The sequence below is a fragment of the Brassica napus genome, chromosome C1 (assembly GCF_020379485.1).
Source record: "Brassica napus cultivar Da-Ae chromosome C1, Da-Ae, whole genome shotgun sequence".
Classification (NCBI taxonomy): Eukaryota; Viridiplantae; Streptophyta; class Magnoliopsida; order Brassicales; family Brassicaceae; genus Brassica; species Brassica napus.
This window is the reverse complement of record NC_063444.1, coordinates 35,502,320-35,645,560: the sequence shown is the minus strand read 5'-3', so window position 1 is coordinate 35,645,560 and position 143,241 is coordinate 35,502,320. Positions and strand designations below refer to the sequence as shown.

Sequence of the window (143,241 nt, the reverse complement as noted above, 5' to 3'; positions counted from 1 at the left end):
GAAAATTAAAGATGGGGGTTTGGAATATATGAAGTAGAAAATAAGGAATATGGGGTTTGGGGTTTCGGGTTTGGGGTTTCGGGTTTCGGGTTTGGGGTTTCGGGTTTGGGGTTTCGGGTTTCGGGTTTCGGGGTGGGGTTTCGGGTTTCGGGTTTGGGGTTTCGGGTTTAGGGTATGGGGTTTGGGGGTTGGGGTTTCGGGTTTCGGGTTTCTGATTCTAGGGATTTAAACATAACACTCGTTAATTCCACGTAAGCACAAATCGTCGTAAAGTCCACGCAGGATGAAATCGTCGTAAAGTCCACGTAGGATGAAAACCTCGTAAAGTCCACGCAGGATGAAATCGTCGTAAAGTTCACGCAGGATGAAATCGTCGTAAAGTCCACGTAGCATAAAATCGTCGTAAAGTCCACGTAAGACAACGAGGAAATAACGACGAAACCTAAAATTAAATATGGGGTTTGGAATATATGAAGTAGAAAATTAAAGATGGGGGTTTGGAATATATGAAGTAGAAAATAAGGAATATGGGGTTTGGGGTTTCGGGTTTCGGGTTTCAGGTTTCGGGTTTGGGGTTTCGGGTTTCAGGTTTCGGGTTTGGGGTTCTAGGGATATATGAAGTAGAAAATTAAAGATGGGGGTTTGGAATATATGAAGTAGAAAATTAAAGATGGGGATTTGGGTTTCGGGTTTCGGGTTTGGGGTTTCGGGTTTGGGGTTTCGGGTTCCGGGTTTGGGGTTTCGGGTTTCGGGGTTGGGGTTTCGGGTTTCGGGTTTCGAGTTTCGGGGTTCGGGTTTGGGGTTTCGGGTTTTGGGTTTCGGGTTTCGGGGTTGGGGTTTCGGGTTTCGGGTTTGGGGTTTCGGGTTTCGGGTTTGGGGTTTGGAATATATGAAGTAGAAAATTAAAGATGGGGGTTTGGAATATATGAAGTAGAAAATAAGGAATATGGGGTTTGGGGTTTCGGGTTTGGGGTTTCGGGTTTGGGGTTTCGGGTTTCGGGGTTGGGGTTTCGGGTTTCGGGTTTGGGGTTTCGGGTTTGGGGTTTGGGGTTTGGGGTTTGGGGTTTCGGGTTTCGGGTTTGGGGTTCTAGGGATTTAAACATAACCCTCGTTAATTCCACGTAGGATGAAATCGTCGTAAAGACCACGTAAAAAGATTTAAACATAAATCACGTTAATTCCACGTAAGCAAAATCGTCGTAAAGTACACGTAAAGAAAAACACGGGCCTTTGTGATTCCTCGCCATTTCCTCGTAAAAAAAAACACGGGCCTTTGTAACTGCTCGCTATTTCGTCGTAAATTTACGACGAATTTGCGACGATATGTAATCTTATATATACACCCGACCGCTCACTCTTTCTTTCCTCTCTACTTCCTCTCTACTTCCTCTCCATGTCGTAGCAATGGTAAGCCTCTCTGATTCCTCTCTAATTTGGTTAGTTTAGGATATATTAGGTGGTTAGTATAGGGAATTTAGATAGGTTTGCGGATTTTATGTTATTTAGTGTTGATTAGGTGGATAATGTTGGAAAATATATTGTTGATGTTAATTTTAAAAATTTCATTTTTTTTTCCAGGTTCGAAAAGGAAGACTTACTGCCCATTACAGAGAGATCTTCGGTGAGCCGGGTAGTCGTTTAGACCCGGCCTCTTCTTCCGCTCCCAGTTCTTCGGGCCAGGAGACTGTCCCCGAGACTCAGTACACTCAGAGAGTCTCTGGGTCTACTTCTTCTAGTGCACCATCGGCTCCTCATGTGCCTCCTCCGATGCCTCCTCCTGTGCCTCCTCCGATGGCACCTCCGATGGTCGCTGATATTCATCCTGATCTGATGGTGCCTCCGAGTGCTCCTTACTCGCAGTACACGGTAGAGGACATTCTCAGTCTGCCAGGCAGAGAAGGTTTACCAGTCATCGACCCAGACCGACCGGACGGAACGTTGTGGTATGTTGCATTAATTTTTTTAATTCGTTTAAATATCTTTTATAACATTAAAAAATAATTTATATTTTAAATTTGTATTTTCCAGGTGGGGGGTTGACGGATGTCTTGCATCGGACGTAACCGACACGATCAAGGGTTACTTCTCCATGGCACATCCAAACTGGAGTAAGACGCCTCACTACGTCAGAAAGACGTGGTTCAAAATTTACGCTGTAAGTTTCTATTAATTAATTATATATTTTTTAATTTTTTCATGATTTATATATATACTTTCTAAAAAACTAATTGTTAATTTATTTTTTCCAACAGCAAAAATATAATTGGGCTTTGGGGATCACTGAGAGGGTGAGGAAGAAGTTTAACGCGAAAGCGAAAGTTCGCTTGTTGGACACGGTCTCCAACTGGAAGGGTGACTGGATCGTGAAGGGGTATGAGCGTGGCAAACCCGCTGAGCTCACCACGGACGTGTGGGATGGCCTCATCCGTTATTGGCGCCTTCCTGATTCGATTAGAATCGCCCAGGCTTGCTCTAACTCCCGTAACACGGTCGATGAGCACGGGAACGGGCCGATGCTTCACACTACGGGCCAAAAACCCCACGCCGGTGTCCGTTTGGAAATGGTAATTAAATATTTTATTAAATAATTTTTTAATAATTATATTAATTTATTCTAACTTTCTTAACTGTTTTTTAGGCCAAAGAGACGGGACATCTCCCGTCTCTTATGGAACTTTACGAGAGGACCCACAAGAACAAGGCGGGCGTATTTGTAGATGGCAAGTCCGAGCAAATCTACAACGACGTAGTTGCTCGGGTTGAAGACCGCCAGACTCAGCTGACCCAGCAGTCTACCGACGGATTACCCGTCACCTTATCCACACTTGAAGTGGATAAGATTTACGAGGAGGTAAATTTTCAAAAAAATTAATTTTTAATTATTCATTTAATTTAACTTTAAATATTTACTTACAATATTTATTTTTTTGTTTTTAAGGTTGTCCCTAAAAAAAAGGGACGGACATTGGGTATTGGTTCCGTCAACGATGTTCCGAGAGCGACATCGTCTTATGGTCAGCGACGGGATGATGAAGTCACGGAGCTGCGTAGAGAGTCCGCTCAGCTGCGTAACGAGTTGACCGCGACAAAATCTCGTATGGGTGGAGTCGAGGGCTTCTTAGACGTTATTGCGGCCACAAATCCGGAATGGGAGTCCATGTTGAGGAACATGCGACAACAACATCCCATTCATGGCGAGTCATCCGGCGACGTACATAACGAGGCGGATGTTACGAGGAGGAGTGATGAATTCTACCGGGCGATGAACGACCCTTAGTTTTTTTTTGTTGTTGTATTATATAAATTCAAAACTTATTTATTTATAAAATATTTTCATATGAATTTATTTTTATTTTGAATTTTAATTTATTATTAAATTAAATAATTTTAATTATTTTTTTATTATATTTTAAAATTCTGTAAAATAATAAAAACGAAGTAAATTCGTAGCTAATGTACGACCTCTTTACGTGGAAATCTTACGAGGAAATGACGAGAAACAGTTTACGAGTATTTTACGAGGAAGTATTTACGAGGAAATAACGAGGAAATGTTTACGACCATTTTACGAGGAAATCATTTCGTGGTTGTTACGTGTATTTTGCGAGGAAAATCTTTCAAGGTATTTACGTGTAGATTACGAGGAACTGTTTTCGAGTTATTTACGAGGAATTGTAGCGACGTCCTTACGAGGAATTGTAGCGACGTCTTTACGACGAATCGTTCTACTTCGTCTTTACGACGAAATATATTCCTCGCTAAGTTACGACGAATTAGCGAGGAAATATGTGTTACGACGGACGTGTAACGAGCAAACGCGTTTCCTCGCTAATTCGTCGTAAAGCCTCTTTTACGACGAAATAACGAGGAAAACCGCCCTCGTTAAGATTATGTTTTCTTGTAGTGTATTTGTGTTTTTATTTGTGTAATATTCTTTTTAAATGATTAATAGGAGATTTTAATCAATACTATTAAATTAGGATCATGACCCATTGATATATGTTGTGTCCAACTTAAAATTTTAAAAATACATACTTAAAATAATATAACTGTATCAAATTATATATCGTGGATGTAACCACCACTTTAATGGCAAGATAATTGGGATCTACTTTTTCTAACGGCAACTAAATAGGAATTAGAGCCCTATGTCTACAATTAATTTGGTTTGATGCATTGCATACTCGACCTTTTTGATCTCCTATAACTACTTTTTCATTATTGAAACAGGTAAGAACATACTTACTTGCTTCCGGCAGGATGGCGTCGATCGATATTGGTAGCCGAGTGTCGATCGACTTTTCGGTCGACCCGTCGCTCGATGTTGTTGTCGACCCGTCGCTCGATGTTGTTGTCTGAGCGTCGATCGATTTTGGGCCGAAATTCATGTCTTCCAACTTAAGTACATGTGTCAGCGGGGAAAGAGGAAAAACTTAAGCAGATTCAGTAACAAAAACTAGACAATATTCTAAACTTAATCTAATGGTAATAAGAAAGAGTCCCCGCCAACAGCGCCAAATTTAATATCACTCAAATTACCCTAAGGAGTGAATTACTCTCTCAAATAAGACGTTCAGATGTAGTACTTAGGGATCAAATTCACAGAGACTCTAGGATTACACAATAGATTATGGTCTTTGAAATAGGCTAGATTAATTGGTTTATAGGTTTTAAAGCAGTAAACGAATTGGTGAGCAAGGTTATTGCTCAATTGGTTTGTTTTGAGGTTGTTAAGAGTTGAGAGAATAGCTAGATTTAGGTATATTCTCAGGTATGATAAGTAAATAACTTAATTTGAGTCTTTAGGGGTTTATTGATATTAATTGTTCTTGAATTCAAACTCAGATATAATCAATTAGATTATTTAATCTGGATCTCGGATTTCAACTCTCGTATGTTAATCACGAGAAAGTGTCAATCGATTATTCGTTACGAATATCGATCGATACACCTTTCAAAATATCGATCGACAGGGCTGTCGCTGCGTCGATCGATACTTCTTCCAGAAAGCTTTACGGACATGTTTGATTTATATTCTTTAACTCACTAGATTAACTCTCGTCTGTATCTAGTCAGTTAGATCATACTAGTTTATTTTCAGGTATTGAGTCAAGCAATGGCTTGATCTCAATTAATCCTAAGATCTAAGATTCGGGGTTTATCAACCCTAAGCTTAGTAGTAAGAACAACTAGATGAAGAACTAATTAAATCATCCTAACAACAATTTAAGCTAGCAATACATATATCAACCTTATGAGAATCCTAAATCAAACAGTGAGATTACTCAGACATATTCATAAAAGACATGGTTATGATGGTCTGAATAATATTGCAATAGATAAATAAACAGAACAGAGTAAAGAAACAAAGGGAGTTCAAGATCTTCCCTCTCTCAAGGTGTACAGATCTCTCTCTCCAATCCTAAGCTCTCTCTCTCTAGAATAGTATAAAGCATAGCCGTCAACAATGGCTTAGAAACAGTAAAATAGAGTTTCAGGTCGTCCAGGGGTATATTGGTATGTGGTGACTTATGGGCCTAAATTGGTCACGAAACAGCCTTGGCCTGTTTTCTGGGATCACTGTCGACCGACACCAATGATGTTTCATTGATCGACAGTCATCTCTTCGACAGCTTCCTCTCGCGAGACAGGCTGACCACTCTTCAGTAAAACGGGTATAACCTCTTCTACAGGATACTGATTGACATCAAAACGGTGGCATTGGAAAGCTAACTCAAATCTCTATCTTATGTTAAAAGATGGGCTCAATCTAACGGTGGTAAGGTCTCTATCCATAGCTAAACATCTGATGTGTCTGTGCAGATCTGCACTCAAAAGGCTCCAAAATCACCATATTTCTCCAGAACGTACCTGAACCTGTAAAAACTCTAAATAGACTCTATATAGTAGTAAATATATATTAAAACACTTATAAACCATAGTTAAAAGTGGGTAAAATCCATGGTGTATCAACTCCCCCAGACTTACTCTTTTGCTTGTCCTCAATCAAAACATACTAGAGCAGTCTCTCTGAGAGAGGTTTGAAAACAGCAGTGATTCTCATGATTTAAAACTTAGAATCATCACCTCTGAAATATTGCAATCCACATCTAAAAAGTCCTAATCACAAAAACACATTATACCATATCCTAGCTTAACAACCAAATTCACCTAGCCAACAACTTAGCAAATCATGTCTGACATTCCCCTCCACCAACCTCATTTCTTAGCATAAATAAAAGTGCAGGCTTTACCTCGGGAGTATCGATCACAGGATGCAAGGATTTTCAAACAAGTATCTGGATCTGCAGGTAAAAGTTAGTTCATATCTTTTCTGTCTACTAATTTTTCTCTTTAGTCAAAGTCTGCTTCCATTGCAGGATCATTCACCAAGATTGGACAGACTTCCATGAATCAAGCTTTAATGGTGGTTGATATCAAGTCATGTTCACTTCTTTTTGACCTAAACCATAACTAAAAGTGGATAAAATCCATGGTCTATTAACTGCCTGCAGCTGCAAAACACAGGGCCTTTCTGGTTTATCAAGACATAACACCAGCATGAAAGATCGATGGATTATCACCTCTCTGAGTCGCTACTCCTTATTGTTTTAAAAAAATTATATTTTTTTAAGCATGGACCTCTTACTTTTTCTCGCTACTTGTTCTACATTTAGATGTTGTATCCTCGCCCACAAACTAATTTCGTGATCTCACTCTCCCCTGTTAACTTCTAAGTTTACTTGTTCCAATGATTACTCATATTTTTTTTTTTGCATTCTAACTGCTCTTTTTAACACAAACAAACAAGTTAAGAGATAACATATTAATTAATAACTAAGTAAACATGGTAACATCGCGACCACAAATTAGTTGCAGTTAACATAATATATATACTCTAAGTTACAGAGTTATACATTGTATAATATATTCAACACTCGTCAACTATGAATTTAAATGTTAACATATATATTGGATATGTAGCATAACATATTAGCTGCTACAAAATAACTTATCATTAATGGTGTTTTATCTCTATTTAGTCTTCTTCTTCTTCTTCTGTACAAACTACTTTTATGAGTGTTTGCTTTATAGCCTCCATGACATTCCTTGATTGCCTCTTCCTATTCTTTTGAATCTTGAATATAACTCAATACATGTGACAACAAGAACATAAATAATACACATTGCAACATACTCTCACCAATTGGGGATAGCCTTTACAATACACAATCAGAAACCCTAAACAATTGGGGATTTTGTATTGTACCTTACACGACTCTAAAGCATAACGAATAGGTGGAGAGGATATAGCTTCAGACCTACCCAAGAACAACAACCTACGAGTGCACTTGGAGATATCAAACCGAATCTAACCGTACTTGGAGAGATCACACCAAAGCCAGTTGTTTCCATCTTTCTCTCTTACGTGTATTTTCCATAGGGGCAGAAGGGTCAACTAGTAGACAAATATATACAGTGTTAATGGTTTTTTTTTTGCTTTTGGGTAGTTTGCCAATTTCTCCTCCATTACGGTATTTTGAGCCAATAATCTCATTAATATATAGGAGGATATAATAGTTCAGTTGAGTTTTTCCTGAAGTGCCACGTCGGCACTAGGTGGGTCCCATAGAAATATTTTTAATTAATTATTTTATGTTAATTAAATATTCTTTATTAATTATTTTTTGTTAATTATGCTAATTGATTAACTGTGGGATTATAATGGGCCTAAACGAATTTCGCTTTAGGATCAAATAGCTTCCTTCTATCGGGCCTGCAAAAAAAAGCAACAATGATATGACGTGTTATCATGAGTCATCGTCTTCTTTCGTAGAAAGAGATTCCCAATGTGACTAATCGGCAACTACCCTCTATATGGGTCTTTAATCTTATTGCCAACTCATTAAAACCTTGATTTTCTGTTAAAGAATGTCAATCATCCACCGTTACATCTACCAAGGAATTGAATAAAGTTTAAGCAATCAATTTCGGGTACGAACACGACTTTAGAGATTCTAATCTCTTGGGTTATAAAATCCTTAGTCAAACCATTGGAGAAGTTAAAATCCGATACAAAGTTTTGATCAATCATCTTCATGCTTCTCGATGTAGCTTCTCTATGGTGGGTCTACCATCTTTCTTTGTATGGTCTATGGTCTGATGTAAACTGGTGCAGCGGATGAGAAAGAGGTTCACGTGGAAATTGGACCGGTTGATGAGAATGAGAAATCAAATACTCCTATTGGAGCTGCGCTTTCGGCTGATGATGCTACGGTTCGTGATTTAGTTGGAGATGCATTGGCTCAAACCTTGCGTCTGTCATGGCTGCTGTGGTCAGCGATCTGGCAGTGAGCTTTCATTGTTCTCAGCGATTTCGTCTGCTAATCTGGGTTTATGGTTATATACATAAAGTTCATGTCGTCTTAAGCCCAGATGCAAAGGTAACAATATCAAATATTTTCACTTTTAGAGTTAGTTTCAGTACAAAGTTCAATATACTCTGTTAATTAATTTTATTTTGTTTTTCGTGTTTAATGTCCATGGAAAAAAACATAAAAAGTGATGTGAATTTTAGTTTAAGAGGTGAATAAAAGATTTTCTTTTGGTGAATATATGTTGGAATCTATCCTAAAGGTTACTAAAGATTTGAAATAAATGTGTATTAGTGATTAGTAGATGTGATTGTGATACTGCAACATTATAGATGTAAGGTTTTTTGATTTCTTGGAATTGTCTATTAGCAAGCTGGTCTGGTCCCTTCTTGAGTTGTTTTTGTTTACATCGCAGGCGGTTTATGGAACTCTTTTCGAGGCAGAGCATCGGTCTACTTTCTACTTCCCATATTGGAACTTTCCTCCAGCCAGATGGTAAGTTCCAAGGCAAAGAAAATTACAAAGTGATCTCAAGATTATAAAAAAAATTCCTAACCAAAGGGAGTAATGAAAGTATTTTTACCAATGGCGATGGCGACAATGACTGCGATTTAGGGTTTCGATTTTGGTTCCGATGATCATGCGACGGTGGGATCCCGGAAAGTTACGGTCAACAATGGGCCAGTTTCTACGGATTCAAAGGGAGATTGTGTTGAGAAGAAATCTTTTCGATTTACTAAGGAATTTTCAGAAAAATAGAAAGACAGAGATCGATGGATATTGGGGATCAAGGAGATCTGGGAATCGTATCTCTTTATTGAACTTTTAGACATTAAACGGACAATCTCTGGATCTTCGAGGTAGGATTTCCGGTCTCTTTAAACCGGATTTAGATCTGATAACAAGGGGTTCTAGCGAGTATCGTCAGAGAACTCAATCTAATGGTTATTGGAACTGTGCTAAGGTGTCAGAAAGGGTGAAAAAGAGATCATATTCAAACAGAGGAGACTATAGAAGAGACGAGGGAAGATCGGGGTACAGGAACTCTCGTTACGAACCCTCAAGAGGATATGCTCAAGAAGATCGTAATAGGTTTGCTCGTGGTTCCAGGAGAGAAACCAGTCAACTAAGGGATGTGATGGAGGAAGATCATGAAGAAGGTGAGTTTCAGAACAAGGTGAGAGAAGTGAAGGAAGATCACCAGGGGGACAAAGAGATATCTCAGACTAAGAATGTACTGGCGGTTCAGATGGAGTTGACCTTGCCACAAATCGTCTCATATGTGGTAATCTTAGACTCGATAATAATGGAAGATGGTGTTGACTTAGGGAATAAAATGTTAGAGGAGGGGATTAATGGTTTACGTGAGGATGTAATGGTGCTTGATGACAAACATGTCAACATGAGTGGGAAAGGGAAAAATGAAAACGATGATGATAAGTTTCTGAACATTACTGATGATCTTATGTATCAATACATCATTGGAAAACAGTTATGGAGTTCGGTTGTGGTGTTTGATTCTTTTGGTTTTAGCATTTTAATAAGCTCTTGGAGCATTTTAATTTGTCTTCTTAATGCGTTTACTTTGGTTTTCTTTATGTTGCTGCTGATGGTTACATCTTTTTATAAGATCATGAGATGGAATAAAACTGGTTTGTTAGCTTATTGGTATTGGTATTTTTGTGTTTTGCTGAGAAATGCATTTATAAAAATACTATTTGTCAATGGGATGCTTGATATTCAGAGGAGGACACTCTGGTTATGTGGATTACTTTGTTTCAAGTTTACATACTGGAATCGGACTCAGAAGTGGAATATGGTGTTCATTGTGTTAGTGCTCTTGTGGTTGGTCTCATTAAACCAAACATGAAGCCAGGTTCAGTACAAGAGTAAGGTTTCAACAAAAACATTTGTTCAGCCGTTCCATGATCTCATCGGGATGCATTCATCATTAACGAGGCAATACGGTTCACAAAATTGTAGGTGGGATTTTGATACTATGGTAGTTTTTCATTTTGGATTTGCTTTGAGAGAGAGGTTTTGTTTCATTAACTTGGAACCACTTTATTTCTCTGGTCACTTTTGGTGGTTTTGGAGCTTATTGATATTCGAATATAATTTAAACTTGGCTTTGTTAAATAAAATGACGATTATGTTGGTTTGGAATCGAGACTGGCGGCTGTTGGCAAAAAATTGGTACAATGGTTATCATCAGAATGCTGGACTAAGACGGTGTGCGTTTGTTTTACATAGGTTTGTTGAATTTTTGAATGCAGTTCTGGTATGGTGACCGTGGGGCTTTGGAGAAATGTCTTTATCGGGTATCATCAAACCTGTATTTTCTGGCTCGTCGGGTGGCATCACACCTGTGTCCTTTCGCTCGTATGAGAATATAAATACGCTTATATATGAATATACTAAGCTGGAATTGCAGAGGACTTGGAAGTCATTGGACCATAAGTTATCTTCGAGAAATATGACATAAACATAAACCAGATTTTTTATTTTTATCAGAGACGAAACAGGATTTTGAATTCGTTCAAGGATTTCAATCCCACTTTGGATATGATAGTTTGGTTACCGTGGATCCGAATGGGAGGAGTGGTGGTTTAGCTCTTTTTTATAACAATGAATACCAAGTCAAGATTTTATATTCTAGCAATAGAATGATTGATATTGAAGCAGTGGCTAATGGGAAACAAGTGTTTCTTACTATCGTCTATGGAGACCCGAATCAAAAGTTAAGAGAACATGTATGGGAACGATTGACTCGGTATGGACTAGCACGAGCTGAGCCTTGGTTTATTATCGCAGATCTAAATGAGATTACTGGGAATCATGAAAAAGAAGGGGGGTCTCTAAGAAGTGCAACTTCTTTTATTCCTTTTAACAATATGATAAGGAATAGTGGACTACTGGAGTTTCCAGCTCGGGGTAATAAAATGTCATGGCAAGGACGGAGAGGTAAAGGGAAAGGAGCATTTACGGTACGATGTCGATTGGACAGAGCTTTGGCGAATGAGGAATGACATACACTTTTTCCATGTTCTTATACAGAATATCAGAGACTGGTGGGATCGGATCATCGACCTGTGGTAGCCTTTTTAGATAATAAATCATCACGGAGAAAAAGGGGACAGTTCAGGTTTGATAAGCGGTGGATAGTCAAAGAGGGACTGATGGAATCAATAGTTTCGGGATGGACGGAGAATCAGGGTGGTCAATCAGAGGATCTTGTTTCAAAAATTAATAGTTGTCGTCATGAAATATCATCATAGCGGAAGGATAATCAACCATATGGGAAAGGATAAAATTCAGAACCTCCAACAAGCATTGGAGGAAGTACAAACAGATAACAATAGATCACAAGAGGATATTATTGAGATTTCCAGGATTGTACAAGAGGCCTATAAGGATTAAGAGGAATATTGGCATCAGAAGAGTAGAAATATGTGGTATTCATCTGGAGACCTTAATACTAAGTTTTATCATGCTTTGACAAAGCAACGTCGGATCCGAAATAAAATAGTGGGTCTCCACGACGAAGCAGGTAATTGGATCACAGATGAGAACGGTGTTGAGAAGGTGGCGGTAGATTATTTTGATGGTTTGTTTAGTTCGACTAACTCAACAGAGTTTGATAGTTTTTTGGAGGAGATAGGACCTTCAATTTCTCTCCAGATGAATCAAATGTTACTGCGATAGCATCAGAGGAAGAGGTCCGACAAGCTTTATTCATGATGCATCCGGAGAAAGCGCCAGACCCGGATGGAATGACAACTCTCTTCTTTCAGCACTCCTGGAATGTCATTAAAAGGGATGTGGTTGAGTTGGTGAATAATTTTTTGGTCACAGGAGATATGGATCCACGGTTAAACATAACTAATATTTGTATGATCCCAAAAGTAGAGAGACCTACAAGGATGCCGGAATTAAGGCCGATAAGCCTTTGTAACGTTGGTTATAAGATTATCTCAAAAGTTTTGTGTCAAAGATTGAAAATTTGTCTCCCCCATCTAATTTCGGAAACACAATCGGCTTTTGTTGCAGGAAGGTTAATCTCGGATAATATTCTTATTGCGCAGGAAATGTTTCATGGTTTGCGAACCAACAAATCTTGTCAAAATAAGTTTATGGCAATTAAAACGGATATGAGTAAGGCATATGATCGGATAGAGTGGAATTTTATTGAGGCTCTACTTCACAAAATGGGATTTGATACTCATTGGATTAAATTAATGCGAGAGTGTATATCTTCAGTTCAATATAGGGTACTCCTTAATGGGCAACCACGAGGCCTTATAATACCAAAGCGGGGACTACGTCAAGGGGATCCATTATCTCCTTATTTATTTATCATGTGTACTGAAGCTTTAATTACAAATATAAAAAAGGCAGAACGGGTGAAACAATTAGCTAGTATGAAGGTAGCAAGAGCGTGTCCAGCAATTTCTCATTTGTTATTTGCAGATGACAGTCTGTTCTTTTGTAAGGCAAACAAAGAGGAGTGTCAAACTATTCTAAGGATACTTAAGGATTACGAGGCTGTTTCAGGACAACAAATTAATTTTCAGAAATCTTCAATTCAATTTGGACATAAGATTGATGAATCTAGCCGACAAGAGCTGCGAGATATTTTGGGAATTCAAAACCTAGGCGGAATGGGTTCTTATTTAGGATTTCCAGAGAGTTTAGGAGGATCAAAGACAAAAGTGTTTGGTTTTGTACAAGATCGTCTGAATAATAGGGTGAATGGTTGGACATTTTGTTTTTTCACCAAGGGGGGAAAAGAGGTGATTATTAAATCGGTGATCACGGCCCTACAAAACCATGTGATGTCGGTGTATAGGTTACCGAAAGCTACAGTTAAGAAACTAACGAGTGCAGTAGCTCAGTTTTGGTGGAGTCCAGAAGGAAGTACAAGGGGTATGCATTGGAAGTCATGGGATAAATTATGTGTACATAAGGATAATGGTGGACTAGGATTCAAGGATTTGACTGATTTTAATACGGCGATGCTTGAAAAGCAATTGTGGCGGCTGATTGAAAAGCCTAATACTCTCTTCTCTAGAGTTTTCAAAGGACGGTACTTCAGTAATGCTTCACCCCTGGAACCGATTCGCTCATATTCCCCGTCATATGGCTGGAGGAGTATTATCTCTGCTAGATCTCTGGTTTGTAAAGGACTAATCAAAAGGGTTGGAACAGAATCATCTATTTCAGTATGGAATGATCATTGGATCCCATCCACTCGCCCGAGACCAGCTAACAAAAACTTTCATAATAATTACCCGGAACTCACAGTGGATTCTCTCATTAATCAGGAATCCCGAACTTGGAATTTACAGCCCATTAGGACATTGGTGGAACCCCAAGATGCAAAAATGATCGAAAGTATTCCTTTGAGTATGAATCAAATGGAAGATATGAATGGATAGAATTTCACTAATAACGGGAAATACACGGTACAATCAGGGTATCAAATAGACAGGATATATCCTGATAAGGAAAAACCACCAGAATTTTATGGACCAAATGTGGATATACTTAAGGCATTTTGCTGGAAAGTGAAGTGTCCTCCAAAGTTAAAGCATTTCTTATGGCAGCTGGTGACATGTTGTATAGCGGTAACAAAAAATCTAAAAGCAAGAGGAATACAAGGAGATACATGTTGTTCAAGGTGTGGAGATTCGGAGGAATCAATAAATCATGTGTTCTTTGAATGTCCTCCAGCACGTCAGGTGTGGGCACTATCTAAGATTCCATCGAATCCAAATCTCTTTCCTATGGGTTCTCTTTTTGCTAACATGGACCATCTATTTTGGAGAGTTAACCCAAAAATGGAAGACCATCAGTTTGCATGGATATTATGGTACATTTGGAAGGGCCGGAATAAAAAAGTTTTCAGTAATCTTTATATTGATCCGAGGGAAACACTCAACTTTGCAGAATTGGAATCAAGACTTTGGGCTAAGGCACAGATTATTAATGATACCAGGTTGGTACAAGCGGGTCAGATAAGACTTAATTCTGGGTCTACAGGAAGATGGTGTTTTATAGACGATTCCTGGAAAGATAAAGACTTATTTTCAGGGCAAGGCTGGTTCAGCACACTACCGGGGTTTGACGGGTTATTAGGGGCAAGAAATGTAAGGGCATGTCTCTCTCCTCTTCATGCGGAGATTGAGGCATTAATTTGGGCAATGGAATGTATGAAGAATTTAAGACAGTTTCGGGTGGCGTTTGCAACAGATTGTTCTCAGTTGGTGAAGATGGTTTCGGAACCAGAGGAATGACCTGTATTTGAAAGCTACCTGGAAGACATTATGCTTTTAAGAAAAAGCTTCACCAACTCAGATATCGTTCATGTACCTAGGACGGAAAACATAAAGGCGGATCGTTTGGCACGCAGTGCTCGGAACCAGCCGTCTTTCGTCGTACACATGGATGCCAAGTTGCCGCCTTGATTTACAGAGTCTACATGAGTCTGTGAATGTCTGCTGTCAAAAAAAAAAAATATTAACGCATATGAATTCGCCGGTCATTCTTATATGGACAATTCTCTCAAATAGTTTTTTTAAAAATTTTTGTCACAAAAATAACTCTCAAAAAAGAAAATGAACATACCCCCTTTTTATTTTGAAAATTTTAATTTTTTTTTTTTTTAATTTTAAACCCTATCCCCAAAACTCCACCACTTAACTCTAAACCCTAAGTCTAGATTTGTTAACTCTAGGGTAAAAATACATTTTTCACCCTTTAATAAAACTTATTTTGGTCATTTTCTTCATTGAGGATTATTTTGTGACAAAAACTAAAAAAATACTATCCTAGAGAATTTCTCTTTGAGTAAGTTAATGGATTGGTTTATTTTTTTTGTAGCTTTGGCGCTGGCAACTGATGCTGCATCACTTAAACCTTCTAATACAGTTAGCTACAAAAAAAATAAATCTATCCATTAACTTACGTAAGAGAAATTTCCTAGGATGATGTGTTTTTAGTTTTTGTCACAAAAATAGCCAAACATTCTTGTGTAGTTTTGTTTACGGGATTTTGTAGTTTGTTTTTTTTAACTTTTGTTTTTCTGTATTGTCTATAATGGTAATGAATGTAACATTTGAAATCACACATCAACCTAACCAAACTGTGTGATTTCAAATGTTACATTCACTACCATTATAGACAATACGGAAAAACAAAAGTTAAAAAAACAAACTACAAATTCCCGTAAACAAAACTACACAATGCATCAACAACGTATCCGATTCCGCGCTTACGCGGAGGCTATGCCCCCAGTTTATAGAATTAGACAAGTAAAAAGTTGCCGCATGCATGAGATAATACTTTGAGAAGTTTATTTACGTTATAGTCTTGCAAGAATTTGTTTGTGACACTTTGTTTGTGACATTTTGATCCATTCCATTTTTTTTTGTATACTTCGTAGCAATATTTTAGTGGAGAAGCCCATGGAATATTAAGTGGAGAACCACCACAATAAGTAAGCTAAATCCTCGTAAATTTCTGACTGGCTACACAGCGCATATATGATAGTGTCACCAACAATGTTAACATAAGCGTGTCTTGTAGTCACTTGGCTGAATGGATTATGTTGGAATGAACTATTTACAATGTTTGGGTTTTCGTAAAAAAATGAAACCACTCTTTTAGACAAAAAAAAAAATTTGCTAGCATGAACATATATACGAGAGTATCACCAACAATGCTAACATATACATATAGTCATATAGATGATAGTATTGCCACTCATCATTATCTCCGGGTTTTGTTATCTCATAAATGTTTATCTATTTAAAGTTCTGAGGGCATCCGCAGTGATGAAAGAATGTAAGTTTCTTGCCTCAATAATATTAAAGAACAGAAAAAGTACGAAAGAGAAGACATAAAAGAAGAGAATCTATTACTGATAAAGAAACGTTTTCTCAGTGTTGAGAGATCAACTTGCCATATGTCTCTTTTTTATTAGTTCAGTTTGTTTTTTGACAATAAAATTAAAACATATAATAAATTACTTTAAGAGTATCAATATATAATCATAAGAAACGTTTCTATGTACACCTTCACTAATGATGCTCTGACTATGCTTGTATTTAAGCATACTAATAGATCCTAATATCAAATCTCACAATTATTAAAAATAAAGGAATAAGTTGTCAAACTAGGCAATAGAAATAACTCATTTTCCATGATGAAAAGATTAAAATCATTTTAAATTTTACATTGAAGTATAAACCCAAAACGAAGAAAAGAAAGAGATACCAGGAAAAAAATTCACATAATCTCACACAAAAGAAAAATGAGTTAGTCATTTAGTACTTGATGAAAAATATTAATTTTTTTTTTAACGCTTTGTGTAATATTAAATCAACCGTAAGGTTCGTAGTTCTTACATAGCCAAAGGCTAACAAAAACAAATGCAAAAAACACCAGAGTTGCAGAAAATCAAGATACCAGTAGGCATCTTATAACAAAGAAACTCGAAGGAGTCAAAGAGAAGACCTCATCAGTAACAGAAAGTGAGGATCAACGAGAAGCATTCAATGAGTTTTAGAAGAGCATAGCCCAAGCTCGAGCTATTGCAGTGTCACACACGATGAAGTGATCTACCCACTCAGATGCATTGCCTACAATATAGGTTCATTGCCACGTGATTTCGTTATGGAGAGATATAACCAAGACACCAATATGATATTGTAATCATTAGGGAGGCAGAACAACTCCAAGAAACATAACCAAAGTAACACAAACGGGTTGACGCAGAACGTCGAAAACGCTCGAACTATGCAGGAGTCAAACCGAAAGAGGCCAGCACAGGACCGTGATAAGATGCTTGACCAAGCGAGGAGCTGTAACGGAACCGGAAGAATGCAAACCAACCAACCAAACAGTCCTACCCCGTAAACAAAAGCAGAGGGGAGGCAATAAACGATGAAACAGATAAGAGTACAACCCAGATAAAACACATCAACGAAGACTGACTGCATCATCTCTGTGGAACCGTCAGAAGACTCAAACAAGCAAAGAGGAACAACACCATAAGGATAATTAAAAAGTAGAAAACCCACAACGAAACACCATTGATCAAAGCATACGAACTGAGATAGGAGGAAGATAAAGGCCATTGAGAACCTCAAATCCGACCCCCAACCAACACCTGTCCAAAAGCTGAAGAGACAATGAACCAGCATAGCCTTGATCAGTCATGAATGATGGAGTCGTGTGCGGGATCTGTAATAGCTATCCCACGAATAAGATCCAAAATCTGAAAAACTTCATAGAACATGCAACATCTAAATCAAAACAAAGGAGAAGAAGACGAGAATCCTCTCCGGCGCCGCCGTCGAGGAGCGATAGACACCGGAGAGGCGGAGAACTACCGAATGAAGACTTGGAGGCGGAGAGGATTAGAGAGAAAACCCTAGCTTTATACAATATGTTGATTATTTTGATTAATCATGGCATTTTTTATTCCATTGAAACAAAATTATATTAATTTAAACCACAAAAAGAACTCGTACGTTTTATAATTAGTAGTTTGCAGTAAATCTTTTCATTATTATATTACTTTTCTTAACGTTAAATCTTCTTATTATATTAAGATGGTGGAACTCGAGGCTAATATAAAAATAAAACTAAACTTAGTGTCCAGTGTCCACCAATGGGGAGCTCATATACTGACATAAGCAGCACAATCATCGTCAGCATTGACTAGAGGAAATCGATCTTCTTCCTTCTTCATTAACGATTGTTGTCTTCCTTTGCTGAATCAGATCGCTCCGTTGCTGTTCTTTCATGCAGTTAGATCACAGTCAGGTTGTTTCTTGCTAGATTACATGGTCATCTTTGACATTTCTGATAATTTATTTCGCCTTAACTTATGTTCATCCTTTGATATCTCTCATTTGGAGGATTAACTTGATTTTTAGTTTGACGTTAACGAGTTTTGGTGACTATCAACCGTATAGTTATTAAAAGGATTAGTCGACGTTGAGTTGACTTCTTGATACAGAGCTTTGGTTTGATTGATTATCAATAACTTGTGTAATAGCATTCAAATTTCAGATTGAGGCTAATTTTTTTTTTCTCCTGTTTGCTTGAAGAACATATAACTAAAAAGGTTATAGGCGTACTTACTTGTACAACCACTTTGCATGCAGAAGGAAGAGGGAAAAAACATAGTCAAGATGACAATTAGTGGAGATAATTCGGAAACTATAGGTATTGCTCCAACCGAAATGATTTTTGAGCCGATTTTGGAGGATGCAGTTTTCCGGTTTGACTGTTCCGTGGAGCATAGGAAAGCTGCATTTCCAAGTGTTTCATTTAAAAACATCAAAGACAGGGAAGTTTCGGTTATAAGTCACAATGTTCCAGCATATACTCCTACTTGTGTTTGTCTTGAGGAGAAGCAAGTTGTTACTTTCGAGGTTATAAGCGTCTTCTAAAACTTATTTTACAATGTTAATTTTGACATGATCTAAGAACATACCAGTATTTTGGTACTTAATTGTAACTTGTGATGCAGTTTCCTCCTGGCACGTCGTTTTATGGGACGGGAGAAGTTGGTGGCGAGTTGGAGAGAACAGGAAAACGGGTCAGTCATTCTCTTTTGCATACATCATCTATTTATTTTTATTTTTTTGCTAAAAATCATCTATTTATTTCACCTAACTAATTTGGAAAATATAAATGTTCAGGTGTTTACATGGAACACTGATGCATGGGGATATGGCCCTGGAACCACCCCACTGTACCAGTCACATCCATGGGTGCTAGTTGTTCTTCCAACTGGAGAAACTCTAGGTGTTCTTGCTGATACAACACAAAAGTGTGAGGTATATGAATAGCTTAATCTGTTGGTGCCACCTCTTTTACTACTGACCGGGCCCTCTTTGCTATGTAATATGTCTTCTTCAATTAGAACATATTTTTGTTGTTGTCTAGATTGATCTGAGGAAAGAGGGTATTATAAGAATAATCGCTCCAACATCATATCCAATTATCACATTTGGTCCATTCTCTTCACCCACTGCTGTCTTGGAGTCCCTGTCGCACGCCATAGGTAAGTTTTTTTAATGGTTCTCCTTAATCATTTTTCAAACTCTTAATCGTATATCATCTGTTAACTTGGTTCAATGACTATGGAAAAGATCACTAGTTATGATAACTGTTTAAGCAATTTATATGGTTTGAGACTATTTTTTCGTCTTGACTTTTGTTCCTTAGCAAGTATGATTCTGCTTTAATACTTTATACTTCTTGCAAAAGAAAAGTTATATACTTTCTATTTATCAGGAACTGTTTTCATGCCTCCAAAGTGGGCCCTAGGCTACCACCAATGCCGTTTTAGCTATATGTCAGAGAAGCGCGTGGCTGAGGTCAGTGTTTTTGTCTGGTTGTTTGGTGAATCTGATGAAATGATGAAAGGTTATAAGTAAGTGATTGCAGATAGCTCAAACATTTCGTGACAAGAAGATTCCTGCAGACGTGATATGGATGGATATTGACTACATGGACGGTTTTCGTTGTTTCACATTCGACAAGGCATTTTTTTTTTTGTTCTGGATCATTTCAAGTATATTTTTACCAGTACTTACCATGGTATGAAACAAAATTAATAATTTATGGAATATAACGTTCAGGAACGTTTCCCGGATCCTAGTGCTTTGGCAAACTATCTTCATAATAATGGTTTCAAAGCGGTATGGATGCTTGACCCTGGAATAAAGAAAGAGGAAGGTTATTCTGTCTACGATAGTGGAAGCAAAGACGATGTTTGGGTTAAACAAGCAGATGGGAAGCCCTTCATTGGTATTACTTTGGTGTTATGATTTTCATGCTATCTTGTCTTGTTATCTTGATGTATATGCAGCAAATTGCAGAAATTTTATGTTTGGTTTCATGTTATGTTTGATCATTAGGTGAAGTATGGCCTGGACCTTGCGTTTTCCCTGACTATACAAATTCCAAAGCTCGGTCTTGGTGGGCTAGTTTAGTTCAAGACTTTATATCAAATGGTGTTGATGGTATATGGAACGATATGAATGAGCCTGCAGTTTTCAACGTAAACTTTGTCTAACTTTTCTTTCGTCTTTTGTTATTTTCTAGTCAGAATATTTTTCCATTTTTCATGTGTTATTATTTTGTCTATGCGCAGACCGTGACAAAGACAATGCCTGAGAACAATATTCACTGTGGAGACGATGAGCTTGGAGGTGTTCAAAACCACTCACACTACCACAACGTATTTTTCTTGTTCTACTCAATTTTAAAATTTCCTATGCATGTATGAAGTTGTATTGGCTATATAAATTTGCAATGAGGCCTTCCCGTTCTAGATTATCACATTACATAGTGGTTTTGTGTGTGTAATAGATAGAGTGATAGACAGACATACAACTATTACAAATATCTATTATTGCTAAGACTCTTATGAATGTCTGTGTTGAGTTCTCTAGGTAGATCAAACTTGAAGGGACAAAGAAGTTGTTGGTCTCTTAATGTATATGCATTTTAGCCAAAATATAAACATTTTCTTCTTGCGGTAGCTGTCTTTTTGCATGTTTTAGGTACCATGCTAGGCATTTGAAGTTAACACATTAATGATGATTTTGTCACTGTCTAGGTCTATGGGACTCTGATGGCAAGGTCAACTTATGAAGGGATTGATCTAGCTGATAAGAATAAGCGACCTTTTGTATTGACAAGGGCTGGATTCATAGGGAGCCAGAGATATGCTGCTACTTGGACAGGAGATAACCTTTCAACCTGGGAGCATTTACATATGTCTATATCCATGGTGCTTCAGCTGGTAAGAATTTCAAGAGTTCGCTTCATCTTTATCACAACATAAAACCATTGACTGGAATTATCATTCACAATAATTAGTATTGATCTATTTTGTGCGACTCTTACGCCTAATTAATCTTGACAACTTAAAAATTTATAAACCTAAACATTAACTAGAACTTGAAGTGTTTGGTTTCATTTTTATACACGTAAAAAACAATTTCTACATCGTTAATGATAATTATTCTTAACATTAACAATATTTTCAAAGTTTATGGAAATTTATTTTGGTTAAGATTCGATTAAATAAATCTATAATTTAAATTAGAAAAAGACAAACATATTTAAATATATGTTCAATAAATATCTCAATGGCATGATATTGTAAATAAGGGGTAAAACTAAGGGGTGATCTAATTTTATACTCTCTTTTTAATAGATTAGATAATCGTGTCTTGTGTTCCTTAAGCTCCAGTGCTGCTTATAACTTCATACCTTTTCTCACTTTAGTAGAGCTAGCCGCATAAATGAGTAAAATATGATTTTGCTGGAAGGTTTCTCAAATACGATTGCTACATTATTTTTAACTATGATATGTTAAATTGCATTCAGGGGCTTAGCGGTCAGCCCTTATCAGGGCCAGATATAGGTGGCTTTGGTGGCAATGCAACTCCGCGGCTATTTGGGCGTTGGATGGGCGTTGGAGCTATGTTTCCATTCTGTCGTGGCCATTCTGAGGTTGCCACTGATGACCATGAGCCATGGTCTTTCGGAGGAGAGGTATTTCTCCTACTATAAGAAAGATATACACCTGAAAATATAACTTTTACAAGATATGCATGCCATCTTATAAAGAAAGTCAACATCTTGTTTTGAGATTTTTATTCACTTATGAGCTATTGTCTTTTGATTAGTGTGAGGAAGTTTGTCGTGCCGCATTGAAGAGGCGCTACCAACTGTTACCACATTTTTACACCCTATTTTACATTGCCCATACAACTGGTGCTCCAGTTGCAGCTCCAATCTTTTTTGCTGGTAGCTTTTTTTGTAAAATATTGTGTTCCATCTCCTGAACTTTTGCAGTTATATATTACTCTTCTCTATATGCAGATCCGAAAGATTCTAGACTAAGGACTGTTGAAAACGCCTTTCTCTTGGGTCCACTTCTCATATATGCAAGGTTTTCTTCTCCCTATTCAGAGTCATTGCTTTCCTTTCCAAAAGCATGTCATGACTTTACTATGTTATGTATATGTTCTGATTTTGGCCAGTCGATTGAAGTGTTTAATGCTATTAGAGTGAATTATTGAAACATGTGATCAGATATGTTGGGCATAATGAATAACAACTTATGAGGTGTTGCACAATTGAATAACAACACTGTCATCACAAATTTTCACCTTATTTGTTTTTCTTTGTCATTGTAACTGTAAAAGCTTTCAGGAAAAATGTTTATTCATTATTTTGAGTTGTTCAGTAGTTTAATCTGCAAATCATATACTCATCAAGTTGTCTTTGGTTTGTTCTATCATTGTCTAGCACTTTAAATAATCAGGGATCCCATGAATTGCATCACATAATGCCCAAAGGAACTTGGCTAAGGTTTGATTTTGAAGATTCACATCCGGTATGATTGCTGATAGTTCTGACTCTCTCCCCTTATTTCTTTGGTAAATAACTTAGATTTTTGTTTCATGATTTCCACATGTTGTTTACTCGTTTCTTTGTGTCAGGATTTACCGACATTATATTTACAAGGTGGATCCATTATATCAGTGGCTCCTCCACATCTACATGTTGGGGAGTTTACTCTGTCAGATGACTTGACCCTACTTGTGTCATTAGACGAAAATGGTAAGTTTAGCCTATGATCCAGATAAGGCTATGCAAAAATAGTATATTAAACTGCTGATTCTCTCACGCCTTGAGCGGAAATAAATTAGTTTTTTAAAGAAATTGATAAAATAGTTTTTTAGAGATAAATATTTGTGATTACAATTTAGTTTTGTTTTTGACTTGTTGATATCAAATTATATAGGTTGAGTTATAGGAAATAAAAGAACACCATTTGAATTTTTGTTTTAATTTTGCTTTGAATTTATTAGTAAATAAGCCATTTCGTTAATGGTAATTTATATTTTTCAAATCTGTTAAGTAAATGAGAGAACTATATTCCGAAAACTCAATTGTAAATAATAGTATAGATTTGTTCATCTTGCAACTTATTACTGTTGTCAATCTCTTCTATGTCAGGCAAAGCTGAAGGCCTCTTGTTTGAGGATGATGGAGATGGATATGGCTACACTAAAGGAAAATTTCTAATCACAAACTACATTGCTGAGAAGCATTCGTCCATTGTTACTGTTAAGGTTTCAAAAACTGAAGGAGATTGGCAGAGGCCAAAGCGCCGTGTTCATGTCCGGCTATTACTAGGAGGCGGTGCAATGGTACCGCTCTTTCTCTTGTTAAGAAAATCTTGTGTGTAACTAAAAGTTCAAAAAAAATTGAATATAAAATAATGTTGAACAGCTTGATGCTTGGGGAATGGATGGAGAGACTATCCAGATTAATGTGCCTTCAAAACATGAAGTTTCAGAATTAATAACCAAGAGCAATGAGAGCTTCAAAATTCATATGGGTAAGTATCTCATCTTCTAAATATGCATGCAGCTGCGTGTGTAATCAGTTTTGTAACTAGTCAGATGTATTGCTTTTGGTACCTTGTTACATACTGATGTACACTTCTTTCAGAAAATATAGCTGCTAGCCTCTATCTTAGTATGTGTGGCTCGTCATTGTAGCCTTTTGATATTTAGCCATCTGCATGAATTTGCGAACATATTCATAAGAAATAGCTAGACCCAAATTCAAATTTACATAGTTATTTGTGAACTTATAAATAATGTCTTCAATGTGTATTATTAAAATGTAGAAAATACAAAATTGATACCTGAGAAGGAAATGCTACCTGGACAAAAGGGAATGGAACTTTCAAGAGTCCCAATTGAGCTGAACAATGGCAATTGGAAACTAAATATAATTCCTTGGATTGGTGGAAGGATATTATCCATGTCACATGTTCCATCAGGTAATAATTAGTTTTCTTTTTACAAGTAAAGCTTATGAGAAAGGTTGTGTCCATGATTACTTACAATTTTTGTTGATTACAATTTTCAGGAGTTCAATGGCTTCATAGCAGGATAGATATCAATGGCTATGAAGAGTACAGCAGTACTGAATACCGGTCATCTGGATGCACTGAGGAATATAATATCATTGAGTAAGTTTACTTTGACAATCTCTTTCACACATACTTATTTTTTTAAGAGGCTGAATCTTGATATAAAATACAATAGAGCAAAGAGTGCCCTGCTGCATCAGTTTCTCATGTTATGGAAGGCAACGCTCTCTGCATTAATTTTATTTATGTTAATCTGAACTGATTGTTTCATCTCATGTAGGACGGATTTAGAACATGCAAGTGAAGAAGAATCTCTTATCTTAGAAGGTGATGTAGGCGGTGGACTGGTTCTTCAGCGTAAAATTACCATGCCTAGTGACAACCCCAACATTCTTCGTATTGCCTCTACCATTGAAGCTCGAAGTGTCGGTGCTGGTTCTGGTGGATATTCAAGGTTTGTCTGCTTGCTTCAAGCTTTCCTAACATTATTGCAAGGTTACATAACCGCAGCGCCTGTCCAGGTCTAATGGATGCCCTAATCAAAACCAAACTATCTACATTAGTTAGGTGGGTGAATTTAAAAAGAAAAATTAATGAAAAAATTAGCTGTAAAAAAATAAGATAATTTCTTTTGTGCCCTAATCCACCGCTTCCTTTGCCTCCCCCACGGACCGGGCCTGCATAACCGTAGCAGTGAAACCCAAATCTTTAGTAATCTTTGTTGTGTAATTTAAGTAGATTTTTCAGACAAATATCGGTTGCTTGCAATTCATTAGAAGGTTCATTTGGTGATGGTTACTAAACGCTGCAGGCTGGCATGCTTAAGAGTCCATCCAACTTTCACTCTTTTTCATCCAACTGAATCGTTTGTGTCCTTCACATCGATTGATGGTTCAAAGCATGAGGTTTGGCCAGATTCTGGAGAGCAAATATATGAAGGAAACAACCTCCCACATGGTAAGTAGTACCTGTACGCTCTTCATATTGTTCTCATGTTTTAGTCAATAGCTGCAGTAGAAACACTTGCGCTTTAATGAACAACATAAAAAAAAACACTAGCAAAAGGGTTGGTTTAAAACTGGTGGAAAACCTTTCTTTATTGATCAACAGTAGTTGTTCGGCAAAAGAACAACTTTCCAAACATATCGAGCATGTAACATATGTTTAAACTCATATTATGTTTCTGTTTTCTAGGTAAATGGATGCTGGTGGACAAGAGACTCAATCTACAGCTGGTAAACATGTTTGACGTTAGTCAGGTTGTCAAATGTATTGTCAACTGGGACAGTGGAACGGTTAACATGGAGCTATGGTCTGAGGACCGACCAGTTTCCAAGGACGAAACTCCTCTGGAAATAGAGCATGAATATGAAGTCAAGTTTCCCATAATTGTACTGCAAATGTAACTCATTTCCTCATGTTCGCAAGAATCTACCTGGCTACTTGTACTTGGATCGTTCAGTTTTCAATGCACTAATAAGCGAATGAGCAGTGTTTCTTTAAGCATAACATATTAACATATATAAGAGCATCTCCAAAAAAGAATTCTATTTTGAAGTTTTCAAAACTTTATATTTGAATTTTAAAGGTTTTCTTCTCCAAAAGTAAAACTTCAAACTCAATTTCAAAACTATTTATATTTTATAATATGGTCTTTATATTTGTCATAACTAATTTGAATTCATAAAACTTTTGTAAATAACTAGCACATATATAAACATATTACAACAATATTAATTAATAAAATATTCTATTAAAATTTAAAAATTTAAATAAAAATAACTTAATTAATATTAAACTTCAAACAAAATACCATATTATTTCATAAAATGATTTTCGTAATGCATATATGATCTATTAGTGCATATCGAATTAAAAATGGCTCTCCTCATTTTTACTTTGTAGATTATGAGCTAAAAGTTGTAGAAATCGGGTAATATTGATACTTGTAAATACAAGAGACCGGAATAAGAAAGTAAAAGAGAAACATAAAATATTGCTAAAATATTAATTTCTTTTTGATGATATTAATACTTGTGAATATATTCGATATGAACAAGAAAGAATTGTACGAAAAAAGACATCAAAAGCAACAACAACAACCATCTTCAGTTACACAAAAAAATTTGGACAATATTTGAAAATTTTGAAGGTTCCAGATCAAACTTACCTGGCTATTAGTGTTGTTGTAATATTTAAATTTGTGTAATAGTTATGTCTTCATGTATTTTTTAAAAATATTTTTGTTAAGTTTTTTTTTGTATATTATTGTTGTCTAAATCTAGTTTAAAATATTTTAAATCTTATTTTAAAGTTTTATTTAATTTTATGTGTAAAATTTAAAATCTGTAAACAAAATTTAAAATATTTATGAGATAAAAAAATTTCAAAGATTAAAACAATAAACGAGAAAATATTTATGAATCATAAAGTTGATGTGTGATTGTAAGGAATGCAAATAAAAATATGAAACTTTTGAATAGTAAAATTTTAAATATAGAGTTTCATTCTTCAAAATTTCAAATTTGAAGTTTTGAAGTTTGTTTTTGGAGAGCAAAAAACTTTATATTTGAAGTTATAGAGTGGTTTTTGGAGATGCTCTAAGTACTATTGGAAGTAGTGGGATACTCTGAACCGTACGTTGCTGGCATGAATAAATATGAGAAATCTTTTTATTATATTTAAGATGATAATAATATGAAAAAGAAAATGATAGTGGAAATAATTGTGAGTAATAAAAAAGGAAAGTGAGATGAAGGGTCGAATGATAACTACGGTTTTGAAAATATAAGCGATAAGAAATTGAAGTGTGGTACAGTGTAATTGAGGTTCAGATTTGCTAAAAGAAAATAGTGCGGTTTTGATTGGAAAAATAATGTAAAATAAATAAATTAAAACAAGTGGAAATAATTGTGAGTAGTAAAAAAGGAAAGTGAGATGAAGGGTCGAATGATAGCTACGGTTTTGAAAATATAAGCGATAAGAAATTTAAGTGTGGTACAGTGTAATTGAGATTCATGCAATTTAGAGAATAAATATGGATTTGCTAAAAGAAAATAGTGCGGTTTTAATTGGAAAAATAATGTAAATAAATAAATTAAAACAATCAGAAATTAAATTTGTTTTCTTAGTGATAATGTCATAATATTTTTATTTTATTTTTATAATTTTAAATGTATAAGTTAATTTGAAATAAAATTCTAATATATATATATATATATAATTATACAGTATACTATATATTATATTTTCTGTTAAAATATTTTTGAGAAAACACAGTTTTTTAATTGCTTTCGCGGATTTCATATTATCACCATTTATTTGTGATACATCGAAAGCTGTGTACGTTTTGTGAATTTTTTTTGAAAATTCGCAGAAAGAAATAAAGCAATTTTCTATGATAACACAATACAAGAAAACAGCGGTATTCTGACGGAAATTCCGACGGAAAATGAAATCCTCGGAATATCCCGAGAAATTTCCGAGGAAATTCCGAGGAAGCACAAAATTGGGTTTCCTCGGAATTTCCTCGGAATATACCGACGGAATTCCGAGGAAATATCTATCCGTCGGAATATTCCGAGGAAATTCCGAGAGAAAATGGGTTCCTCGGAAAAAACCGATGAGTTCCGAGAAAATATTATAGCCGTTGGAGAGCCGTTGGGGGATTTTACAAAATTCCGAGGAAATTCCGACGAACTACCCTTTTTCGTCGGAATTTCGTCGGAATTTCCTCGGTCTGTCGGCAGGATTTAAACTATAAATACAATCACTCCTCTTCCTCTTCATTCACTCCATATCTTCATCCTCCCTCTTACTCTATTTACACACGAATTTGATTTATAAAAAATATGTCTTCTTCAAATTATTTTCGTTCTTGGATCGATCGACCTCATTTGGATCCGAACACGAGATTGCTTACGGAAGAATACCAACGAGGTATAACCGAATTCATGGGGTTAGTTCACCGACAACCGGAAGAAAAAACAGGTATGTTAAGATGTCCTTGCTCTAATTGTAAAAATAGAAAGGTTATTAAAGAGTGGGATGTTTGGACTCATCTATATTTGAGTGGGTTTACACGAAGTTAAAAAATTTGGTATCATCATGGGAAAACTGATTATGAACATGGTAGTACTAGCGAACCTCAGCCAGCGGTTAGATTAGAAGAACCAATTAGAACGGATGTAGATTATGGTGTAGGTACTGAGCAGATGGTAAATGATCATTTTAGAGGGGAAGATTTACCCAATGCAGAAGCTAGGAGATTTTATGATATGTTGGATGCTGGAAAGCAACCATTGTACGAAGGTTGCAGAGATGGTCATTCAGCTTTATCATCTGCTACAAGATTGATGGGCATTAAAACAGATTATAATTTGGCTGAAGACTGTGTGGATGCGATTGCTGATTTTGTAAAAGGTATTCTACCCGAGGATAATGTAGCTCCTGGTTCATACTACGAGGTTCAGAAACTCGTAGCTGGTCTTGGTTTATCGTATCAGGTAATAGATGTATGCAGCGACAACTGCATGATTTATTGGAGGGCGGATGAACAGCGGGTTACATGCAAATTTTGTGGAAAGCCTCGTTATAAAGATACGAGTGGAAGAGTTCCAGTGCCATATAAAAGGATGTGGTATTTACCTTTGACGGAAAGGTTGCAGAGGTTGTATCTGTCTGAACGCACAGCGCAACCAATGAGATGGCATGCGGAGCACTCAACAGATGGTGAGATCAGACATCCTTCAGATGCAAAAGCGTGGAAGCATTTCCAATCAAAGTATCCCGACTTTGCGTATGAGAGAAGAAATGTCTACCTTGGATTATGTACTGATGGTTTCAGTCCGTTTGGCAAGAGTGGAAGACAGTATTCTCTATGGCCCGTCATTCTTACACCATACAACCTACCCCCAAACTTGTGCTTGCGACGAGAGTTTTTGTTTCTCTCGATTCTCGTTCCCGGACCAGAGCATCCTAAGAGATCACTTGATGTGTTTCTTCAGCCACTAATATATGAGTTGCAACAACTATGGGCTCAAGGTGCTGAACATACGATGTTTCGTGTAAAGAAAACTTTCAAATGCGGGCAGTACTAATGTGGACAATAAGTGATTTTCCAGCATATGGTATGTTGTCTGGATGGACAACGCATGGAAGGCTATCATGTCCATATTGTCAAGATAACACTGATGCTTTCCAACTAAAACACGGAAGGAAAACGTGTTGGTTTGACTGTCACAGGAGATTCCTACCACCTGATCATCCATATCGTAGGAGTAGGAATTTGTTTACGAAGAACAAGAGGGTGTTTGACAGTCCACCTCCGGAAATTTGTGGGAAAGATTTGAAGATACAACTAAGAGATTTTGGTGCAGAAAGGACGCCAGACGTCGGTGGACATGAGCGTTTTCCGGTAGATGCTGTTGGAGAACTACATAACTGGCACAAAAAAAGTATTTTCTGGGATCTGCCATACTGGGAGGATCATCTGCTAAGGCATAATTTAGATGTCATGCATATTGAGAAGAACTTTTTTGACAATCTCATGAACACGATCCTTAATGTTCAAGGTAAAACAAAGGATAATTTGAAGTCAAGACTGGATTTAGTCGATATATGTGCTCGTTCAGAACTTCATGTTGATGAGAATGGTAGGGCTCCTTTTCCCATATACCGACTTGATGCAGAGGGAAAAGATGCGTTCTTTGATTGGATTTCAAACGATGTGGAATTTCCAGACGGTTACGCATCAAATTTGCGTAACTGTATCGACAGAAAGGAAGGAAAGTTTACTGGCTTGAAAAGCCACGATTGCCATGTAATGATGCAGCGCCTCCTTCCGTTCGCCTTCAAGGAACTATTACCACGAAATGTTCATGAAGCAATTGCAGGGATAAGTGGTTTCTTCCGCGATTTATGCACGAGATCAGTGACTCTTGAAGGTATTGAAAATTTGAAGACTAACATAGCCGTGATTCAGTGCAACCTTGAGAAGATATTTCCTCCCTCATTTTTTGATGTTATGGAGCATCTTGTTATTCACCTGGCAAGAGAATTGGAACTTGGTGGTCCTGTGCAGTATAGATGGATGTATCTGTATGAGCGGTATATGTTCCATTTGAAAAAGATGGTGAAAAATTTAAGTAGGGTGGAAGGTTCTATAGTCGCACAGATGATCAATGAAGAAACTTCAAACTTTGCCGAGTACTACTTTCCAGCAGAAGTTCAGACCAAAAACAGAAGACCTGCTCGGCATGATGATAGAGGCGAACGGGCAACATATCATGTTACGGTTCCAGACATTTTCACAGACGTTGGACGACTTAGCGGAAAACCAAAGGACCGTCGACTTACTGAGCAGGAGCGCAGTCATTTGCAAACATATTTGCTCACCAACTGCGAAGACGTTCTTCAATATGAGAGGTAAATAAATGAGCTTACAAATTTTTATTTTAACAAGTTGAAATTTAAATCTTAATTAATTACATTATTGTCATCATATACAGGATTTTCATGGCAGAAAAGCGGTTCGAGTATAGATACGCCACAGAGGACGAACTAGAAGAAATGAAGCAGAGAGAATTTACTGGATGGATGTTTACTTATGTGAGTGCTTTAAACAAATTAAAATATATTTTATCACATATTTATACTAATTCACATTTATTGATATAACATATATATGTGCTATTAATAGGTGTCTGCTGGTTTGGCCAGAGGTGAAACATTTGACGATTGGATACGTGAGATGGTCGTTGGACCAAACTTTGTTGTGAAGTCATATCCGAGATTTTGTACTCGAGGATATGCATTCACAACTCAGAAGAGGAGACGTTCGAGTACGACTTATGATGCTGGCGTTTGTTCTGCATCAGGAGATGATGTATACTACGGACACATACATGAGATTTTGGAAATCAAGTATTTGGGCATGGTTGGATTGCGCTGTACTGTTTTCTATTGTGATTGGCACGACAACACTCCAGATCGAGGTGTGAGAACAGATGCATTTGGTGTTACATCAGTAAATTCGAGGCGAAAGCTGCAATATTATGATCCTTTCATTCTTGCTTCTCAGGCCGATCAGGTATTTAAATGTTAATTATTCAGAATGATTCATCATCATGTATATTAATTTATAATTTTTTTAAATGTTACAGGTTTGTTATATCAAGTACCCCCGGTTGAGGAACAGAGATGATCCATGGGTTACTGTTACAAGACTCACCCCGAGAGGCCGAGTTCAGGGAAGTTCTGAGCTGGAAGACCCACTACAACCAAGCACATCCGGCAACTTAAGTGCAGCAGAAGATTTAGCTGGAGTTGGCCTTGTAGTCGATTTAACCGACTTTGGAGAGGAAGCCGTCGTTCACGTAGAGGATGAACCAGTGATTGGAGAGTTTCACCAAGATCCAAATTCAGATTCATCTGGTGATGATGACTCGGAAACAGACTACCATTGATTTTTTTTTTTTTTTTTTAAGAAATACCGAGGAAATTCTGAGGAACACTTGATATAACCTCTTTCCTCGGATATTAGTTATTTGGTTTATCTAGCAAGGCAAAGCTGAATACGAATTAAAAACTACTCAAAACACAACCAAATAAAACGAAGAAACCATGTAAAAGAAATACGAACTCATAATTAAGAAAAAAAAACTAAGTTCAAAATTAACAGAAAATAAGACCATAAAACGTTAGAATAAAAAAGAAAATAAAATAGCGCGGTCGGAAATCAAATGGCAATACTGGCCGGTGATAGCTCCTACTCCTCGTCTCCTGCTCCAGATGTTCCTGCATCGTTGGGTCTCTTGGACCTCTTTCTTACCCTGTGTGTACCACTCGAACCCGAACCAGAGCTGGATGGAGAGTTGTCCCGATGAACTACATCATCCTTTTGGCAACGACACGGCCTGATACGTGAAATGGCAGCCCAGATCTTGTGTAGCATGTCGTTGTTTGTCTTTATGCTCTGATCTCTCCAATGTTGTTGCTGGCGCGAAGTGGCGTTCGGTGGAAGCTCTTGCAGCTTGTACTGGCTGGAGTCTGATGGGAGTAGCTGATGGGGTTGTGAATCATCTGGAATGGCTTGTGCAGCCTCATCTTCTCCTTCTTCATCAACCACGGCCTTGCCTTTGGTCTGATATTTTGGCGTGAAAAGGATGGCTTGTCTACTAGTGCGGTAGCAGGGGGTAGGAACTCAACTGCAGCCTCTGAAAGTAGAGCAGTCAGGCCGATCTGAGGCAGGTGGCAGTAGAGTGTTTTCTTCGCTCGGTCCTGGAATACGTAGACGTAAGGACCATCCCGATCGATCCTCGAGTGGGGACCAGCTATGAACTCCTTACTTACTAGAGAAATGACATCCAGGTAGTTCCAAGCAATGTTGTTCGATCTGTCCAGTGCTACCTGCTGGTTCTGGCAGTCTACACCCACATGTCTAAGGATCCGAGTAATCACTGCACCAAATCCACATGCATTGCTCTTGGATTTGGTTACTTTCCCCTTGTATCCTGCTAAGTTTGCGGCCAGCACCGCTCCCATGTTGAAGGCAGTAGCAGGTGGGAATGTAGAGTTTCCAAATGCCGGTAGCAAATGCCTCACACCTTGGTACAGGAGGCACAACTCCCATTGCGTGACTGATGCGGCTGTGGTTGTCCCGTATAGCAATGAGCCAATGAGGCGTGTCGCATATCTCAGTACTGGGCTCCGGATAAGTGACTCCTTTGCCTGAGAAGATCTATAAACCCCTGTGCCAATCGTTTCCCAGAAGTTCAACAGCTCTGAAGTCCAATAAAGACCAGATGTCCTCTCCCCCGCACTCAATCCAAATAGTCCGCAGAGGTCTGTGAAAGATACCTCATAGTATACTTTCTGCACTACGAATGCCAGAAAACCTTCCTGATGGCTATCATCGGGACGGCTGACGTATGCGGATGCTATGAACTGGCGTACCAACTCCGGATAAGTGGGTTCCTTGAGGTTGCATAGTTGGCCTAGACCCATGTTCTGGAATAGCCCTTCAATGTCTGCTTTGATTCCCAATATTGTCATCGTCTCAGGACATGCTAGTTGTGTAGCCGGAACGGCTACCTTCTTCATGTTGTTGTAGTGGGTCGTATCAGACTTATCCCACTTCTTTGGCCTTTGCGTCTCTCGCTGAGACGAACCCTCTTCTTGTGTGTTCTTCTTTGCTGATGTTTTCGTGCGCTTCATTCTCTACAAAATAGAATCATTGCTCTCAACATGGTTATAATCAATTAAGAACTCAAAGCAACATGAAAATGAAAGGCGAAATCGAGTTGTGATAAAAAAAAACGAAATTGAAAAAAATTCTCAATCCCTAAATCATCTCAATTGTGTTCCAAACTCGTTGATCACAGACAATTGTGTTCTATTCCATGTTTAAACATCTGTTTCATGCATATTTGATCAAGGAATCAACAAGGAAATAAGAAATTCACAAAACCCAAATATTGCTCAAGAACACGATTTCAGAATGTGGAGATTCGCGGAGTATACCTGTCTTAGGGTGAAAACGAGTGTAGGAATCAGGTAGAGCTCGAAAAATCAAGGGGAATAGAGCCCAAAATTGTTCAAATCGGATGATTATAGAGAGAGAAAAGGGGGCGAATTATAGGGGAAATCGGAGGGGATGAGAGTTCTGAGGTTTAGATCCAAAAAAGGTCGGGTTTTGCCTTATAATTATGTTTCCCACACACGCATCGATCGATGCGTTTTTGAACAAATACGGATCGATCGATCACATTCTTACGCTTTGGTCCATCTTAGTGATTGATCGATCCTATTTTGGACATATATCCATCGATCGATCCGTTTATAAAAAAACTTACAAGATTTTCCGAGGACATTCCGAGGAACATTTGAGATTCTCGATCGATCGATGGGATAATCTCATCGATCGATCACATTCTTACGGTCCGGTGCATCTTAGTGATCGATCGATGCGTTTTTGGACATATATCCATCGATCGATCCGTTTATAAAAAACTTACAAGATTTTTCGAGGACATTCCGAGGAACACTTGAGATTCTCGATCGATCGATGGGATAATCTCATCGATCGATCACATTCTTACGGTCCGGTGCATCTTAGTGATCGATCGATGCGTTTTTGAACATATATCCATCGATCGATCCGTTTATAAAAAAACTTACAAGATTTTCCGAGGACATTCCGAGGAACACTTGAGATTCTCGATCGATCGATGGGATAATCTCATCGATCGATCACATTCTTACGGTCCGGTCCATCTTAGTGATCGATCGATGCGTTTTTGGATATATATACATCGATCGATCCGTTTATAAAAAAAAATTGACGTATTGAAACCCCAAACACTAGTTCCTCGGAATTTCCTCGGAATATTCCGAGGAAATTCCGAGGAAGAAGAGGGTTTCCTCGGAATTCCCTCGGCATAATCCGAGAAAATTCCGAGGAAATAGGGTTTTTAAACCGAAAACAACGTTTTGCGGTTTGAATAACACCTATATAACCCTTATTAAGTGTCTTACGTTCATTATGAAGTCAAATATTTGTTCCTTACCGTATAATTAACACTTTTCCGATTGTATGAACGAAATCCCACAACATAAGAGAAACACTTATACCTTTTAATGAACGGTAAAGGGAATACTTTCAATTAGTTTTGAAATTTGTTATTTCATGGTTTATGCTCATCTATACAAAGAATCCTCAATGGTATGCATTACAATTGTATAAGAAATGAAATACGGCAAAAAAAATTGATGTTTTGAAACCCCAAACACTAGTTCCTCTGTATTTCCTTTACTATCCGTCGGAATTTCCTCGGAATATTTTCATTTTACCGGGCAAATATTTCGCGAAAATTGAAATTAGAATTCCGACGGAATTCCGACGGATATTATCCGTCGGACCCTAGGTTTTATAACCACGAGCCGCTTCTTCTTCCCCATTTCTCTCTTCTTCCTCTGCGCGAGTCCTCTCTCCTTTCGGCGATTTCCCCCTGAAATCCGACGATATCTCCGGCGATCTCCCCCTTCTCTTACACAAATCATGTAAGGACCCTATCCCACTCTCTTAGGTTCTATTTGTTAGGTTTTTGTGTAGTTTTGATAGATTTTTGTTAGGGTGATTGGTTAGGATTGTGATTTGGTTGTATAATAGGTTTAGAATTATGATTTGGTTGAATAATTTGTTTTGTTGAATTGATGTAGAATTTTTTTATAATTTTTTTATTTTTTTGTATTTATAAAATCGATTTTTGTATATAAAATCGATTTTTGTATTTTACAAATCGATTTTTCTATATAAATTCGATTTTTTGGATTTTACAAAAAATATTTGGTATACAAATTCGATTTTTTTGGATTTTACAAAACATTTTAAATATCTATAAAACTTTTTTTGTGATTAAAACTATTATTTGGGATTTAAAAATATTTTTAATATATATATATATATTATTAAAACTATTTTTTTTAATTATTAAACTATTTTTATTTATTAAAACTATTTTTTGTTTATTAGAACTATTTTTATATATTTATTAAATATTTTTAATATATATAAATCTTTTTTGTGACTATATTATTTGGGATTTTTTTTAAAACAAAATTAATTTATATATTTCTCTATTTATTAAATATATTTTTTTAATTTACAGGTCTCATGATGATCAGACCCGGCCTCGACAGCGTCGTAGTCGTGGTGGTACGGGGAGCCAGTCTCGGGATTCCAGCCATTTTCAGGATTCCCCTTCGCCCCACAGCTCCAACCATACATCTCCCTCTGCTGCACCCGCTCCTGCTCCTCTCGCTCCCGCTGCTGCATCCGCTCCTGTTCCTCCGGGTCCTCCGGGAGTGATGCGTGTTGCGGAGTTGGTTCAACAGCCCGGTCGTGACCATCTTCCGTATCTCACTCCGTATCCACATGGACGGGGTCAAACATGGTAATTAAACATTTTTTTCTTTAAATTTGGATTCATTATTAACCGTTTATTCTTTTTATTAGGTTCAACCGATCCGGGAACGGGATCAGCGCATGGATCAACCGTATGATGTACTCGGCCCTCGACAGTGGACATCCGACTTTCACTCACTTCCCTACCGAGAAGCAGGTTCTGTGGTTTCGTCAGTTTGCGGTAAGTATTCTAATTTCTTACTTATATTTTTAATCTTTAATATAATTTTTCTACTAATTGTGTTTTTTTTTCAGCAAGAGTTCAACTGGAATTCCGATGAGACGCTCTTTATCTATCACCACTTCGTCCATAAAGTAATGGACAACTATGGGAAGCAGATCCACGAGTGGAAGAAGAAGTGGGAAATCAATAAGGTTCGATTTAATTTATTAAATAATTTTTTAATTTATTAAACTATTTTTTAATTTATTAAACTATTTTCTTTTTTTTTTATTAAAAGGTCCCAAAGTCGATGAACGACACGGTCTGGAAGGAGTTGTGTGCGCATTGGGATAAAGAAGAGACGAAAGAAACTTCTTCCACCAACTCCACCAACCGCAGGAGCGACCGTAAAGGGAAGGGCATCTACAAGCATAACTTGGGTGCTCAATCTATTGCCACTCTGGGAGATCGCATGGTAAGTTCAACCGTTTTTTCTTCAATTATTTGAGTTTCAGAATTTTAATTTATTGTGCATTTCTTCTAATTTCTAATGTTTCTTTAATTTATGTTTTTTTTCAAGGCGGAAGAAAATGATGGCGAGCCGGTTGATGATCTCGCCCTAATGAGGAGGGCGTATACCAACAAGAAGACCGGCCAGATTGATGACGGTCTTGTGAGGGACGTGGTCGACCTGGTCCAAACTCAGGTGGTAGACGAAGTGTCTCAGCTTCAAACCGAGGATGACGCTTCGACGGCTTCGACCAACTTGTCCCGGTTTCGAATCAACGAAATCGTTGAATCCGTAAGTTCTTTTTTTTTTAAAGTTCAATTCATTTATTTCTTGGTTTAAATTTGTAAATTTGGCTATTTTCTATTCAGTCGGTTCCAAAGAAGAAGGGACGTTTGGTCGGTTTGGGTCGTCGCACCCGGTCGGTTCCTCCTTCTTCTGCACCACCGCCCTTTGTTGATCCAGAAGTACTTACGGCTCAGTTGAAGGACAAAGATGATCGTATATCTTTGTTGGAGACCCAGATGGCGGCTCAACAGGCGGGCTATGAGGCACAGAGGAGGCTGAACCAGCAAATGATGGAGATGATGCAGAGGATGTACCCGAACGAGGTCTTCCCGGACGTGCCAGACCCGTAGTTTTTTTTTTTTTTTCCAAAAACTCGGAATGTTTTATTTTTATTTGTGAAACTTTGAATATTAATTAATATGATTTCAATTTTAATTTTAATTTCATATTTTCGAATTTAAATTTCAAATTTTTTTTTTTTTAAATTAATATTTTTTACATTCCGAGGAAATTAATTATATTTTTTACTTGATCGATCGATGCGTTTTTGGACATAAATCCATCGATCGATCTGTTTATAAAAAAACGTTCGGAATATACCGAGAGAAACCTTTCCTCGAAATATACCGAGGGAACGGTTCCTCGGTATATACCGAGGGACATTTCCCTCGGAATATTCCGAGGGACAGATCCCTCTGAATATACCGAGGGACACATTCCTCGGAATATTCCGAGGAATATGTCCCTCGGTATATTCCTATCGATCGATGTATATATGCCTAAAAACGCATCGATCGATGAACGTCCGAGGAAGTATCCCGACGAAGTTCTCCCTCGGTATATTCCGAGGACCTTTCCGACAAACTAGTGATCCTCAGAATTTTCTCGGAAGTTTATTTCCTCGGAATTCCGTCGGAAAATTCCGAGGAATTTCCGAGGAAAGAAGAAATTCCGAGGAATTATTTCCGACGACTTGTTTCGTCGGTATGTCGACGGAATAACGAAATTCCGACGAAATTCCGACGATTTTTTCCCTCAGAATCCTTGCTGTTTTCTTGTAGTGACACTTTTTAAGTTTTTGTCACAATAATAGCTTTCAAGAAAGAAAATGACCAAAATAAATTTTATTAAAAAGTAAAAATAACTTACATCAGAGGGTTAATTAATCTAAAATTAAGGTTTTGAGTTAAACGGTGAGATTTTGAGGATAATGTTTTAAATTTTAAAAAAATAAAAGTTAAAATTTAAAAAATTAAAAAAAAAAACTATTTTGATCATTTTCTTTTTTGAAATCTATTGTTGTGACAAAAACTAAAAAAATGGTTATCCGAGAGAATTGTTCAAAAAAAAAAAAAGTAAGCAAGAATGTGATTGGTGGTGACATTAAAGATTTTTTCAATAAAGTTTCGAAAACTGCAGTGAAATAAATGTAGCCCATTCATAACCGAAGTATACACCAATGGTATTGTCATCGTCATCACTCACTAGCGGAACTCTACCCTCTTCACCTTCCTTCTTCTCTAACGATCGCTCTCTTCCCTCGCTGAATCCGATCGCTCCATCGCCCTCCCTTCCCGCTATCAGATCCTCTGCTCTCGCCGTCACCAGCAGGTCGTCTCTTTCTCCATTATATTTTCCCGATCATTCTTTCGCTTCTTGCCTTTGATATTCATCCTTGATTATTCAATAAAGAGCTTCACTTTTGGGTCTTGCTTGGTGACTATCGATGCTGTTTTGATAAAAAGTTGATAACTTTCGATTGCTGCTGTTGAAAAGTTTTAATCTTTACAAATTTGTTATGCGGAGGAAGCAAGGTAGAGATGATTTATGTATGTAGAACCTTGCTGTGTTGAGTGTTATAGATGAAGACTAATAGTTTATTTTCTTGGAGAAATGTCAAACAGAACTAAATAAAGGGTTATACAAGGAGTACTTACTAGAAAAACCACCTTGCATGCAGAAGCAAAGGAAGACGGTGTTTAATCAGGAGGATGAATGTAAGTAAAGGAGATGGCTCGGAAACTGCTCCATCTGATATGATTTTTGTGCCTATTTTGGAGGATGGAGTTTTCCGGTTTGACTCTTCTGTGGAGCATAGGAATGCTGCGTTTCCAAGTGTTTCGTTTAAGAACAGCAAAGACCGGGAAGTACCCATTCCAAGTCACATTGTTCCAGCGTTTACTCCTACTTATTCCCTTCTTGAGGAGCAACAAGTTGTCACTTTTCAGGTTAGCGTTTCTTTTCTTCTTTTTTCTGAAACGCATCTGAAAATTTCAATCTTGACATGCTCACTTATGCTGCAGTTTTCTCCTGGCACGTCGTTTTATGGGACGGGAGAAGTTGGTGGCCAGTTGGAGAGGACAGGGAAACGGGTCTGTCATTCTCTTTTACATACATCATATATTCTTTTGTTAACCTAAGTACCTAACTAATTGGGGGAATATAAATGTTCAGGTGTTTACATGGAACACTGATGCGTGGGGTTATGGCCCCGGAACCACTTCACTTTACCAGTCACATCCTTGGGTACTAGTTGTCCTTCCAACTGGAGAAACACTTGGTGTTCTTGCTGATACCACACGAAAGTGTGAGGTATATGGACATACGCCCCTCTTTTTTGGACTCACTTTGCAATGTAATCTTTCTTTTTCATTGTGTTGACTGTTTTTTCTTGTCCCTAAGATTGATCTAAGGAAACAAGGAGTCATAAGAATAATCTCCCCACCATCATATCCAATAATCACATTTGGTCCTTTCTCCACACCCACTGCTGTCTTGCAGTCCCTGTCCCATGCCGTTGGTAATCTATTGATTATGTTCTTCTTCTTTCTTTAACGTCTTATTAGTTGTGCTTTTTTATGCATTGAGACATTTCATATTTCAACTGTTAACTTGCCTGATTCACTATAACTGACTTGTTACTCTTAGGAATTGCAGAAAATATTGTTTTTTATGCAAATTGTCATTGTTTGGGACAAATGAATGAGACAAACTATTTCTTAATTTTCTTTCGTCTTTACCTTGGCTCTTTTTTTCCTCTCCTTAGTACATATCATTCTGCTCTAAATAAGTTATGCTTTCTACTTATCAGGAACTGTTTTTATGCCTCCAAAGTGGGCATTAGGCTACCATCAATGCCGTTGGAGTTATATGTCTGACAAGCGAGTAGCCGAGGTCAGTATTTGTTCATATTCTATGTATTTTTGAATTATAGAATATGGCCAGTTCTTATTTATTGTCTATAATTTTTGGGCCTCCCTGTCATGCTTTTCATCATTGTGGTGATGATTGCAGATAGCTCAAACGTTTCGGGACAAGAAAATTCCATCTGATGTGATATGGATGGACATTGACTACATGGATGGATTTCGTTGTTTCACATTCGACAAGGTGTTTTTTTTATTTAAGTCCCAAGTGGATTTTTATTTGCGCTTCTCATGGTTTACATTGGCTAGATTTATAAGTTCTAGGTATTGACATTATATGGAACACTATTTCAGGAGCGTTTCCCGGATCCTAGTGCTTTGGCAAAACATCTTCATAATAACGGTTTCAAAGCGATCTGGATGCTTGACCCTGGGATAAAACAGGAGGAAGGTTTTGATGTCTACGATAGTGGAAGTAAGAATAATGTTTGGGTTAAAGGAGCAGATGGGGAGCCCTTTATTGGTATTCATTCTCTTGTTATGATTTTGGTGCTGTCTTATCATGTTAAATTTAATACTTATTCAAACATTTCTGAAGTTTATGTTTGGTGTCATTAGGTGAAGTGTGGCCTGGGCCTTGCGTTTTTCCTGACTATACGAATTCCAAAGCTCGCTCTTGGTGGGCTAATTTGGTTAAGGATTTTATTTCAAATGGTGTTGATGGTATATGGAATGATATGAATGAGCCAGCAGTTTTCAAAGTAATTCTCGTATACTCTGCCGTCATACTTGAATTTTCTAGATAGAATTCTTTATGAGTTTCCATGTGGTCTCATTTGTCAATTTCCAGGTCGTGACAAAGACGATGCCTGAGAACAATATTCACAGAGGAGATGATGAGCTTGGAGGTGTTCAATACCACTCGCACTACCACAATGTATTTCTCTTCTTCTATCGAGTTTCAAATTATCTCATGTTTGAAGTTATCCAAGTTATATAAAAATGCAGTGGGTCCTTGGCTTTCTGGATTATTTATATACATTGGATGATAGACAGATACAGACGATTATTACTTGTTTCTTTACGGTTTGGTGTTATTGTTTCTAAAATTTTATCTTGGAGCTTCCTAAAAGTTTCTTGTCAATATCTATGCTATTGCTGAGACAAAAAAAAGAAATTTTTGCAGTGCATCAAGAGTGAAAGTAGTTGGTTTCTGAATGTAGATATGTTTTGCCTAAAGAATACACCTTTTGTACCATATTAAGATATGATGGTAAGAATTTCAAGTTCATTTTGTCAAGATTTACCGTTGTCTAGGTCTACGGGATGCTGATGGCAAGATCAACTTATGAAGGGATGGAGCTAGCTGATAAGAATAAGCGACCTTTTGTATTGACAAGGGCTGGATTCATAGGTAGCCAGAGATATGCTGCAACCTGGACAGGAGATAACCTTTCAACCTGGGAGCATCTACATATGTCTATATCCATGGTACTTCAGCTGGTAAGAATTTCAAGAGCCCACTGCCTCCTTATCGCAAAACTAAAACAATTAGTATGTGATTATCATTTATGATGACTGTTGTTAATCTATTTTTTTTTTGCCCATACTTCTAATTTATCTTGTCATGCTTTATGAACCCAAGAATTTCTACTCATGAGCATTTGCTTAATTGGTTGATTTCTTTACATCAATAATTCTCTTTTGTTCTTTTGAATTCTAGTGTTGCTTATAACCTATAGTTGTTTTCCACGTTAGTAGAGCTAACAGCATAAATGAGTAAATATTCGGTTGTTTTTTCGGTATATTTTGATTTTAGCAAAGAACTATGCGACATAATGTAGCATCTCTTGTTCAAGCCATAAATTAACATTCTGCAATACGTTTGATCAGGGGCTTAGTGGTCAGCCTTTATCAGGACCAGATATTGGTGGCTTTGCTGGCAACGCAACTCCGCGGCTATTTGGGCGTTGGATGGGCGTTGGAGCTATGTTTCCGTTCTGCCGTGGTCATTCTGAGGCTGGCACTGATGATCATGAGCCATGGTCTTTTGGAGAAGAGGTAGTGTTTTTCTAGCAAATCTTATAAGAGATATTTCAGCATCAATCTTTTATGATATACATGGAAAAATATTTTTGCTTCCCCAAAGGACTTGCAACTTCTTGTAAATTTGCAATCTCTTGTAAAATATCAACCATTCTTGCTGTAAGGATTTTTTTAATTATGTCACGTACGAACTATGGTCTTTTGATTAGTGTGAGGAAGTCTGTCGTGCTGCATTGAAGAGGCGCTACCAACTGTTACCACATTTTTACACCCTATTTTACATTGCCCATACAACTGGTGCTCCAGTTGCAACTCCAATCTTTTTCGCCGGTAGGCTTGATTAAAATACTATACTCCATTTTTTGAACTTATGCAATGATATCTTATGCTCTCTTTACTTTCTTGGCTTCGTATATGCAGATCCTAAAGCTTCCCGCCTAAGGACCATTGAAAATGCCTTTCTATTGGGCTCACTTCTAATCCATGCAAGGTTTTCTTCTTCTTATTTTGACATGAAACGATGGATCTTACTTTTTTCATGTTGATTTACAGAATCATTACTTCCCTTTTTATGTGATTTGTCTTCACTTGATTTCGGTAGAAGTGATCAGACTTAAAGAGTTTAGGAATGTTGAGCTAGAACCAGTAGTTAAGCTTTACTGATTGACAAGTAACGAGGATTATTTATTAAGGTGTTTCAAGTTGTCTAAAATATAACACATTTTTTTATTATTACAACTGAATAGCATTGCTGCTATCATAAATCTCAACCTAGTAATCTGTCTCTCTCGCAGTCTTGCTTCCTGTTGAGCCAGTTATTGTAGAAGCTTTCAGGAAAAATGTTTTTTATTCATCAATGTGAGTTTGTCTGTAGTTCATAAACCGCCAAACATCCAGCTAATCAAGTTTTCTTTGGTTTGTTTCTATCATTGGCTAGTACTTTGTCTAATCAGGGATCTCACGAGTTGCAGCCTATATTGCCCAGAGGAACTTGGTTGAGGTTTGATTTTGAAGATTCACATCCGGTATATATGGTTACTGACACTTTCAGTTTCGACTTCCTTCTTCTGTTGGGAAAAAAATCAATTAAGTTTTAGTTTTCCACTTTTTTTTTATTCCGCTCATGATGTCAGGATTTGCCGACATTATATTTACAAGGGGGATCCATCATAGCACTTGGTCCTCCACATCTCCATGTTGGGGAATCTAGTCTGTCAGATGACTTAACCCTACTTGTTTCATTAGATGAAAATGGTAAGTTGAGCTTCTGATTCTGTACAGGGGAACATGCTTTTTAGTTTAAGATGTGATAATATTGTAACTTTCCATTCTGCGTGTATTGGTCTTGTTGTAACTTAGTTAGCAGAGGATTGCTTCTGATTGTTGTGCATTGTAGTGTTTGTTATGGTCTTTCTCAGCAATTATTAATTTTGTGTATTCCCAAGGTCAGGATCATGCATAGGAAAAATACACTTTATCTTTTGAGCTTTTCTTTTCGAATTATGAGTTTCATGACAATAAGTATTCATTTGTCAGGGAAAGCTGTAGGACTCCTATTTGAAGATGATGGAGATGGATATGGCTACACAGAAGGCAGATATCTAATTACACACTATATTGCTGAGCGACAGTCTTCCGTTGTTACCGTGAAGATTTTAATAACGGAAGGAGAGTGGGAGAGGCCAAAGCGTCGTATTCATGTCCAGTTATTGCTTGGTGGTGGTGCAATGGTATTGTTCTTTCACTGGTTAAAAAAATATCTATGGGAGTGTATAAGTTCAAAAGATTTAAATATTAGTAATGTTGAACAGCTTGATGCTTGGGGAATGGATGGAGAGACCATCCAGATAAAGATGCCTTCAGAAAGTGAAGTTTCAGCGTTAATATCTACAAGCAATGAGCGCTTTGCACTTCATATGGGTAAATCTCATCTTTTTAATATGTTTGTAGCTACTACCTAGCCACTTTGGAGTATGTCGTCACGTCATCTTAGTTTTCGTATTAATAATTGTTTTGATGAAATATCCATCTGCTTGAATTTGTGAACTTATAAAAATCATGAATATTGCTACAGCCGAATTCTAATTTTCATAGTTATTTACTTTCTTAGCGTCTTTCATGTTTATCATTGAAAATGTAGAAAATACAAAACTGATACCTGAGAAGGAAATGCTACATGGACAAAAGGGAATGGAACTCTCAAGGGAACCAGTTGAGCTAAACAGTGGCGATTGGAAACTGAACATAGTTCCTTGGATTGGTGGAAGGATATTATCTATGACACATGTTCCATCAGGTAATAATCTCAGCACTTGGAGTTTTTGTTACAGTAGTAAATGTAAACTTGATAAATTGTGTACGATTGGTATGAGCTGATTCGGTTAATTGCTAACCAGATTATGTCCCTTTTTGACTTCGTAGAAGGTTGAAAATGATAACAATTTTGGTTGATTGCACTTTACAGGAGTTCAATGGCTTCACAGCAGGATAGAGATGAATGGTTACGAAGAGTACAGTGGTACTGAGTACCGGTCAGCTGGATGTTCTGAGGAATATAATGTTATTGAGTGAGTTTACTTTGACAATCTCTCTCACACATGTATGCGATATTTTTTGATATGAACATACAGTGTGACAAAGGCTTATACTACGGCAGGTAGTAGTTTACATTATGTTTACTTCTGTTACTGAATTGATTGTTTCATCTTGTATAGGAGGGATTTGGAACAGGCAGGAGAAGACGAATCTCTTATCCTAGAAGGTGATGTAGGTGGTGGACTGGTTCTTCGGCGTAAAATCGCAATACCTAAAGACAATCCCCGAGTTGTTCAGATTGCCTCTAGCATTGAAGCCCGTAGTGTTGGTGCTGGTTCTGGTGGATTTTCAAGGTCTGTCTGCTTTCTTTACATTTTTTTTTTGTTTTACCAACATGCCTATGTTTAATGTTTTTGTAACATTTATCTACATCGATCTAGGATCTAAGATATGACTCTCAGACCACTCTTGCAAGAATATATAACCGTAGAAGAACAGTGGGAAAAAAACAGTGGAAAAAAAACAATCTATAGTAATCTTGTTGTGTAATGTAAGCAAAGGTTTTGCATATAATAGGTTGCTTGGGTGTCACTAGAAGGTTTTATTCTAATTATGAATAGCTCAAGTCGAGAGTATGATTCAGATTCTGTGTCTTTATATGTTCATGTGGTCTGGAAAATGATGGCGCAGGCTGGTATGCTTAAGAGTCCATCCAACTTTCTGTCTTATGCATCCAACGGAATCGTTTGTCTCCTTCACATCGATTGATGGTACAAAGCATGAAGTTTGGCCCGACTCTGGAGAGCAATTATATGAAGGGAACAACCTCCCACATGGTAAGTACATCAACGCACTCCATCTTGTTCTCTCATGTTTTAATAAATAAACATCGTCTTCTGTTTTCTTTTTATATTTTGCAGGTGAATGGATGCTGGTGGATAAGAGCCTCAATCTAGGGCTGGTAAACAGGTTCGACGTTAGTCAGGTATTCAAATGTGTTGTTCACTGGGACTGTGGAACTGTTAACTTGGAGTTATGGTCTGAAGACCGACCTGTTTCCAAGGAATCACCTCTGAAAATAGAGCATGAATATGAAGTCGCAAGTTTCCCATAACTGTGTTGGATATATCTATCTATCTTACGATATCAACTCATTCCCATGTTCTACTTGACTACTTGGGGTTGTCCATTGTGTATAAATAAGTGATTGATCAGTGCTCCTACGTTTAGATTTATACTGTCACTGTGTTGTATTGGATTACTTCGCTACTCAAATAACCCAATACAATTTATATGTGAGCTTGGTACCGTCTGACTAGGGTCTGACCAGGGCCGGTCTAAGTATATGTGGACCCTAGGGAAAAAACATAGACGATCGTTTAAAGGATTAGCGGTTTAGTCCGGTTTTGGTCAATCTCGGTTGAGCTTATTTGATGTGTACTTGTTTTCAGTTTTGATCGAGTGATTGCTGGCGTTTAATAATGATTTTCAACAAAAAACTAATTTAAATATATAATATTATTTTAAAAGTGAAATCTATTTTTACCGTTTATACTATTTAATTATAGATTTTTCTGAATTTATTAAAATTACTTTCGTTAGTTATTAGAGAAAAAGACAAAAATAGCGCTAAATCAAGTTTTTGTTCTCAGACTAACACTCAAGGTCAAAAGTCACAAAAATAGCACTTAATATTTTTGAATATTTTATCAAAAATCACAAATTTAGGGTTTAGAGTTAAAGGGTGGGGTTTAGGATTTAGGGTTTAGAGTTTAGGGTTTAGAGTTTAGGGTTTAGGGTTTAGGGTTTAGGGTTTAGGGTTTAGGGTTTAGGGTTTAGAGTTTAGAGTTTAGAAATGAGGTTTTGGAGATAAGATTTCAAATTTTGAAAAATAAAAAAATTAAAATTTTCAAAGGATAAACTTAGAAAGGTGTTATTTTGGTCATTTTAGTTTTGGAGTGCTCTTTTTGTGATATAAAGTTAGAAATATGCTATTTTGGAGATTTGCCCTTGTTATTATTAATATTTTATTTTATTTATTTTCTTATATGAGCTTTTTCTAATATTAAAAACAAAAAAATGAAAAGTTTCTTATTATATCTAAAATTTAACAAAAAAAAACATGGACAATTCTCTCAAATAGCTTTTTTTAGTTTTTTCACAAAAATAGAATTCAAAAATTAAAATGACCAAAATAGCATTTTTTATTTTAAATTTTTTAATTTTTTAATTTTTAAAAATTTGAAATCCTATCCTCAAAATCTCACTCCTTAAACCCTATCCCTTAACTATAAACCCTATCCCTTAACTATAAACCCTAATGTCTACATTAATTAATTCTAGGGGTATAAGTATATATTTACTTCTTTTGATAAAATATTTAAGTTTATTTTGGTCATTTTTATATTTAAGATCTATAATTGTGATAAAAAAAATTTTAAAGTCTATCATAACGAATATCTCAAAAATCATTCTTGTATACATATTTTGATTCAAAATATTAATATTTATATACCATTTTCTTTGCAAGCTGTTTTTCTGAAATGTTCTTGGCATTTCACGAACCAGCCGTTTAAACTCTTATTACGTAGGACCCGGAAAGCATGCCAAGATACATCCGGTATTTTAGAGTATGATTAATCTGGACATTTAATTTGGGGTTTTTAAACTCATGATTTGATATATTTTTTTTTACACTTTTTGGGTAAGAACCGATTCTTATATCTCTTATTTAAAAGACGGTTCTTAGCTTTTCTTAATTAAAAGTTAAAGAAACAGTTCTTAACCAAAGCTAAGAACTCCACCGTGAAACCTGGGTTAATCATGGTCATAATTACATTGTTAAATCATTGTGAAATAAGGGTGTGCATTTCTCAACTTCCGTGGAGTGTTTTTCTCGCTTTTACCATATTGCAAACATTTCGTTTAATATAAATAGTATATATACAAAACTTTCATTCATTTTTAAACAAAAAAAAAACTTTCATTCATTTTAACCATATTGCAACCATTTTGCTTGAGAAATAAAGTTATAAAATTATATTTATAAAATTTCACTAGGTGTTTTCCTGCACCATGTGCAGAAATAAAGTTATAAAATTATATTTATAAATAAACTTTTATTATTTGTGTACAATATTTTAATTCTATATATAAATTAAGATAAAATAAATATTTTTATTTACATTTATATTTAATAATATATATATATATATATAAAATAAAATTCTATAAAATTAAGAGAAAGTTTTGTTATGTATAATTAACAAAACATAAAATTGAATAATATTTCTAAAATTTGTAAATATTAAAAAGTAATAATAATAATATGATTAGAAAATTAATTTTTTTGAAACGCATAAATTTCTAAAATTTGTTTTAGTGATAAAAATTATAGAATTATTTAAATAATATTAAATAATATTTTCAAAAAATATTATATATTACTATATTTCGTACTTTACTATTTATTGTTATATTAATGATGATTTATAAGTTATTACCTTATTATGAAAATTTACCAAAATTATAAACAACATTAAATGTAAATGTCCATGTCACAATTAGTCCAAGTCATATCATTTTTATTGGTATGTCATGTCATCATTTTGCTTTTGAAATTAATGTGGTGATAACATGTGTCAAAATCACTCGGTCAATAATGTATAAGGGATTGGTGTATCAATTATCGACATAAAGCCCATCTTATTTAATTTTTAACCATATGATATAGTCATATATATATTTTAAAATTTGAGATATACAAAGAAAAGAAACAAAATATGACATGCACATCCATCTTTTCTCACACACCACCTGGAACCTTGAAAACTGATATACCAAAAAAAAATCATTAAGTACGAAGATGATTAGATTTGAAAGTGTAGTTTTAGTGATACTTACTTCCGCAATATGATCCCGGAACTAAGAGATCTCCGCATGCATGAGAGATTTTGAAAAGCTTATTTTGGTCAAAAACTGCTGAAAATAATCTATTGGCGCCTTTGCAGAAGCAAGCCATATTATCGATTTGTATATATTCGCAGCAGTCTTTGGAAGGAGGAACCCATGGTGTACCCAACTTGAGAGAATCAACGCAATTAAAGTACTCAGTATCACGTCTTTCCATAGTACAATATGGAGGTTGAGCTTTTGATGGAATTAATCTCACAATCAGTAATGCAAACACGAACAAATAAATGATTTTTAGAGACTCGTGAGTATAGGTTTTCACCATCGTTTCTCTTGTTGATTTCTTTGTTTCTTCTATGTCTTAAGACTCTTCAAAAGTGCTTTCATATATATATATATATACAATTTTATGGAAGTCAAATATATTGCAATAATGAAAGAAAAAGGGATACAAAGCCATACCAAAATACAAAAGAAACATAGTCCCTTTGAATACAAGGGTAATAAATATTAGTTACTCATTTACCATCTTAAAGAAGTGGTCAAATTTAAAGAAAATGAAAAGTAGAAATCAATAAAAACAAGTAAAAGGAAACACAATTAAAAAGAATTAAGACAGATATCAATCACTCTTTTAAGACTATAGTTAAGTTTCCTTTTTATCAGTATCAGTCACCGTGGGTTACTTGCAAGGAAAGTAACACGTAAAATAAATAAAAGCTAAACCGATCCATAAACCGAAAAACGCTAAGAAGCTTAGGGTTTCTCAGCGAAGGGGAGCGGCGACGAGGGCGGAGCCAAATACGATTCGTCGGTGGAGGAGAAAGAATGGCGATAGCGGATTTTGGGCAGTTGAATATGGAGGAGCCCCCTCCGTTCTGGGGATCTCGTGGCGTCGATTGCTTCGAGAAGCTTGAACAGGTCGGCGAAGGAACTTACGGGTATTCTTCTCCTCCTTCTTCCTCTTCTGGGTTCTCTTCTTTGATTCCGTTTGAACCGATTTGTGAATTTCTAGGTTGGAGGATTGATCTATCTGTTGTTGATGAAATTATGTATTTTGTTGATTGGATTCTTTAGGGTTTATGTTTGGGGCTGCTAACAGCTTTGCGTCATTAGTATTTTGAAATTCAATCCAAAAGCTAGATTGATTTTTCTCTTGTTTTATCTTCACTCGCTTACACAAAAGTTAAAGCTTTTTGATATGGTAGATCTTGTGAGTAAACATCAATCTCAAGCTATCTTCTGGTGTTCATATTGTTTGGCTTATTGATTTGGCAGTCAAGTATACATGGCTAGAGAAATTAAAACTGGAGAGATCGTTGCTCTTAAGAAGATCCGTATGGACAATGAAAGAGAAGGGGTAAGCTCTACAATCTCACTACTAGCTTACAAAAGTTGCAACCTTTTGTGAATCCAAATGACTTATATCAATCACTTTTTTTGCTTCAAGTTTCCCATCACAGCCATCCGGGAGATCAAAATTCTGAAGAAGCTGGATCATCCAAACGTCATTCATTTGAAAGAGATTGTTACTTCGCCAGGTAACAAGGAATCCACCTCTCTCATCCTCTATTTACTTTAGTTTGATATTTGATTCTTGAGTCTTTTTGTTTGTTTACTTTAAAAAGGTCGAGATAGGGACGACCAAGGAAAGCCAGGTTAGTGAAACTTATCCAATATCTTATTATTTTTTTTGGACAACTTGTTAGACATACCGTCACCTAGTTTAAAGCTTCTTTCTTTGATCTCATTTTTAGATAATAACAAATACAAGGGCGGAATCTACATGGTCTTTGAGTACATGGATCATGACTTGACTGGACTCTCTGATCGTTCTACACAGGGATTTACTGTTCCTCAAATCAAGGTATCGCATGGCTAGATACCTTGTTGTAGCCTTTGCAAAATCTATTTCTCCCAACTTTGTCTGACATTTCGACTTGTAGTGTTACATGAAGCAACTGCTCACTGGGCTTCACTACTGTCATATTAAAAAAGTTCTTCATCGTGATATTAAAGGTGATTGACTATCCCTAAAGACATTTGTTCTCTCGCCTTTACTTGCTCTACTTGACCTAGATGATATCTTGATGCAGGTTCCAACCTCCTTATTGACAATGAGGGAAACTTAAAGCTTGCGGATTTTGGGCTTGCACGCTCCTATTCTCATGATCATGATGGAAATCTTACAAACCGTGTCATCACTTTGTGGTATAGGTATGCATACTTGAAAGCTATACACATATAAGTCTTGCTTTAACTTTGTTTGCATCTTTAATGTATTGGTTATTGCTGTAGGCCCCCTGAATTGCTACTCGGTGCTACAAAATATGGACCAGCGATTGACATGTGGTCAGTTGGTTGCATATTTGCTGAACTTTTGAATGGGAAACCAATCTTGCCTGGCAAAACCGAGGTCGGTTTTTTCATCTTTTTTTTTTTTTTGAACATCTCGGGCAGTGCGTTAGATGATTATTCACTCTCAAATGTTAATCTGTCTCCAGACTGAACAATTGACTAAGATTTATGAACTTTGTGGATCACCTGATGAAAACAACTGGCCTGGTGTTTCGAAGATGCCTTGGTTTGACCAGCTGAAATCACCTCGGCCCTTGAGAAGACGTTTAAGGGAGATCTACCGAAAGTAAGTTTATGCCATTATGTCAGTTGCGACAGTATCACTTTTGATACAGGAGAGATTTCATTTTGGCTTTTTCTCTTCTACTATAGTTTTGATCGCCATGCCCTTGAACTACTGGAAAGAATGTTGGTGCTTGACCCGTCTCAGGTACCAAAACTAAATCTGAAATATATTACCAATTGCAGAAATTAAGAGCTTCTTTTTTTGAGATTTGAGTTCATTTTGTTGGTGCAGAGAATATCTGCAAAGGATGCTCTTGATGCAGACTACTTTTGGACTGATCCGTTGCCGTGTGATCCAAAGAGGTATCGAATTGCTCTAAGTTTTGTTATTGTTTATGATAATTCATTTGGTGTATATGATCAGACACAATGTTCCATGTCCTTCAAACAGTCTACCCAAATATGAATCATCACATGAGTTCCAGACAAAGAAAAGGCGGCAAGAGATGCGTCATAACGAGGAAGCAGCCAAGAAACAGAAAATGCAGCATCCACAGCAGCACTCTCGTTGGCCTGCACAGCAACATGGTGTTGGTCAAACTCATGCCGCTCCACACTGGCCTGCCGGACCAAACCACCCTGTTAACAACGGACCGCCACCTCAGATACCTGCTGGTGGACCTAGTGGTCATCACTACTATCAAAATCCCCGTGGTCCCGCACCTGGTTCAAACGGGTACCACCATCCTAGCGGAAACCAGACTGGCGGGTATAACAATAATCGGAGCCGCGGAGGTTACAGCAGCGGATCATTTCCTTCACAAGGTCGAGGTGCACCATATGGCGCCGGTCCTAGCGGTGGCTATGGTGTTAGACCGCCTAACTACTCACAAAGTGGTGGTCAGTATGGTGGCTCTGGAAGGGGACAGAATCCAATGGGTGGTGCTAGAAACCAACGATATGGAGGATGGCAATAGTAAGCAAAGAGAGAGAGCTCAAAGACTGTCTTGTCATATGGTGTGGTCTTTGGCTCGATGTCTCAAAGGCAGTTGTGATATTAGTTATGAAAACTTTTTTACCGAGAAACAAAATCTATTTACTTAAGCGCTGCTACTCTCTTAGACCTGATTCATCTTTCTGCTCTCCCATTTGTATAGCTTACAGCATGATTGGTCCACAGCACCCATTGTCAAACATCACATTATGGTGCCCAAGGTGATGACTCTATCTATAGCCAGTTATGTTGTTTTTTTGCTTCTCCGGATATTTGGTCCTGTCCAGAATTATTATGTATAACTTCTTATTCTTATATATAATCCTTATCAACATCATCTTGTTCATCACCACCAGGACTATCCATCATCTCATCAAAACCCAATGGATTAGTCCATATAAACCTTACTATCCCACAAACTCTACTGATGTTTGGGAAACTCGTTTGGTTGAAATGTGGAACAAAGTCATTGTTGTTCGAGAGTTTTGTTTGTAGATTTATACTTGAAGTGTGACTGCCGCATGAGTTCCTCCACAGTGAAACTGTCCTCATGAACACTATAGATAGTGTCCTTGTGTTGCATGAATTTCAAATTAGTATAGTAAATATTTATAGCTAAAATATTTATGAATACTTTTAATATTACTTATTTGTGTATATTAAATTACAATAATTTGGTGGAAACACCGTGGCCTAGTGGTCAAGGTTCAAAAGCTTCTACACCCAGATCTAGGATTCGAATCCCAGACAACGCAATTTCTATAGGAAGAGGTCTGAGTTTCAATTCCGGAGAAGCAAATTATGAAGAAAATTAGAGAAAATGTTTACAAGAGATTTTCACCATGGCACAAGGAGTACCGTCGGAAATGGATCTCATAGGGCTACTCAGGGTGATGCAGTCAGACGTGAATCCTCATAAGACATGTAGAATTGTTGGCTGTAATATATCTATGTAATGTTTTTCATAATTTGTAATAGCATAATTAACCAGACAAAAAAAATTACAATAATTTATTATTTTTGTAATTCTTTTATAAACTAATTTAATGAAAACTTGTAACAATTTACTGGATATTTATAAAATTGTAGATAGCAAGAAAGAGACACTTATACATAAAAATCAAACATGAATTCATGATGACTGGATATATTTTTATCTGCAGTATCTCATTTTTATTTTGAAGACTTGAAAGTATAAATAATTTATATTTGATTTGCAATATAATAAGTACTAGATCCTGATTATTTAATTAACTAAATGATGTATTTGTAATATTTAATATATTATATCCACTAAGTAAATTACTTTTTTGGGGTCTTAAACCATTGATTTATGACAAATAGTCGATATCATATAAACAAATTGAACATATGCACGTAATTAGAGAATTGTATACGATATATAAAAACAAGGGTATGAATGTAAAATATGAAGAAATATTATATAATGACTTAGTATGGCATAAAAGATTGTAAATTATTTATACATATTTAAAGAAAATACAATGATTTTTTAAACTTATATGAAGAATTTAACATATAAAAACAGTTGATTTATGTAAATAATTTTAGATGTTTTATTAATAATAAATTATTTATATTTTTTGTTTTGAGATAAAAATAAAAATTAAATGTCCATAACCCAATTATGTTAAAATACCTTATTAAGAAAGTCCATGTGATTATCATTAAGGTAACTGAAAAAGACAAACAATAAAATAGAAAGTTTAAATTCATTTAAGAATATTTCATTAATGTAACTGAAAAGACAAGTAATAAATTAGGCAGTTTTATTCGTTTTAGGATATTTCATAAATGCAACTGAAAAAGACAAGCAAAAAAATAGAGAGTTTAATTAATGAAATAAGAACATTTTCAAATGAATACTTCTCTTTTAATAATATAGATGAAATATGTTTTTTTACTGTCTCATCTTATTATCTAAGTGGTTGGCTAGATAAAAACTTAAATGATTGAAACATAACTTACTTGAACAAGGAGTGGTAAACTGATGTTTCTATCTTTTACAATATTTCAGCCAATTTCAGGTAAACTAACATTTGTTTGAATTATCATAAGTTAAATATCACTTTTGAAAATATATTCATATAAAAAATAGGGCAATTCTCTCAATATCTCTTTTTAAGTTTTTGTCAAAAAAATAGTTCTAAAAAAAAAAGACCAAAATAGCATTTTATTTTTATTTTTATGGTTTAGATTAGTTAACCATAGGGTAAAAATACATATTTTGGTCATTTTTACTTTTTAATAAAACTTATTTTTGTCATTTTTTTTCATTGAGTACTATTTTTGTGACAAAAACTTAAAAAAAAACTATCATAAGAAATTTCTCTAAAACATACTGATTATTGTTTAGGGTTTAATATTTTAGGGAGTGAAGTTGGATTTAGAAATTTCTATAAATAACTCTTAAACATTTATAAATTCTTATAAATAATTTTAAATGATTAATTAAAGTTAGTTTAATTTTTTTCATCACAAATTTAAAGTATTTATGAAAATGGTTATCCCATGAAAGTAAATTTGAAAAGTAGTAACAAATTTGGTGTAAAATTAGAATTTACCTTTGTATAAAACTAATATATAAGCGATCCTATTAGTTGGTTAGGTTCTTAATGAAAATCTTAAGGATAGATTGAAACATAGTGGTATGGTATGTGTAGATCATATGTAAAGTAAATGTTAATTTTATTGTGTGTTCTTAGTAGAATATATTAAAACCTTCAGTCAAAAAAAGAAGAAGGATATATTAAAACGTATTTTTCGTGGAAAAGAGAAAAGTTTTTATATACATAATGTTTATTGGGCTTTGGTGTTACTGTCATTTAGTTGGTGTTTTGTAAACCCTAAACCAATACGTGGCACGGAACTGAAACATCCTAGAAAATAATTTAAACAAAAACATGGGCCCTAAGTAAGTCTCCACCGTTGGATTACATCTCGTGATCACAGAGATTGATGAATAGAAGAATACAGAGAGATGTGAAACAAATCTAGAAATTCAAATTCTCACCATTAACGGCTCTCTCTCTCTCTCTCTCCCCCTTATTCCTTGATTCTTTGCCCGAGCACCAAACTGTTGCAAACAGTGGCTTAACAACCTCTTCTTCTTCTTCCTCCTCTTTTTATTCATTCTAATTAGAGAATGAAGCACTTCATGATGCCAAGAAACGCCGTCGTGCGAGACATCGGAGAGCCGCAATCGCCGAACCCTAGCTTGACTAAATCCAAGTCCCAAAGGAAGACAAGATCCGCCAAAGAGAACGCCCCGCCTCCCGATCCGAACTCGCTGCCGCCTGATTATAGGTCTTCTCCGGCGAAACTGAAGAGTCCACTGCCTCCGCGTCCGCCGTCTGCCAATCCTCTTAAACGGAAGCTCATCGCGGAAGCTGCGTCGGATAACGGTGTAGCTGGGGTTTCAGATTCTGGTGTTAAGGTGGTTTGAGCCTTTTATTATTTTGAATCGCCTTATCTTAGATATGAATCGATCAAATTAAATGTTCCAGATTCTAAAATTTCTAATTGGAGAAGCCTAAGCTTCTATTTTTTAGAAGGTTTAAGTTTCATTTAGTTTCTATGTGATGTGGGAGAGACCTATAGTGAGTTCGCTGTTTGTTGCAAATGCTTGAGTGACATATGATTTCTTACTATGGACTTTTCACTGTTCAGGTCTTTGCTGCTTCTGATAGATAGATAGGACTATGGACTGTTCAAGCTAACCTCATAAGCTACGCAACTTGAGCTCTTATTTTCGTTTTGTAGGTTATAGTCAGAGTGAAGCCTCCAAGCAAAGGCGAGGAAGAGGAGATGATAGTCAAGAAGATCTCCAGCGATGCCCTCACTATAAATGACCATACTTTCACTTTCGACTCAATTGCTGACCCTGACTCAACACAGGTAACCATCTGGTTGTCCTATTTACTCTTATCCCATGGTTTAGATAGGCTAACTACTTATCTTTTCTTGTATTCTTTGCAGGATGAAATCTTTCAACTTGTGGGAGCCCCTCTTGTGGAAAACTGTCTGGCTGGATTTAATAGTTCTGTTTTTGCCTATGGACAGGTGGTTATCATGTTTATATGTTTTTCTTTAGGATTGAATTGCAATTTCTTAACCAGATGATTGTGGTTTTAACTTCTGGACCTTCATGATAAAAACACTTTTCATCAGACTGGTAGTGGGAAAACGTATACCATGTGGGGTCCTGCAAACGGATTGTTGGAAGAGCACCTGATTGGTGACCAAAGAGGTTTGACTCCACGTGTCTTTGAACTGCTCTTCGCCCGTATCAGTGAGGTGATGCTTGCTGTTGTTTACTTTCAGTCCTTTTTCATCTAGTTAAAGAGGCAGCACATTCAAGGGTTGGTTTCTTTTTATCTGCAGGAGCAAGTGAAGCACGCTGAACGGCAGCTCAGTTACCAGTGCCGCTGTTCTTTTCTCGAGGTTCAACGAGTGGATAGTTTGTTGATGTATTTTTTGTTTTTTCGTTTCTTAATGCTTGATGATACTTATGGTTCTCTTTCCTGTCTTTCATTGCAGATATACAACGAGCAAATAACAGATCTTTTGGATCCGAGCCAGAAAAACCTGATGGTAAAACGAACTTGCAACTTAACTCGATTTACATTCTAAGAACAAAGTACTCGTATTCATTTTTCTTAATTTATCTTGTACCAGATTAGAGAAGATGTCAAGTCCGGTGTTTATGTTGAATATCTGACTGAGGAAAACGTGAAAAATTTGAAGGATTTGTCAGGGCTCCTGATCAAGGTTTGTTGCACCCTTTCATTTCATGTTCCTCTTGGGAAACTAGACCCTTTATAATCTGAAAGATTTCTAGAGTAATTGCTCAAAACGTACACATGCACTTGGTGTGATACCATTGTTAACTTTTAACATATGGGGCGCGGAACTTTGCATTGTTAAAAAGAAAATGCGCCGCACTAGAGGAATTTGGAAGAATGTTTATTGGACTTTAACGTTTCAGCTTTGTTAGTGATGTAAATCGAATTACAATAAAACATGACTTCAAACAGCAAAGCATGTCAAAGTCTTACAGTGTAGGTAGTCTGAACTTTTTTGTTGCGCTGAAACGAGTATTTAAATAATATGCTTTTTAACTGTAGGGTTTGGCAAACAGAAGGACAGGTGCAACAAGTGTAAATGCAGAGAGTTCAAGGTCGCATTGTGTATTTACTTGTGTTGTTGAGTCACATTGCAAGGTGTGTTCTCCTTTTATCAAATTGTTCATATTTATTGTTTTTTAAGAATGAGACGGAGATGTTTACTAGTATAGTAGTAGTTCATTGTTATGATGCGAAACCATTCGTAACAGCATTTTAATGTATAGCAGAGTGCGGCAGATGGTCTAAGCAACTTCAAAACAAGTAGAATAAATCTTGTTGATCTGGCTGGTTCGGAAAGACAAAAATCAACTGGTGCAGCAGGAGAACGGTTGAAGGAAGCTGGGAATATCAATCGATCACTTTCTCAACTTGGGTAAGTTCAGTTGTTGATCTGGCTGGCTGCTTGTTGATTGTTCTGTCTCAGTTTGTATTGCATTATGTTTATTTAGGGACTATGTTTGATGCTGTAGCATGTTTGAATCTGGGTTTTAATTACATTTTACAGATGTGATACCTGAGTCTGAAACTGAGAGTGAGAAGCTTAGATAAATGCTAACCATAAGTGTTTTAATTGCAGGAATTTGATCAACATCCTCGCAGAAATTTCACAAACAGGGAAGCAAAGGCATATACCATACAGAGATTCCAGGCTGACGTTCCTATTGCAGGAGTCTCTTGGTGGGAATGCAAAATTAGCTATGGTTTGTGCGGTATCTCCCTCGCAAAGGTAAATCCAGAACTCGAATTGCTCTATTTGAAATTATATCATTCTCCACTTAAATAAAGTTGCATCATAAATTGTAGTTGTAGAAGTGAAACGTTCAGCACCTTGAGATTTGCTCAGCGTGCAAAGGCGATTCAGAACAAGGCCGTTGTCAATGAAGTGATGCAGGATGATGTAAATTTCTTGCGGGAAGTCATACGCCAGCTGAGGGTATGCATTCTTTTGATTATCTTATAAGACATAAATACATATGTTAATGCAAATTATAATGCCAACTTCGCAGGAGGAACTGCAAAGGGTGAAGAATAATGGAAACAACCCAGCTAATCCGAATGCAGCTTATGCCACTTCCTGGAATGCACGTAGAAGTATGAGTTTGTTAAGAAGTTTTGGCCTGAGTCATCCAAAGTCATTAGCCAATGGAGATGATGATGGAGATACTGAGATGGAAATAGATGAAGAGGCTGTTGAAAGGCTTTGTGCTCAAATAGGCCTGCAGTCATCTCCACCTGCCGAGGAGAACAATCCGGACACGAGCAGAGTAGAGAAAATAAATCCATCCTTACATACTGTGGCCTTGGAGGATGAAAATTACGAGAACTCCCACCTTCAGTCATCTGATGGCCAATCTACAGGAAAGCAGTTTCCTGAGAATACAGATGTTAACATGGAGGATGCAAGTTGCCAAACTGAGAATCACGAGGCAGTTACTATTAATAATGAGCCAACCGTGGAAGAAACTGGCATCACAGCAGCCGTGCAAACTATGGATCATGGTTCAAGTGTGCTGCCTCATTTGATAACCAATTCTCTTGGTTCTCCTATTAGTGACACAGACCACGACAATTCACTTGGCAAGGCGGAAAACATTCCATCATGCCAAGACTTGGTTCCTGGAGCTCTTGCTTCTTCGATTGCATCAGTAGCTGATGCTTCAGATGATACAGAACACTTCTCAATAATTCCTGCGTCACCTTGCCTCAGCATAGATCCAGCAAGTGCTTCTCATGTGCTAATAACTCCCACTGAGAGCGTCTCTCCTAGGATTAGGAATAGTAGGAAAAGCTTGAGGACATCATCAATGTCCACCGCATCACAAAAATATATTGAGAGAGCAAACCAAGTAACTACAGAAATCGTCGAACCTTCTTCCGCTGTGTCTACAGAGATGTTAAACCTACCTAGTGCTTTGTCTACACAGAAAAGTGGAGCTTTTCCTGTGCCAACAAACCAATTGGCGGCTAGCCTCCACAGAGGAATGAAAATACTCGACTCCTATCGCCAGAGTACTGCTCAGAGACGATCTACATTTGGGTTCTCCTACAAAGCTCTAGAATGCAAGCCTTCGACGGTTTTAAGCAAGGCTGATGTAGGTGTACAAACTTATCCCGAAGCTGATATAATAGCAGAAGAGAACCCAAAAGAAGTAGTGTGCATTAAATGCAAATGCATAGCAGAATGTGATGTCCAAGAAACAAGTGACATTTCAAATCGTCAGTCAGTAACTGTTGACAACTCAGAAAAGTCCAGTTTCCAAGTTCCTAAGGTAAAGATTTCATCTACAGTTCGTTCTGCATTTGTATAGCCTAAAGATTTAATGGGAGTTTTCTGCCAGGCAGTGGAAAAGGTTCTAGCAGGGTCTATCCGAAGAGAAATGGCTCTGGAAGAGTACTGCACTAAGCAAGCCTCTGAAATATCACAGCTTAATCGGCTGGTATGATCCTAAGTTAATGCTTTGTGTTTTGTTAGAAACATATCAAGGGAACCTTTTTCTAATTGCCTCTGGAAAATTGAATAGGTTCAGCAGTACAAACATGAGCGAGAGTGCAATGCCATCATAGGACAAACAAGGGAGGACAAAATTGTTCGTCTTGAAGGCCTCATGGATGGCGTGTTATCTAAAGATGATTTCCTGGATGAAGAATTTGCATCTCTCATGCATGAGCATAAGGTAGTTTCCATTATTTAGAAGATTATTGACTCGATGCGACATGTTTCCTTAATTATATAATGCCTGCAGCTTCTGAAGGACATGTACGAGAACCACCCTGAAGTATTGCAGACGAGGATTGAGTTGAAACGAGCACAAGAAGAGCTTGAAAGTTTCAAGAACTTCTATGGTGAAATGGGAGAAAGGGAAGTGTTACTGGAAGAGATTCAAGATTTAAAGGCGCATGTACACTGTTACACCGACACTTCTCTTACATCGTCTCGGAAAAGAGGTTCCCTGCTTAAGCTGACATACACTTGTGACCCTAATCCGGCTCCACCACTTAATGCCATTCCTGAGTCAGTGGAGGAGAGTCCTGAGAAGACATTAGAACAGGAAAGACTTCGTTGGACAGAAGCTGAGAGAAACTGGATATCTCTAGCTGAGGAGTTAAAAAATGAGCTTGATACCAATAGGAAGCTGATGGAAAAGCAGAAACGGGAACTGGATACGGAGAAAAGATGTACAGAAGAGTTGACGGAAGCAATGCAGATGGCGATGAAAGGCCATGCACGGATGATTGAACAATATGCAGACCTGGAAGAGAAACATATACAATTGCTTGCGAGGCACAGGAGGATCCGAGAAGGAATAGACGATGTTAAAAAAGCAGCAGCCAGAGCAGGAGTCAAGGGAGCAGAGTCCAGATTCATAAACGCACTTGCAGCAGAGATCTCAGCGTTGAAAGTGCAAAGAGAGAAAGAGGCACAATACTTCAGAGATGAGAACAAGAGTCTCCAGTCACAGCTAAGAGATACAGCTGAAGCTGTTGAAGCAGCAGGAGAGTTACTTGCTCGACTTAAAGAAGCTGAAGAAGGATTAAAAATCGCTCAGGTACAATGCTAAAACATTTAATATCTCAAACACTGTTATATGATTCTAACTTAATGTTTCTGGTTTGTTGTGTTCGCAGAAACGGGCAACGGATGCAGAGTATCAAGCATCAGAAGCATATAAACAGATTGAAAAACTGAAGAGCAAACAAGAAACTGGAATCAGCACTCTTAACCAACAACAACACATTGCAGAGTCGCACAATCACATTGAATCTTTACAGGCTTCTTTACATGGCGATGATATGGCCAAATATGATGAGCCAGTGGAAGAGCCATCAGCAAGTTCAGGAGATGAGCAATGGAGAGAAGAGTTCGAGCCATTTTACAAGAAAGACGCGGAATTGGCAAAGCTCGCCGAACCTTCTTGGTTCTCAGGGTATGACAGATGCAACATATAGTTTCGTTTCCACAACATATTGTTTTCTTGTAATGTGTATAGGAAAAAAATCAGATATTGTTGGGGTCTGATCTGATTTTTAAGTTTGCGAATTTATCATTGTATTTCTTATATCGTATAAACTCATTTTACAATGTATACCTTTTCGTTCTCATCCATGTCACAAACCGAAAGATGTCTTTGTAAGAGATTTGATTTGTCAGCACTAATGGGAATAAAGCTTTTGGTGAGCAATTGCAATGGAATGGAGTAAGGCTGTTTACAAATTTTGAGAGAGAGAACTTCTATAAATCCACTCGTTATTCATCAAAAATATTGTTCTCTATTGTGAGAAAAATATGTAATAGGTGAAAAACTTATTCCCTCTCTTATAAGTTGAGAAATAACAATATATTACAACTGTAAATAATACATAAATTGTCCATAAAAGATTCTTGTCATTTTTATACATAAGATAAAGATTTTTTTGTGTTGCTTTGGGGGTTGAGAAGAAATCAACAGCTGCAAAAGCCAAAAAGAAAGGATAGTAAACATTGTCTCTACTCCGTACCCATCACTACTTGGTTTCTGTATGTACAGAGAGATACAATAACAAACACCTTCTTAATCATGGCTCAAGCTTCATCTGTAGTGTTGGCTCAGGGCCTGGAAACATAAAAGAGATTATATTGGCATGAGAGACTGGTCCTAAAGTTTCTCATTAGAGATTCTCGTTCTAAATATTTTTCTTACAGTTGTTGTTGCTCTGTTGTTGCTGGATATCTCCAAAACCCATCTGAACAATGCTTTGCAGATCATTTTCCCAGAATCCCTGTGTCTGAACATTAATCAGAACACAAATAAGGATTCAACAAGTCTGAGTTTACTATATGACATTAACTACTAACAACTACCTCAGTTTGGACAAATCCGTCGCTCGAGGGAAAGTGAGTGTCTGAGAATCTAGGCATGTTCTTGGCAAGAGAATAGTATCCTCCTGATGGAAGTCTTTGCTCTGAGCAAGCCATTGCGTAAAGAGACTGCGTTAACGACTCCCCCTGTTGAATCATCAGTACAATACAGATGCAACACGTTACTGATACATTAACATTCCGATAAGAGCAAGCAACAACATTGTATCATCGCAGCGTACCTCTGTGGATAAAGCAGCATTAGCATTAAACTCCATCCTCGGATTTACAGTAGCCAGCTTCATGGACAAGAACTGAAGAAAAACAGAACAAAAGTATTTTAATTTCTGCAGAAATTTTGACCAATCACAGCACTTGAAAAAAAAGTACTTTAATTTCAAAAAACGGACTAGAGGAATGTGCGGGATTTAGTGGGTGGGCGAAGCTAGTTTTGTAATAATTTGACTTTGGGAATTTTGTTCAATGTATGTTTGTAACCGGATCTGAATTCCTGATTCTCGAGATTGATATATATTCTTTTTATTAAAAGAAAAACTCGGACTCTCAAGAAACATTGACATAGATGATTGGATCCTCCTACCTGGACTTGTCTCTGCAAGGACTGAACATAGTTGATAATCTCATCAAGCATGACAGCTTTCCCTGTGATCCGGTTACAACCAGGAACAAGATCCTGAAGCATTGTCATCCTCTCGCTGATCTTTTCTCTTCTTGCCTGATAATAATCAAACATCAACATTGTTAAATTTGAACTGAAACATCGACACACAAAAAAAGAAGAAAACAGATGGAGGGTGTTTAGTACTCTTTCAGCGAGACTATGGCTATCGGTTGCCTGACCCCTTCTGGCTCTAACATGAATGTAGTCTTTGGTCGGGTTTGCATCGTCCTTATTGTCTCCTTTACTATCATCACACTTGTCTATTACGTTCTTACTGCTCCCAGCCTCATCATGCTTGCTTCTCTTCCCATCTTTCGATCCAACGTTCTCTCCTGAAACCTGATCACAAATCCGCAAATCAACACCTCAAGAACATCAAGAACTAAACATCTCAAAGGAGCATATAAAGAATATAGCAAGAAAGATAGATGAAATTCGAAAAACCTTTGAATGGGAAGCGGTAAGAGACGACGAAGCTGGAGAGCCCTTGCCGTTTCCGACAGGGATCGATTTTCTCTTCCTGGGGTTCGGTTTCGGTGTCTGAACACGATCTGAATCTGGATCCAACAGAGAGCTCTTGTTGCTATCGCGATCGGATCCGAATTGACCCGGATAAGGAGGGAACCGGATCCCAGCGGAGAAGGACTCTTGAGGGCAGTTGCGGAATCTGCCGAGGAGATCGCCGATGGTTCCTTCGTTGCCGTTGCCGTTGCCAATGACATTGCCAAAGGGATCGCTCTGACCCAAAGGTAAGTACTTTAGGGTTTGCTTCTCCATCTCCACGCAATTGACTGAGGTTTCAGACTTTCTGAAGATAACCCAGATTACTAATGAGCTTCTGAATCAGATAGAAAGCTGCTTTGACATTGAAAGATTTTCCGGGAAACTGAGAGATTTTCCGGGAAAGTTGAGATTTTTCTTCAGACTGGAGTAACAGGCGATTATGAAGTTATACTTGGAAAAAGGAATTTGAATTTTCCAGGAAAATGTAAGCAAAGAGCTTAACGAATTATGGGTATTGTTTGCGTTGAAAAGGAAATGAGAATGCAGAGAAGGGAAGGAAGTAGAAATGAAGAAGAATGATTGATCAATCAAAGTGGGAGAGAGGAAAGAGAAGACGGTGACTTTTGTTACTGAGATGGAAGAAGAAGAAGGTTAAGGGGGAAGTAATGATGAGAGATTTAATTAAAGAAAATTTATAAAAAGAGTGAGTTTTACAGTTCAAAAGAGAAGAATCTTAGGTGGGGTTTAAATTGTTAATGTGGGAACATTAGATGGTGGTGAAAGTTGTTTGGCTGCTGAGGCTGTCCTCTGTAATCATTGGAGTGAGAAGAGAAGATAGCATGTGCATGACAGAGACAAAGAAAGTTGTGGAAAGGAAGATACAAACAAAAAGATAACAAAAGTTCTAATTATCATGCTTAGTTATTCTTGGTTAACAGACTATTTTAATATCAGGAATATTGTAAATTAAATATACTCTCCAATAATTGACTTGAAGGTTAGCAGATCTTGGTGGAACCCACCATAAAACAAGAAAACAGAGTGTTTAAAACGCCTGATTAGGTGTCGTTGATTGAACTGTTTCGCGGATTCCACTGACACGTGGCGGTCCGCGATTGGTTCGTGTTTTAATTTTTTTTTTTTAACAGAGAAAAAATCAAAAAAAAAAAAAATAATAATTAAGCATCCCACTTGGGATGCTAGGGTTAGTGATGGTCTTAGTTGTTAACGATCTTAAATGTGTATTTGATGTTTTATATTTCTGAGTTGATTTATAATGTGCACCGAGTATAAGTGAACGAGTATCTTCTAACATACATTTTCATAGCTTGTGTGTGGTGTGTTTTTTTTCTTTTTTTTTTTTTGGCTCAACTTCAATTTTTCATTATCCAAATCATGATAACAGGATTACAACTTTACAAGATTTTCACCCCACATACAACACCGGAATCTAGTATTACACAGGAACACTTAGAAGGATCCTACGCTACCCGAATCAATCCGATGTTGCATTTTTCACCACTATGAAAACAAGAACATCCCACTACCCGGAATGAACCGTCTCTTACACCACTAAATTCTACCACTAATTACAAAACATATCCTTTGCCAACCGACACCAATAATGAGAATTCTAAGAAAACACATAGCGAATGGATCTATTAATTTGACTTTTAGGCTCGGCCATTACTTGTGTGTGTGTGTTTTTGATACAAATAAATTTGCATTTCCGTTTTTAGATTTTTTGAAGTACAATATGCATGTGCTGCCCAAATGTTGTGGGATGCATAGAACATTAGAAGTTTAGAACTGATATAAGGTAGAAAAGCAAATTTCCATTCTCAGGAGGACCTATTCTAGCACTTGCTGAAAGGCTTTCTTAAGTTGATCTAGAAACGTTATCAAGTGTCTCTTGCACATGAAAAATCTTTTACTTAAATCGAAGCAGCAACCATCTGTCTATGGACCTATGGCCACACATGCATGAAAATTTAGCTTCGAGATTTTACTTGTTTTTTAGCACATGTAAGAAGAAGAGACTTCTCTTCAGAAGGCAATGTCTGCATAAAGAAGTAGAGATGTCTAGAATGGGAATTGTCACAACTAGCAAAAAGTATTTATGCTTTATGGGAATCTCTAAGAAAAACATAACTCACAATTGAGAAACAAAGTTGTAAGTTTTGTGAAACCACTCTTTTCTCAAATCCTTGCCAATTGATTTTGACGGTTTCTATTATGCAACATAGAAATTATTATGGCTAAAGATTTGACCAAGATGAAGTTTACACAATGAAACCAGAACCTTCTTGCATCTTTGATGGTTATAGATGAGACAATGTGTAACGCCCTGCCCGTCCACGGCTAATGGGCCACCCACGCCTGTTCACTCGGCCCGTATTTCTCATTCCGTTCCAACGGTCAGTGCGTTAATTTTTCCAAGATCCGAAAGACTTGTTTATTGACCCTGCAATCACCACATGACATTCCCCGGTCTCACCTCACATGGTATCGCGAATCACTTCCCGATAGGTTACATCCTTCCACTACTCCAATTCAAGCACACTTAACTCAGGAGTTCTAAACGAATGTGTGACACTGTGATGGAAAAGGTAAGTAAACTTTGGTGACATACGTAGCCAAATAAATTCACTTAAGTCTTTCCATATATCACAACTTGGGATGTTACAATTCACCTCCTCTTAAAGAACGCAACGTCCTCGTTACGCCCCACGACAGGTCTCAAGACGCCTCTCGGGTCAGAACTGAGATGGCTAACCAGCTCTAATACCACTTGTAACACCCCGACCGTCCACAGCTAATGGACCATCCACGCCCGCTCACTCGGCCCGTGGGCTCCATCCCATCTGACGGGCGGTGCGTTAATTTTCCAAGGCCTGAAAGTCTTGTTTACTGACCCTGCAATCACCATCCGACCTTTTTCCGTGCTTTAGCCTCACTCGCACGGTATCGCAAATCATTTCCCGATAGGTCACCCATCCTTTTACTACTTCAACCCAAGCACGCATAACCCTGGAGTTCTAAACGGATGTATGATGGAAAAGGTAAGTCAACTTTAATGATATAGGTAGCCAAATCAATTTTCTTAAATCTTTCCATATATCACAACTCGAGATGTTACACAATGTTTCTAAACTAACATAGTTAATAATGTTAGTATCAGCCAGTAATAAATATTGACATGTATGTATTTAATTGCAAATCCAGGAGTAAAACTCTTTTGTTAAAAATAGAACAGTCTAGTAGACTTGAGATGATCCTCTAGCCATGATCTCTTGTAATAAGCAGATGTTACACGAGGAGATGACCAAGAATACAAATAGTAAATAACTATTTTTGTTTTGCAAGTTATAAGACGATGATGTCTACTATACCCATCTTCTTGCAAAAAGCTCTTCAAGTATGGTTTCTAGCTCTAAAAGAAGTTCAATTGTTTCCCCATTGTTCAAGCTTAGCAAGGAGATCTAGCAGAGCTAAATCTGTTTATGATCTCATGACAATCAATACCAGAAGGTCTTTAAGCGACACTTCCATGAACACTATTAAGCATGAAAAGAGAATGATGATATATAAAGTTAGTTTTTTTCTTACGACGAATAGCATGGGATTTTATGACGTGTATAATGTGTTTCCATTTTAGGTCCTTTTTCGTTTACACTATTATAGTTTGGCTTAATACTTTCTAATTGTGCATTATAATCTTTCTCGCACTAACCATTATTATATGAAGTTTTATAATCTATTTTATTGGTCACTAAAATTGAAAATGAATAAAGAAAGAATAAAATAATATAAATATATTTGAAATATTTAATTTATTCAAAACTAAAAAATAACATAAACTTTTACTATTTTATTATTTTTATTATTTGATAAATTACAAATTTATTTTACTGTTAAAAATCATAAAATAACTAACTAAAGAAAACTAGAGTACGACACATAATTTAAACCTAAATCTCCAAAATCACAAAGAAAAAAGAAAACACTATAGCAACACTAGTTCAATAAAGGTCTGGAACAAAAATGAATGCGGTCAAGCACCAACGCAAAAAGCCAAAAAAACAGATCAAAGAAAAAATAATCACCGGAAGACCAAAGTCACCACGAAGCAGGAAAACACATGCCTAAATCATAACCCCCAGATAAGAGGTAATAAGCACCTCACAAACAAAACAATCACATACAAGGCGCTCATGCCAACGAAGAACCACAAAGCTTTGTATAGAAGAGACCAAAGCTCCAAGAGGCTAACTCTACACACTTATACCAAGGGAAGAAATAGAAGAAGAAAAACAACCTAAATGAAGGAAAATGGAAGCCAACCACCGAGAAACCATAGCTCAAGTTTGAGACAAGAAATAATCTTCCAAGCCCACGAAAACATACACGAAGGAAAACACTATCCAAACCTAGAGTGGCAAACATGGCGAAATGGAGAGCCACCAGAGATACAACCATCGATGAAAAGTGCAACGAGATGAGAGAACAAAGAGGGAAAATGAGACTAAACAAACTCAGCAAACTGTGGAGCCATCCTAGAGCTATGAAGAGAACATAAAAGTCAGATCACCAAAAAACAGATCTTGAAAACCAAGACGAGCATGGACTATCAACGATAAGCCAACTACGGAGAAGACAACATTAAAGACAACTAAACTATGACCCAACCCAAAGAGATGTAATTTCTAACATTGCCCAGATCGAAGGATCAGAAGAAGAGGACAAATATTAACTAGAACAGCGTACAACACCATGATAACAACCTCACAATCGGAAACTCATAAACATGATCTAAAACAAATATCAGATAATCTCACAGGAGAAGAAAATGGAGAAAAACAAGAGAAACGAAGGTAAATCTTTTTTCGGTGATGGTAAGAAACAACACACACAGAAATATAAACAAAATACATAGATAGTGACGGCTCAAGTCAAAATATGCAGAGACGGCAAAAAACATCATAGAAGAATAATGTTCACTACAAAAAAAGAGTTAGATTGAATCATTTATTTTTAATATTTGCATTAGTTATAAATGATACAAGTGAATTTTACATCATTTATTAAAAGGACTCTAAAAGTGGTGATTCAAATAATTTACACCAATTTAAACATAATTGATGTTAATATTTTGAATATTTTGATGTTAATATTTTGAATATTTTCATCACTTAATTGATACTAATATGTGTCAGTTGCAAAAATTGATGTTACCTTTTGCATCATTTAATAAAAATGATGAAATTATTTACGCTAACTATTATAATTAATGTTGAATAATTTTATCAGTTACAATAATTGGTGTTAAAGTTAATATGCATTTTGTAAATTTTAACGTAATTTAAAAATATTGTTTGATTAATGAAAAATTTATTAATAATCCTATAATTATTAGTTCAATATTTAATTATTTTCTTATTGATTAATATTTATAGCACAAATATTTTAAGAGAAAATCCTTATGATAGTCATTTTTAATTTTTTGTCATAAAAATAACAATCAATGAGAAAAATGACCAAACGAAGTTTTATTAAAGAGTAAAAATACATTTATACCCTAGGGTTAACTAATCTATACTTACAGTTTATAGTAAAAAATAAAAAATAAAAAATAAAAAATAAAAAATAAAAATTTTAAAATAAAAAGACTATTTTGTCATTTTTTTATTGAAAGCTATTGTGACAAAAACTTAAACATGATTATTTGAGAGAATTACCCATATTTTAATATCTAATAATATTTTCTCAACAGAAAAAAAAATTAAAATATTTTGAGTTAATATTAATACATCAAAATAAAAAATTAACTATCATTTACAAAAAATGAAAAAAAAAACTTAAATCAAACTCAATCAACATTGATTCCAATCGTGTCTATATTCTTACTTTGCTTCATGTTTCTGGCTATATTTCTTCCACCTGAAGTACAAGGATTGTAAGTTTCTCAATATCATCACACTTGAATATCACGACACTTAAATATATTTCCAACCTACAGAAAGTAGAAGAAAAACAAAACAGACTAAATCTATTAGAACAAGTATTCAAAAGTAAGCCCTTAGTCAAAAAAAAAAAAAAAAGGTATTCAAAAATATAGATATCATAGACTTTTGAAGTACCTTTTTCTGTTTCACCAAACATGTAGAAAGCATATTTTTTCCAGTGATTAATAGTCCTTCTCTCTGTGCTCTTTAAGTTCACCATATCATAAACATTCTAAATAATGTAGAAAAGATATGAAGATAACTTTGTCAAAAAGTTATGAAAAAATAAAAAACTAAACATGATAATAATATAAAAAAATACTAGATTTTGATCCGCGCTTTAAAAGCGCAGAATAGTATGCATTGTAAAATTCTAATAAAAACTTGTCAAATTTTTTGTTAAGAATGATAAAATGGTGGATCCACCTTATTTAGATTTGTTTCATTTTTGGCGAACACACATTTATGTCTTGACCGTTTGAACCCATTTACTTTTAAGTTCTTAATAATTTTATCCATTTAGATTCATGTAATTGTATTGATCATCTATTTAAACCGGTTTGAGTTAATTTTGAGTGACCAAAATCATTTTGTTTTTAGAAAAATAGATTTGTATTGTATTTTTATTATGAAATGTTTAATTCATTTCTAAAAAATTGAAAACAGTGTTTAGATTTTTTATTTTGAAAAAATAGAAAATTAAATCAATGTAATTCATGTATAAAATTTTTAGTATATACAGTTGTCATGCTTAGCGGGTTCAAAATAATGTAAATTTAGTTAAAAACAATAAAAGAGAGTTAGTAAGAAATTGATACACATAGAAAATATACTTTATGAAAGTGAATCGGCCTCCACATAGATCAAACGAAATCAAATAATTATTTGCAATAATTTTTAACCAAGATTTGAGAATATTAAATTAATTTAAAATTAGATATGATTGTATATATATATATATATGCTATTTATAAAATCGTTTTTGTTAAGTATTAAATGATTGAAAGATTGCAATCTTTTCAATTAGCTAAATATTAGGTAATTTAATGTAATACCTACGATTTATACGGAAACTCATATTTATCATATTTTTTTTTGTAAATTCATTTATTAAAATTAATTATATTTATGAGTAAAAAAGAAATGAAAGTAGATGTGATTAAAAGGTTATTTCAAATTTTAATTCATATAGGTACTTCAACTTTAATAATATAGATAGGAAAACATGTTAAGCTATTTTAATATTTAGGTTGTTAGTATTTTTAGGGAATACCTTAGAGCGTACAAGGATTTTCAAAATTAAAATATTGTTAATATTTTAATATTGTGGCTTTTTAAAATGATGAGACAAATTTGGTTACCATAATTTGGAAAATCGTTTTAAATATATTTATATTTTCCAAAACCTATTAAGATAATAATGATTGTTGACATGCCATATATATAGTTTTCCATATATATATAAAATCTGTTATATTTCTTGCCAATTTTAGTTCAAAATTCTAAAAATAAAGAGTGTTATTGTTTTGTAAATATGATAAAAACTCAAGGGCATAATCTAAAATTTTAAAATAGGATCTTTCTTTAATAGTATAGATTTTAGAAGATGAGTAAGAGAGATCATCATCAGATTTCAGAAACAAAAATTTTAACTGTTGGAAACGATTTATCAGAGGGGAAGAAGTTGAAGAAGATGACTAACGCGGTAACTAAGAGGGGATAGTGGGTTATTAAAAACAATTTTACTAGTTAAATTTTGAGATAAAATCAATGAAATAGTGGAAATCCCTATATTTATGGCAGCAAATTTATTTTCAATGCATATCATATTTTTTTTTTAAATACTGTGAAATTAACTACTAGTACTTAGTTACGGCAACAGTTGTATGATCATAGTAATTTTCCTTTTTCCAGCTCATTTCTTTTTATTATTTAGATATTTTTATAGAGTGTACATACATTTATTTAAAACTTGATATCTTTTATTATTAAGGTTTTCAGTAAATATTTAATAGCTGCTACAATTTATTAATTCAAAATATCAGATGCTTTTTTCAAAATTATCAACATTGGAATTCATTTAAGAATAAAAAATAAATGTTGGAAGATATAAACAACTAAAAGATTATTAACGTTGAAATTCTTTTAACTTAATTATATTTGTGTAATTTTTTTATTGATGTAAGACTTGTTTCGTTTATTTAAATGATGTTAACTTTGTATCATTTCTACGAGTAATATTAACACAGATTTATATATGTATCAGTTTTTAAATGATGTAAGCTCATATTTTGTATCAACTTTTCAAAAATGATGTAAATGAATGGATATTTGTATCAATTTTATTGAAAAGATGCTAAATAAATAATACAAAAAATTATTTATTTTAACTGATGTCATAAAACACATTCACATAAACAAGTCAAACTAGTACCACTTATTTTATGATACTATTTATGTGATCCAATACATGTTTTTTTTGTAGTGGTTCAATGTTGTTAGAAAAAGAATAATGTTTAAAAATGTGAAAATATAAAATACAATTTTGACGCTGAAACCATAATGTTAGAATCAACAAATGCTTAAATGCAAAGTTATTGAAATTTAATATGCTTTACATCAGAAGTTCAATTCACCACAAACAAATACTACTATACACACATCAGCACATTATCGAAAAGACAAACACATAATATATTAACCTATAACTTAATACTACATAACACAATAAAATACTAAATCATGCTCTTCACGTATAAATATTGACCACGTAATTACATCATCCAAAAACATCATACTTAACAACAATAAAATAATATTCCGCCTTTTTCACACCCCTGGTATATATATATATATATAATATGTTTTTGAAATAGTAAAACTTAGTTCTTTATTGTTGCAAAGCCTCTTCGGCCCCTAGAGTTTTTGCGCATCTCTTTAGTAAACCGTTATTGACTCCAACTAAAACATCCCCTGCTACACACTGCTTGCTATGTTTCTTCCAAAAATAAATCTTTTGTATTGTATCAATACTTCGTCTAATAAGGTGAATCTTGTCCTCAAACTGAAATTCTGGGAACTGACGTGCAAAATCTCAATCCAAGACCCAAGAACACTCATGATACGGTAACTCAAACCACTGAACAAATACTTCTAATCGGTCATCCTGAGCTGTAACAAGTATCCAAAACCTTCTTGGATATATAAGAGAAGTCTGTAGGAAGAGATGTGGCAAGAAACCCAACCCAACTGTACTTAACTATGAAACATGATATACTGGATTGTAGCTTAAACTCTTATGTAATTTCTAACAATAAGACACTTTGCCAATATTTTCTATAACCAGAGCTGTGCTCATCTTGTGTGAAAGGAAACTGACTTGGGCCCTAACTTGTATAACACACTAGATTTTCAACTCGCGAGTTTATATTAAAAATTAGTTTCTTTTGTAAATAATTATATAATAAATGATATATAAATCGCAGACATAAATTTTTCTATAAAATTGTATTCAAAGTATGCTTGAATATTTCTCATATTTAAGTTTTGATAAAATTTTGCCATTTAAATAACAAACATCCATACCTCTTTGTTTGTATATGTAAATGTATATCTATATTTTATAAATGTATTTATATTCTTTATCAATCATATTTTAAAAAGATACAAAGATTGTCGATGCGCATTAATTAACACTACACTATTATAAATATTTTAGTTATAATTTTATCTAGTTTCTATTCGAATGACATAAAAGATTAATTCATATGCACAATGTCCAACTTTGCTTTGTATTTACAAAATTTTACAGTGAAAGTATGCTTATTATATACTTATTGTGTGCATATATGTATTTGAAATATTATTATTTCGTTCTTTTAAATGCATCTCGAATAGTATAATATCTAGATTTAGCTCTTAATCATAATAAATATTCTGATGAAACTTAAATAATATTAAAAAAATTTCTTAGATATAAGAAAAGGAGAAATATATATATAGAATTTTAAACTAACATTAAGTAATATTTTATTTATTAAAATAAAATATACAAAATCTAGAATATGAGATATATATTCGACTTGATCTAGTTACATTATATATTATGCTGGGAATATTATGTTTTATTAATTCACAAATACTTATTTCTAATCGTTATAATTTTGTCAAAATTTCATTTTTTCAGTTTTTTATTAATATTTTTAGATAATATAGTCTCTAATTGACGAATATATGATAAATATTCTCCATAATGTTTTTTTGGTGTTGTTGATATTATATTTTAATGTCAATATGTATAAAGTAATATAAATTTCAACTAATTTATTTGGAGCCTACTTAGATTTTTTATGTTTTCATATATTTTATTAGAATTGTTCATAAAATATCTCTTTTTATTGGAACTTATGTGAGATCATTTTTAATTTTATATGTTATGTTGATTGCTTTAATAAAGTTTTATAAGCATGGATCCTATAATTTTATTGGTGAATTAGATTAAAGGCTTATGAAGAGGCATCATGTACTTTGGTTTACTGTGAATAACAATATTTTAAAAAATCTTGTAGAATATTTTTTTTTTAAGTTTGTTTCATAAAAGCCTATTTGATTAAGTTTACAGATGATTTGAATTACAATTTTCTAAAATCATTGTGTCAAACCATAATATAGTACTGTTATTAAAATGTTAATTGTTGATGAGTAAACAACTATATTTCATTTTATTGATAAAGACCAGTATGAAAACACATTAAACGGTTTAATTAACAATATTTGTCTTACACAAGTGGATTACTTCTATCTTTATTTTTAATAAAATTTGTAAATTTATTGTAAACCATCTAATTTCAATTTAATCATATATTTTATTTTGATGTATAAGCTATTTGTATATCTTGACATACTTTAACATAAAGTTTATAAATTTTGTTGATTTTAATTTTTGAAGGAGCTACCATATATAAATCAAGTTTTTATTTTTTCTCCTTTTTTGTTTATCTTAATTAATATTTTTTAAATTTTATTTTCATCGATTGGTTTTTTATAAGTTGTAAGATTTATAAAAATACTAAACTATTATGATGATTTGGCATATTTTGTTTATATTTTCAAATTATATATAAATATTTTTAATAGCATATAGGTAAAAAAAGTTGTGGACATGATTTTGTTTTTTTTTTCTTTTTAAAAGCTTTTTCTATTTTAAGTTTTAAGTAAGTTAGTATCAATAGCAATATAACTTTTAACATATTTTTTTTACATTTTCAATTTATATTTTGGTATTTAATTATTTTTAGATACATGATTATTTTTTACTTTTTATTTATTTTAATAGTTTATTCTTTTTGTTAGTTTAAATTTTATATTTAATTTTTAATATTTAGTCTATGTATCAACTTAGTTATTTTTAATAAATTTTATTTTTCATTTTATGTAAGTGAAATAAAGTTTCGAAATTGAAATTTAGGAAATCAAATTAAGTTGCTGATTTTTTTTTTTCTAATGATATTTGTAAATTATATTTGAGCACTTTAAAATTAAATAACATATAGCCTTAATTTTGAAATCACATGTGCTTTATATTTATATTTTTTTATTATTTCAATTCTTATATTCAGTAAGATTTAGTTTTTGTTAGTTAAATTTATATTCGGTTTCCAAAGATTTAGTTTATATATCAAGTAATGACGATATCTGGGGAATAAGCATCGGCTAACTATGTGTCATCAGCCGCGGTAAGGGAAAATGGCTTATTCATGCCCGCACTATCAAGTCAGGGAAAATACATACCCAAACAATATTAACATGCCAAAACATTCCTAAACTAAATAAGAATTTGAATTGCATACCTAAACTCATAATAAATAGTTACAACATGCTTATAGCCGGTTATATGATGAATTGGACTATTTTTTAAAATGTTTTTGTAGTTTAGTCCCTATAATTATATTTTTTTGTTAATATGCCTTAAATAACTTAAATAATCAAATTTATCGTATTTATAATTTTAATCTGAAAAGTACAATTTTATTTTTTTTACCAGATTTTAATTAAATTTAAATATTAAATTTAATTATTTATCAGAAGTTTAGATAGTTATCATATACAATATATTAATTAATTTAGTTATCAAAGTATATTATGTACCTTATTAAAACACGAAAATTAATTATAAATAATCTTACTCATATGTAATATTTACAAGAAATACCACTCAATTTATATTTATATAAAATTTTCTTTACAAATATAGTCATTCAAATTTTAATCAACATAACTAAAAATACTCTTTAGAAATTTGATTTTACAGTATAGATCTTTAATAATATTACCGTTACTTAATAAAAAGAAAAGAATGGCTAGTTAACCAAAAATAGTTTCGAACGCAACATCTCAAGAAAACAAATATCGCACAAAACCACTAGACCATATTACATTATTTTTATTTTGCTACAAAACTAGTATGTAATATTAATAATACACAAAAAGTTTACAAAATTATTTCCAGATTAATTCTCGTATAATTACCAAATAATTGATTCGGCGCTAGGTTAGGGTCAAGCGCACACATTATGCCTAGTGTAATTAACATTGGTTTTGATAATTACAAACAAAAATTAGAAATTTTTAATTTTATTTATATCACGCAAGCACATAATAAGATTTGCAACTAAAATAACCTAAGAAAATATAAAAAAATAATTTATAAACTTTAAGAACTAGTGAGATTAAATCAGGCTTTAAATTATGATATTTTTTTATGTTGTTTTCTATTTATTTAAATTTTTTGTATCAAATATTTCAATATGAAATAATAATAAAAATAATATATTTATATTATTAAATCTATTTTATTTGATAAAAAATATTTCTATTTTATATATCACCATATATTAAAATTTATTTCCAATTTTGAAATTATAAATAAGGTCAATTTGATGATTTTAATTATTTGTGGCACTTTACAAACAAATAAAATGATAAAACTAAAAGATAATAGTTTAAAAAAATAAATCAATAGATTTTAAAATGGACTGACACGTGTCAGTTACGAGGCATGTTTTAGGTATTTATTATGAGTTTAGGTATGCAATTCAAATTCCTATTTAGTTTAGGAATGTTTTGGCACGTTAATATTGTTTGGGTATGTATTTTCCCTGGCTTCATAGTGAAGGCATGAAATAAACCGTTTTTCCGCAGCGGTAATACAGAGGATGCAAGCGTTATCCGGAATGATTGGGCGTCCAATAGCCATTACAGTTAAAACCGTCTATCATAAGGTAGTCCAAGGAGGGAGTTTGCTTTACCCAACTTATTTTTTGATAACAAGGCAGAAACCTCCAACTCCCATAAAAAAACTTTCGCAATTGGCGATGCTAGGTTTGATGAATTCTCCTAGAAGGAAGATCAAAAATCTTGATACTTTTAATGATTTTGCCTTTTTTGTTGACTAATTTAATATATCTTTTTTTATTTTGAAAGTTTTGAATTTTTTAAAAATAATAAATAAAATGATGATTTGACATATTTTCCTTGGTGTTTTAAAAATACATTCTCAATGATTTATAGCATCAATTTATGTATAATATATGTTATTTTAAATATTTTCAATAGCATATAACCTAAAATCTGAAAATAAATGATTTAAATTTATATAGTTATAATTTTAAAAATTCTTGCATTTTAAATTAATTATTATTTTTATTAGTTACTTTTATGTTAAATTTGTAAAATCTGTTGTATATTAAGTTAGCTTATATATGATGTTCTACTTTTTTAACTTTACCTTATTTTATATTGGTTTATATTATATTTTGAAATAAACAGTTTTGATATAATCAATATTTTATAAATAGATAATAAAGATTTTGAGGTGTCATGTTGTGATTAGTGGTTTTAAATCCTATGTAGGCACATTATCAATAAGTAAGTAAATAAACAATTAAAATTTTTAAGCGAGTTGTAAAATGTTAATATTTATTTTGTTAGTTTAAGTTAATATATGGAATATTAATTTTTTTTCAATATAATTTTGGAAATATTAATATTTTCTATAAATAATAAACTAATATAATGATGTTTCATGATCGATTGTTTTAAAATTCTATGTCAACGTTCTCAATGGTTTATATAGCGCTTTTACTTTTGATTTTCCATTTTACTCTAACAATTAACATTTTAAAGCAAGTTGTAAAATGTTAATATTTATTTCGTTAGTTTAAGTTATATATGAAATATTAATTTCGTTTTTAATATAATTTCGGAAATATTAATAATTTCTATAAACAATAAACTAATATAATGATTTATCATAATATGACTAGTTGTTTAAATATAATTTAAAACAAAACAATTATTTATCTTAATTTTATTTTTAATTAAATAAAAATTATATTCTTATTGTTCAAAAAATAATAAAATATACAATAAATTTTTACTTTTAAATATAATTTACAGCATTTATGCACATGGCGTAGGAAAATACCTAACAAACGTTAGTAGCGAAGTGATTTGCTTATGTGTCGTTACCACATTCCATCTCAACAAAAACAAATGATATAATTTTTGAAAAACGTAACATGACTTTAATATAATTGTGACATGTACAATTGCTTTTATCAAAATTTATGTGTTTGGCAAGATTTGTTAAATATGATAATGGCTAAGAACTCATATATCACCATTAAAACAATTTTCTGTATAAATACTCATTTTTTACAAGAGTTTTAACATAAAGTATAATGAGAAATTGTCAAAAATACCACATTCATAGTACCAATTTTCATGTTTACACTAATCATTTTTACCCTCACTTTTAATGAAGGGTAAAAGACATTTATAAAGGGTTAACTAATATAGAGTTGAGAAGAGGGGTAAGGTGTTTGGAATGTGAAATTTAGTATTATAATAAATATATATATAACTACTATTTTTTTTAAAAAAAAATCAAAAATAATTTCGATTTTCAAAAGGAAATTTTGAAAAACAGATTGAAAAAAAAAATTATAAAAAGTTCGAATTTGAAAAAGTATAATTCGAAAACATAAAAAAAGATTTTTTTTAATTATTTATTATATATATATATAGACCAAGGGTATAAGAGTCTTTTGCTACTTAATGAAGAATATATTTTTGAAAATGTCTCTTTAGTGGTGGTAAACATGAATAATGATACCAAGAAAATGGTAAACTTGAAAATTCTCCAAGTATAATTAATAACTCATATATCATCATTAAAATTGTGTATATACACCATTAATAAAAATTTAACCTAAATATAATTACGAATAAAAAAAATCTATGTTAACTTCATATTTTGTATAAATATTGTTTTGATCCAAATTAACTCTAAGTGTATCTTAACCAATACCAAGTTAAAGCAGTGCTCATCAAAAATAATTTAATGATAATTAAATGATTAAAATTTTATGTAAATTTGGTGGTTTAATTAGCAAATTGATTGTTACCATTTAAGCCTATTTAAATTAAAGAAACAAAAAAATTTTTTATTAAAATTTACATAATTAAACATATATTATTTAAAAGTAGAGGATAAGTGACATATTTTTTTAAGAAAATCATTAAATATCATAATAAAAATAATAAAATGATTCTTATAAAATGTAATTATATTTCTCTCAAACTAGATAAAATAAAATTAAAATATAAACCAAATGAAAAGAAACAATAAAATAATCATGTATAAACGTAAATAATTTTTTTAAAATACAACAATATTAAAATTAATTTTTTCGTTTTGCGCATGGTGCATTAAAACTCCTAGTTGTGTAATCATAAGTTTACACTATATAATCCTATAAAGTAGTTTTACATATAATATGTTATATGTTCTCTTTTATTAACTAGAAAAATAAATAATAAATATAAATCTAACTATATATACACTAAACAAGTGAATACTATGTAAAGTGAAATTGATAAAAATAAATGATTAGCCACTAAATTACCGTATTTATTTATTCTTACAACTAAAATCCAAAATTTTATTTTATGACAAAATAAGAATAATATATGAGAACCAAAAAAAATATTTTTACATTCTTTCTTAAGAAAATATAATTAAATAGACAACTAATTAAATAGTAATAGTTAAACATTGATTATGAAATGTTAAAATTTTAATAAAGATTGAAAAACACATTAATTATATGTTGATTTTTTCTTAGAATCTGGTTTTGAAGGTTAATACGGGTCACCGATTTTACCGGTTTCTAGCCAGGTTTAACCAGTTTTTCTTAAATTTGGGTTTTAAACTGAATCAGACTTTGCTTCTTCAACGATTCACAGTTGGACTGGTTCCACCAGCCAATCTAGTTCGGTTTTCAAAACACTACTATAACTTCATATGGACCATATAACTTAGCAGCCAAATTCTGGCAGATCCAACGGACATCCCGCATGTGTTTATCAGCCTAGTGTTCATGCACTCATGAGCTTGTGATGATAAAAATTAAGGCATGATATAAGTAATGGATTTGGATAACAAGCTTGTCACTTATGAATTCACACAAAGAGTTAAAGAAGAAAAGTTAAAGGAGCTGTTTGTTTCACCAGCCAGATGAGTCATCTGGATGGAGATGAGAATGTTGTTTTGTTAGACATAAAATTCAACTCATTTGAAGGGCTCATCTAAATGAGTTTTAGAAATTTAGGTTTAATTTTAAAGTTCATCTAGTTGAACCAATTTGGAATTGCACTAAATGGGTTACCCGTTCAGTTGTCCACACAAGAGGTGGACTAAATTTTGGAGTAGGTACGTAATAATATAATTTCATTATTTTGTTTCAATTTCTTCAATTAATTTATTACTTATTAATTTTATATAATATTAATTCATATTTTTCAGGTTGTCTCTAAGAAAAAGTAGACACACTGAGTAATCCATTTACTCATGTCCTCCTTTTTCAGTTTTCCCTGTACGCAGCAATGGATATGGTTGGGTTGGTGTTTATAACCAAAGGCAGTGCATCCGTATTTTTGGGATCAGTAACGGGTAATGTTGAAAGGTCTAAAACGAGTAGACGCTTGCCCATAACACTTTACTCTGAACTCTGGATCAGATAGGGGGAGATGATAGTTACAAAAATGGTGATGTGCTTAGGAAAATTTGTCGTCGTATAAGAACATAATACAACTTTCTTGGATGCTTGACGGTAGTAATTGGTGATAGGTTGATAAAACTTATACTATCATATATTTTTCTATCTTTCAGATTGTCTCAAAGAAAAGAGACGCACTCAGGGAATACGATCCATTAAGATGTCCTAAGGTCGACATAGTCTTATTTCCAAAGATAGGATGACGAGACCTCTCTGCTGCAGACTGATTTGGATGCAACGCGCTCATGCTTAGACTCTGTCGAAGGCCTCCTCGACATGGTAGCTGTCGGAGACCCACAAATACAACAGATGTTGAAGCTTAGGTAGCGGCGCACTCGGGCTTCCAGATCAACCATTCCTTCAACAACCTCAACCGCTAGGGGTTTTTGTAATTTAGTTTTATAACAATTTTATTTTATTATTATATATTTAATTATTAATAATAAATAAAATATTTTATTACAATAGTTTAAAAATAAAAATATCAATATTAATATTTTTTTAATTTTCCTTTTTAAAATAGCATCGATGTAAATTCATAGTTAATTTTAAGACGATTATACTAGGACTTCTATGTACACACGTCATAACCTTTACAACAAATTTACAAATAGTGCATTGGTACTCCGTCATTTCACTTTACGACGAATGCACAACAACATAGTTGTAAATTTGTTTTAAAGTCTACGAACAAAGAACGACGGAGTGACTTCAAAATATAACAATGCTTTTACAACAAAAGTTTACGAGTATTTTATGATGAAACTCCTCCTCATACATTACAACAAATTACAGTACATGGTGTTTATGAGGAATATAATTCACCGAAACGCTAACGAGGGATTTACGACGAATATGTAACATCTGTTACAACAGACAATTTACGATGAAACATATGTCCTCGTTAATTCGTTGTAAATGGTGATTTACGATGAATTAACGAAGAATAGTGTCGTCGTAATTCATATGTTTTCCTTGTTGTAAAATTTAATAGGTAAAAATACAAAAATAAGAATTTAGTGATATTCAAAAGGCTATTTTCAATTTTTGTATCATTATATCTTACAACAATTCTGACTTTTTTAGCCATTCCAAAATCATTTGCCATTTTCTTTTTAGCCAAAAAGACAATTACAAACAATAACAAAAACATTATTGATTTAAACAAAGTTTCATATGTCGGTAATTCATCAAAAGGGAATTATTACCCAAGTAGTTCTACATTCGAGAAGGAAATTAGTCGAACACTTTAATTACTTTAACCCACTGTTTTTATATCCAACCCGGATCTACGGTCGAACTGGTAGATCCGAATATCCGATGACCCATATATTATTGTTTTAGATTCAGTGAAGAACCTATCAACTAAAAGCCTGATAAAACCCGGTAAAACTCAGAAACCCACCATAATCTGCAATCCGATATTGGTCGATCTCATAAAACAAAAAAAAACACTTGATGGTATTGTTAAAATTTTTGATTAAAGTTCCTATATACTTTACTATTGTACATAAACAATTAGGGTAATTTTTCTACCGAATTCAAATTCATAAATTATTTGATTTATAATTCTTTATTTTTGATAATAAAACTTTACTATGTCTTTGAATATAATTGAAGAGATGATTGAGAATGCCAAAATATATTAGTATGTTTCAGTATTAGTTAATTTCCGTTACTGTTGCTATTTTCATTTATTTTTGATTAAAGGTTTATTTTATAAATATAACTTAATTTTAGCCAAAATATAATTCATGATGGAAAGTAAAAACTGAAATTAAAATAAAATTTTGGTAATATTTAATTATATTTTAAATAAAAGTTTCTATATTATCTCATGCTTTTAATGGTTGATAAAATTATATTAATGTATAATTATGTATTAAAATTTATTAATATATTGATCCGCAGTTCAGCTGCAATCGACCGAATGATTCAGTGACATAAAAATATTCTGGTTCAAGGGTTTAAAAACATTGTTTTAACCTAATTGAAAAGGAATATAGTATGAACGGTGAGAAAGTCAGGCGTTGGAGTGTACTTCACTTATCTGAAGAGAAATTATTAGCATTAGGGAAAATTAATTAAAAGTTTTTAAATTTCTTTGTTTAAATGAAAATAGCAGTGAGGTGTTTTGATATGTGTGGGTAAGTCCAACTCTAATGGGACATCAAAACACCAAATTTGGTGTTATTTCACCTCTAATGGAACATTAAAAATGAATCCCACTAAATTTGGTATAACACTATTCATCACACCAAATATTTAATATACATATTTTATTATGTTTCATTTAATAATATAGTTCAATTATTATAATTAATCAGTTCAAATTTTTAAATAAACATAAATATTTTTTATTTTTTATTTTTTATTTTTTATTATTTTTATTTTTTAATTATTTTTACATAAATAAATGATTTTTATTTTATTTTCAAATAATAAATCACTAAGTGATTAGTATCATTTTTATATTATAACAAATAAAAATATCATAGAAATTTTTTATTTTATTTTATTTTCAAGTAAGAAATCACGAAATGATTATTATCATTTACTTTGTCTTGTAATGTATTTTTATTTCAAAATATCGATTATAATCTTTATTTAAGTTATATTTAATCAGTAATGAAAATTAACAATATTACATTATTGTAAAGTTAGATTTAATAGTAAATAATTAAAACTCTATGTAATACTATTAAATTCACCAAACATTAAATAACATTTATATAATATAGTTAAATTTGTGTTACTACTAATACAAGTTTTATTTAAATAAATATATTATTTTGTAATCTGCTTTTCATAGTTAATAGTTTGTAATTTTTAATATAATATTTTATATTAAAGAAATACATAAACGGTATAATATTGTTAAAATGAAAAATATAATGTAAATAAATTTTATTAGCATAAAATTATAAAAGTTTAACAAATATAATATCGAAGTGTAGTAAAATAATTATTTGCCGATTTCAAATAATAAAAATATAAAAATTATTAAAACTGAAAACATTAAATAGTATATAAAATTATTTTAGTGTAATATTTGATGTCATGGTTGGAGATGACAAAAAAAATTTGACACCAAAATATCAAATTTGGTGGAATTTTAACACCAAATTTGGTGTCATGGTTAGAAATACCTTAAAACAAAGACAGGGGAAAACCCTCAATACGGTACCCGCAGTTCGAGTCCCGCTGGCCACCTGGACTAGGGTTAAATCCCAAGAATACGTGGAGTGCCGTGGGCCTCGCGGGAATAGTCGGTTGACCACGGTCGCCAGAAACCCGCGGTTACCTAAAAAAAAAAAAAAAAACAAAAACAGGGTGCAAGTCGAGAAGGTTGTCTGTATGAATTTAATAAAACCTAGAAGACATCATATCAGTTTATCATATTGTTTTTGTTCCACTTTTTTTTAATTAATCTAGTTATCAGGGATTTATGGAAAGATCCAAAACTAATCTTTGAAGGAAGTACAGTCTATAGATATACTCTTTTTCGAGTATTCAAATAAGTCATAAACAATAAACCTATATCCATGCGGCTAAATGATAGAACATAGTAGAGTATTTTTGAACCCATGTTATTTACCAACCCAAAGCTAGCCTACTTTTATACAACCATCATATGATTTTATTGTTCCACTTAAGAAAGTTGTTAACTAATCTTTAAAATAGATGTCAATTGCAGCATAAAGAGCTTTATCGGATTAAACTATACCAATTTAAGGTATGTGTGAATTATTTCAGTAGTCAATATATTGATTGTTATCTAAACTACTAAAATTATTTATTTCTAATGAAAAATAAATAAATAAAATTAACTAGTTTATTATGTTATGCTAAATGAATAGTATAGTTTCATATACTGTAGGAATAATAAATTTAAGATATGTGTTAATTAGGTGCACAAAAATTTATGTGTTAATTAAGTTATCAAGAAATCTCCCATTATTTTTTTTTAAACTAAATTTTAATCCACGCTTTTATATAATTTTTTGTTGATCAAACAAAACAATTTCATATTAAAATATTTTATTTTCTATAATAATTATGTATTTATATAAAATAAATAGTGTATTAGACTATATCTTAGTTTTTTGAGAGTTTTGTAACACACACTTGATACAAAGAAGCTAGAGCTTAGTGTGGAGAGAAGATTTTGTACTTCTTCAGAGAGAAGATTTTGAACTCCTGTTTTTCTTACTCTATTATATCTATTATGCAGTTTATTCAAATATCGATTGTGTTCTCTATTGGCATGTATAAGTAGGCATGTATAAGTAATTCAGTTGTTAGATTTAGGGTTCTTCGAGGGTTTTTGAAATGAATTTTTAGAATTGATAAGATTGTTACGGTAATCCAATGGTTTGTCATCTAATTTGTTCTTAATGCTAGTTTCCGGATTGATCTCCTTGAACCTAGATCTTAGGATAATTGTGAGACATGATTGTGTAAGAGCGATGCAGAATATTTATTCGCAGTGAGAGTTGGTCTAAGTATTAGTTAACTAATCAAACTTGAATTTAATGCTTGTCTGAAATGATTGAATTTGTAACAAGTGTTGGGATTTTTAGATTTAGACATTAGATAGTCTTTGCACGAGAGTCTATTGATTATTGTTTTAGGTTTGAGTTAGAAAACGATTCTCGATTAAACCGCTGATAATATATCCATTATGCACACTACAAGAAAACAGGGGGATTCTGATGGCGGAAATCGTCAGAAATTCGTCGGAATAGACCGATTCCGACGAATTTCCGACGAACCCGTCCGTCGGTATCGTTTCGTCGGAAAAAAAAAATTCGTCGGAATTTCGTCAGAACTTCCGACGACTTTCTGACGAATACCGAGAAACGTCATTCTGACGAACTTCCGACGATATTACGATGCAGATACACGAGACCAGAGTTCATCGGAAAAACTACGTACCGACGGAGAACGTTTCTCGGACAATTCCGACGTAGAGTGTTCCTGGGTGTATTCCGACGAACTTTAGGCGTCGGAATTTACCGACGGACAACGGTCGTCGGAATATACCGACGAACCTCGTTCGTCGGTATATTCCGACGGAAATGGGGTTCGTCGGTAAATTCCGACGGATATATGTCCGTCGGTATATTCCGACGACCACTGTCCGTCGGTATATACCCATTTTTTTAAAAAAATTAATTTTGCATTTTTATATATTTTTCGATATTAATAAATTTAAAAAATCAGAAATTTAAAACTAATAATATTATAAAATTTAAATTCATAAAAACCGAAATAGGAAAAAAACATTCATAAAGTTTAAAATTCATACAAACCGAAATAGAAAAAAAAAACATTCCGAAAGTTTTAAAAAGCCGAAATAAACTAAGATGAACTCGAAGACATCAAACGATCTAGCTTCTGCATAATCTCGGTGTTGAACTTCTTCTGGGATGCCAACTCAGCAAGGATAGTGGCATTCTCCGAACGGATAGTGGCATTCTCCGAAAGGATAGTGGTGTTCTGCTCCTCCAATGCCCCAATCCGTTCATCTTTGTCATGTAGCTCCTCGAGAATCATGGGATCGGCATACGGAGCTTGCGAAGAAGATGCCGGATACGAAGAAGCACGACGGGCCAACCCAACTAAACGGCCTCCTTTCCTTTTAGGAACCGCCTACAAAAATATTTAAAGTAAGTAAATAGGGACAAGTAAGTAATCGACATTATTAAAAAAATATATTAATAAAAAAAATTACCTTTTCAACCATCTCATTTATTTGCAATAGAGACAGGTTGGTTGAAGCTCCCGTGGATTCACCGTCATCAGAGAGAGGCTGAGATTGGGCAACTATTTCAGCTTCCACCAAATCAACTACACCTTTGATCACGGGGTCCTGAATTTGACCCGTCGTCTTGTTAGTGTGAGCCACCTTAATGAGTTGGAGACGATCAACGGGATTACCGTCATTTGCTTCGATCTAAAAAAACCGCCATTATTAGCCAAGAAATATATAAAACCTCAAAGAAATATATATAATGTGTGCCGCACGCGTAGTGCCTAGCGATTTTCCGAACAAGGATCATAGTTAATCAAACCTCAAAGCGAACAAGATTTGAAAACATGTTGAGTATCTTTCTACATTATCAATGGAGAAAGAGAGTAAAGTGATGCATGAGTTCTTGAAGATATTGCAGAGAGCTCTGTCTAAAAGCTTATTTATTATTTATTATGATTGTGACTCAACAACTCATTCACAAAAACAAATCCATTCTCTATGGTCTTATTAATGAAAATGACTCTCTTGGTTTGTCTTGTCTAACTCCACAATGCAGAACAATTGGTGGGTTTAAAAGAAACCAATAGTGAAGAAGGATCATACCCAACCAAAAAATTGTTTTGTGCTCTGTTACCCAAAATTGGTGTTCCCGGATCACATAAAATCATCAGACAAGTGACTTCTCCATACATCATATACGTATTGTATTTATCCAAAACAAGGTCCGCACCACCTTGGAAATGCATTTTGATCACTGGAAAGATATCCATGTTATTCGTTTTGTAGCAAAGCCTATTGTCCGGGGAAGCTTCTCGTTCCGCTTTCACAACTTTTTCCACTGCCGTCCTCACTTTGTCGCAGTAGCTCTCGGGCAACTAGGTGTAAGTTGTTCCGGAGTCAATGATCATGTTCCCGTCTAAGGCCTGAAACGGTGTCCCCAGTGTCTCAATGCGAGTCTCCCCAACGCTGACAGCGTCTAGGTTTAGGTAATACATATTGGGATCCTCCTTCTTTCTAAACATATTGGCTGCTACAGTCCCGTCTCCTGACACCATAGCATTACTTCCAAAGTTGAGCTTACTAGTTCCCTCACCAGAAAAGCAGTAAGACATGAGACCTAGCATGTCTTCACCCATCTGAGAGACAAGTGATGAAGATCCCCAGTTTAGACCAACAATGCCCGAAGCGGCTGTTCTAAAAACTACTGAGGAGTTGTGGGAACATCCAATGGTGGTTTCAGGCATTACATAGGGTTGACCTGAAGTTGATTGGATCCTGACAGTCTCGGTTGCAATTGTTCCTTTTGTATAGCTTTGGTCTTCGTAGATTGTCTCATACGAACAAGGACTGCCATCGCATATTTTCTCTTTGTAGGTCGAGGATTTTGAAGGGTCGAATACTAAACCACTTTGTTTAAAGCAGTTACCACAAGGCAAACAATTTGTCCAGATGCGGCTGCTTCCTGTGTCTAAGATAGCTTCGATCTTGACAGGAGGAGTACCGATTTGTAATTTCATAAAATACTCGGAGGAATCAAAGAGGGTATCGGCGTAAGGAGATGATCCGGGCTGAGTATTAGAGATTCGAGAAGAAGATGAATTAGAGCGACGCTGGAATAAGTCAACAGTGAAGCCACCGGGAGGGGATGATGAGACTGTGGCGGTAAAGAGAAAAAATGTAAAGATTTGAATAAAGAGTGCCATGCTCATCATTCTAATTGCAGGAGACATGGTGATCAAATAATGATTTTGGTTTTGAGATGAAATGCAACTTTGCTCGTGTACATATTTATAATAAGTCCACGAACTCAGTTTTACTAATTAATTAACTAATTCTCAATTAATATTTTTAAATTAACTAATTATTAATATGTACAATTCTCCTGGACTCATGTATAAGTATTTTTAAATTAATAAATTAATATTATTTTACTTTCATTTTATTTCTAAAATTAATTTCATTTTATAATTTACATTCATTCTAAATAAGTAAACTGTTTTAAAATAATAATATGTTGTTTCTTAGGTATACATAAATTTATATATATATATATTAGTTCACTTATTTACTTTTTAATTATATTTTGGATTACAGTTTTTCTTTTGATTTGAGCTACATTTGTTTTGACTTTTAAAAAGATAAATTGATTTTGATTTTTTTAATTGCATTGAGTTCAGTTTATTATCTTAGTTTTGTTAAATATATTTTTAAAAACATTTGTAATTTATTATATTTTGTTTTGAATAAATCCGAAAATAAATTGAAGGGGTATTCACTTAGCCAAGTTTAAATTAATTGACAATCATAATATACATTTTAATCCTTGGATTGTTTTTTAAGACTAAAGTTAGTTATATCATAAAAATATTATGATCATGATCAAAGATTACAGTATTTTTTTTATGATGATTTGATGAAATAGATATATAATAAAAAATACTTATACTTCTTTTTATATTTATAATATCTTTGAAATAGGTTTGGTCGTGGTTGATTACTAAAATAACTTAGATTAATAAATTTAAAAAACAATAATACCGTTAAAAATAACTAATATCTGTATTTCTTTTTAAACAAAATGAATAAAAGGTATGAACTTTTGGTCAACTCGTTCCTCATCAAAATTGGATAGAAATTTTTTCTTGATAATTTTTTTGACACAGAAGGAAAACTGAAATTGGTATAAAATTTGACAATATGTTTGGTATAAAATTTAAATAAGATTGAATTTAATCATTATTTTTTTAAAAAACAATATGGTCACTAATTTGAGACAGTATGTTTTCAAACTTTACAAATACACTTCCTTTTTTTGAAAAAAATTTAACAAACAAAAAAATCAATGAAATTGGTATAAAATTTGAATAAGATTGAATTTAATCATTTGGTCACTAATTTGAGACAATATGTTTTCAAACTTTACAAATACAGTTCCTTTCTAGAAAACTATACATTTTAAAATATTAGTTGACTAAATCCTTTCATTAAAGAAATAATATAATATTTGTGGAAGCCCTTTTAAGTGGTTAGGCTAAAGACTTCATTAGTATTTTAAGGAGACTTAGGTGATGAAGTCAGACGTGAATTCTTATAAGGTAAGTAGAATTGTGGCAGTAAAATCTTTTATAATACTTTTCATAGTTTATAATAGCATAATTATCCAACGTTTAAAAAACAATAATATTCACTCGCAGATTTTTCCAGCTAATTATTTTTTGACATAAAAAAACTATTATATTATTTAGACTTGAGATGGCATGGATAAGAAGATCGGTATCCAATAACAAACAAAACCAAAAACCATATGAAATAAACGAGTAGATCTATTTTAAAGTTCATCCAATTGAACCAATTTGGACCATCAGGATGGAGATGGGTCTGTCAAAATGGTATGATATCTATTATAACTCATGTATAATTCATAAATTACAAATCTAAAATCTAATATCATTTTGTCATTCACGAAAAAATAACAAAACCACATTTTCCAACAAAAATAACAAAACACATTTGTCTTCAAAACAACAAAACGTATTTTTCCGCCAAAATCACAAAAACGCATTTTCTGCCAGACCAACAAAAATGCATTTCCGCAAAAACCGCAAAACACACACTTTCCTTCCAAAACACATTTCCCCGCCACTTTCTGTCAAAACCGCAAAAATTCACTTTCCCGTCAAATTCGTATAACGCACTTTCCTGCTAAAAACGCAAAAAAAAAACGCATTCCCTGAAAAAAATGCATTTTCCCGCCTAAAACGCGAAAACCCATTTTCCCACAAAAAAAAACAAAAACGCATTTTCTTGCGAAAATGCGAAAACACATTTTCCCGCCAAAATGCAAAAATAAATTTTTCTTCCAAAACCGAAAAACTGCACTTTCCCGTAAAAACCGCAAAACGCATGTTCCTGCCAAAATCACAAAAAGGTATTTTCTGGCCAAAAAAGCACAAACGCATTTCTCCGCCAAAACCGCATAATAACATTTTTCTGCCAAAACTGCAAAAACGCATTTTTCTGCTAAAATCACAAAAATGTATTTTCCCGCAAGAAACGTATTTTCCTGCCAAAAACGTTTTTTCCATCGAAATCATAAAAATGTATTTTTCCTCTAAAATCGCAAGTTATATTTTCTGCTAAAACCATATTTCAAATTAATTATATTTTAGATAATTAATAAAAAAAATATAGTGAAACAAAAATAATATATGATCAAATCAAAACAATGGAATTTTAGTAATTTGTTTACTAAATTTATCTGGATGGAAATCAAAATCTATCTAAATTAAAAAACGTTCTTTCATTCCTCATCGAGCCACATGTGATTTCACGTAGAAAAGTCGCTTCTCTAGAAGATGGCACGTGTCATGTGAAGCCAGTATCATTTATTTTGTGTGAAATACATGTGGGCTTTTGTGTGTAAACGGGCTTTATGTTTTGCTTAATAGAACCAGCCCGGTAAAGAGCAACATCAAGTGTCTGGAAATGCAACGTTTTGATTTTAGGGTTGAACCCGACATTCATCTCCGACATTTGAGATCTAAGGGCATAATTAACGGGAGTCCTTAGTGGATTTCTTAGGTGGTGGGTTCCACTTTTTTTGTAAAATCCGATCCCAAAAGTCATGAATTAAGGAACGATTATGGAGGGTTTTTTGCACTGTTCGCGGGCCCCACTGACACGTGGCAGCCTGCAATTGGTTCGCTTTTTAATTTATTTATTTTTTTCAGACAAAAAAAAGAAATAAAAATAAAAAAATTTGCCTAAGAAACCGTGAACGGTTTTTAGCGATATTGATGGTCTAAACACAACATATGGTTTCGATGGCATTGTTTCATCTTCTTCCTAACAATCCAAAGCTACAAGTTACAGATTCATCCTCTCAAAGTCTTACTTTAATCTATCACCCATGATCTCCCTTCAATGAGATCTTCACTCTTGCAAGGCGGTGGAACTGAGAGTATAAAAGGTTAGCATTCCTCCTCTTGAACACTACAACAAAACATCGTAATTCTGACGGACATTCAGACGGAAAATGAGATCCTCGGAATATTCCGACGAATTTCCGAGGAAATTCCGAGGAAACCCAAAATATACCGATGAAATACCGAGGAAGTCATATTCCTCAGAAAACACCGACAAATATCCGAGGATATATTATAGCCGTTAGAGAGCCGTTGGGGATTTTAAAAATTCCGAGGAAATTCCGAGGAAAGAGCCGTTGCCGTCGGTATTCCGTCGGAATTTCCTCGGTACTGTCGGCAGCATTTCACCTATAAATACCCGCACCCCCAACCTCTTCATTCACTCCATTTCTTCATCCTCTCACATACTATATATGTTCTTGGATCGATCGACCTCATTTGGATCCGAACACGAGATTGCTTACGGAAGAATACCAACGAGGTATAAGCAAATTCATGGGGTTAGTTCAACGACAACCGGAAGCAGAAACGGGTATGTTAAGATGTCCTTGCTCTAATTGTAAAAATAGAAAGATTATTAAAGAGTGGGATGTTTGGACTCATCTATATTTGAATGGGTTTACACGAAGTTACAAAATTTGGTATCATCATGGAGAAACTGATTATGAATATTGTAGTACTAGCGAACCTCAGCCTAGGGTTAGGTTAGAAGAACCAATTAGAATGGATGTAGATTATGGTGTAGGCACTGAGCAGATGGTAAATGATCATTTTAGAGGGGAAGATTTACCCAATGCAGAAGCTATGAGATTTTATGATATGTTGGATGCTGGAAAGCAACCCTTGTACGAAGGTTGCAGAGATGGTCATTCAGCTTTATCATCTGCAACAAGACTGATGGGCATTAAAACAGATTATAATTTGGCTGAAGACTGTGTGGATGCGATTGCTGATTTTGTAAAAGGTATTCTACCTGAGGATAATGTAGCTCCTGGTTCATACTACGAGGTTCAGAAACTGGTAGCTGGTCTTGGTTTATCGTATCAGGTAATAGATGTATGCAGCGATAACTGCATGATTTATTGGAGGGCGGATGAAGAGCGGGTTACATGCAAATTTTGTGGAAAAGCTCGTTATAAAGATACGAGTGGAAGAGTTCCAGTGCCATTTAAAAGGATGTGGTATTTGCCTTTGACGGAAAGGTCGCAGAGGTTGTATCAGTCTGAACGTACAGCGCAACCAATGAGATGGCATGTGGAGCATTCAACAAATGGTGAGATTAGACATCCTTCAGATGCAAAAGCGTGGAAGCATTTCCAATCAAAATATCCCGACTTTGCGTATGAGAGAAGAAATGTCTACCTTGGATTATGTACTGATGGTTTCAGCCCGTTTGGCAAGAGTGGAAGACAATATTCTCTATGGCCAGTCATTCTTACACCATACAACTTACCGCCAAACTTGGGCTTGCGACGAGAGTTTTTGTTTCTCTCCATTCTCGTTCCCGGACCAGAGCATCCTAAGAGATCACTTGATGTGTTTCTTCAGCCACTAATATATGAGTTACAACAACTATGGGCTCAAGGTGCTGAAACATACGATGTTTCATGTAAAGAAAACTTTCAAATGCGGGCAGTACTTATGTGGACAATAAGTAATTTTCCAGCATATGGTATGTTATCTGGATGGACAACGCATGGAAGGCTATCATGTCCATATTGTCAAGATAACACTGATGCTTTCCAACTAAAACACGGAAGGAAAAGGTGTTGGTTTGACTGTCACAGGAGATTCCTACCACCTGATCATCTATATCGTAGGAGTAGGAATTTGTTTACGAAGAACAAGAGGGTGTTTGACAGTCCACCTCCGGAAATTCGTGGGGCAGATTTGTCGACACAACTAAGAGATTTTGGTGCAGAAAGGACGCAAGACCAAGGTGGACATGTGCATTATCCGGTAGATGCTGTTGGAAAACTACATAACTGGCACAAAAAGAGTATTTTCTGGGATCTGCCATACTGGAAGGATCATCTGCTGAGGCATAATTTAGATGTCATGCATATTGAGAAGAACTTTTTTGACAATCTCATGAACACGATCCTTAACGTTCAAGGTAAAACAAAGGATAATTTGAAGTCAAGACTGGATTTAGTCGATATATGTGCTCGTTCAGAACTTCATGTTGATGAGAATGGTAGGGAAAAGATGCAGCGGGAAAAGATGTGTTCTTTGATTGGATTTCAAACGATGTGGAATTTCCAGACGGTTACGTATCTAATTTGCGTAACTGTGTCGACAGAAAGGAAGGAAAGTTTATCGGCTTGAAGAGTCACGATTGCCATGTAATAATGCAGCGCCTCCTTCCGTTTGCCTTCAAGGAACTATTACCACAGAATGTTCATGAAGCAATTGCAGGGATTAGTGCTTTCTTCCGCGATTTATGCACGAGATCAGTGACTCTTGAAGGTATTGAAAATTTGAAGACTAAAATAGCCGTGATTCAGTGCAACCTTGAGAAGATATTTCCTCCATCACTTTTTGATGTTATGGAGCATCTTGTTATTCACCTGGGAAGAGAATTGGAACTTGGTGGTCCTGTGCAGTATAGATGGATGTATTTGTATGAGCGGTATATGTACCATTTGAAGAAGATGGTGAAAAATTATAGTAGGGTGGAAGGTTCTATAATCGCACAGATGATAAATGCAGAAACTTCAAACTTTGCTGAGCTCTACTTTCCAGAAGAAGTGCAGACCAAAAACAGAAGACCTGCTCGGCATGATGATAGAGGCGAACGGAAAACATATCATGTTACGGTTCCAGACATCTTCACAGATGTTGGACGACTTAGCGGAAAACCAAAGGACCGTCGACTTACTGAGCAGGAGCGCAGACATTTGCAAACATATTTGCTCACCAACTGCGAAGATGTTCTTCAATATGAGAGGTAAATAAATTAGCTTATAAATTTTTATTTTAACAAGTTGAAATTTAAATCTTAATTAATTATATTATTGTCAACATATGTACAGGATTTTCATGGCAGAAAAGCGGTTCGAATATAGATACGCCACAGAGGAGGAACTTGAAGAACTGAAGCAGAGAGAATTTTCTGGATGGATGCTTACTTATGTGAGTGCTTTAAACAAATTAAAATATTATTTATCACATATTTATACTAATTCACATATATTGATATAACATATATATGTGCTATTAATAGGTGTCTGCTGGTATGACCAAAGGTGAAACATTTGACGATTGGATACGCGAGATGGTGCGTGGAGCAGAGTATGTTGTGAAGTCATATCCGAGATTTTGTACTCGAGGATATGCATTCACAACTCAAAAGAGAAGACGTTCGAGTACGACTTATGATGCTGGCGTTTGTTCTGCATCTGGAGATGATGTATACTACGGAAACATACGGGAGATTATGGAAATCAAGTATCCGGGCATGGTTGGATTGCGCTGTACTGTTTTGTATTGTGATTGGTACGACAACACTCCAGATCGAGGTGTGAGAACAGATGCATTTGGTGTTACATCAGTACATTCGAGGCGAAAGTTGCAATATTATGATCCTTTCATTCTTGCTTCTCAGGCCGATCAGGTAATTAAATATACATATATCAATTATTCATAATGATTCATCATCATGTGTATTAATAACACTTATTTACAAATTAAATAATTTTTTTAATGTTACAGGTTTGTTATATCAAGTACCCCCGGGTTAGGAACAGAGATGATCCATGGGTCACTGTTACATCACTCAACCCGAGAGGCCGAGTTCAGAGAAGTTCTGAGCTGGAAGACCCATTACAACCAAGCACATCCGGTAACTTAAGTGCAGCAGAAGATTTAGCTGCAGTTACCCTTGTAGTCGATTTAACCGACTTTGGAGAGGAAGTCGTCGTTCACGTAGAGGATGAACCAGAGATTGGAGAGTTTCACCAAGATCCAGATTCAGATTCATCTTGTGATGATGACTCGGAAACAGAGTAGCATCGCCTTCTTTTTTTTTAATATAAGAATACCGAGGAAATTCTGAGGGATAATAGGATTTAGGGATTTCCTCGGAATTTCTTCGGAATAGTCCGAGACTTTTCCGACGATTTAGGGCTTTTGTTTTAGGGTTTCTGTTTCCTCGAAAAAACCTCGGAATATTCCGAGGAAATTCCGAGGAAATCCAAGTGTTCCTCGGAATTTCCTTGGAATATTCCGAGGCTTTTCCGAGGAAATAGAGTTTTTAAACCGAAAACAACGTTTTGCGGTTTGAATAACACTTATATAACCCTTATTAAGTGTCTTAAACTGATTATGAAGTCAAAAATTTGTTCCTTACCCTATAATAAACACTTTTCCGATTGTATGAACGAAATCCCCACAACATCAGAGAAACACTTATACACTTTAATGAACGGTAAAGGGAATACTTACAATTCGTTTTGAAATTTTGTTATTTCATAGTTTATGATCATCTATACAAAGATTACTCAATGGTATGCATTGCATTTGTATAAGAAATGATATAGGGCAAAAAAATTTGATGTTTTGAAACCTCAAACATGTGTTCCTCGGAATAGTCCGAGGAAATTCTGAGGAACAATATAATCCAATAGAAATACATGCATAGGATATTCTTTTTCCTCGAATTAATGAACATACCGAGGAAATTCCGACGGATATTTAAGTGTCAGTCGGAATTTCCTCGGAATATTTTCATTTAACCGGGCAAACCAGCCGCCAAATATTTCGCGAAAATTGAAATTGAAAATACCGAGGAAATTCCGACGGATAGTTTCCGTCGGACCCTAGGTTTTATAAAGACGAAACACTTCTTCTTCCCCATTTCTCTCTTCTTCCTCTCCGGCTATCTCTCTTCTTCTGGCGATCTCCCCCTTCTCTCGCGACGATCTCTCCGGTGAATCATCTCTAAACCTACACAAATCATGTAAGGACCCTATCCCACTCTCTTAGGTTCTATTTGTTAGGTTTTTATGTAGATTTGATGATTTTAGAAGTTTTTTGATAGATTTTTGTTAGGGTGATTGGTTAGGATTGTGATTTGGTTGTGTAATAGGTTTAGAATTGTGATTTGGTTGGATAATTTGTTGTGTTGAATTGATTTAGAACTTTTTTATAAATTTTTTATTATTTTTGTATTTATAAAATCGATTTTTGTATATAAATTCGATTTTTGGATTTTACAAAACGTTTTTTGTATATAAATTCGATTTTTTGGATTTTACAAAACGTTTTTCTATATAAATTCGATTTTTGGATTTATAAAAGATGATTTCATATTTATAAAAATATTTCTATTTATTAAAACTAATTTTGTATTTATAAAACATTTTTTGATTTATAAACACTATTTTTTTTATTTTTTTGTATTTATAAAAACTATTTTTAAATAGGTTTTTCAATTAATATTTATTAAAACTATTTTTAAATATGTTTTTTTTTAATTTATATATTTATTATAACTAATTTTAAATATTTTTTCAATTAAAAATTTATTAAAACTATTTTTAAATATGTTTTTTTTAATTTACAGGTATACTGGTGATCAGACCCGGTCTCGATCTCGTCGTGCCTCACCACGAGGTCGTAGTCGTACGGGGAGCCACTCTCAAGGTTCATCCAGCCACTCTCGGGGTTCGTCCAGCCACTCTCGGGGTCGAGCAGCCACTGTCGGGATTCTTCATTTCCCGCTCTGGTTTTTGTTCCCACTGCTGCACCCCCTCCCGTTGCTGCACCCCCTCCCACTGCTGCACCCCCTTCCGCTCCTCCAGTCGTTCCGGGAGTGATGACTGTTGCCCAGTTGGTTCAACAACCCGGTTGTGAGCATCTTCCATATCTCACTCCGTGTCCAAAGGGATGACGTCAAACATGGTAATTAAAAGTCTTTTTTTTTCCTTTCATTAAAATTTGATTCATTATTAATAATTTTTTTCTTATATTAGGTTCAACCGATCCGGGAACCGGATCAGTGCATGGATCAACAATATGATGTACTCGAACCTCAGCAAGGGATATCCGACTTTCACTCACTTCCCTGCCGAGGACCAGGAGATGTGGTTTCGTCAGTTTGCGGTAAGTATTCTAATTTTTTAACTTATATTTTTAATCTTTAATATAAAATTTCTACAAATTGTGTTTTTTTTCAACAAGAGTTCACCTGGAATCCCGATCACACGAACTTTATCCGTGACGCCTTCGTCCATAAAGTTATGGACAACTATGAGAAGCAGATCTACGAGTGGAAGTAGAAGTGGCTCATCAACCAGGTTTTTTTTAATTTATTAAACAATTTTTTGAATTTATTAAACTTTTTTTGATTTATTAAACTATTTTATATTTTTTTTATTAAAAGGTCCCGAAGTCGATCAACAACACGGTCTGGGAGGAGTTGTGTGTGCATTGGGATAAGGACGAGACGAAAGATACCTCAGTGACCAACTCCGCCAACCGCAAGAGCGATCGTGGCGAGAAGGGCATGTACAAGCACAATTTGGGTGCCCAGACTATTGCCACTCTGGGGGATCGCTTGGTAAGTTCAATCTTTTTTTTTTTAATTATTTAAGTATTTTATTTTATTTTTTATGCATTTCTTCTAATTTCTAATGTTTGTTTAACTTTTTTTTTTTCAAGGCGGATGAAAATGATGGCGAGCCGGTTGATGATTTCGTCCTAATGAAGACGGCGCATACCAACAAGCACACCGGGGAGATTGATGATGGTGTTGTGAGGGATGTGCTCAGCCTGATCGAAACTCAGAAGGAAGACGAAGAGACCCGTCTATCTCAGCTTCAAACCGACCTGGACGCCACTTCGACGGCTTCGACCAACTTGTCCCGGATTCAAATCAACGAAATCGTTGAATCGGTATGTTCTTTATAAAAAAGTTCAATTCATTTATTTCTTTATTTTCATTTTATCATCTTTTCTATTATTTAAATTTGTTTATTTTCTATTTCAGTCGGTTCCAAAGAAGAAGGGACGTTTGGTCGGTTTGGGTCGTCGAGCCCGGTCGGTTCCTCCTTCTGCACCACAGCCCTATGTTCATCCAGAAGTTCTTATGGACCAGTTGAAGGACAAAGATGACCGCATAGCTGCGTTGGAGTAAAAGATGGCGGATCAAGAGGCGGGATGGGAGGCAACGAGGAAGCAGAACAAGCAAATGATGGAGATGATGAAGAGGATGTACCCGAACGAGCAGTTCCCGTAGTTTCTTTCTTTTTTTTTCAAAAACTCTGAATGTTTTATTTTGGTATGTACAACTTTGAATATTATCTAATATGTTTTCTATTTCAATTTTAATTTTATATTTTCGAATTTCAATTAAAATAAATAAATTTTTAATTTAGAAAAAAAAAATATTTTTGGGAATATTCCGAGGAAGTGTATCCCTCGGGATATTCCGACGACAACTTCCTCGGAATATTCCGAGGGCATATCTTCCTCGGAATATTCCGAGGGCATATCTTCCTCGGATACACTTCCTCGGAATATTCCGACGGCAAAGGTTTCTTGGAATATTCTGACGGCCTAGGTTCGTCGGAATATTCCGATACCTCTTTTCTCTCGGAATGTTTCCGAGGACCGTTCCATCGGAAATATCCGAGGAGATACCGACGAACAATCCTAGGAAATGTTTCTTCGGAATGTCCTCGGAATCTTTAATTCTCGGTATTCCCTCGGAATTTTCGGAGGAAATTCCGAGGAAATTTTACTTTCCGACGAGAAATTTCCGACGACCATTCTCGTCGGTATGTCCTCGGAATACCGTTATTCCGAGGACATACCGACGATATTTGTCTTTGGAATACCGGTGTTTTCTTGTAGTGGAAACCATCTTATCATTCTATTCAAACAACCAAATAAACTAATACATGACGGTCTATATGCAGATCCACCATACTGATGGTCCTGGAACGGCAAGCTACAGCTCGATCTATTGTGTGATGGAAAACCAAAGTTATCAACTTTAAGAAATGGCGGCGATGATGCCGTTGCAGAAACTCCGCCGTGGAATCTGAGGACGAAGCAAGCTGCTTGTAACGAACTTGGAGATGAGCCCACAAGTATCATTGGCGTTAACAGAGGTAGAAACGAAGGGTGTAGTGATGGAGATTCTCAGAAACTGAAATTCTCTGTTTCTTTGTTGATGGAAGAAATCGAAAAAGATTTCACAGCCTTCGTTGGGAAAAACTTCCCCCAAGACCAAAGAAGAGACCAAGAATTATTCAGAATTGATTGAATGTAAGTTCCCAGCTTTCTTTTTTTTCTTAGCATTTTCATTCTTGGTTGCTGGAAGTAACAACATGCTCTTATGAGTTATGACGTCCCTGAGGCTGCGGAAACATGATCAAGGTGTGATTCTTTGGTTCCTTCAGTTTAGAGTCCCCAAAATTCATGTTCTATCAATTTTATGTTCTACTTTTGAATCTTTTCAGTTGTAAAAAGAAAGAACAAATATAGCAATGTGCCAAATTTTAGTGAATGAAGCTTTTTTACTTATGTTTCTTAACATTCTTCTCTTTGTTTTTGTAAAAGAGACGAGTGGAGTTTTTGTTACCATAGCCAATTGTAATCAAGTATTTTTAATCAATAATGCAGTTCTCTGCAACTTTCTTACATCTTTGTTTCTTATTTTATTTCTGGTTGGCTACTATATATGTTACATTATGCACAGTTTTATTGTGGTGTCCAAAAGATGACATCTACGAGTTTAACTCTGGTTCATGAAGAAATCCTGATGGTCATATCGGTCTAGGTTATGTTGACATGAAGCAGAATTAAGCTGCTAGACTTGAGAATTAAGCTGTCAGACTTGAAAACACTTATAAGCTCTTATAAGCTTTTATAAGGTTTTATAAGGATCACCATATTTGAGTAAAGCACCAAACTTGAGTATAGAATCAGAAGCACCAGACTTGAGAAGCAAAGAAAAAGATGAAGAAGAGAGAAAGTGACCGTTGAAGATCCTTTTTAAACAATCAATATTTTATTGTATTATGTACTGATACAACTTGGTCTTCAAATTCTTGTATTCAGATCTACAATTAAAGGATTAAGGGAATAGAGTTTCTCTCAGATCTACTTTCTCTCTCTCTTTGTTCTTCAATGTTGTTCATCTAAATCTCTTTATCCTCACATTCTTTCATGGTATCAGATAAGCTCCTGAGATTCATTCTTCTCTACTCTATTCTCTTTAATTCCACAAATCTCTGATTTTCCCTTTCTATTTTTGGTAAAGTTCTTCCTGTTCTTGAGCAGTTCTTCATTCCCAGAAAAAAAAAAAAATGGAAAACTCCTACACTGATGTCTTTAAATCCGTGTCTATTCCGGTTACCCTCAAGGGAACCAACTACTTACTTTGGTCTAGACTTGTCAAAATCACTCTTGGAGGCAGAGGTCTTTGGGAGTATGTTGTTGACGGCGAAGACACCAAGAAGATCATCCTAGGAGAGGATGGTAAAAAAGTTGGTGTTGCGGCTGAAGGAGGTGGGAAGAGAAGTCAGAAGGATCTCATGGTCCTTTCTAGGCCTGGGCGTTCGGGTACCCATTGGCGTTCGGGTCGGGTTTTTCGGATTTTGGTTCTTTTTTATAACACCATCTAGGTCCCATTCAAGTAAATTTACAAGTACGGATCGGGTTCAGATATAACACATCGGGTTCGGGTCGGTTTTGTAACACATCTTAGAACCCATAAAGTAACCATATATCATTCAGATTCGGGTTATATCGGATCGGTTCGGATATACCCGAAATAAAATCTAAAATTTAAAAGCAAAACATAAGAATTATATACTTATGTATATATAATTAAGTATTTAAAGTAGTTATTTAAATTTTAAATACTTATTGTTATATACCATATCAAAATAAATATGAAATTGAATATTTGAAGTATATATTCATGTTTCATATAATTATATTGTATATTAGTTTGGACATTCGGAACGGTTTCTTCGGATATCTTTTCGGATTTTTTGGGTTTTTCGATCGGTTTTTCGGGTTATCCGTTCGGGTTCGGTTAATAACACTTCGGGTTCGAATATGTTTTGTACCACCTTACAAGATCCATTCGGGTATTTTTTACATTTCGGACCGGGTACGGATCGGGTTTTTCGGTTCGGGTTCGGTTCGGATTTCGGATTATGGATTTTATGCCCAGGCCTAGTCCTTTCCATCATTCAGAATAGTCTTGAAACCTCTATCTTGGAAGCTTACTCCTACTGTGAAACTTCCAAGGAGCTGTGGGATACTCTTCAGAAGGTATATGGCAATATATCTAACATCAGTAGGGTGTTTGAAGTCAAGAGGGCTATCAACACTCTCAGTCAAGAGGACACTGAATTTTCCAAGCATTTTGGGAAGTTCAGATCGTTGTGGGCCGAGTTAGAGATGCTAAGACCGGCCAGTCTTGATCCGAATGTACTTAATGAGAGGAAGGAGCAAGACAAGGTCTTTGCTTTGTTGTTCACTCTCAACCCGGGTTATAGTGATCTAGTCAAACACATTCTAAAAAGTGAGAAGCTTCCATCACTTGAGGAGCTTTGTGCTCAGATTCAAAAGGAGAAAGGCTCACTGGGACTCTTTGGTGGCAAAGGAGACCTCATCATAGCCAACAAGGCTGAAGGAAATGAGCACAAACATGAGGGCATAGCTAACAAGGGGTATTACAAGCCAGAAGACAAGAAAGTGTGAGTGTGTGACCATTGCAAGAAAAAAGGTCACGGCAAAGACAAATGTTGGATCCTTCACCCACACCTCAAGCCTCAAAAGTTCAGGACACCTTACTCTGATGCAAGGGGGAATTTCTCTGGTGAAATGGGTGAGCCATCTACTCCTCGTCCCATGAACTCGGTTGCGGCTGGAGAAGGGAAGACCTTGGGATTCAGTGGCTGTTCTATCATGAGGACTACCCAAGATGAGACAATCAAGAGGTCTGACCTTGATGCTCTCATCAAAGCCCTCAAGGAGAACTCTGGTAACACACTTGGTTTATCCTTAAATGCCTCTTATAAACTGCCCAATACTCTTGTTACAACCTTGAATGCATCTGATAGCCTTAAGCTAGTAGTTATAGATTCAGGAGCTTCTCACCACATGATTAGTGATGCTAGGTTAATCAGTAATGTTAAGCCTGCCTTAGGTAATGTTATGATTGCAAATGGTGACAGCATACCAATAAAAGGTGTAGAAAACTTGAAACTATTTGAGAAAGATACTAAAACATTTTATATGCCATCTTTTGCATCTAATCTATTATCTGTCAAGAAGGTTGCTACTGATCTTAACTGCAAGGTTATTTTTAGTCCTAATGATGTTGTGTTTTAGGATATTGAGACTCTTAAGATGATCGGAAAGGGTGTTACTAAAGGGGACTTGTACCTGCTTGAAGACACCAAGACTAGATCATGTTTACCTTATGCTTTTAGTTCAATCCCTGTCTTAGAAAATGATGTATTGTGGCATGCTAGGTTAGGTCATCCCCATTCTAGAGCACTAAACCTGTTATTGCCTAATGTTTATTTCAAAAATGATGGTTGTGAAGCATGTATTCTTGGCAAACATTGCAAGACTGTGTTTCCCAAGTCATCTACTATCTATGAGAACTGCTTTGATCTTATACACTCTGATGTCTGGACTGCACCATGCACTTCTAGGGAAAATCATAGATATTTTGTCACCTTCATAGACCAGAAATCTAAATATACATGGCTGACTATGATACCATCTAAAGATAGAGTCCTAGATGCATTTATAAACTTCCAGAACTACATAACTAATCAGTTCAATGTTAAGATCAAAGTATTCAGGTCAGATAATGGAGGGGAATATACAAGCATAGCTTTCAAATCCCACTTGGCCAAGCATGGAATAAGCCATCAAACCAGCTGCCCTTACACTCCACAACAAAATGGTGTAGCTGAGAGGAAAAACCGACATCTGATGGAAGTGGCCAGGTCCATGATGTTCTACACCAACATGCCTAAGAGGTTCTAGAGTGATGCAGTCATGACAGCATGCTATCTCATCAACCGAACTCCAACAAGAGTCCTTGATGATGCCACACCTTATGAGGTATTGAACAAAAGAAAACTATCTATTGACCATTTACGGGTATTTGGGTGCTTGTGCTATGTATTGCAAACAGGTGATCATAGGAACAAACTTGAGGCCAGAAGCACAAAAGCAGTGTTCATTGGGTATTCTACCACTCAAAAAGGTTACAAATGCTACTCTCCAGAGACAAGAAGAGTCTTAGTATCCAGAGAGGTCAAGTTTGTGAAATCTAGAGGCTATTATGAAGAGAAGAGTTGGGAAAATCTCAAAGATCTATCTCAAGGGGCCTCAGATAGGGCAAACAACCTACGAATTATCATGGAGAGTCTAGGTATCATCATGACACCGAATGAAGGAACTACTTGTTCAGCAGATAGTTTAGATCAAGGCAATGGTATGGATGTGGCTGAAGAGGCTTCTTATCCTAATCCTGAAGGGGGGGAATCAAGAAGATTCGTCTACTGGTCAAGAGGAACCACACAGGGGTCAAGAGGAACCACACATGGGTCAAGAGGATCCGCAGACTACTGATCAAGAGCAAGAGGTTCATGATCAGGATGAAAGCCAACAGCAAAAAGAATCAGATCAACAAAATGAAGTTGAAGCTGAGATTGTTGGAGAGGTCCAGCCGCTTAGGAGTAGCACAAGGGTGAGAAAGCGTCCATCAAATTGGAAGTATTTCAACAGTCAAGCAGTAGCCCATCTCACTCAAGCAACTTGCTCCATTGCTTGCTATCCAAGAGATCATCAAGTCTTCATCACCAACATAGATCAAGAGTATATTCCAAGGACCTATGAGGAGGCAATGGAGATAAAGGAATGGAGAGACTCAGTAGATGATGAGGTTAGTGCCATGATCCGAAATGGAACTTGGTTTGAGAGTGAGCTTCCTAAAGGCAAGAAGGCCGTCACAAGCATGTTACTATTCACTATCAAATACTTGGCGAATGGGTAACTAGAAAGGAAAAAGACCAGACTTGTTGCAAGAGGAAATGGTGGGAAACTCATTTATCTTACCATTACCCGACCAGATGTATGCTTTGCAGTAAACCAAGTAAGCCAACACATGCAAGCTCCCAAGGTACACCACTGGAGCATGATTGAGAGGATTCTCAGGTACCTAAGAGAGGTACCAGGTCAAGGAGTATGGATGGGATGCAATAGAAGCACTGAGATTGTTGGGTATTGTGATGCGGATTGGGCAGGAGATCGAGTTGATAGGAGATCAACTACTGGATATTGTACCTTCATTGGAGGCAATTTGGTAACTTGGAAGAGCAAGAAGCAGAAGGTGATGTCTTGTTCAAGTGCTGAGGTAGAATATAGAGCTATGAGGAAGCTCACAAGCGAGTTGATTTGGATCAAGGGACTTCTTAAGGACTTGGGAATTGAAGTTACAATGCCAATCACGATGCATTGTGATAACCAGGCTGCTATACACATTGCTAGCAACTCAGTCTTCCATGAAAGGACCAAACATATAGAGGTAGACTGCCACAAAGTGAGACAAGCTGTGGAGCAGAAGATCATATTGCCATGCTACACAAGGAGTGAAGATCAGCTAGCTGATATCTTCACCAAGGCAGCAAGCACTAAGGTATGTGAGTCCATTCATCCAAGATTGAGACTCATAGACCTATCATGTCAATGATCTCTCATTCATGAAGTGTTCTACTCTTTTTCCTTGACTTGGGTTTTCTCCCAAAGGGTTTTACCTAGTTGAGTTTTTAATGAGGGAATACTTCATGGCTTCCAAGCTTGACTTGTTCCACATGGTCAAGCTTGAGGGGGAGTGTTGACATGAAGCAGAATTAAGCTGCTAGACTTGAGAATTAAGCTGCCAGACTTGAAAACACTTATAAGCTTTTATAAGGTTTTATAAAGTTTTATAAGGATCACCAGATTTGAGTAAAGCACCAGACTTGAGTATAGAATCAGAAGCACCAGACTTGAGAAGCAAAGAAAAAGAAGAAGAAGAGAGAAAGTGACCGTTGAAGATCCTTTTTAAACAATCAATATTTTATTGTATTATGTACTGATACAACTTGGTCGTTAAATTCTTGTATTCAGATCTACAATTAAAGGATTAAGGGAATAGAGTTTCTCTCAGATCTATTTTCTCTCTCTTTGTTCTTCAATGTTCTTCATCTAAATCTCTTTATCTTCACATTCTTTCAGGTTAGTCCCTGGATTACTTTGATGGTTTTCCTAATGCGTGCAATTCACATGTTTGCTACAAATGAAAGAGGAGGAACGCAACTTGGGGATCTTTCAGTGTTAAGAGAAGCTTTCAGTGTTATTACATCAGTATACTACTTCAAAAACTGAAATATGGGTGACAGATAATAATGAGGAGACCAATGCAGTGTCGTGGAGCACTGAATGTGGGCTATGATCTTCAAATTTCGATTCTTCCTGGATCCAGAGAAGGGAGGAGAAAGATGTAGTATGTTATGAGAGATAGAATGACTATATCTATGTGTCTATTTTCGTTTAGGGTCTCTCTCATACGATTGTATCTGTCTGGATGATGTGGAAAGGCTAATCTTGAAGCAATGGCTACCATCAAATAATTAAATCTCAGATTATCCAAGGTAATTAATAAAATACAATTAATTCCTCTTCTACGGCAATTATGAAGTCGGGTTTTCAAACGGACAGAACGAACTTGAAACTTTAAATTCACCCCATTTTTAGGACCACTGAAAGTGACATAAATTATTAATTAAAAAATTTAAATTAAATATAAAATAGCTACAAAAATATAAAAACGCTAATTTTAACCATGATAACGCTTCCAGCTAAACCATAAATCCTAAATCTTAAATTCTAAACCCTATACCCTAAATTGTAAATCCAAATCCAAACCCCTAAACCTAAACCCTATACCCTAAACCCTAATCTTAGACCCTAAACCTAAATTATATACCATAAATCCAAAAACTAGACTATAAACCTAGACTCTATACCCTAAACCAAAGTCCTAGACCCTAAATCTAAATCGTAAACTTTAAACCCCAATTATATACCCTAAACCCAAAACTTTAACCATAAATTCAAACGGTAAATCCTAAACCCAAACCGTAAATCTTAAACTCAAAACCTATACCCTAAACCCAAATCCTAGACCCAAAACCCAAACGGTAAACCCTAAATCCAAAACCCAAACCCCAAACTTAGATAATATAGGGTTTGGATTAAGGTTTACGGTTTGGGTTTAGAGTTTAAGACTTGGGTTTATGATATAAGGTTTAAGTTTATAGTCTATTTTTTGGGTTTAAGGTATATAATTTGGGTTTAGGATATAGGATTAGGAGGGTATAGGGTTTGGACTTAGGGGTTTGGATTTGAGTTTAGAATTTAGGTTATAAGGTTTATAATTTAAGATTTAGGGTTTAGAGTTTCGCTAGTGGCGTTACCGTCGTTAAAATTAGCATTTTTATTTCTTTAGCTATTTTTAATTTAATTTAATATTTTTTAATTAATAATCTATGTGACACTTTAATTGGTCTTTAAAAGTGAGGTAAATTTAAAAGTTTCAAACTAATTTTTGTCCTTTTCAAACTAATTAACAAAACGTAAATAGTAGTCAAGGAAATTTTTTTGAACCAAAATAATAAATTCTTCATTTAGTTCCACAAACACGAGAATTCTACATTGTAAATCTTACAACTGCACCATATATACAAAATCATGTTTCAATCAAACATGGAGTCAGACAACTAACACACAACCTTGCAAATAATATTAACAAAGTACCATATCTAATATTACATAAATAGTACTATAATTAATTATACATTTTAATTCAAATAAATTTGAACAGTAATCTATCGTTAAATGTAGTAAATTTATGATCAAACAATGAATTTTAAGAAATTAAAATTTAAAATTTATATTATGAAAATTATCCAGAAACATTTTTGGTCAACTAATCAGTAACATTTATTTCAAAAATTATAATCGTTTATATAAGAAACATGGTTTACTTGATTTTCAAATATAATAAATATAAAAAGTTATAGCAAACATGTATATTTTATATTTTCTTGGTCAAATATATTAATTAAATATCTAATATTACATAAATAATTTTATAATTAATTATACATTTTAAATCAAACAAAATTTCAACAATGATCTACCGTAACAACTAAATTTAGTATAAACATAAGATAATCCACTAAAGTATATAAAATTTAACAAAAAAATATGTGAATTTATTTACAAGTTTGTTTCTTTTCTACTAACAAAAATAAAAAAAGAAAAGAAGAATCTCGAGGGTTTTTATGGTCATCCAACTCGAGAAAATCAAAAGAAATGATGTAATACCACAAAAAAAACATACATTACTTAACAAAATAAAATCATATTTAAAAAAAAACAAGTAATATTTACTTTAAAAAATCATAACTAATTTTTTCAGATAATATGGTTTATTTAGTCTTCAAATATAATAACATGTGCACAATTTAACTAATATGTATATTTTTAAATAATAATAATAATCTATATTAAATATTTACTCTAACTATTTAAATTATTTGTTAATTTTTATCCCGCTCTACGGGCGGATCGGTCTTAATAAAAAGGAAATAAACATAAGTCCATTTAGATAATTCATCGACAAGAGCCATATGGATTGACAAACAGAGGGTTCCATAAAATCTGGATAGATAGTATAAATAAATAAGATGGATGGAAATGAGACATGATGAAAAACAAAGAGCCCCAAAGTAGATATACGTGGCGGAGTCCAAATGGCTGGTGTCATTAACAGAAGATATGTCTAGCCACAGAGGATCACAATCGCTTCGTCATCCTCTGTCCAAAAAAAAAAGAAAAGGATCAATCTTTTTAAGCAAAACCCTCAACACTACTCTCGGTTTTCTCTTCTCACAGTCGCAAAGCATTTCCCCGAGAAAGAAGGATGGATTCAAACGTATCCTCATCATCTAAACAGCGAAAGCAGCTAACTTTGCAACAATCCTTCTCCAACATCCAAACCCAATGCTCCGATTTACTCAATAACGTTTCGAAAACCCTAAACCCTCTCTTCAACCACAACTCTTCTCCTCACCACCATCCCAACAACATCTTCTCTGCTCTCGACTCCCTGCGAACCCAAGCCAAGCAAGCTCTCGATTCCGGATTCTCTCGCTTCGCTTCCGGTAACGCACCACCCCTCTGGGCGAGAATCTCTGACGACGGCGGGAAGACTCATGTGGCTGCGGTGGCTCCGGTCCGACGAAGCAGTGGGCCGGGGCTATCCGCTGACGATATGGAGGAGAGGTTGGCGGGTGTTCCTGTTTACGCGCTGAGCAACTCGAATGAGGAGTTCGTGTTGGTCTCAGGGACTGCCACTGGGAAGTCTCTGGGGTTGTTGTTCTGTAAGGAGGAAGATGCGGAGGCGTTGCTTAACCAGATGAAGGCTATGGACCCTCGTATGAGGAAAGAAGGTTCCAAAGTTGTAGCTCTTGCTCTTAGTAAGGTGAAGGGAGTTTGTTTATTATATAGTACTTATTAAGTAGTGTGGTGGTTTCTTGGCTCTTCTGATTTTTTTGGTTTGTTGTTGTTGCTGCAGGTGTTCCAGTTAAAAGTTAATGGTGTGGCGTTTAGGTTGATTCCTGAGTCTACTCAAGTTAAAAATGCTCTCAAGGTAATGTTTATTTGCAATCAGATACTCGAGAACATGTTACCTTCTGCTGAACATGATTGTCATCGTTCATCACTGAGGAGCCCTTTGTGTTAGTTTAACAGCCCTAGGTGGTTTTAGTTGATTGTAGCTCTGTTGACAGCTGTTGAGTCTTTTAGCTAGAGCTAAAAGATTACAAGGGAGCTGACGTAGAGAAGAGGATGTTCTATGTTTGGTCTGGGTTTAGCTTAGGACTAGGAGAGTTTAAGGTTCTCTGGCCTTCACCCTGTGGTTCTATCTTTGGTTCCGTTTTTTCCTCATTTGTCTTCTGTAGAGAAGGAATAAGTAAGGAGAAAATTGTATTTGGCTCTTGTCGGGTCTCTTCCTCTAAATCTCATTTATAAAGTCACATACTGTATGGTAAAACTAAAACCTTAAGCGTAATTCCATGTTGCAGCTAGTTTTGATACACATAATGTATTTGGCTTTAGATACTGTGCTGAGGTTTCTTAACAAAACAATTAAGAAAAGGAGCATTTTTTTTTTCTTTAATCGCCTCAGCTAATTTGTTTTTTTTAAACAGAGGTGGGTAGGATTCACTTGCAGCATATAGGTGTCTTATGGATGTGAATCTTTGTAAGTAAATGATATGTATCTCTCTTCTATATGCGTAAAACAGGAAAGGAAAACAGCTGGTTTCACTGATGACGACTTTAATGGTGTTCCAGTTTTCCAGGTAATGTGTTAATTGCTCTTAAACTTGTGACTTGGCTTCTTCTTTTGCTTAATATCTCTCTTCTTGTTTTGCTTCAGTCAAAGAGCTTGATTCTACGTAGTGATAACAAGAGTTATCGCCCTGTTTTCTTCAGAAAGGTTAGTTTAACACGACCACCACCTTTTCTTGTCTAATCTAATCATCACTTTTTGTCCATACATGATCCAAAAAACTTAAAAGCTGGTGTTCTACTCGGTACAGGAGGACTTGGAAAAATCCCTGACACGAGCTTCCCGCCAACAGAACCGGCTTAACCCTGCTCTGAAACCCGGAGACATTCAGGTTTTTGTTGTTGTTATTCTTTGTCAATCCATTAATTCTTACCTCATACTGAAACGCATGCTTTTTTATGTTTCCAAAAAGGTTGCAGTTTTTGAAGAAATTGTCAAGGGGATGAAGGTAAACAGTAATAGATATATAAACATCACAACAAGACTGTTGGGTCTTTATGAATAACTAGTTTTGCTGAATCTAAGCTTGGGATTGATATTGCAGGAAAACGCAACATCAAACTGGGACGACATTGTGTTTATACCGCCTGGTTTCGAGGTTTCAACTGAGGAAACCAAGGATTAGGTGGAATGATAGATATCCTTGGAGCATCGTAAACGCCCTAAACCAGCTTTTGTGTACGCATGTTCTATGATTTTGTATATGTCAACGGTTGAGCTATGAGAAACCTTTTAGACTTCCAATGAATGTTTCTTTGACATTTTGCTATTAAGTTCATCAGTATCTTCTTTAGAATACATAGCATCCTCGATGAATGAATAAGTCTGCTTAAGTTGGTGTTGGAAACATCCTCAAAAATTTCATGTAATCGAGGAAACAAAAGTAGCAGCAACTTGCATCAAAATAAATTTTCAATATTATATTAAATATATCTTTCTTGAAACTAAATACAGTATGATCTTATATGGTATTGAGTTCTAATTCAATCAAAACAGCATATTTTTTTCTGACTGGATCCCTGGAAATTGCAAAACGAAAGAAACAAGATTATTGCCTCCTTTAATCATGTAGTCCAGCTTTTATAAACAACCCGACTTACTATGCTTCAGTCAAAGAGTCTGATTCTACGGAGATAACAACATGAACATCTCCCGGTTACAGCCGGTTCTGTTGGCGGGGTGCTCTTGTTAGGGATTTTTCCAATGTATGGAACAAAAAGTGATGATTACACAAGAAAAAGGTGGTTGTGTTAACTAACAACCTTTATGAAGACTGAAGAAAACAATGGCAGTAGCTCTTGTTATATTCCAAAAGGTTGATGAAACTGTCAAGTGGATGAAGGTAAATAATAAGAGTGTATATACATCACAATACTGTTGGTTCTGTAAGAATGACTAGTTTTGCTGGTCTGGTTTGGGATTGATATTGTACGTCAAACTGGGACGACCCCTGGTTGTAAGGTTTCAACAATGCAAACCCAGGAGTAGGTGATATGATAGATATCCTTGGACTTGGAGCATCATAAAACACTAATCCGGCTTTTGACAACTAACATAAAGAACTGATCGCAAACTACATAGACTGCAATTGTAACATCTAACTAATAAGATCCGAACAGTTGCTAAGATCAGCATTGAACTTTGCATTAACACACAAATGCAGACAACATTAAGGCAAAAGACAATTCAACTGTGAGAACTTCAAATTTATAACAAAGAGACCCGAACTCAATATCTTGACTGTAAGAAGCAGAATCAGATACTCTTCTTATCTCTTATTGGTTCACGGTTACAAAAAACACAAGCCCAGTTACATTCTACAACCCAGAAACCAAACCAGAAGGAACCACGAATTCAACGACAATGGTGGAATCAACATACTCACGAACCTTCTCTTTCTCCACATTCACCAACTCCGTCTGCACATCCACCGTCTCCAACTCACCCAGATCCTTAAAAAACGCAATCGACGCAATCGAGAAGCCTTTCGCTCTCGCCGGAGAGAAGTTCTCTCCCACAGTGATCTGACCAATCCCCGGAAGCTTCTCGCTAAGCCCCTTGATCACATCCACAATCTCCGACTTAGACTCGTCCGCGAGATTCTCCTTCAGCTTAAGGAACGTGAGTTTCGCGGCGGAGCCAGGAGGCGGAGCTAGGATTCCGGGGACCCGATCCGCGACCCAATCAACGGCCATGACTTCTTCGCAGATCGGCAGCACGGACTCCTTGACGACGCGGACGTGATCGGGATGCGCGGCGTACGCGTTGAGATCCTCCTTGGACCCGTACCGGCTGTGGAGGACGTGGGTGAACGCGGAGGGGGAGGATCTGACGCGGTGGAGAGGCGCGGCGGAGATGTGGATCACTTGGCTGAGGGAGACGAGGCCGTTGAGGCCGTTCATCATGGAGGCGATCTTGGAGGAGTCCGTTTCGGGTTTGACTTTGAAGAGGACGATGTGCTCGATGATCTGGGGAGGAGGGGGAGTGGAGGAGGAAGACATTGCGACGGCGGAGAGGGAGCGTCGTGAGGAGGGGGAGAGAGGGAGACGGAGATGGTTAGGTGGGGAGTGTTTGGTTGGTGAGAACGCGAGAGATAACGGCGAAGAAAATAGCGGCCGAGCTCTAACGCACATCATCTCTCTCTTATCGTTTGGTTTCGGCGTCTTGTGGAGTGAAACGTTCGTTTCGATCGCGTCTGTGAGTTAAAATGTTTTGGTTGGTGAAGATTTTGGGAGTCGGTGAGGGGGTTCGAGTATATTAAGTTATGTTGATTCAGCGTGAGAAATATATGTCACTAATAAGTTTTCTTTTTATTTAAATTAGAACTATATGATGGGGTACGTATATTTATTACTATTTAAAGCATATTAACCTATATATTTGTGGATCTCTTCCAAAATTGACCTAAATTTATTTTTAAACAAAAAATAATATTTTTTCCCTATTCACTATAAAAAAGTTAAATAAATTACAAAATATCATTATTATTTTTCGAAATAGATAGCTTTTAACATTTACTCAAATATTCTCATTTTCATTATTTATTTATAAAATTGTCATTGTCATATATATCACCAACCACCGTCAACAAGTAAAACTAAATTCTAAATGCAATTGAAATCAATTTCTACATCTTTTTATCTCAATTTTTACAGACATAGATCATTATCTTGCATATTCTCTCTTATTTCAAGATTACATTTTTATTAAAATTACTAGGAGCATTGCCTCCGCACAAACGCGGAGTTGTGGACAGAGATCTTGTTTCATCCCAATATTTTTAGGGTTATTGTAGCTGTGAATTTTGCGTTTTGGGTTGATCATTGTTTTTCAAGTTTTTTATTGTTATAGAGTTAGAGTTGTGATGATGAACTGTGTATGCACTGTTCTCCACTCACGAAAGACTACTGTGTTGGTAATGTGATTGATATAGTTTGTGATGTTGTTTGTTGTGTCACTGAGACTTATTGTTTGTTTGTCTTTTTAATTTGTTATTTGTATTATTGAGATTACATAAATTATATTAAGGTTGTTGAGGGTGCCTTTTGTTTCTGGATATTTTTTCTCCAGTTTAGTTGTGTAAGTTATGTGTATTAAGTAATAATTTTTTTAATTCTTATTATGTTGGTTATATGTTTTTTATTTTTAAACTTGTTACTTTTACCGGACCTTTAAAACAAATACATGAAACTTGTAGATATAACTATAAAATGAGTGACAATTAGTATTTGGACCTTAATGGGTTTTAAACGAATATATGTATTTCTCATAAGAAGACAATAGCAGTGGCCTGTTGATATTGAGCATGTAAGCTATTTTCATAAGACAAAATGAGTGATTAGGTGGAGATGTTGTTGCCGCCTTGTGTCTGTTGGGATTGTCTTTTGTATCTCCTGGTGTGGCTGTGGTTTCTTTTATTGTTTGGGTTATTGTGGTTTCTTTTAAGCTGTAAAATAAAGATTTGTGTGAAATTAGATTGATAAGTAAGAGAGATAAATAGACGACCACAAATCTTGGGTAGGAAATATTTTTGATAATAGATGTTAGCACAATATATACAGTAATATAAAGGGAATTATGTGTTGATTGTTTCTTACGGATCAATGAGGAGACGGATAACGACTCGAGTTGTTTCTTTGGTGAGGTCAGAGCCCTGGACAGAACGGATTTGTCCAACCACATCTGCGAGTTTAAATATCAGTTATGATATCGAAACATAATATAAAACCATATACAATATGATAATATACCTGAAAGTTCTAGGTTTGTGTTCGCAATCACTTGGAGATTTTCGAACAGTCTAATCTTGACTGGAGATTGATCTCAACAGCACCCTTGATGACTTCATCAATAATGGTTAGTGAGATGAAACAAATAAGGAATGGATGATCAATTATCTTGTACATGCTTGAGCACCTAACAACCTCAAAACGATCAACTTTCACAATGGAATCTGCTTTCAAAGATGGCATGTAATGATTAGCACGTCCGACGGGAGTAAACCCATGAATCACAAAATCTGCAAATAATATTATTCAACAAAGAATCAGGAAATCAATTAAAACAATTATGTTAAATAAGTGTGATAGATCGAAGATTAACTTACCTTTTCATCAAGGAAGAGAACCATGATTCCCACAAACTCTCTATCTTTCTTGAAGTTCAGGGAATCCCAAAAGCGGAGGAAGCCAGAGGCTATGCTCTGACTACTAAGACCAAGACTAGCCCTGGGCATTTGGGTATTCGATTCGGTTTCGGGTAGGAACCATTCGGTTCCGGGTATATCGGATAAATTATTCTTATACCCAATGGGTACTTAGGAAATTTCGGTTTGGTTTCGGTTCGGTTTCGGTCGGTTTCGGTTCAGTTTCGGGTACCCATTTAATAAATGAATCAAATATATATATACAAAATATATGAGTTCATATGTTAATCTAAGTGGTCTAGTGGTTACACACTTGCATATTTGTCAATCCAACTAGAGTTCGAATCAATAAAGTGCTAGTTTTATAAGTATTTATTGAATTTTAATATAAAAATACCATATATATATAATATATCTTCTTTATATATAAAGTACTGTTTGCTCTCTCCTAGGTGCGCCACGTCAGCATCCATCTAGGAAAGTCGAGCTCTGGCGTTGCGACACCTGTCCACTTAAACTATACGCTGCGTTTGATTCATTTTTGCTCCTTTCGTTTTCGTTTGATTCTATGGGCTTCCCGTATTAAATATTTGGGCTTAGACGTGGACTATTAAAAAAACCATAGCTTTCGTCGCATCTACTTTCTTCCAAACGACGACCATCGACTTCTTAGGGTTCATGTGTTCTTCGAGATAATCGACAATGGAGTTTCGGGAGAGTTATCTGAGACGAATCTTCATGAGAATCTCTGGATCGAGATGTGTTCGTGTCCTTTCGTCTGAGTTTCTTCTCCCCATAACCGTTACGGCCAGATGCATTGATTGATTGGCATTAACGACCTTAAATCCTTCGACCTACTCCAAGAAAGATTCCTCATTCAATGCATCTCTCCTCTCTTCTCAACCTAAACAGGCTATATAATGTATGTGGAATGCATGGGTATCAATCTCGGAGATAGACCATTTTATCACTCTGAAACGAACCAGGTTGCTCTTGCAGAGGCAGAAACTGAAAGTAGCTTCCATCTTGAAGGAGCAGGTGAGAATATGAACTTCTAGCAATGTGAATTATCCTGTAATTTTCTATAATTGTGTTTGTAGTTACTATGTTTATGCTAACAAAAATGATTGTATTTGGATACGTAGATGGGTTACCTAGAAGAATGGTCTCTTATGGATAGAGATCATTCAGTTTCTTTGTTAGGAGCAATTGAAGCCTTGAAAGCCAGCACGCTTCATTTTCCAGTTATTGAAAAAGCTGTGGTGAGTGTTTGTTTTGGCTTATTTTGTATCATTTGAGTCTGTTTCTGATTTTTTTTTTTTTTTTTTGTGTTTTAGGTTGATATTCTAGATCTCAAGCATATTGTTAGTTTGGCTGTTGTGCACGGTATGGCGTCTTCCATATTCTCGCTGATATCAAAGGTAAATTACTTTTCTCAGGAATTATAACGATCTTATGAAGCTTATTCTCTTATCGCCTTATTCTCTTATCGCTTCTCTGTGCAATGTTTGGTGTGGTTGGAAGAATATAAATATACAATGTAAACTATAGCTGAGACATGTGCACATACTGCAGAAGAATGGTTTTCGTGAGAGTAAAGAGAGGCATACAAATATCATAATTGTTATTATTAGATATAAAGTGAAAACTAGCTGATGTTCGTTCGTATGTGCATACGTCCAGAGGCTGAATTGTTTGGAGTATTAGTTACTGGCTGTTGCTTGGTGTTTTGTGGACCTTATCTAAATGCATGTTTCTTTTTATTGTTTGCTGTCATTGGTAGGTAGATGAAATGAATTCAGTAATGGCGGAAATGATGCATATCACTGCACAAGAAACAGTCTTGCTCAAACAATGTGAAAGATTCTTATCAGTAGCAGCAGCTATGTATGTTAAAATAGTTGCAGATTGACCGACTGGAAGAAGAATAGGTTAAGGACTGTAGCATGAAGACACACATAATACAACTATGCCGGAAACTGACTTCACAACTGTAGAAACTGATGGGTTTTCCATGACTTGATTTCCAAAGTTTTGTTTCAAGTTTTCAATTTCAATAATTAATACCATTTAGAACAAGTAGACTGCTTAGCTTTCAAAAGCTTAACATATGAGCCTCATCAGATATACCTTATTAAATATTATAACTAATATAATTTAACGAAAATTCAAACATATTTATATTCAAGAAATAACAAGCTCTCACAAATGGGGTATTAGACGGCAAATCTCTGCAACAAAATAAGATTAAAACTCAGAGATTGGTTTTTACAAAAAAAAAAAAAAAAACTCAAAGATTGGTTGACTTGCAAGTTATTACTAGAACCATTCGAACATAAATACATACATAATGGAGGTTGACCTGCTCCTCCTCGACGCTAAGGTAGTTCCGCACTGCTTTGAAACCTAATATTCTGTTTAACGTAAGTCCATTTGTTCATGTCTTGATTATCAAAAATATTTCCCAGAAGCGTTTGGTTATCTTAAAATATTTGGGAGATGATTATTGGTTTCTTTTTTGTTGATTATGATTTGTTCAAATTTTTTTATATTTGTTCTGATTGTTTTTCTTTCCGAAGCTTTTTTGCTTTGTTTTGTGTTAGTACTGGCGTTGTTCTATTTTCTGGTGATCTGAAGGGAAAACACCCCTCAGACTTTCAAGAAAGAGCACCCCAAAAACAAATTTGTTGCTGTTTGAGTGATTCTTCTCATCTTAAAATTATTTTGTACCTTATCCTCTCAATCTGTACAGTTGTACTGCGGTTAAAGTTCTATGGATAATCAGGTTGGAAATGTAGCTGGAGACCAGTGGAAATCCATGCCATATGTTGTGTTTCTAATACGTATGTTTGACAATAATGAAAGGATGTAAATCAAAGAGTGAAACCATGAGTTCCAAGTAAGGTTCAGCCATATCTCTGGATATCTACTTTGATTTATCGTTTATATAGATAGATCATTCAAAACAAATCTTATTATGTTAAAGAATTTGTGCTGGATATTCTAATTTTTCAGATCTCTGTATGCAAAGGGATGCAATAAGACAACTGTATCACTGTATGGAGGCTTCTCTTTGGGTGGCATTCTGGGATCACATTTATCATATGGTTTTGATGTTTATGTATTTAATTGCTTATGTTATGTGTACACTTGGTCCTTTAAATATTTTTGTGCGTTCATAGGCTTAAGCTTCCACTTCAGTAGGAAAGGCAACACAAATGTGGACTACAAATCTGAAGTTCCATAGAATAATATGTTAACTAGGTATTTTATCAGTATGATGAATATTACTTCATCATCTTTTGAGGACTAACGTATGATAATCAGTGTAAGAACAACCAAACAATGATAAATGGAAAGAAAAATGTGAGATGTGGTAGACGACACATTATACTAAAAAAAGGAAAATACACAGTAAAAATGCTTTAAGGAACCAAAAAAAACCATAGAATGAAGATATCGTAATTGTATTGCAAACCCAATATTAGGAGACTATACACAAAACCAAGCACAACGCAAACATTAGGACGACCTCGCAAATCTTAAAAACAAGTACATGACTATCTATGACCCAACAAACTTAGTAAACACAACAATCAAACATCATAATAGGGCCACACCGAACAAAGAACTAATTAGGTCCATCGTTCTTCCGTCAAAGAAATAAAGAGTTTTACACTACTAAACTGTTATAAATAAAAATATAAGCACTTATATACCACACAAAAATGCACATATTAATGAAATAACATGTACTTACTTTTTTTTTTGTCAACAACATGTACTTACTTTGAAAGTCAAAATATAACAAATATTAAGAACCAAGTAACATAATAACATTTTTATGAATTTTATATTGTAAGAAAAGTAGGTTTTCTAAAAATAATAAAAAACATTTTTGTAAAAGCCGTAACAAAAATAATAAAGGTCAATAATATTTTCATCGAGAATTTTAGGAATATTTAGTTTTATATTTTAGTTATAAATATATATGATATAAGGATTGATATAAGGATTTATATTTTAATTCTAAATATATATGATATATATTATTTTTTTACTTTTTGGTTTTACATTTTAATTTTCGAAGATAATTAAATATGATTAATATAGAAACTATCTTTTCATACATAAGAAAAATAGAAGTCATCCATATATAAATTAAGTATAAAAATTATCAAGCTAACTCCACATATTTCTTAATATCTAGCTCTATAAAACCACACGAGGCATTGGCGGATGCTGCATATCCCAACTTCCTCCAGAACTATCAAGATACAGAATACCTAAAAGAAAGGGCTGTCCTGACACCTACCAACAGTACAGTACAAGAGGTGAACGATTATCTCCTCTCCAGGGTCCCATCGTAGGCTAGGGAATATTTAAGTTCTGATATCATTGAGTTGGAAGCTCATCAGATGATGATTGGACCAACCACTACCCGCCTGAGTACCTAAATTCTCTAGAATTTTCGGGACTGCCCAACCACAGATTGTGCTTGAAAGTTGGAGCTCCAATGATGCTGCTGTGTAATCTTAACCAGGATAAAAGTTTATGCAATGGTACGAGAATGGTGGTAACCCTCCTAGAAAACAGATTTGTTAAAGCTAAAATCATGACTGGGACAGGTATTGGGGAAGAAGTTTTGATCCCTAGGATCCAGCTCATTCCCACCACACCATCCATCCCTTCACTTTCCGTCGATGACAATTCCCGATCAGATTGTGCTACGCCATGACAATCAACAAGAGCCAAGACCAAAGCCTGAAACAAGTTGCTTTATATCTCCCTCACCCTGTTTTCACTCACGGACAGTTGTATGTTGCTATGTCTCGAGTAACAACCCCATCTGGTGTTAAAATATTAGACGAAACTTCCGATATGGACGGTGAAGATGGAGTTACTAATATCGTCTACAAGGAAATCTTCAAGGATGTTCGAACAACTAAGGTTATAACTACACTTTATATAATGCAACTATATCAAACTTATTACTTGAAATCTCTTATTACTTGCAGTGAAAGCAAGCGGCACCCGTACGACTTTGATGTTTCGTCAACAAACATCGTTCCCAAAACTACCATCACTATTATTTTGATACTCTGCACTCTCTTTTCAGTTTTTACATTTCATGCACACAGAACTCTTATTTTATAGTTATACAAATCTCGGATTAATGGCAACATAGTTATTAAATTTTCTATAAAATTTACTAAAACCTGTAAAAACCTAACTAATATATAAACTTTAATATAACACAAACTATACCCATTCCAAAATTTGTTAAATTTTACATCCCGCCCGAAGGGCGGGCCGACCCTAGTGTATAATATTAGAGAGTACATAAAGGATAACATGGTTTGGTGATAATAATGTTCTCATTCTTCATGTTCGAGTGGGGTTGATGACATTTTACCTTATATTTGAAAGTGGATACTTGTTTTTCGGATATTCGGGTACCCGTTCAGTTTTTGGTTCGGTTCCGGTTATTCGGATATAGAAATTTAAGAACCATTCGGATATTTGAGAGTTTCGGTTCGGTTTCGGTTTCGGGTAATTTGATTCGGTTCCGGTTCGGTTTTTCGGTTCCGGTTTTTTTGCCCAGGGCTAACCAAGACGGAGAGACTCGAAGGTTGAGTGACGGACGACGGAACGCCGGTTCGAGGAACTGGAGAGGCAGAGAGAAACATTTCCTAGAAGATGGTTAAAGCTAAGAGGAATCAATGAGTTTTGTGGAGATGCAGATTGGGTTCATCCAGATTGGGTTCATCAAAGATGAGAATCATATATATAGGGTTTACAGAGGGGCTACAAATCAGGAACATTTATGATCAAGCGATCTAAGATGGGGACATGAAGAGTTCACCGGTGAAAAAATAAATTACGAACATACACACGGCGCAACTCTGTAACTCAGACTTGTTTGAGACAATGATGAAAAGAACTCAAACTCATGCTAAACGACAACAATTTACAATGTGGGAAAACTATAATTGTTGAAAAATTGAGCTTTTTTAATACACTTGTAGGCCCGACCCTCAGAGGAAGCCGAAGAAGCAAGGGCTTTCGACCTTCATAAATATATATTAGGTTCGGCCATCAATGCACAAAGTATTATTTAGCTTAGTGGTATAAATGTTGGTGTTTATATCTCAATAACCCGGGTTTGAGCCATGAGCTTGACACTTTTTCACACTTTTTAAAAGTGGAGCCCATAAAACGCTGACGTGGCGCGCTGAGGAGTGAACAAAAACTCAACTATTATAATATAGATTATTGGTCAATAATAAATAGGTTTTTTAAGGAAATTTTGGATGGTTAGAGAAACTAAGCACAAACTCTACCTGGATCTAAATATAATATTCAAAATTTTCAAATTTGTTTTACGTAGAAAATTTCTACATAAATCTGCTCCACCGAGAAGATTTCTGGAGAATTCGTTCATGCATAGGTTAGTTTTGCAATTGACCATTATGTAAATTTTTCTTAACAAGCTTCTTTAAAAGTCTACTAATTTTGCTTCATAAGCAAAAAAAAATAGAGTTGATTTCGGAAAGTCTCTATAAAATAGAGATTATTTTAGCATTTGACTAAATTTATATAAAAATTTAAATTTTCATAGCAAACTTCTAGTGAAACCTGTTGTGACAACACTTCGAGAAAAGATTGTTGTGGCGAGCCTTTTGAAAAAGTCTATTGTGACAACTTCTGACATATCACAAAAATTCTCTGAAGTATCATAAAATATTTTTTAAGATCAGTTTTACCACAAAATAAAATATTTAATAAAAATTAATTAATTTGCAGATTTCGTGAGAAAGCCCTAGGTGAAAAGATTTCTCCCAAAGTCTATTCGATGTTTATTCTGAGATTTTAACAAACCCTTAAAATTGAGAATAGAATGCTGGAGAAATCTTTACGCTATGAGATTTCTCCGATGTCTATTCGTATAAAATCAAACATGGTTAATATCAAAACTAACTTGAATAGACTTCTTATGACATGTGACAATAAGAAGACTTTCTGAGAAGATAGTCTGCAAAATTTTGGCAATTACAAAATAAACATGAATATCAAAGAATATTTTTGTAGAAGTGTGCTCTAAGAAACTCAAAAATAATTTTTTTAATACAAAATTAACCTGATAATTTATGAAAGAAAATTTCTCAAAAAATCTATTCATTGAGCAAACTTGTTGAGAAGTCTTCCTTCGTTAATTTTTAATTGCGAAAATAACCTAAAAATGATACTTGTTGAGAAGTATCCACAAGAATAATTCTTTACAAGACTTTCTCCGTTAATTTTAGTAGATTTGCATTTTATCAAAATCTAAAATGAATTTTTTAATTATTTTTTTGTTTATTATGTGTATGTCAATCGTGGTTCTTCTAAATTAATTTTATAACGATATTTTATGATGATGAGATCAACAATATTTTATTTCTTTATGTTTTAAACTAATAAGAAAAAAATTCTTGAGAAATCTATACTAATAAAAGGGACCTTTTGAGGCTTCATAGAGCGTCCACATCAGCGAAAAAAATTATCTCCAAAGATGACACGTGGCAATATTACCAAAAAATAAAAAAATAACTAATAAGTAAATATATATATAAAGAAAATAAAATAATAAGTAAATACACATTATAAGAAATAGAAAATTTACATTAAACATTTATGTGAAAAAGTATAATAAAATAAATAAATAAGTAAAACAGAAAATATTTCGGTTGTTAAAAAATAAAAAAAATAAATAAATAAGTGAATATACAATATAAAAAAAAAATTAAATATACAATGTAAGAAATAGTAACATTACATTAACCAATAATATGTAAATATACAATATAAAAAAAATAATAATAAGTAAATATACAATATAAGAAATATAAATATTACATTAAACATCTATAATAATATCGTTATTTGATATAAAAAGAAGAAAATTAGAATAAGTAAATATACAATTAAGAATTGAAAAAACTAAATTAAACATCTATAAAAAATAACTAAATACAAAATATAAGAAATATAAATATTATACTAAACATTATCTTATTATTAGAATAAGTATATATAAAATATAAGAAAAATAAATAATAAGTAAATATAGTATATAAGAATCAAAAATATTACATTAAATATATATCGTAAAATTATCATTTATATAAAAACAAAAAAATTAGAATAAATAAATATAAAAATAAGAAAAGATAAACAATAAGTAAATACACAATATAAACCTTTTGAGGCTCCATAGAGTGTCCACGTCAGCGAAAAAAACTTATCTCCGAAGATGACACGTGACATTATTACCAAAACATAAAAAATAACTAATAAGTAAATATAGATATAAAGAAAAATAAATAATAAGTAAATACACATTATAAGAAATAGAAAATTTACATTAAAAATTTATGTGAAAAAGCATAATAAAATAAATAAATACGTAAAACAGAAAATATTTCGGTTATTAAAAAATAAATAAATAAATATATAATATAAATAATAATAATAAATAAATATACAATATACGAAATAGAAACATTACATTAAACAATAATATGTAAATATACAATATAAGAAAAAATAAATATTAAGTAAATATACAATATAAGAAATATAAATATTACATTAAACATCTATCATAATATTGTTATTTGATATAAAAAGAAGAAAATTAGAATAAGTAAATATACAATTAAGAATTAAAAAAAACTAAATTGAACATCTATAAAATAATAACTAAATACAAAATATAAGAAATATAAATATTGTACTAAACATTATCTTACTATTAGAATAAGTAAATATAAAATATAAGAAAAATAAATAATAAGTAAATATAGTATATAAGAAATAAAAATATTACATTAAATATATATCGTAATATTATCATTGATATAAAAACAAAAAAAATAGAATAAATAAATATAAAAATAAGAAAAGATAAACAGCAAGTAAATACACAATATAAAAAATGGAAAAACTAAATTAAACATATATTTGAAAAATGTATAGTTAAATAAATAAATAAAAGTAAATTTACATTATAAAAATATTACACTAAACATCAATTCTAATATTAGAATAAGTAGATATAAAATATAAGAAAAATAAATTATAAGTAAATATACAATATAAAAAATACAAAAATACATTAAACCTCTATTTGAAAATATATAATAATGTAAATAATAAGTAAATATATAATATAAGAAATAGAAATATTACATTAAATATCTATCGTAATATTATAATTTGATATAAAACAAAAAAATTAGATAAATAAATATACAATATAAGAAATAAAAAAAGCTACATTAAACGTCTATCTGAATATGTATAGTTTAACATTTTATTATTTTCAAATATTTTTGTAAGTAAATATACAATATAAGAAAAATAAGCATACAATATAAGATAATATTTTTATCTCATTAAACATCTATCATAATATTATCATTTGATATAAAAACAAGAAAATTAGAATAAGTAAATCTATAGTATAAGAAAAAAAAGGTAAAATACAATTAAGAAATGAAAAGACTAAATTAAAACATATCGCTGAAAAATGTATAGTAAAATAAATAATAAGTAAATATACAATATAAGAAATACAAGTATTATATTAAACTTCTACCGTAATATTAGAATAAGTAAATATACAGTATAAGAAAAAATACACAATAAATAAATATATAATATCAGAACTGGAAAAACTAAATTAAACATCTATCTGAAAAATGTATAGTAAAATAAATAATTAGGAAATATAGACTACAAGACATAAAAATAAAAAAGATAGTTAATCCAAAAATGGAGGATCACCAATTTGCGTGGATATTATGGTATATTTGGAAATGTCAAAAGAACAAAGTTTTTATTAATTTGGATGTTGATCCAAGATATACGCTTAAACTAACGGAATTAGAATCAACACTTTGGGCGGAGGCACATGTAACAAATAATTAGAGGGTTGCAAATCAATTACATGAAATAATTGTATCAACAATACCAGGAAGATGGTGTTTCATAGATTGTTCATGAAAAGATGAGGAACAGTTTTCAGGACAAGGTTGGTACATCACTTTAGCGGGTTTTGATGGATTTCTAGGGGCACGGAATGTCCGGGCAAGTCTTTCACCTCTTCATTCGGAGGTAGAAGCGCTAATATGGACAATGGAATACATGAGGAATTTACGGCAATTTCATGTCACATTTGCTACAGATTGTTCTCAACTGGTAAAGATGGTTTCAGAACCAGAAGAATGGCCAGCTTTTGACAATTATCAAGAAGACATTAAGCTGCTGAAAAGAAGCTTTCTAAACTCAGAGATCGTTCATGTACCTCAGACGGAAAATCAAAAGGCGGATAGTTTAGCACGCAGTGCTAGAAAACAACCGTCTTTCGTCGTTCACATGGACAGAGTTACCGGTTTGGTTTACAGAGTCGGCATGAGTCTGTAGATGATTGATGTCAAAAAAAAAAGACATAAAAATATTAGTATAAAAATAAATAATAAGTAATATTATTAAGATATTTTATTTTTATTCTAATATTATAATACATTTATAATTTAATATTATGTAATATTTTAATATCATTGTTAGTAATATTAATCATATAGAAATGTTAAATATTATAATAAGTAAATATAAAATATAAGAAAAAAATAAACAATAAGTAAATATAGTATATAAGAAATAAAATATTATATTAAATATATATCGTAATATTATGATTGATATAAAAGCAAGAAATTTAGAATAAATAAATATACAAAATAAAAGAAGATAAATAGTAAGTAAATATACAATATAAAAAATAGAAAAACTAAATTAAACATTTATCTGAATTAAACATTTATTAAAGAGTAAAATTATATCTATGCTATAATGTTAAATAAACTAGACTTAAGGTTTAGAGCTATGGGGTGGAATTTTGTGGATATGATTTTAAATTTTGAAAAATAAAAAAGAAATGTTAAAATTTTCAAATAAAATGGGTTACTTTTTTCATTTCCTTATTGATGACTATTTTGTGAGAAAAAGTTAAAAACGACTATTTGAAAGAATTTCCCTACAAATTAAGAAAAATTAAATAATAAGTAAATATATAATATAAAAATTAAAAACTATATGAAACATCTATATGAAAAATGTATAGTTTTCTGTTTTTTTCTAAAGAAATAAGTATTTACACAAACATACAATTTAGAATTTTGTTGTTGTTTAGAATACAACGTCCAAATGAATAGCCATATAGTTAACATTTAAAAATATAAATAGCTCCGCGCGTAGCGCGGCTTAACTCCTAGTCTACTCCTAAAAAGGTTTATTTGTTGTAATTAGAGAGTTTTAGAGACTGAATATTTCTGTGTTTTTACTAATGATCAAGAGGGTTCCTTTATATAAGGATTACAAGACGAAGATAAATGAAAAGTATTCAAAACCTAAACTCACTAGGATTAGGAAAACTACTAATACATAATAATGGAAAGATTACATCTACTAGGAAAAGGAAAGGATTTCCTTTTCTCCAAGCTTTGTGGCCACCTTTCTCTCTCCTGAAGTCGGCTCTCTCTCTCTCCTCTCTCTAGGCTTCGGCCATCTCTCCATCTTCTAGGTATTGGGCCGGTCTTTGTCTGGGCCTGGTTAATGGCAATCCACTCCATGATTTATAACACTCCCCCTTGGATGCCATAACCGTACATGATTTGTAGTACGCTTCATGTTGCCTCATTAAAACCTTATCAGGAAAACCCAGTGGGACAAAACCGTGATGAAGGAAAAAGAGTACAACACGCACTACTCCCCCTGACGTGAACCTCACTGTAGGTTTCTACATTCTACGCATCTGGTGCGTGATCTTTCCTGTATATGTAGGAATGGAGTAATTGGCCAAGTTCATTACTAAGCCGTATCTAGACCACTTTGACCTCTTAGGTCGTTTTCTCATGTCTCTTGACATCGAGTGTCCCGGTAAAGCATGTGTGCTAAATAATGTGAACCATATTGTTCTCGGGGATCACTATTGGGTCTTTGCAAATCGTGTTTGCATATGTCCATAGTCTAGACGTGATCGTCTACTCTTAACTCTTTACTTTAGTCGGACAAAATAAGTACTTATGGACAATGTACTAGACATAGTTATCGTGAACCTATGTCTCGATCTGGCCGATCCATGTCTGGTTCATAGACCTCGTCTATACATGTCCACTACTTGTCTCATGAGTGTTCAAGATCAATGATCATTGATGTGAGTTTATAATCTCTTATTATGGCTCTGTGGCCGAACACTCTCATGGATGTGGACATCGATTTCTTTGCCTTAGGCAGTACCATATCTATCTCGGACATTGTAGTCCTTTATCCATCTCTTGATGGTGTCTCATGACCTCTGTTGCTATGGATTATATCACACACTGAAATATATATTATTAGGTCATAGATCTCGGCTCTCACAAGCTTTATGGACTACAATACATTTGTATCCGGTTGATCTTTTGTCTCTACTAGCCCATGATTAAGAAGAAGGGCTAGACGCCTTTTAGTCTTAAAAGCCGGACGCGTCTAGTAGGATAGCCAGACGTTCTTTGCTGAAGAGTCGGACGCCCTTAGACGGACAGAGTCGGACATCTTTAATTTGAAGGGTCGGGGCCGGACGCTTTTGATCGGACACCCACATAGATTTATTCTATGCCTACTAACCTCTTTAAGGTTTAGTATATTCACAAGGAATTTTAAATATATGGACTGTATTGGATTGTCTTTTATACAACTCCAAGATCAATGATCACGCGTGATCAATTTCTTTTACATACTATATGCAGCCGGTTTATGTTTCAGTCCATGAATCAGCTTAGGAACGAAGTTGTTCTTTCATCTTATCCAGTGATCCATATGCTGCTTACTACATCATTTGTATCTAATTTCTTTCTTATGACCAGACCATTTTCAATTTCGAAAAACTGTAGCAGCATCCACCACATAGGAGTTTATCTCCTTATAATCTGTTCCTTTGATCTCTGTGAGTACCTTGTGTAACAAGCTATAATCTAATGCTGGTAAGTAGGAAGACATGAACACTCTTAGACCTCGTGATCATGTGCCTTCTCTCACGGTTTCTTTATCTCACAAGATCCATCTATTTAACTAGTTTATCAGATGGCGTTTCTGTATATGGCCAATACGCCCATCTCTCTTTTAGATACTTTGAACCTCCACGTTTTATCTTTTCTAATCTCTATGATCTTTTATGATTGTATGAGTACTCTTTCGTGGGTTCATGATCCTCGTTCATCTCTTTATGTTCAAGTGCTATTCTCTTATGTATCTTTATACAAATGTGTGTGTGTGCCGACACTTTCATGTGGTTCCATTATGTTCCAGACATGATCTAATAGATTTGAGATCTTATTATCCAGGACCTTTATTACCTAGTAGCTTGGTGTCCCAAGCCACATGGCTTGGTACGTTAGATGTGTAGCTGCGCAGCCTTTTCTCAATGTCTGGTATGGTTTCTCTTATAATCTCGGATCTGTATTCTATGCACCATTTTTCTATCCGAAATTCTTTTATCTTATGGAACACTTGGTCTATCTTGTATAGACTCTATAGCAACTTGACTATGTCTCTTCTAGGACATTCATTTGGTGCTAAGCTGGTTAGTCATTTCTCGGGTCAGTGTCTGGCATTTCGATTAGCTTCTCAATTAGCTAGCTTTATATAATCTTTCTTTGGACGTCTTAAATTATAATCTCTAGTCCGAGGATCTTTGCCAAGACAATGATGGTTAAAACCATTCGTACTTTTAACATTCTTTATCCAGCTTATAATCTTTCTCCTTTAATATTGAATATTCGGATTCATTTGTTTCATGCAATCCGTACCTGACCATTATTTTTATCACCCATGTTTTGGCTCACGGTCCTTTGAATTCGTGGAGAAGATCTTATTCTTATATATTCCCAATCCTTTTCTGAGGTTCCATCTTAGACGGCACATGTATGTATGTGGTGGTTTATTCAAAATCTCTTAAGATGGTGTATGTCTGGTTTTATGACCCGTATTCAATCTGAGATGGGAATTTCTATGCTCACTTATATGGCCTGATGCATATGATCATATTATCATTCTATACATGTAAAACATAATGTCTCCAAGCTTATAGACTTTAGAATCTTAGTCTTATAGATAATGACTTACATGGTCGGACCTTTTATAGGTGATGGCCTCTTTGGCCGGTTATGGCCTTTGCGGCCGAAGGCCGGTTATGGCCTTTGTGGCCGAGCCATTTATAACATGGTCAAGTAATGGTATTTATGGTTTGGCTGTTTGTATCATGGCCTCTACGGCCGAGGAATGGTCCTTTATGGCCGAGTAATGACCGAGCCATATAACATGGTCTTAGACCATAGTGGTACACGAACTTGTAGTATTGATCATGGGTTTATCCTCTCTCCCCCTCATGACCATACTATAAGGTCGTGGTGCTTGGAACAATTAAGCCTAATGAGTTTCCCTTTGTGTACATGTTTCACAACGTGAGATCTTTTACGGGATAACTCTGTGCCTTTTCAATCTTTGCATCAAGTTTAGACTTTCGGATGGCTAATCCTATCATGCCATATAGTGTAAAATTTCGTGAGATATATCAGTATAGTCACCACTTCTCTTGCCTCTTATCATACTGATCTTATAGCATAGTTTTAAATCAGTAGAGATCATAGGTATAGTCTCGACCACTTATAAGGTCTTAGGCGTTTTATTTTTCTTAAAGTCTAAAGGAACTCGTTTCCTTCCTTACCCATTGTTTCTACTTGGAAACCATACATTATAACTTCAATGGGTCACATGTTCTTTTGGGTGTGTATAATGCCTTTTAAGGCAATGCCTTAGCCATAGTTTCTTTACTATGTTTACTATACCCCTTTCATGATTTCTTACTTGGTATTATGCCCTTTAGGCAAAAATAGAATCATTCATATGTTCAAGTAAGATCAGGCAAGATAATGAATTCAAAAACTAATTCCATTGTATATATAAAATCGTGAACCATCAAGTAGGTTAAAAGAAAATCACAAAACAAGGACTTTAAAATAAAATGTCGAGATCCCTCTTAGTCAATAGACATGCCGGCCACTCCTTGAGTTATATTGGACACGGCTCCCTTGGATTCATCCTGATCTATATTAGTTTTATTTGTATCAGGATATCTCATCTCACTGCTCCTCTTTATTACCTTGTCATTCTCAATCACCGTTAGGCAAGAGATCAGGTCATTGTAAGTGGTAGAACCTCTTTCTATGTAGATATGTTTTGACAACAAATCTTTTGGATGGAATGTGGAGTATGTCTTGAATAGACAATCATTATCTGTTACCTCTTCTCCACATAATCTCAGTTGGTACACGACCCTGGACAAGGCAAAGTGAAACTCGGCCACTGTCTCAAAGTCTTGGAATCTGAGACTCATCCATTAATGTTTGACCTTTGGTAATAATACCATAGTGTATCTGGACTTTAATTATGTCCAAATGTCACAAGGATTCTCAATATTTAGATACTGATTTCTCAGTTCCTTAGTGAGATGATAGCGCATAATTGTTATGGCTCTATGCTTTTCACTTTCAATTTCATTATTTCCTTCAATGATACATTTCCCGAGTCCTCTAGACTTCAGGGCAATTGAAGTGTTCATTTCCCATTCTGGATAATATCTTCCAGAGATATCTAGGGCAGCATAACCCGAACGCTCAAATCTCGACATCTGAAATCATCAATCAATTCATAATTTAGAATTCTTGCAACCAATTTAAATAATCAGTGCACATGATTTCATAAGTCTATTTATGATGCTTAAGCCACACGGCTTTGCAATGTGATGCTTATACCTCATGGCCATTATAAGATACAACGATCTTAAGGATCGGATCATGATGCAATCCGGTTTATATAACCATCCGGATACTAGGCCACACGGTCACTTTGATATGCACTAAGCCACACGGCTTTTAATCAATCAAGGGTACAAGGCCGCAAGTATGAACAATGTATTAGGCCACACGGCCATATACAAAACGGGATCTAGATGCATTCAATCCTATTTCTTAGTTGCATATCTATTAGGTTTTAGAATTAAATAATCTAGCAACCTAACTCTCATTCAATATGTAAATTCTTTAAATCAATCTTTCAAGCTTTAAGTAATGAGAGATTTAAGGTTTTAAATTCGAGATTAGGGCTTCAGTTTAAACAAGATTCAGATTCAAGTTTTAAAACAATCATAATCATAGCTCTAGGCGATCAATCAAATACTCAAGTTTCAAATCAAAATTAAAAACCAATTTTCCAAAATTAGGGTTTTAGGGGATTTCGAAAACTTTGATCTTTGATCAAGGGGATTTGATTTGAGATTCAAAAACCTTTAAGGTTCTGATTTTAATGGATCAATAGATCAATCTCGTTCTTAGGTTTAGATCGAACTTATAGAGCTTCGATTTACTCATAGGGGATTGATCGATTTAACCGATGGCTTTTAGTTTTAGAGATTATCTTTTAGGGTTTCAATCTTTACAAAACAACCAGGTTCGATTCATGTTCTCAGAAATAGGATTACCTTTGTTTTGCAGATTGTAGAAACCGGACCTCCAGGATGAACGGATGAACCTCGGACGCGAGCTGCGACACGGACGCGAGCTGTCTTCTTCCTATCGGGTCTCGAGTCGAGACAGACGCTTGCAGTCGGGGTCGCTGAGGCTGAGACGGACGCGTGTGGTCGGGGTCGCGTTGCCGAGAGCTATCGCGAGCTTGTTTCTTCTCGCGGACGGTTGCGTCTGGGCGGGGATTTGGTCTGAGCTGGACGCAAGCTGAGCTGAGGCTGAGGACGTTGATCACAGACAGGGACCGTCTGAAGCTGAGCTTGATCGGAGTTGAGCTTGATCGGAGTTTGTAAGCCGGAACGCAAGCAAGAACAATTTAGGGTTCTTCGGGATTAGGGTTCCAAAAGATCAAGACGGCACTGCGTATTGTTTCTACAAGTGTGGGCGCGTCTGAGATCAGATCGACGAACGCTTTGCGCTGATGGATTCGTCTCGTCAAGAGCTTTAAGATGATATGTGGCTCGTTGTCTGGTTCCTCGGGGTTTGAGAGATATATTGTTTTTAAGTTGTGCCTGATTTAGGGTTTATGTGTGACGGATTTTAGGTTAGGTTTTGTCTCAGGGTTTTGGAGTCTATCGTACTGATAACGTGTTGTAATTAGAGAGTTTTAGAGACTGAATATTTCTGTGGTTTTATTAATGATCAAGAGGGTTCCTTTATATAAGATGACAAGATGAAGATAAATGGAAAGTATCCAAAACCTAAACTCACTAGGATTAGGAAAACTACTAATATATAATAATGGAAAGATTACATCTACTAGGAAAAGGAAAGTGTTTCTTTTTCTCCAAGCTTTGTGGCCGCCTTTCTCTCTCCTGAAGTCGGCTCTCTCTCTCTCCTCTCTCTAGGCTTCGGCCATCTCTCCATCTTCTAGGTATTGGGCCGGTCTTGGTCCGGGCCTGGTTAATGGCAATCCACTCCATGATTTATAACATCTTTGTTAATTAGTACATTTACACTTTCTCCATATCTTTATATATAAAATTGTCTTTCCTTCTCTCCTAAAGTGTCCACATAGGATGACACGTCACTAATTGAGTGTAGGAAAAGTTGACACGTGTCCTTTTATGTGTTTGAAAGCTTTGTTTTAAGTTGGGCTTTTAACTGTTTTACGCTGGTGGCCCAATGTCTTGGTCACTACGACGTGTGCGAAAACTTCAGAAACCCAGGTCTGTTCATCTTCCGGAACAATCTGAAACCATAACGAGAGTACACTGAAGCGAAACGTCATCAAAACATTCAATCTATTCGTGAATGCATCCCCTTTAATTCTTATCTCAGAATTTTTGACTATAAAAAGGTATGCTCTATCCCCTGTAATTCATCAATTTAAGCTTCTGAATCATAAGCTTTCTAAAAACATCTATCACGAAACGCCTAATCCCTCTTTCGATACATCTCTTCGCCTCCAATTCGTTACCTCTTCACCTTCCCTATGGTTCAATGTATTTTTTTAATTCTGCCATAATTTTTAATTCCATTGGATCGAGTTTCCATGTCGACGCCTACGTTTCCTTCATCCCAAATCTATAAATATGAGCGGGCTGAGAGTACGACGAATCAGAAACGTCACCGGAGGAAGAGCTGCAGAGCAATGTCTCTGTGGCAAGTTCTTCACCCACAGCAGGAGGAGGACTCAAGGAGCATAACTATTTGGGGATCTCTGATTGTTCTTCTTATTATGTTGGAAGCTCAACTCTCTCGGGCCTTGCTGAAGATGATAAAGCTGCTATTAGGCTCAAGGCTACGGATCTGACACTTGGCCTTCCTGGATCACGATCTCCTGTTAGAGACATGGATCTCCACTTACTGAGCTCTGCAAAGCTCGATGAGAGGCCCTTCTTGCCTTTGGTTCCTTTGAAAGATGAGATTAGCCCCTCTTCGTCTCTGAAGAACATTGCCTCGGGGAACAAAAGTTCAGTTTATACTGAGAAAAACTGGATGTTTCCTGAAGGGGTAGCTAACCAATATGTAATGAAGAAGGATGTGCCACGGAACGCCCCCAAGGGACAGGGGAGCACTACAAACAATAGCTCTAGCCCACATGCAGCCAAGTAATATAGGACTTTTTATATTTTTATTTCTTTCATCAGCTGAAGGGTAAATTTTGAATTTTTATGTTTCTCTTCAGGGCATAGATCTTGGTTGGCCTCCAGTGAGATCTTTCAGGAAGAACACATTGGCGACCACGTGTAACAACATTGATGAAGTTGATGGGTAGCCAGGTTCTGCGGCCTTCTTTGTGAAAGTCAGCATGGATGGTGCTCCTTATCTAAGGAAAGTTGACCTGAAGAGCTACACTAACTACATGGAGCTTTCTACAGCCTTGGAGAAAATGTTCACCACTTTTACTCTTGGTGAGATGTTTCTGTGATTTCTATAATGATGCTTTGTTAGAAATCTCATGGTAGATCGATGAGTGCAATGGATTATTTGGTGTTTAGGTCAATGTGGATCTAACAAAGCTACAAGGAAGGATAAACTCTGTGAGACCAAACTCAAGGATCTTCTGAATGGAAAAGACTCTGTGCTCACTTATGAAGACAAGGATGGAGATTGGATGCTTGTCGGAGATGTTCCATGGGAGTAAGTTTTATTTCTTATTTTTGAAAACTTCTTAGAGGCTTTTATGCGCTTGAAATAAAAATGTAGCATGCATTACAAAGATACTATCTAGGATTTGATTATTCTAATCTACAGGATGTTTTCTGATGTCTGCAAGAAGAAGATAATGAAAGGCTGTGATGCCATTGGATTAGGTAAGTTTTTTTTCACTTGGTTCCCAAAATACAACTCAAATCTGCAGCACCTTTCTGAATATTATTTTTGAGATCAAATAGAACTGGGATAAGATGAGATTAGTGGGCTGGAAGCTGCTTGATGATGATCACTTGCTTCCTTTTGTGAGTAAGCACAACAAGTTAACATACTTAATGTGCTCGAAAGCGTCAGAAAAACATTCTCGAACCCTTAGGAGTTTGGTCTGGTGTATGATTCTGAATTTCCTATTGTATAATCGATGTTGTGATGTTTGCAGCTGCAGCTCCGAGAGCAATGTGGAGAAATCGAAGATGAGAGCGCAAAGACTGGAAAGAAAATGATCCATAAGCTTTCTAATTAATACATAATATGTGCGATTGAGACTATCCCTTTTGGTGGTGTTTTAAATTTCAAAACCTCTTTAGCTTCTGAGATTTTTTTGTTTTAAATAAAAACTACGTATGTAAGAATTGACTACGCTTTAGCAGAATCAGTAAACTGGTCGCTGTTTCCACAAATTAATATGCTCTCTCTATTTTTTGACTTTACAATACTTTCCATTTTTCCTGTTTTTGGTTATTTTTTTCAGCAAGAATAGAACAGTTTCTCAGATTTAATATTTTTAGAAAAGGGTTGACGTAAACTTTCGTAATCAACTCACCAAACTGCACAACTTCATGTTTGCATAGTAAAACATACGTAACCATAAAAGATTCACGTTTCCATTATATTAACTAGGTGCATAGTCCCCGCGCAAGCGCGGAGTCGGCTACATTATAGATGTATTGTATAGTTTTGTTTACGGGATTTTATTGTTTTTTTGTCTATAATGTGATTGATGGGACTTTGGATATTACATGGGTTGATGAGTTTGATATAAGAATGAACGACGAAGTCATATGTTGATATTTTTATATCTTATATGTTCAAAGTTGAGGGTGATAGAACTTGTTAGTGTTTACTTAGGTAGTTGTTTGTATATAAATCAAATAGTGCATGAAAAAAAATAATAAATTTAGATTTAAAATGTTAGGGTTTCAAAAATAACTGGGCCTTGAATCTGTGGTTTAGTCTAATACTGAAAAAACAGTTAGGACTTCAACTCTTTTTTTTCTCTATGTCGGGAATGTGGGCACTAATTTCCCGATTCATGTAGGTAAAATTGTTTCTTAGTTTGTGAGATTGAAAAGCGTAGATTGATTTTAAGCATGATTGATGAGAGGTTTACTTGCATCAGCTTCGTCTGCCGTGGGTGTTGAGTTTCGTCGGCGCCAGATGTTAGACATGCAAGAGAGAAGATCTGAATATGTTAATTTCGTGTTTTGTTTTTTCTTCTCTCGTGTTTTGTGGGTTCCACTCTTTGCTCAGACTGTACAAAAGATGAAGTCTGGCTAGGCCGTCTCACTTCTCTGAAGTATTCCCTTGATTAACCTCCCACCAACATCTATCTTCTGATTTTGTCTTGAAGTCGAGGAGCTTCCGGAAAAATTAGCTTCCATCTGCTGTTCCGCTTGAAATGGAGAGTTCTGAAATGCCGCATAAAAAACATATTGGCAAATAACTAATGATTGTCAACAACTATCACTATACCAAATAGAAAATAAATCAAGGTTTTTTGTTCTGCACAAACTAAAATCTTACAACAAGGTTGTCACGGTCTTTTTTCAGGAGCAAGATCTTTTTCTTCCCAGAAACCATAATCAATGCAATTCTTGGGAGAGAGCTATCCATGACAGAGGCTAAAGTTGCGTAGATGAAAAAATAGATCAGAAACACAATAGATTTTTTTAGATAAGGAAAATATGGGATAAGTTGTTGACTAATTATCAGTTTCAGTTGTTGGTATGTCATTCCACTTGAATTTGCCTGATTGTAGTCTTGCTTGGAGCTGCCAAATATGCTATGTTTACCAATTTCTAGGTTTGTGTTCGCAATCACTTGGAGCACCTAGCAACCTCAAAACGATCGACTTTCACAATGGAATCTGCTTTCAAAGATGGCATATAATGATTAGCACGTCCGACAGGAGTAAACCCATGAATCACGGAATCTGTAAATAGTATTATCCAACAAAGAATCAGGAAATAAATTAAAACAATTATGTTAAATAAGTGTGATAGATCGAAGATTAACTTACCTTTTCATCGAGGAAAAGAACCGTGATTCCCACAAGCTCTCTGTCTTTCTTGAAGTTCAGGGAATCCCAGAAGCGGAGGAAGCCAGGGCTATGCTCTGACTACTAAGACCAAGACGGAGAGACTCGAAGGTTGAGTGACGGATGCCGGGATGCCGGTTTGACGAACTGGAGAAGCAGAGAGAAACATTTTCGAGAAGATGGTTAAAGCTAAGAGGAATCAATGAGTTTTGTGGAGATGCAGATTGGGTTCATCAAAGATGAGAATCATATATATATGGTTTACAGAGGGGCTACAAATCAGGAACATTTATGATCAAGCGATTTAAGATGGGGACATGAAGAGTTCACCGGTGAAAAAATAGATTACGAACATACACATGGCGCAACTCTGTAACTCAGACGTGTTTGAGACAATAATGAAAAGAGCCCATATTAAACTACAACAGTTTACAATATAGGAAAATCATAATTGTTGCAAACTTAAACTTTTTTCATATAACGTGATGAATCCCATTTAAAAATGAAACCCATAACACACTTGTAGGTCCGACCCTCAGAGGAAGCCGAAGAAGCAAGGGCTTCCGACCTTCATAAATATATATTAGGTTCGGCCATCAATCTACAAAGGTATCAGTTAGCTTAGTGGTATAAATGTTGGTGTTTATATCTCAATAACCCGGGTTCGAGTCATGGGCTTGACACTTTTTTACACTTTTTAAAAGTGGGGCCCACAAAACGATGACGTGGCGCGCTGAAGAGTGAGCAAAAACTGATCTATTATAATATAGATTATTGATTAGAAAAAGTAAACGCCATAAAGTATTACATGTTAATTATTAATTAAACAACTTTAAAGGTCATATGGTTTTACATGAAATATTTATTTTCTATTATAAACCACTACAACTATACTAAACAAAACACTTGACTCCATCTCTTATAACATTTTTAAACTACAGTAACAAATGTATTTGTTAATATCTCCGCGCTTGCGCGGGGCTACGTGAAAGGATCCGACCCATTTTTTCGTAACATCAGTACGAGTCTGGTTCGACTTCCTCGATCAGACTTGGGCCGTTTTCATATTTTTCCTTACTTAGAATTATTTCAGAGTTTTAGTTCTTTTCAGAAAGTCAAGTAAAGCATAATACAATTTGAATAGATAATCTGAGGTTCGAGTTAACAAGTCAGTTCGCTATAGGCTATTACATGTTAATCTCGTCCTATATGTACCCAAACCCACCATCCTTCCTTCTTGCCCTTGTCCCGCGTTCAAGCTATATCTTTACCCTTTCGGGTCTGGTCCTGATCTGCATCCAAACAAGGAGGCATAAGCAAACAGTATGCTTAGTGAGAGCGGTCATTCCGTCCCACTCAGCCAAGTAAAGCAATCGAGTCAATCAGTCAATAAACGGACATGCTTATCATCAGTCAGTTACTTAGCCGACCCAATCGTTCCAGGCCAACGCGCCATCAGATTTAGTCAAGCCCTAGCAGGCCAATACGGCTCTAGGTGCATGATCTGATCCAAATGCGTCGATGGAAGGAACCGACTGTTCGGACCAAGCCAGAACTTAGCAGATAATTCGAATTAGACAAGTAATCAGTACATAGAACATTCCTATCAATCAGACTACGATTCAGTACAATAGGCTACGGTCACGCACTCACCTTTTTCTTAGAGTCGGTTTGTTCTGTTTGATTCGGTCTCTTCTGACACCTCTTGAGCGGTTTCCGTCGGATCTTCGAACGTTCAGAGTCGGATTCACCCCACAGACGATCGTTCTTGACTCGGACTTGATCAACCCAGCCAAATATCGAAAACTCTCCCTTAATCGGACTTTCCTCTCTCTGAGTTTCTCTCTGGTTCTTTCTTCCCCTTTCCGTACAGAAATGGCGAAATAAGACAAAGGAGACGATTAAAATGGGCAGTTAGGCGGTTTAGGCCCAAGAAACTGCCAAGTTAACCATTCCCGCTTATTTTACACGCGGCTCTTAATCCGTAACCGCCACCCCGCGCTCCAAAGCGTTTTAGCGCGAATTTTCCCCCTTTTCGGACTTTAACTGTTCCCGCCAGTTTTACTTAGACGAAACTCGAGCTAGAGCTGACTGATCCAGTCGACAACTCTAACCGCCTTGTCCGAATCAGACTGATACAACTGAATCAGCTCATCTCAGCTTAGCCGACAGTCTTATCTGTCTTGTCTGATTTTTAGACAATCGTTGTCTAGCCGACCAGTTCAACCGTATTGTCCGAATCCAACAACACTTGTCCGGATCCGACCATCGCTATCCAAAAATTCCGCTTTGCCTGGATTTTCATCGAGTTGTCCGAACATCCTGAGTTTCAACAAACCGAACGGCCTGTCCAAAAACCCGAGCGTAAGACCGACTGATGGAGCTTTGTTTGGCTCAAAAACAGATCTGTTCCTAGCTTTAATCGGGTACATGGTTCCGCTCTAGTCGCTACTAATCAGGCGCCGATCCAAGTTCTCCCATCCACCCACGGAAAGTCCTTCGAACTCTGATCAGCTCTTTCTAGCATCATCCAATCCATTCAGTACATTCTCACAGTTCGGCCAGTCAGTCCTCAGATCATCCTAACATCGATCTTCGGAACACGGTCGCTACAAGTTCTCCCCCACTTGGCTCAGACTCGTCCTCTAGTCTTTCTTCCTGAATCTTCCGTGAGTTTGTCAAACCACTTTGGAAATTCAGCTTTCATTCTCGCCTCTGGCTCCCAAGTCGTTTCTTCCTCTCCATTGCAGTCCCAAACGACTTGGATCATTTTGATATTCTTTCTGCCTTAAGGTTTGGTTTTTCTACCAATGATCCGGACTGGTCGTCCCTCCATAGTAAGGTTCTCTCTCAAGTTAGATGGTGGTTCAGGAACCACGTTGTCTTGATTCCTTATGCATTTTCGCAGCAAAGATACTTGGAACACGTTATGGAACTGAGCCATCGATGAGGGCAGCTCCAGTTTGTAGGCGACCTTTCCAATCCTCTCCAGGATCTTGTACGGCCCCATGTATCTTGGACTCAGCTTGGCATTCTTTAAGGATCGGTCCTTGCCTTTGTAGGTGACGGTTTTGAGATATACCATGTCTCCTACTTCGAACTCAAGGTCTTTTTTGCGCCTGTCTGCATAACTCTTTTGTCTATCCTGAGACTCTTTCATCTTCAGTTTCAAGACTCGGATTTTTTCAGTTGTCTCTTCCACAAAATCTCGGCCAAATATGCTGCGCTCCCCTACTTGGGTCCAGCATAGCGGTGTTCTACACGGACGTCCGTACAATGCCTCGTAAGGCGACATTCCAATGCTTGCATGATAGCTGTTGTTATAAGAAAACTCAGCCAGATGCAAGTACTGATCCCATTTGTCTCCCCAATCCAGAACACAAGATCGCAGTAAGTCTTCAAGTGTTCGGATTGTCCTCTCTGACTGTCCATCCATTTGCGGATGATATGCTGTACTCATATGGACCTTGGTCCCCATCGACTTCTGCATACTCCAGAAAGCCGAATAAAACTTGGAGTCTCGGTCTGACACTATGCTTACCGGAACTCCATGAAGTCTGGCGATCTGTTCCATGTACAACTTGGCTAGAACCGCTGCATTGTCTGTTTTGTTGATAGCCAAGAAGTGTGCAGACTTGGTCAATCTGTCCACGATTACCCAGATAGCGTCCTTGCCATTCCTCATTGGCAAGCCAGTCATGAAGTCCATCGTGATCTTATCCCAAGGCCATTCTGGGAAGGGTAAACTCTGAAGTAGTCCACTCGAGACTTGATTTTCTGCCTTCACCATTTGGCAGATTGGGCACCCAGCTACCCATTTTGCAACATCACGCTTCATTCCAACCCAATGATAGTATCTCTTCAAGTCTCGGTACATCTTATTGGCTCCTGGATGTATCGAGAACTTCGACTGATGTGCCTCCTTTAGGATCTCATCCTGCAACCCTTTGTCGTTAGGAACACACACTCGGCCATTAACCAGAATCGTCCCATTTTTTGAAGTCTGATACTCCGTCTTCTCGTTCTTCGAAGCTTTGATCAGATCTTCATCCTTTTCCTGTGCAAGGCGAACTCGGGACAACAAGTCCGCCTGATCCGCTGCACCAAGACCCAACGGTTCCACTTCGTCCGTCAAGATAACTAGTCGTAAGGTTCCCACCATGTGAACTAGTTCCTCCATGTCTTTCTCTAAAGCCGAAGCTACTCTCTTCCGGCTCAAGGCATCCGCGACCAGATTTGCCTTTCCCGGATGGTAGGCAATATCCAAGTCGTAATCCGCAACCAGTTCCGTCCAACGCCTCTGTCTAAGGTTCATCTCTGGTTGAGTAAAGATATACTTCAAGCTCTTATGGTCCGTGAAGACTTGGACCTTAGCACCATAGAGATAAGACCGCCATATCTTCAGGGCAAACACGACAGCAGCCATCTCTAAGTCGTGTGTTTGATAGTTCCCTTCGTGTTTTCTTAGTTGTCTCGACGCATACGCGATCACTTTGCCTTGCTGCATCAATTCGCACCCAAGTCCCACTTTGGATGCATCTGTGTACACCACGTATGGCTCGTTGTCCATTGGAAGAGCCAATACTGGAGTAGTCGTCAACATCATCTTGAGTTTGCTGAAACTTATATCACAGCCTTCTGTCCACACGAACTGAACATCTTTCCCGGTCAACTTTGTCAACGGTTGAGCCATGCTGGCAAATCCCTTAACAAACCGTCGGTAGTATCCAGCCAGTCCGAGAAAGCTCCTGATCTCTATTGCGTTCCTTGGTCTGGGCCAGTCCGCAATGGCCTTGATCTTCTCTTGGTCCAGAGACACTCCCTTGTCCGAGATCACATGACCTAAGAAACCAATTTCTCTTTGCCAAAAGCTGCATTTGCTGAGCTTGGCGAATAACTTATGTTCCCGCAGCTTATCTAAAACCATTCTCAGATGGTCCTCGTGCTCTTCCTGATTCTTTGAGTAGATCAAGATGTCATTTATGAAGACTATAACGCATTCATCCAGGTAGTCTCTAAAAACGTTATTCATCATCTTTATAAAGGCTGCAGTGGCGTTGGTCAATCCGAAGGACATGACCACAAACTCGTAGTGGCCGTATCTCGATCTGAAGGCTGTCTTACGGACATCCTCTTCAGCAATCGAAATCTGATGGTATCCCGAAGCTAAATCAATCTTGGAGAAACAAGTAGCACCTCGGAGTTGGTCCAATAACTCGTCTATCCTTGGAAGGGGGTACTTGTTCTTCACTGTGACTCTGTTAACCCCTTTGTAGTCAATGTATAGCCTGAAGCTACCATCTTTCTTCTTCACGAAAAGAACCGGTGCGCCCCAAGGTGAACTGCTTGGGCGCACAAACCCTTTCTCCATCAGTTCATCTAACTGTTACTTAAGTTCTGCCATTTCAGCCGGAGCCATCCGGTACGGAGCTTTCGAGATTGGCTTTGTGCCCGGCTCAAGCTCAATTGTGAAAGGATTAGAACGGTCCGGTGGTAATCCTGTCAAGGATTCGAACACGTCATCATACTCCTATACAATCTGAATCCCTTCCAACTCAGTATCAGGTCCGACTTCCATAGTTGTGATTGAAGCCAGATAAGCCTCACATCCTTTTTCCAGCATTCTTTCTGCTTGAAGTACTGAAATGATCAGACTCCCATTGGTCGGTCTGACCCCTTGACAGACAAGCTTTCCATTGCCTATCTCAAACTGAACTCGGCCACGATGAAAATTAAGATGTGCATTGTATTTGCTCAGCCAATCCATTCCAAGGATCACATCGTATGATTTCACTGGGCAAACGACCAAGTCGGCTGACATGTTCACTCCTCCGATCATCACAGAGACGTTTCAGATTTTCCCTGAAGTGTACATGATCTGACCACCAGCTGCCCGAACCACTCTTACTTCTTCTGGTTCTTTCTGAAATTCCCCAATTCCAATCATCTCGGGTTGCACAAAGCAGTGAGATGCACCAGAATCAAACAGAATATGGGTTGCCACTCCACCCATGACTAAGGTCCCTACATATTCACCCGGAACACTAAGGACCTACTCTACAAGCAAGCAATTTCACATAGAAATTCTTAAGGCAAAGGTGAGAGATAGGATGACTCACCAGTGATCGGACGAGATGTGCTTGGGTCCATCGACTCATCACCAATTGTGTACACCCGCGGCATGATGGCCTGCCTCTTTGCCACCGGCTGAGGCCCATCACTCGGACGCTTCCCAGCAGATTGTGCATCCATGGGACACTGATTCTTGTAGTGCCCTGTTTCACCGCAGTTGTAGCACACACGTTCCCCAGCACCCTTTTTCTGGCTCTTCGGCCTTAGATCTTCCTCAGGGCAATCACGCACCTTGTGATCCATACTTCCACAACGGTGACAAGCTCCCATAGCAGCACGGCAGACACCAGAGTGCATCTTCCTGCAAGTCGAACAAGCACTGCGACCTACTGCATTCGGCTTGCTGGAAGAGCCAGCCTTCACCGGCTTTTGATTCTTTCCCGCATGCTTACCAGGATGGACATGCGCCACTGTGCCAAACACCTTGGCTTCCTCACTGATTCCAGCTTCCTGTTCTGCGGCCTTTTCCACCAGTTCGGCCACAGTATCATAGTTGCGGATCTTACAACGAGTTCGAAGATCAACCCTGAGTCCGCGCTTGAATCTGCGGACCAAGGAGATTTCCGACTCAGCCTCACGCCCAGCATACTTCTTGATGCTGTTGAATTCCGCTTCATACCCCCTTACAGTCATAGTTCCCAGTTCCAGTCTGAGAAAAGCTCCCTCGAGCTGATCAAATGCTTCCGACGAAAAATACTTCCCACAGAATTCGGTCTTAAAGTTGGCCCACGTGCAATGCTCAGCACCAATCCGAGCTGCTACACCTCGCCACCAGAGGTGCGCATCACCGTCCAAGTAGTGGACAGCAATGTCCTTCTTGTAAGCAAGAGGACAACGGATCGACTTAAAGTTCCGCCCTATCCTGTCAATCCATTGATCTGCTTCCTTTGGTTTGGAACCACCCGAAAAGAACTTTGTTCCCAGTTTCTGCAAGTGGTCCATAACCTTGAGGT

General features: G+C 35.4%; 12 protein-coding genes and 1 pseudogene across 17 annotated transcripts; 9 read left to right on the top strand and 4 right to left on the bottom strand.

Moving 5' to 3' along the window:
• The first annotated feature begins 18,034 nt into the window (after window positions 1–18,034).
• Window positions 18,035–25,918, top strand: LOC125580709 (alpha-glucosidase 2-like). The gene is made up of 23 exons (XM_048745704.1): window positions 18,035–18,206; window positions 18,551–18,820; window positions 18,919–18,987; window positions 19,091–19,228; window positions 19,338–19,455; window positions 19,689–19,771; window positions 19,842–19,937; window positions 20,036–20,204; window positions 20,315–20,457; window positions 20,551–20,637; window positions 21,019–21,204; window positions 21,795–21,962; window positions 22,097–22,217; window positions 22,293–22,362; window positions 22,722–22,809; window positions 22,916–23,036; window positions 23,436–23,629; window positions 23,712–23,820; window positions 24,115–24,270; window positions 24,360–24,462; window positions 24,644–24,817; window positions 25,175–25,320; window positions 25,558–25,918. Exons 1-23 carry the CDS (start codon window positions 18,186–18,188, stop codon window positions 25,767–25,769), a joined length of 3,042 nt encoding a protein of 1,013 aa, XP_048601661.1. The 5' UTR covers window positions 18,035–18,185; the 3' UTR covers window positions 25,770–25,918.
• Window positions 25,919–38,658: 12,740 nt separating this feature from the next.
• Window positions 38,659–46,308, top strand: LOC125580708 (alpha-glucosidase 2-like). 4 transcript variants are annotated; one of them, XM_048745703.1, is made up of 24 exons: window positions 38,728–38,898; window positions 38,980–39,101; window positions 39,248–39,515; window positions 39,591–39,659; window positions 39,742–39,879; window positions 39,970–40,087; window positions 40,379–40,461; window positions 40,582–40,677; window positions 40,788–40,956; window positions 41,052–41,194; window positions 41,284–41,370; window positions 41,751–41,936; window positions 42,327–42,494; window positions 42,689–42,809; window positions 42,900–42,969; window positions 43,417–43,504; window positions 43,613–43,733; window positions 44,016–44,209; window positions 44,291–44,399; window positions 44,620–44,775; window positions 44,944–45,046; window positions 45,194–45,367; window positions 45,705–45,850; window positions 45,935–46,308. In XM_048745703.1, exons 3-24 carry the CDS (start codon window positions 39,279–39,281, stop codon window positions 46,126–46,128), a joined length of 2,970 nt encoding a protein of 989 aa, XP_048601660.1. In that variant the 5' UTR covers window positions 38,728–38,898; window positions 38,980–39,101; window positions 39,248–39,278; the 3' UTR covers window positions 46,129–46,308. The 4 variants fall into 4 exon arrangements, with proteins under 4 accessions (XP_048601657.1, XP_048601659.1, XP_048601660.1 ...); XM_048745701.1 differs by having other exon boundaries at window positions 39,192–39,515; XM_048745700.1 differs by lacking the exon at window positions 38,980–39,101 and having other exon boundaries at window positions 38,659–38,898.
• Window positions 46,309–48,773: 2,465 nt separating this feature from the next.
• Window positions 48,774–49,391, bottom strand: LOC125575349. Its single transcript, XM_048745699.1, has one exon. It carries the CDS (start codon window positions 49,249–49,251, stop codon window positions 48,904–48,906), a length of 348 nt encoding a protein of 115 aa, XP_048601656.1. The 5' UTR covers window positions 49,252–49,391; the 3' UTR covers window positions 48,774–48,903.
• A 220-nt stretch (window positions 49,392–49,611) lies between these two features.
• Window positions 49,612–52,840, top strand: LOC125580707 (cyclin-dependent kinase C-2-like). The gene is made up of 12 exons (XM_048745698.1): window positions 49,612–49,867; window positions 50,205–50,286; window positions 50,377–50,467; window positions 50,555–50,584; window positions 50,684–50,793; window positions 50,873–50,945; window positions 51,023–51,143; window positions 51,225–51,342; window positions 51,431–51,570; window positions 51,657–51,714; window positions 51,802–51,872; window positions 51,961–52,840. The coding sequence occupies exons 1-12, from the start codon at window positions 49,755–49,757 to the stop codon at window positions 52,484–52,486; spliced, it is 1,533 nt and encodes a 510-aa protein (XP_048601655.1). The 5' UTR covers window positions 49,612–49,754; the 3' UTR covers window positions 52,487–52,840.
• A 2,668-nt stretch (window positions 52,841–55,508) lies between these two features.
• On the top strand, window positions 55,509–61,802 carry LOC111215929 (kinesin-like protein KIN-12B). Of its 2 annotated transcripts, none has more exons than XM_048745694.1 (16): window positions 55,509–55,960; window positions 56,287–56,421; window positions 56,503–56,586; window positions 56,695–56,820; window positions 56,908–56,967; window positions 57,064–57,117; window positions 57,202–57,294; window positions 57,651–57,746; window positions 57,875–58,023; window positions 58,228–58,377; window positions 58,455–58,584; window positions 58,658–59,920; window positions 59,990–60,088; window positions 60,173–60,325; window positions 60,395–61,198; window positions 61,278–61,802. In XM_048745694.1, the coding sequence occupies exons 1-16, from the start codon at window positions 55,670–55,672 to the stop codon at window positions 61,596–61,598; spliced, it is 4,008 nt and encodes a 1,335-aa protein (XP_048601651.1). In that variant the 5' UTR covers window positions 55,509–55,669; the 3' UTR covers window positions 61,599–61,802. The 2 variants fall into 2 exon arrangements, with proteins under 2 accessions (XP_048601651.1, XP_048601652.1); XM_048745695.1 differs by having other exon boundaries at window positions 55,510–55,960; window positions 57,878–58,023.
• A 139-nt stretch (window positions 61,803–61,941) lies between these two features.
• Window positions 61,942–64,428, bottom strand: LOC125580706 (transcription factor bHLH77-like). 2 transcript variants are annotated; one of them, XM_048745696.1, is made up of 7 exons: window positions 63,614–64,428; window positions 63,314–63,508; window positions 63,089–63,223; window positions 62,730–62,801; window positions 62,491–62,646; window positions 62,330–62,414; window positions 61,942–62,242 (listed from the first exon to the last, which is right to left on the bottom strand). In XM_048745696.1, the coding sequence occupies exons 1-7, from the start codon at window positions 63,944–63,946 to the stop codon at window positions 62,205–62,207; spliced, it is 1,014 nt and encodes a 337-aa protein (XP_048601653.1). In that variant the 5' UTR covers window positions 63,947–64,428; the 3' UTR covers window positions 61,942–62,204. The 2 variants fall into 2 exon arrangements, with proteins under 2 accessions (XP_048601653.1, XP_048601654.1); XM_048745697.1 differs by having other exon boundaries at window positions 62,491–62,634; window positions 63,614–64,423.
• A 22,602-nt stretch (window positions 64,429–87,030) lies between these two features.
• Window positions 87,031–88,316, bottom strand: LOC106356093 (annotated as a pseudogene).
• Window positions 88,317–98,622: 10,306 nt separating this feature from the next.
• On the top strand, window positions 98,623–99,753 carry LOC106354893. Its single transcript, XM_022694078.2, has 2 exons — window positions 98,623–98,717; window positions 99,486–99,753. The coding sequence occupies exons 1-2, from the start codon at window positions 98,623–98,625 to the stop codon at window positions 99,751–99,753; spliced, it is 363 nt and encodes a 120-aa protein (XP_022549799.2).
• Window positions 99,754–100,798: 1,045 nt separating this feature from the next.
• LOC106354892 lies at window positions 100,799–102,839 on the top strand. Its single transcript, XM_048743886.1, has 4 exons — window positions 100,799–101,054; window positions 101,725–102,202; window positions 102,290–102,445; window positions 102,569–102,839. The coding sequence occupies exons 1-4, from the start codon at window positions 100,799–100,801 to the stop codon at window positions 102,837–102,839; spliced, it is 1,161 nt and encodes a 386-aa protein (XP_048599843.1).
• Window positions 102,840–108,411: 5,572 nt separating this feature from the next.
• Window positions 108,412–110,690, top strand: LOC106357525 (protein TIC 22-like, chloroplastic). Its single transcript, XM_013797190.3, has 7 exons — window positions 108,412–109,059; window positions 109,153–109,227; window positions 109,883–109,939; window positions 110,017–110,076; window positions 110,180–110,260; window positions 110,342–110,377; window positions 110,474–110,690. Exons 1-7 carry the CDS (start codon window positions 108,499–108,501, stop codon window positions 110,552–110,554), a joined length of 951 nt encoding a protein of 316 aa, XP_013652644.1. The 5' UTR covers window positions 108,412–108,498; the 3' UTR covers window positions 110,555–110,690.
• Window positions 110,691–111,620: 930 nt separating this feature from the next.
• On the bottom strand, window positions 111,621–112,703 carry LOC106357523 (stress-response A/B barrel domain-containing protein UP3). Its single transcript, XM_013797186.3, has one exon. It carries the CDS (start codon window positions 112,563–112,565, stop codon window positions 111,747–111,749), a length of 819 nt encoding a protein of 272 aa, XP_013652640.1. The 5' UTR covers window positions 112,566–112,703; the 3' UTR covers window positions 111,621–111,746.
• A 1,966-nt stretch (window positions 112,704–114,669) lies between these two features.
• Window positions 114,670–116,653, top strand: LOC125575252 (protein SNOWY COTYLEDON 3-like). Its single transcript, XM_048745693.1, has 4 exons — window positions 114,670–115,612; window positions 115,720–115,836; window positions 115,912–115,995; window positions 116,358–116,653. Exons 1-4 carry the CDS (start codon window positions 115,499–115,501, stop codon window positions 116,484–116,486), a joined length of 444 nt encoding a protein of 147 aa, XP_048601650.1. The 5' UTR covers window positions 114,670–115,498; the 3' UTR covers window positions 116,487–116,653.
• Window positions 116,654–132,776: 16,123 nt separating this feature from the next.
• Window positions 132,777–133,462, top strand: LOC106354891 (auxin-responsive protein IAA9-like). Its single transcript, XM_013794933.2, has 3 exons — window positions 132,777–132,850; window positions 132,933–133,212; window positions 133,373–133,462. Exons 1-3 carry the CDS (start codon window positions 132,777–132,779, stop codon window positions 133,460–133,462), a joined length of 444 nt encoding a protein of 147 aa, XP_013650387.2.
• The last annotated feature ends 9,779 nt before the right edge of the window (window positions 133,463–143,241 follow it).

What these genes read in the sequence shown, in the direction of transcription:
- LOC125580709 (XM_048745704.1), top strand. Translation starts at nt 18,186, where the DNA reads ATGCAGTTAGATCACAGTCAG. An exon ending in TGGAGAGAACAGGAAAACGG is followed by an intron (nt 18,988 to 19,090) that starts GTCAGTCATTCT and finishes ATAAATGTTCAG; the next exon opens with GTGTTTACATGGAACACTGA. An exon ending in TGTGTCATTAGACGAAAATG is followed by an intron (nt 23,037 to 23,435) that starts GTAAGTTTAGCC and finishes CTTCTATGTCAG; the next exon opens with GCAAAGCTGAAGGCCTCTTG.
- LOC125575252 (XM_048745693.1), top strand. Translation starts at nt 115,499, where the DNA reads ATGTGGAATGCATGGGTATCAATCTCGGAGATAGACCATTTTATCACT. An exon ending in CAGTTATTGAAAAAGCTGTG is followed by an intron (nt 115,837 to 115,911) that starts GTGAGTGTTTGT and finishes TTTGTGTTTTAG; the next exon opens with GTTGATATTCTAGATCTCAA. An exon ending in TATTCTCGCTGATATCAAAG is followed by an intron (nt 115,996 to 116,357) that starts GTAAATTACTTT and finishes TGTCATTGGTAG; the next exon opens with GTAGATGAAATGAATTCAGT.
- LOC106354893 (XM_022694078.2), top strand. Translation starts at nt 98,623, where the DNA reads ATGGCGGATCAAGAGGCGGGATGGGAGGCAACGAGGAAGCAGAACAAG. An exon ending in TACCCGAACGAGCAGTTCCC is followed by an intron (nt 98,718 to 99,485) that starts GTAGTTTCTTTC and finishes ATCAACTTTAAG; the next exon opens with AAATGGCGGCGATGATGCCG.
- LOC125580708 (XM_048745700.1), top strand. Translation starts at nt 38,747, where the DNA reads ATGGTATTGTCATCGTCATCACTCACTAGCGGAACTCTACCCTCTTCA. An exon ending in TGGAGAGGACAGGGAAACGG is followed by an intron (nt 39,660 to 39,741) that starts GTCTGTCATTCT and finishes ATAAATGTTCAG; the next exon opens with GTGTTTACATGGAACACTGA. An exon ending in ACCACTCGCACTACCACAAT is followed by an intron (nt 41,371 to 41,750) that starts GTATTTCTCTTC and finishes ACCGTTGTCTAG; the next exon opens with GTCTACGGGATGCTGATGGC.
- LOC106357523 (XM_013797186.3), bottom strand. Translation starts at nt 112,565, where the DNA reads ATGATGTGCGTTAGAGCTCGGCCGCTATTTTCTTCGCCGTTATCTCTC.
- LOC125575349 (XM_048745699.1), bottom strand. Translation starts at nt 49,251, where the DNA reads ATGGTGAAAACCTATACTCACGAGTCTCTAAAAATCATTTATTTGTTC.
- LOC106354892 (XM_048743886.1), top strand. Translation starts at nt 100,799, where the DNA reads ATGGAAAACTCCTACACTGATGTCTTTAAATCCGTGTCTATTCCGGTT. An exon ending in TTCTAGGCCTGGGCGTTCGG is followed by an intron (nt 101,055 to 101,724) that starts GTACCCATTGGC and finishes CTATCTTGGAAG; the next exon opens with CTTACTCCTACTGTGAAACT. An exon ending in CAAGATGAGACAATCAAGAG is followed by an intron (nt 102,446 to 102,568) that starts GTCTGACCTTGA and finishes TGCATCTGATAG; the next exon opens with CCTTAAGCTAGTAGTTATAG.
- LOC111215929 (XM_048745694.1), top strand. Translation starts at nt 55,670, where the DNA reads ATGAAGCACTTCATGATGCCAAGAAACGCCGTCGTGCGAGACATCGGA. An exon ending in CGATCACTTTCTCAACTTGG is followed by an intron (nt 58,024 to 58,227) that starts GTAAGTTCAGTT and finishes TTTTAATTGCAG; the next exon opens with GAATTTGATCAACATCCTCG. An exon ending in AAGGATTAAAAATCGCTCAG is followed by an intron (nt 61,199 to 61,277) that starts GTACAATGCTAA and finishes TTGTGTTCGCAG; the next exon opens with AAACGGGCAACGGATGCAGA.
- LOC106354891 (XM_013794933.2), top strand. Translation starts at nt 132,777, where the DNA reads ATGAGCGGGCTGAGAGTACGACGAATCAGAAACGTCACCGGAGGAAGA. An exon ending in GAGCAATGTCTCTGTGGCAA is followed by an intron (nt 132,851 to 132,932) that starts GTTCTTCACCCA and finishes TTATGTTGGAAG; the next exon opens with CTCAACTCTCTCGGGCCTTG. An exon ending in AAGGGGTAGCTAACCAATAT is followed by an intron (nt 133,213 to 133,372) that starts GTAATGAAGAAG and finishes GTTTCTCTTCAG; the next exon opens with GGCATAGATCTTGGTTGGCC.
- LOC125580706 (XM_048745696.1), bottom strand. Translation starts at nt 63,946, where the DNA reads ATGGAGAAGCAAACCCTAAAGTACTTACCTTTGGGTCAGAGCGATCCC. An exon ending in GCCATAGTCTCGCTGAAAGA is followed by an intron (nt 63,224 to 63,313) that starts GTACTAAACACC and finishes GATTATTATCAG; the next exon opens with GCAAGAAGAGAAAAGATCAG. An exon ending in ACGGATTTGTCCAAACTGAG is followed by an intron (nt 62,415 to 62,490) that starts GTAGTTGTTAGT and finishes ATTAATGTTCAG; the next exon opens with ACACAGGGATTCTGGGAAAA.
- LOC106357525 (XM_013797190.3), top strand. Translation starts at nt 108,499, where the DNA reads ATGGATTCAAACGTATCCTCATCATCTAAACAGCGAAAGCAGCTAACT. An exon ending in AAGTTAAAAATGCTCTCAAG is followed by an intron (nt 109,228 to 109,882) that starts GTAATGTTTATT and finishes TGCGTAAAACAG; the next exon opens with GAAAGGAAAACAGCTGGTTT. An exon ending in GCCCTGTTTTCTTCAGAAAG is followed by an intron (nt 110,077 to 110,179) that starts GTTAGTTTAACA and finishes TACTCGGTACAG; the next exon opens with GAGGACTTGGAAAAATCCCT.
- LOC125580707 (XM_048745698.1), top strand. Translation starts at nt 49,755, where the DNA reads ATGGCGATAGCGGATTTTGGGCAGTTGAATATGGAGGAGCCCCCTCCG. An exon ending in GTCGGCGAAGGAACTTACGG is followed by an intron (nt 49,868 to 50,204) that starts GTATTCTTCTCC and finishes TTGATTTGGCAG; the next exon opens with TCAAGTATACATGGCTAGAG. An exon ending in TTAAGGGAGATCTACCGAAA is followed by an intron (nt 51,571 to 51,656) that starts GTAAGTTTATGC and finishes CTTCTACTATAG; the next exon opens with TTTTGATCGCCATGCCCTTG.